At 47.6% G+C, this 144,179-nt stretch overlaps 1 protein-coding gene across 1 annotated transcript; it reads right to left on the bottom strand.

Moving 5' to 3' along the window:
- Window positions 1-18,127: 18,127 nt before the first annotated feature.
- On the bottom strand, window positions 18,128-113,382 carry foxo1a (forkhead box O1 a). Its single transcript, XM_078402849.1, has 3 exons — window positions 112,714-113,382; window positions 26,421-27,768; window positions 18,128-18,956 (listed from the first exon to the last, which is right to left on the bottom strand). The coding sequence occupies exons 1-2, from the start codon at window positions 113,263-113,265 to the stop codon at window positions 26,434-26,436; spliced, it is 1,887 nt and encodes a 628-aa protein (XP_078258975.1). The 5' UTR covers window positions 113,266-113,382; the 3' UTR covers window positions 18,128-18,956; window positions 26,421-26,433.
- Between the last annotated feature and the right edge of the window lie 30,797 nt (window positions 113,383-144,179).

Genomic DNA, 144,179 nt, shown 5'->3' on the forward strand with positions numbered 1-144,179 from the left:
TTTCACTGTACCTCAGCACACGTGACAGTAACAAACCCAAGGCTTAACCACCATTGGAATCATAGTCATAAAGCACGATAAAAAGCCCCTGCCCCAACTCACCCAAAACAGAACAATGACATTCTTATTTGCAGCAGCACAACAGAGATGCAATCACTGTGCTCTGTAAATACCATAACAAACAATTAAAAAATCAGAATGCAAATAGAAAAACAAAGACAAATAAATGAACAAATGGTCTCTATTAAATAATATTTCATAAAAATATTCAAGAGAGAGCTAGATAGAGCTCTTAAGGATAGCAGAGTCAGGGGATGGGGAGAAGGCAGGAACGGGGTACTGATTGAGAATGATCAGCCATGATCACATTGAATGGCGGTGCTGGCTCGAAGGGCCGAATGGCCTCCCCCTGCACCTATTGTCTATTGTCTATTGTCTATAAAATGCTGGAGTAACTCAGCAGGTCAGGCAGCATCTCAGGAGAGAAGGAATGGGTGACGTTTCGGGTTGAGACCCTTCTTCAGATAATTAAATAATAGATCATTATTAACATCTATTAAATTAGTAAATAGTATCAAATAGTCTCTATTAAATAATAGATAATTATTAGCATCTATTAAATTAATAAATAGTAACAACTAGTCTCTATTAAATAATAGATAATTATTAGCATCTATTAAATTAATAAATAGTAACAACTAGTCTCTATTAAATAATAGATAATTATTAACATCTATTAAATTAGTAAATAGTATCAAATAGTCTCTATTAAATAATAGATCATTATTAACATCTATTAAATTAATAAATAGTAACAAATAGTCTCTATTAAATAATAGATCATTATTAATCAATTAAATTAATAAATAGTAACAAATAGTCTCTGTTAAAAGTCAAGAGTGTTATCGTGATATGTACGGACAATGGAACCATGAAATTCTCACGGTGCAGCTTAAATACAATAACACATGGATCACATGCAGGCAGAGGAGATTGGTTTAACTTGGCATTGTGTTCGGCATGGACATTGTGGGCTGAAGGGCCTGTTTCTGTGCTGTGCTGTTCTATCTACCATGTTCTGGGTCCAGGTAACCATAATAGTGCAAAAATACAGTCCATTGTACAACCAAAGACAGTCCACAGAAGATCATAGTCGCTGAGGTTAGTGTTATGCGGTGTTCAACAGCCCGATGATGGATAAGAACCTAGATGATAGAACAGACCCTCCTGCCCACAATGTCCATGACGAACATGATGCCATGTTGAACTAATCTCCTCTGCCTGCATGTGATCCATATCCCTCCTCATCCATGTATCTGTCTAAAGGTCTCGTAAACGTCATTCTCGTATCTGCCTCAACCACCACCCCCGGCAGCACATTTCAGAAAGAGGATGTTCTTTGTACCTGGAGGTCACGGTTTTCAGGCTCCTGTACCTTCTTCCCAATGGTAGCAGCGAGATGAGAGCGTGGCCAGGGTGGTGTGGGTCTTTGATGACGCTGGCTGCCTTTTTGAGGCAGCGCCTCCTGTAGATCCCATCGATGGTGGGGATCGCCAAAGACTTCACTGGCAAAAGTGTATCCAAATTTCAGTTATTGTAGTCCAAACTGTTGGTACTATAACAACATTTAAGGAAATTGGACAGGCACACGGATAGGAAAGGTTTTGAGGGATATGGGGCAAACGCAGGCAGGTGGGGCTAGTGTAGATGGGGCATCTTGGTCAGCATGGATGAGTTGGGCCCACGGCTCTGATCTCCCTAGTGTAGTGGAGATGTCATTCAACTGGAAACAGAGCACTAAAAGATTTCACAAAGATGCTACAGGGCTGGAAGGTTTAAGTTGCAAGGAGGGGAGGAGAGGATGGGTCATTGTTTACCTGTAGAGGAAGAGGCTGAGGAGGTGACCTTATAGATGTTTCATGGTACACTGCCCTCACATTACATTACATGGTACATTACATGGTGAACCAAAGAGTCTGAGAATTATTTAGCAAAGCAGTTGGTATGGTGGTGCATTTCAGACCTTGTTGTAGAGAGACACACAGCGCGGAAACAGGCCCTTCGGCCCACCGAGTCCACGCCGGCCAGCGATCCCCGCACACTAACACTACCCTACATGCACTAGGGACAATTCACACATGCACCAAGCCCATTCACCTACAAACCTGTACGTTTTTGGAGTGTGGGAGGAAACCGAAGATCTCGAAGAAAACCCACGCAGGTCACGGGGAGAACGTACAAACTCCGTACAGACAGCACCCGTAGTCGGGATGGAACCCGGGTCTCCGGCGCTGCATTCGCTGTAAGGCAGCAACTCTACCGCCGCGCCACCGTGGCTGTGTTGAAGTGTTGGGTAGGTATCGCTCAATTGTCTGATGCAGTTATTGTTTTAGTGCATCAAAAGAAGCACCGTCACAGAGTCATAGAGTCACATAGCACAGAAACAGGCCCTGCGGCCCAACTTGCCCACACCAAACAACATATCCCACTTACACTAGTCCCACCTGCCCACCTTTGGCCCATGTCCCTCCAAACCTTTCCTATCCATGTACCTGTCCAAATGTCTTTTAAATATTGTTCTAGTACCAGCCTCAACTACCTCCTCTGGCAGCTCGTTCCATGCACCAACCTTCCTCTGTGTGAAAAAGTTGCCCCTCGGGTTCCTTTTAAATTTTCCCTTTCTCACCTTAAACCTATGCCCTCTGATCCTTGATTCCCCTGCTCTGAATAAAAAGACTCTGTGCGTTCACCCTATCTGTCCCCCTTATAATTGTGTACACCCCTTTAAGACTGAGAATCTTTCCCGAGTTGAGATCTTTTCAGACACTGTATTGCATCTGGACATCCTCACGGGAGATTTTTAGATTTAGATTTAGATTTAGAGATACAGCGCGGAAACAGGCCCTTCGACCCACCGAGTCCGTGCCGCCCAGCGATCCCCGCACATTAACACTATCCTACACTGGGGACAATTTTTACATTTTACCCAGTCAATTAACCTACATACCTGTACGTCTTTGGAGTGTGGGAGGAAACCGAAGATCTCGGAGAAAACCCACGCAGGTCACGGGGAGAACGTACCAAACTCCGTACAGACGACGCCCGTAGTCAGGATCGAACCTGAGTCTCCGGCGCTGCATTCGCTGTAAGGCAGCAACTCTACCGCTGCGCCACCGTGCCGCCGAAGCAGTTGGTAAGGTGGTACATTTCAGACCTTGTTGTAGAGAGACACACAGCGCGGAAACAGGCCCTTCGGCCCACCGAGTCCACGCCGACCAGCGATCCCCGCACATTAACACTATCCTACACTGGGGACAATTTTTACATTTAACCAGTCAATTCCTCTGGGACCCCATCTGTTGTACTCATTCAGTGTTCAGATTATTTTTATATCCAGACTGAAGGGAAAGAACTCTGATTATCAATATCACCCCTCAGCCTCCTGCGCTCCAAGGAATAAAGTCCTGGCCTTTCCAATCCCCTACCTGTAGCTCAGGCCCTCGAGCCCTGGCAACATCCTCGTAAGTCATCTCTGCACTCTTTCCAGCTTAATGACATTCTTCCTCTTGCAGAGTGACCAAATCTGAACACATTACTCCAAGCGTGGCCTCACCAGTGGTTCGGCTGTAGTATAACTTCCCAAGGTGTGCACTGTTGCCTCAGCTGAGTCAGAAACTCCAGAGGGACTTTCGATTGACACAAGAATAGAGGAATAGATCGGGTGAGTCTCTTACCCAGAGCGGGGTAATCGAGGACCAGAGGTATAAGCTGAAGGGGGAAAGATTTTATAGGAATCTGAGGGGGTACCTTTTTCATGCAGAGGGTGGTGGGTTGTATGGAAAGAGCTGCCAGAGGAGGTAATTGAGACAGGACTATCACAACATTTAAGAAGCAATTAGACAGGTACATGGATAGGACAGGTTTAGAGGGATATGGATCAAGCGCAGGCAGATGGATTAGTGTAGACAATAGACAATAGGTGCAGGAGTAGGCCATTCGGCCCCTCGAGCCAGCACCACCATTCAATGTGATCATGGCTGATCATTCTCAATCAGTACCCTGTTCCTGCCCTCTCCCCATACCCCCTGACTCCGCTATCCTTAAGAGCTCTATCTAGTTCTCTCTTGAATGCATTCAGATAATTGGCCTCCACTGCCTTCTGAGGCAGAGAATTCCACAGATTTACAACTCTCTGACTGAAAAAGTTTTTCCTCATCTCCGTTCTAAATGGTCTATCCCTTATTCTTAAACTGTGGCTCCTGGTTCTGGACTCCCCCAACATTGGGAACATGTTTCCTGCCTCTAACGTGTCCAATCCCTTAATAATCTTATATGTTTCCAAGATCCCCTCTCATCCTTCTAAATTCCAGCGTATACAAGCCTAGTCGCTCCAGTCTTTCAACATATGACAGTCCCGCCATTCCGGGAATTAACCTAGTAAACCTACGCTGCATGCCCTCAATAGCAAGAATATTCTTCCTCAAATTTGGGGACCAAAACTGCACACAGTACTCCAGGTGTGGTCTCACTAGGGCCCTGCCCTGTACAACTGCAGAAGGACCTCTTTGCTCCTATACTCAACTCCTCTTGTTATGAAGGCCAACATTCCATTGGCTTTCTTCACTGCCTGCTGTACCTGCATGCTTCCTTTCAGTGACTGATGCACTAGGACACCAATATCTCGTTGTACGTCCCCTTTTCCTAACTTGACACAATTCAGATAATAATCTGCCTTCCTATTCTTACCACCAAAGTGGATAACTGTTGTGATATTGCCTGGGACTACTTTGTGTATCCCAAGGACTACTTTGTTTGCATGTGCAGGAGTGCGTATATAAGAGGTTGGGGTGATTGGGTGGTCACTCTGGATCCAGATGAACAGCCTGGAGTTGAGCTCCAGCATTGTAACCTTTTATACACGTGTACTTGTGGTCCGTCCAGAGTCACTAAAGGTACAACAGGTACCGGACCACGAAGTACAACATGGTGGCAGCGGTTTGGTGATTTGCCTAGAAAGGTAAAGAGAAACCCAAGCGGAAAAGGTTCACAAGTCAAAAAAAAAAAAAAAAAAAAATTTTAAATTTAAAATAATTTTTTTTGGGTGAAAACTATACTACGAAAATAATTAAACTAGTGCCCTAGGGGAAAGAAACAGAAATAAAGAGTAGTTTCCAGCTCGTACGGGACGCTGGATTGCCTCTCGACAGGGCCAACCGTGTATGTGCACTTACCTGATCTGCAGTCAGCGAGCGCTGAGTTGCCGACGGGACGTTGCAAGCTGCTGAGGGAGGGAGGTGTGTGAAGGAAGGCCCACACCGACGACGACACCGTCACCGACAGGGACCGGTGAGACCCGACATCGCGGGGGAGTTCGGCGACCGGAGGGACCGACCACCCACGGAGGCGCGACGACCGGTAAGGTCGAGGCACTGCATCCTTACCCAGGCGCGGCGACCGGTGAGTCGGGAAGGCCCTGGGCCCGAGGCAGCGGCAGCGGCAGCGGCAGCGCGCGTCGACTGAGCGGCAGCGGCCGGGAGCACCTGTGGGCGGGGCCAACGCGCACCGCAGCCGAGGCCCGATCGCAACGCGGTTACAGCAGCTGGGAGCTGCATCGTTGCGAGCCCATCGTTGCGGGCCCATCGTTGCGGGCCCATCGTTGCAGGCCCATCGTTGCGAGCCCATCGTTGCGGGCCCATCGTTGCGAGCCCATCGTTGCGGGCCCATCGTTGCGGGCCCATCGTTGCAGGCCCATCGTTGCGGGCCCATCGTTGCGAGCCCATCGTTGCGAGCCCATCGTTGCGGGCCCATCGTTGCGAGCCCATCGTTGCGAGCCCATCGTTGCGGGCCCATCGTTGCGGGCCCATCGTTGCGAGCCCATCGTTGCGGGCCCATCGTTGCGAGCCCATCGTTGCGAGCCCATCGTTGCGGGCCCATCGTTGCGAGCCCATCGTTGCGGGCCCATCGTTGCGAGCCCATCGTTGCGGGCCCATCGTTGCGAGCCCATCGTTGCGGGCCCATCGTTGCGAGCCCATCGTTGCGGGCCCATCGTTGCGGGCCCATCGTTGCGGGCCCATCGTTGTGGGCCCATCGTTGCGAGGCAGATCATCGCAGTGGAGCAGCGACCTTCACCCATCTAGAGCCTACGCTACGCTGATCTACACGGCCAGTCTGCTTCTTGAAGGGAAGATTTGGACATTGCTTTGTGTGCTTATCTGTGTGTAATACTGCAAGATTACTGTTTGCATTTGATACTATGGTATATGTATGTTTATTTCTGTGAATGCATATAGTGCTATAGATTTGCTGATAGCAAGGGTTGGGGTCCTGTGATACGGTTGTTTTTGGTTTTATTTATAATTGTTCAAGTTACCGTGTTTCCGCCATATAGTGCAAATAATATGTCTCGGTTACCTGAAATGAACTGGCAAGTGCTGGACATCCCCACTGAGTTCTCCCTGTTCAAGGAAAGGTTGCAACTGTGCCTGGAAGACTTAGAAGTTGCATCGGAATCTAAGCAGGCCACGAAGATAAAAATCGCTTTGGGAGTGGAAGGCCTTCGTCGTTTGAATGCGTCAGGTCTGAGTGTGGAGGATCGGAGCAAACCGGAGTGCATATGGGCATTTTTTGAGGACCAGCTGAGGACGAAGGTAAATTTCAGGGTCCACAGGTTGGAGTTGATGCGGTATCGCCAGAAGCCGGGGGAGTTGCTTGCTCAGTTTGTGACCCGGTGTCGTGAAAAAAGCCTCCAGTGTGACTTCACTGAGCAGGAGCTCACTGACAGAGTCATGGAGTTGGTAATCACGTCCACGCCCCATGAAGGTCTACAGCGAGAGCTTATACCACCATTCCAGAGGTGCTTACATTAGGCAGGCAGTATGAGGCCATTGCAGCGGGCAGACAGCGCATTGCAAATTTAGAGCCCGGGTCTAGCCATATTGATGCTGTCAAGACACGAGGGTCGACGAAACAGAAGTCGCAGGATGAGAGACAAAACCCTTGTGGCTACTGTGATTTGCTTCATAAGCCCAGGCAATGCCCGGCGTATCGCGACACATGCAAGTAGTGTGGCAAGAAAGGGCATTGGGCAAAATGCTGTAGGAATAAAGTGGATCCTGTGCGCCCATCTAAATGGTCCAGGGGCAAATACAAGCGAGTTGACGAGGTGCAGCAGCAGTCCCATGACGGTGATGCATCGTGCTGTGACAGTCAAGAGGAAGGATCGGATATGTATGTCCATAATATCACCATTTCAGGTATGGACAGGATGCCTCCAATGGGTGATGAGGCGTTTGCGGTGTTGAACATCATATGCCCGTCAATGAAGGGGCAACATCGACTGAAGGTGAAGATAGACACCGGGGCTGGAGGAAATACTCTTCCCCTTCGGATCATACGAGACATGTATCCCAATGACAAATACAAGCAGCACCTACGACCATGCAAAGTCCGTCTGACAGCATATAATGGGACGGAAATCATGTGTGTTGGCACTATATCCGTTTCGTGCCGATACCAAGGGTCGATGTGGTGTCCTCAGGAATTTTTCGTGGTAGACGTGGCAGGATCCGCTGTCATCGGCCTCCCAGGTATTAAGCAACTTCAGGTTGTCACGATACATGCTATGGGAACAGAGGAGCACCCATCAGATGCTCGGAAGGAGCAAGACAGTTTCAACTCGGTGGGGGACCTAATGAAGAGGTGGCCTAATCAGTTTGATCGGATTGGCAACTTCAAGGGGCCAGCCACCCTTCATCTCAAGGAGGAGGCCACACCACACATTGATGCGCCAAGGAAATGTAGCATCCATCTCAAAGACAAGTTGCGGGCTGAGTTGGACAAAATGGAAGATGATGGAGTCATCCGAAAGGTGACTCACCATACGGACTGGTGCAGTTCAATAACCACCTCCGTTAAGAAGGATGGGTCAATCAGGGTATGCCTAGACCCGAAGCGTTTGAATGCAAGTCTCAAACGTTGCCCGCACAAGATCCAGACACTTGAGGAGATCAATCCGGCTTTTGCCAATGGGAAATTGTTCTCCAAACTCGATGCTAAAGCGGGTTATTGGTCTGTCCGACTTGATGAGGCTAGCCAGGAACTTACCACGTTCCGCACGCCTTTTGGCAGGTATTGCTATAGGAGGTTGCCTTTCGGTTTGTCGGTGAGTCAGGATATATTCCAGCAGCGTATGGACACGATCATAGAACAGGTTCCTGGATGCGTCTGCATTGCGGATGATATTGTCATAGTGGGATCCACAGCACAAGAACATGATTATAATCTACAGAAGCTGTTAGAGGCAGCGTCCCGGGAAGGGCTAGCTTTCAACAGTGCTAAGTGCGTAGTGAAGGCTAACTCCATCAACTTCTTCGGGACAATGTATTCAGACACAGGCATTCGGCCAGATCTTGGTAAGGTGCAGGACATTCATAAGATGCCAACACCACAAGATAAGGAAGATTTACAACGGTTCCTGGGGATGATGAATTTTTTATCGCCCTACATCCCAAAGTATGCTGACCTGGTCGCCATTTTGAGGGATTTGTTGAAGAAAGATGTCCCATTCTTGTGGCAAGAAGACCACCAAACGGCGTTCTGTAACCTGAAGAGCTGCATACAGGGGGAATCTGTCCTCCAGTACTATCGCCCTGATGCTCCTGTCACCCTTGAGGTAGATGCGTCAATGAAAGGAGTGGGAGCATGCCTTTCGCAGGAAGGACGGCCTGTTGCGTACGCTTCGAAGGCACTGTCTTCATGCCAGTCCAACTACTCCAATATTGAACGCGAGACCCTTGCATTGGTTTTTGGCATCACAAGGTTTCATACGTACCTATTTGGGCGGGATTTTAAGGTGCTGACTGATCACAAGCCTCTTGTCACTATCTGTGGCAAACCACTCACAAGTGCCCCACCCCGACTGCAGCGGTTGCTCATCAAGGTGCAAGGATACAACTTCACCATAGAGCACAGACCTGGGGCTGAGATGATCTTTGCTGACACTCTCAGCAGGCTGCCCAATCCGGAGAAGACAGAGAGCATAGATCTCGATGTACATGTAGAGAGCATCTTCTTCGACAACATCGAGGACACGCTAGGTGTCGACTTGATACACTTCGGCAAACTCAAAAGGGTGGAGCTGCAGACAGAAACTTGTCGTGACCCTATACTGCATAGGGTTATGCAGTATGTCCATTCCGGATGGCCGGCGACCCTACAGGAGATACCTACCGACCTGCGGCCCTACTGGTCTTTTCGAGATGAGTTGGGCATGTCAAATGGGGCCATTTTCAAAGGACGGCAAGTAGTCATTCCTGAGTCGATGAGACAGGATGTATTGCAGCAACTTCATGTTGGCCACCAAGGCATTGAGAAGACGAGACTTCTAGCGAGACAAATGGTCTATTGGCCCAACGTGAACCAACACATTGATGACCTTGTCCGAAGGTGTAGTCCATGCCAGATGCACATGCCAGAGCAAATGAGGGAAACACTCATGCCACATGAGATACCAGTCACACCTTGGACCAAAATAGCAATGGACATGTTTGAAATTGACAACGTTCAATATCTTGTCATGGTGGATTACCATTCCAAGTTTCCGGTGGTCAACCGACTGACTAGCACCACGAGTGCCATGGTTGCTAATATGGTGACTGGAATGTTTGGTCTGCTAGGAGCACCGACGGAGATCATCTCCGACAATGGTCCACAATTTGTGGGTGAAGCTTTCCAGTCCATGTGCAAGCAATGGGGAATCACCCATACAACGTCGTCGCCTAGGTACCCTCAGTCGAATGGGCTGGCTGAGCGCATGGTACGAACGGTGAAGTCTGTTATCAAGAAGTCCTTGGCAACGAGACAGAGTGTAGCAGCAGCTTTACTCAACTTGCGCACTACACCGATTGATTCCAAGTTACCGTCACCGGCGGAGATGATGTTTGGAAGACAGATTCGGACGCCTCTCCCCACGAACCTTGACATGAACAAGGTATACGAAGGGCAGAGGACCTTTGAGCGACTTGAGGAGCGTAAGCAGAATATGAAGGCACAGTTTGACAGTTCGGTCAAGAGACATGACTTGTTGCCATTGCACGCTGGACAGAAGGTCCGGGTTCTGGATAAAGCGAATCAGGTCTGGGTTCCAGCAGAAGTGAGATCGGTCTGCGACGAACCCCAGTCAAGGTCTTACATTATTGAGACGCCGAATGGAAATCGGTTCAGGAGGAATCGAGTGCAGTTGAGAGATCTTCCACTGGAGAAGCCAGGGGTTGGTCCCCATTGTGTCCCCCCAGACAGCGATAGGGTTGAGACCCAATGTGAAGCGGAGGAACGACCGGCCCGTAATGATGATGGGGATTATGTGACACGCTCGGGACGTGCCAGTAAGAAACCTGCACGTTACCGTTGATATTTGTTAATGTTATATTGTGTTTCAAAAAAACGTTTGTGTTTAGAGTTTGTTGTTACATATATATATATATATATATATATTTCTTTTATAAGACAAGGGGGATGTTGTGATATTGCCTGGGACTACTTTGTGTATCCCAAGGACTACTTTGTTTGCATGTGCAGGAGTGCGTATATAAGAGGTTGGGGTGATTGGGTGGTCACTCTGGATCCAGATGACCACGGAATAAACAGCCTGGAGTTGAGCTCCAGCATTGTAACCTTTTATACACGTGTACTTGTGGTCCGTCCAGAGTCACTAAAGGTACAACAGGTACCGGACCACGAAGTACAACAATAACCTCACACTTATTCACATTAAACTGCATCTGCCATGCATCCGCCCACTCACACAACCTGTCCAAGTCACCCTGCAACCTCATAGCATCTTCCTCACAGTTCACACTACCACCCAGCTTTGTATCATGTGCAAATTTGCTAATGGTACTTTTAATCCCTTCATCCAAGTCATTAATGTATATTGTAAATAGCTGCGGTCCCAGCACCGAGCCTTGCGGTACCCCACTAGTTACTGCCTGCCATTCTGAAAGGGACCCATTTATCCCCACTCTTTGCTTTCTGTCTGTCAACCAATTTTCTATCCATGTCAGTACCCTACCTCCAATACCATGTGCTCTAATTTTGCCCACTAATCTCCTATGTGGAACCTTGTCAAATGCTTTCTGAAAGTCGAGGTACACCACATCCACCGGCTCTCCCCTGTCAATTTTCCTAGTTACATCCTCAAAGAATTCCAGAAGATTAGTCAAGCATGATTTCCCCTTTGTAAATCAATGCTGACTCGGAACGATTCTGTTACTGCTATCCAAATGCTCCGTAATTTAATCTTTTATAATTGACTTCAGCATCTTCCCCACCACTGATGTCAGACTAACTGGTCTATAATTTCCCGTTTTCTCTCTCCCTCCTTTCTTAAAAAGTGGGATAACATTAGCTACCGTCCAATCCACAGGAACTGATCCTGAATCTATAGAACATTGGAAAATGATCACCAATGCGTCCACAATTTCTAGCGCCACCTCCTTAAGTACGCTGGGAGGCAGACCATCAGGCCCTGGGTATTTATCAGCCTTCAGTCCCATCAGTCTACCCAAAACCATTTCCTGCCTAATGTGGATTTCCTTCAGTTCCTCCGTCATCCTAGGATCTCTTGCCACTAGAACATCTGGAAGATTGTTTGTATCTTCCTTAGTGAAGACAGATCCAAAGTACCGGTTCAACTCGTCTGCCAGTTCCTTGTTCCCCATAATAAATTCCCCTGCTTCTGTCTTCAAGGGACCCACATTTGCCTTGACTATTTTTTTCCTCTTCACATACCTAAAAAAGGCTTTTGCTATCCACCTTTATTTTATTGGCTAGCTTACTCTCATACCTCATCTGTTCTCCCCGTATTGCCTTTTTTGTTATCTTCTGTTGGGGCATGTGGTTGGTGTGGGCAAGTTGGACCTGTTTCCACACTGTATGTCTGTCTCTATGACTAAGAAAACGATCAATTGTGAAATAAATGACTTGTATTTTTAATTATGCTGCTCTCTATATATACCTGGAACTTTGAGTGGTTCTATTGCAACCCACACTGACACCAATTAGAAGAATACGCCACTTCTGATCAGACTCATTTGATTTTTAACCGTTAAGGTTAAATTAATCTCAATGTATCTCAAAAACATTTCATGCCCATCTACATAGAAGAAGAGTAAAATTTAACTTGTACTTGCAATGAAGATTTGTCATTTTGAAGCACATTCTCACACACAACCGTTCAAAGTCTTACCACTGAGTTGTGCTAACATTGGGTCCTTATGGAATCATGGTCATAGAATCCTACAGCACGGAAACAGGCCCTTCGGCCCAACTGATCCATGTCACCCAAGATGCCCCATTTTAGCTAGTCCCACCTGACCCATTTGCTCCATGTCTCTCTAAACTTTTCCTATCCATGTTCCTGTCCAAATTGCTTTTAAATGTTATAGTACCTGCCTCAACTATGTCCTCCGGCACCTCGTTCCATGTACCCACCACCCTGTAACACTGCACAACACTAACCTCAGCAACTATGATTAGGCTTTTAGACCTTTTTAGACTTTAGAGATACAGTGCGGAAACAGGCCCTTCGGCCACCGACCACGCCAACTGGCGATCACTAACCCACACACACACTAGGGATAATTTTACAACTTACCAAAGCCAATTAACCTACAGATCCGTACGGCTCTGGAGTGTGGGAGGAAACCGGAGGAAACCCACGCGGTCACATGGAGAACGTGCAAGCTCCACACAGACGGCGCCCGTCGTCAGGATCGAACCGGGTCTCTGGAGCTGTCAGGCAGCAACTCTACCCGCTGCGCCACTGATGCGCCCTCTTGTCTGATGGGGATGGGGAGAGGAGGGAGTGAGCGGGGTGAGACTGGTCCTTGACTGTGCTGCTGGCCTTGCCAAATCTCGCTGCAGCGGAAATCGGTCAGAATGATCTCCCTCCCAGGCAACAACGGTCTCCAGTTTGAGGACGGAATTTCCATTGGAGCCTCCAGTTCCTAGCCACAACATCACCGCAGTGAAGTGTGGAATAGTTCACTGCCGCCCACGACAGTCCCATTACAAGGGGGAGCAGCAGGAGTAGAACCAGTGAACAAAGCAACAACGCATTCCAAGTGTTTGTAACATAATTTATATACATTTATTATGGCTCCATACAATAACAGCAAAGGATTGTTCTGGTGTCGTTAAATGTCCACTATCAGGCACTTGTCTATGGAACAATATATTTAGCTACGGTCTACGTTATTGAGACGACGGTGGAAAGCAGTGAAACTTTCAAGTAACTGCTAGTTTTGGACAAAGCGTTATTTACAGGCCCAGTTATGAGTAGGGTTCGCAACATCCATCATCAGTAGGGTCAGTTTTGATGTAAACCGGTTAAAGTTTTGTCTTTTTCTTAAAAAAAACCTACACCTACTGCAACTTTTATTTATAACCTGTATCCAATAGATAAGTCACATTTACCTCGATTATAAGTTAATAGATGTAAGTACTTACATTTCATTAATGATTCATAAAAGTATGTTTATTAAAACAGTTTAAAGTTTAAGTGCAATTAACTTTCTATATCGAAAAATAATTGGTCCAATGTAATTTCTTTCGCTGTTGGCAGGGATGTACTGCGGATTCTGGTTAGTCACGTACAATAACCAGTGCGTCGTATTTGTTGGTTGTACTGAAGTGTACAAGTTCACCAAAAGAATAAAAGTCGCATCGCTAACTTCTAAATAAACTTTATATCACATGTGTGGCTGCACTGACTATACCTGCAACCATACATCTTTCCGTTTTCAGTTACAATATCCAAGGGCTAATAGTATACTTTCAACAGTACACATCAGCATAAAGTTCAAAGTACGACTGTCTGCATAGGTATGGTCTGCTTCTTCCACAGAGCCATCAATGGTTTAGAATTAAGGTAGGTCTACTTGAAGCTTTCTGAGTTTCTACTGCCAGATGGCCATTGAAAGACAGCTATGAACCTGCCTGAGAACACATAACACTTTGTGGTTCTTCAAACTTAGTATAATGTTGAGCTGAATGAAAACTTGTCGAGGAAAATCTGATTGTTAAATAATTGATCCAAACAAAACAAAACGTATAGCTTTACACAAGTCCCTGCGCAACAAAAAAAAAATCCACAATAGCAAAAACTAATTTAGAAAACTCCTGCTTTCGAGTTATGTTGAGTATTTACAAAATAAACAGCAAACATCATTGCATAATAGCATCCGCTACGATGTAAAAATCTAACATACTACATACAAAAATCTCACTTTATCCAGTTAATATAAAAGTCTGAAGGGGCATGAGGCCCCTCTGTGTGATTCTGTAAACTCGTAATGGAGGGAGATGAAACTACTTGTGATTCCCCCAAGCACTTGTGCCTTTATATGCAAAGGGGAACATAAAACTAACGTCAATGCACACCTCTGCAACTTTTCATCCTGAAGCTACTTATCAAACGTGTCAGTTTATGGTCAAATAAAATCCTCCTATAACACTGAATGTCATCTGATCTGCCTATCGATAATGCGCTAGTAACAAAGTTAATGAGTTCATGGATATTTAAGCCTTCTGGTTAGGTGTGCTGCCAAAACTTTAAAACTCTGCAAACAACCACAGAATTCAATGCTGAATTTTAAAGCGTTCTCCTCCATCGTTAAATTCTCCAGTGATTTTGAAACCACGTGTCAAATAAGGTCAGCCCATGAACGAGGCCTCCAACAAGTGGCGTCATGAACATTTGTGGGGGGGGAATAGGTGCAATGCCATGGCTCTACCGGGCGTTTCCAGGTTCTGACCGGTCATTGCTCGAAGTGCCTCCAGACCCGCTCAGCTGGGACTGAACAAGCATTTACTGAGGAGGGAAGATGAAGTCGGAATATGGATCTTGTTTAGGAAGGAACTGGAGATGCTGATAGACTGAAGATGGACACAAGATGCTGGAGTAACTCAGCCGGTCAGGCAGCATCTCTGTTGAGAAGGAACTGGTGACGTTTTGGCTAGGGACCCTTCTTCTTCAGATCTTGTTGTTCTACGTAGGATACCTGTGTGCGTTTATAGTGGAGGTGCCTGGCGAGCGAGAGAGACTATGTAGGAGATCGTGGAGGCCAATATCTCTGTAGCAATTACCAAAAGCAGGTAATGAAATTAATGCAATATAATCTTGGATACAAGGAACTACAGACGCTGGTTTACAAAAAAAGATACAAAGTGTTGGAGTAGCTGAGCGGGGTCAGGCAGCATCTCTGGAGAACATGGATGGGTGACGTTTTGGGTTGGGACCCTACTGTAGAACTTTCTTCAGACAATATCATCTTGTTTTATTATTCTGGGTGGAAGAGTAACATTAACATGCATGCTACAGTCTCACGGTGCCTTGGAATCTGCTGTAGCTGTCAAAGTATTCAAAATCTTATATATGTTGATTAATTAATCTTTTTGATCAATTGAAAAATACAGCATGGAAACAGGCCCTTCAGCCCACCGAGACCATCCATCACCCGTTCACACTAGTTCTATGTCATGCCATTTTCTCATCCACTCCCTACACACCAGGGGCAATTTACAGAGGAACAATTAACCTGCAAATCTGCACGTCTTTGGGACGTGGGAGGAAACCGGAGCACCCGGAGGAAACCCACACTGTCACAGGGAGAACGTACAAACTCCACGCTGACAGCACCCGATAGGAAAGGTTTAGAGGGATACAAGCCAAACATGGGCAGTGGGACTAGTGTGGATGGGGCATCTTGGTCGGCATGGGGAAGTTGGGCCGAAGGGCATGTTTCCGTGCTGTATGACTAAGTCTCCAGGGTCTAAGTTGGGCCATTTTGATGCTGGTGATTAAAGAATACTTTTTCACAGCAAACTTTTTAAGTAGCAACTTCTTTCATTGGCTATTACTCAGACTGCAGACACAGGCTGCCTTGGTACTCAATCCCAGGCTACTTATAACCAAAGACAAGTTCCCTGATACCAAAACAAAATCACCATGTAAAATATAAGTCACTCTTAACAGAGAAGTTAAAAATCTTCCTGAAGTTATGTTTTTAAGCTATGTACTTTAATATTAAATACCAAATTAAAACTAGTCAAAAATCACAATTACCAGTGTTTTTTACTGCGACGTTATTCGTCGGTAAGTGTACCAGCACCTCTGAAAAGTTTAAAACTAAACTTTCACATTTTGTACAATTTTAATTTTTATGCTCATTAATTTAAATTTTTTTTTTACAAGAAGTCACTAAAGTTTATTTAAAAAAACTAAATTTGGTGCTTTGGGCCTTAAAGAGTCATAGACATAAGGTGCTGAAGTAACTTGGCAGGCAAATGAGCTGATTCCTGGCCCGCTGAGTTACTCCAGCACTTTGTGCCTTTTTTGTAAAGCAGCATCTGCGGTTCTTTGCGTCTCCTTGAAAAGTTGGAGTAGTTTAAAGGATGACAATCTTCCCTAGACACAACAGCAAGGAACAAAGATGGGAGTTGATGACGCACAGAGTCTCTTGCCCAGAGTAGGGGAATCGAGGACCAGAGGACATAGGTTCATGGTGAAGGGGAAAAGATTGAATAGGAATCCGAAGGGTAACTTTTTGACACAGAGGGTGGTGGGTGTATGGAACAAGCTGCCTGAGGAGGTAGTTGAGGCTGGGACTATCCCAACGTTTAAGAAACAGTTAGACAGGTGCATGGATAGGACAGGTTTTGAGGGATATGGACCAAATGTGGGCAAGTGGGACTAGTGTAGCTGGGACTTGTTGGCTGGTGTGGGCAAGTTGGGCCGAAGGGCCTGTTTCGACACCGTATCACTCTACGACTCTATGATAACTTGGACAGAATTTGGAATCGTCTATGATAGAAACTTGGTTCGGTAGATTTGGTAATGTATGTTAATTCAACAAAGTTGTATTTTTACCATGTATAGATTTTAGACTTTTTAGTTCGTTAAATTAGAAGTTGATTGGCCAAATATCATGGCAGATGTGATGGGTATATTGATGGAAATGATTGTAGATGAAAGTAGCCTAATTTTTAAATGCTATGCATAATGGCCCTCTGTGTCTACAAGAGTCAAGAGAAGGGGTTTAAACTACTGGGAATAGCTTTGCCAAAGGTGCTGTCTGCTGATGGCCCTTGGATGGGAGTATCATACTTCCCCTGCAGCATTCAGAGAGTCACTCAGACAGCACAGAAACAGGCCCTTCGGCCCACCTTGTCCATGCCGACCAAGACGCCCCAACTACGCTAGTCCCACCTGCCCGCCTTTGACCCATTCCCCTCTAAACCTTTCCTACCCACGTACCTGCCCAAGTGTCTTTTAAGACATAAGAGGAATAGATCGGGCAGATGCTCTTTTGCCCAGAGTAGGGGAATCGAGAACCAGAGGACGTAGGTTTAAGGTGAGGGGGAAAGATTTAATAGGAGCCTGAAGGTTAACTTTTTTTTAAGCACAAAGGGTGGTGGGTGTATGGAACAAACTGCCGGAGGAGGTAGTTGAGGGGGGTATTATCACAACATTTAAGAGGCATTTAGTCGTACACGGATAGGACAGGTTTAGAAGGATATGGGCCAAATGCAGGCAGGTGGGATTAGTTGGCCAGTGTGGGTAAGTTGGGCCGATGGGCCTGTTTCCACGCTGCAAGACCCTATAAAAGTTGTTATAGTTTCTGCCTCAACTACCTCCCCTGGCAGCTCGCTCCTTATACCCACCATCCTCTGTGTGAAAAAGCTGCCGCTCAGGTTCCTATTGACTCTCTTCCTTTCCTGTGGAAAGGACAATAGATTGAGTGATCTGGTGCCGGAACCTTCCAACTATAGAATAAGTGTTGAGAATATAAAACTCACTGTAAGGCAGCAACTCTACCGCTGCATCATCGTGCCGCCCCGCGGTGATATTAAAGAAGTTATATTTTGAAGCGTATTGCACAAGATCCATTGCTAATCTCCTTCAACATGGAATTGTTGGTAAAGAGGGACAATTATCCAATCTGTCCACTCATTCACCAGGGTGATTGTATTAAATGGATCAACTCAATTTCCTGAGTTTCGATAAAATACAGTTCTCCCCCCCTCCTCCCCTCCCCTCCTCCCCCCCCCCCCCCCCCCCCCCCTTTGCTTTCTAATCAATTTTATTTGTTTTTTGTTAAACTGGGGATACAAAATCTTTTAAAGGTATATTTTTAAAAAAATCTTCCATTATCTCCATTGGCAATATATACATTGTTAGATCAATCTCTAAATAATCAGTGGCAGACCAAAACCTATCCACGTCAAAAACGTTTGAATGTGCAAGCAGTCCATCGTAAGGCTTAACAAATGCGAATAACTAGTGCAATTAAATGTCACTACAAGTCAGCGGGCTTGGACGTTGGCCTCTGTCCGAGCTCCAGCTTAGTCTGATTTCAGAGAGGCAAACAGGCAGCGAGTGTGTGTGCCATTGCATCGAATTTCTCCACGACACGGAGGCGGGAGAACGAGGTTGAGAGTGAAAGATAGGTCAGCCATGATTGAATGGTGGAACAGGCTCGATGGGCCGAATGGCCTAATTCTGCTCCTGGAGCCTACGAACTTATGGACACACCACCGCTGGCACTTGCAAGAAGGGCCGTCGGGCTTTGGGACCAGAGTTTGTTGCAGCCGGCATTGACAACCGGATCAGGCCATTGACCAGGAGGAGAGTTGTTAATTATGCACACAATGTGTGTGACATTCTGTAGTGAGTTTGGCACGTCTCCACCAAACAGTTCCAAATTCCAGAGACCTTGCCCAGATCAGCAAGGATAGCGGGCAAGAGATCCTGCGCAGGAAGTCCGTCCGTGCTGACGAGTCCGACGAGCGGGAAAAGGGAAATCGTGCGTCGAGAGGATTCAACAAGGTGGCGGACATCTTTGGATTGCTTTCCCCAATTCCTGATGTCACTCCAGGCGAGCTGTCTTCAGAGAATCCTGGTGGAATCAGAGAGAGAGGCCGTGTCAAGCATGGGACAAAAATAAGCATGAACTTGCTCAACTGGCCCGGACTGAGCTGGCTGAGGGGATACACGTGACAGGTCAGCCAAAGGCCACTGGCCTTCACCCTTCGCTTCGACGTTTGCAACCACAATTCATGTTATTATTATTTGCAGAATTCAGGGAAACCGTCATGCCCTTGAAAGTTTAAATAATTCTCCCTACCTAGCATGAGCTCGAGCTCCTGATATCCCCAGCACAGAAAACCCTGGTGGTGACGGACTGACGAAAACAAAACTAATCTGACTACAAACAGAGAACATAAAGCAACTCAGCGCTGGAACAGGCCCTTCGGCCCATCAGGTCTGTGCTGAACCCCATGCCAAAATGATCTCGGATCTGCCTGTACGTGGTCTGTATCCCTCCATTCCCTGCATATCCGTCGTATCTGCCTCCCCCACCACCCCTGGCAGCACGTTACAGGCCCCCACCACCCCTGGCAGCACGTTACAGGCCCCCACCACCCCTGGCAGCACGTTACAGGCCCCCACCACCCCTGGCAGCACGTTACAGGCCCCCACCACCCTATGAGGAGAGTGAATGAACAGAATTGTAACTCTTGCACACAGAGGGTGGTGGGTTTGCGGAACGAGCTGCCAGAGGGGGTAGCTGAGGTGGGCACTATAACAACATTTAAAAGACACTTGGACAGGTACATGGAATTTAGAAGGATGAGAGGGGATCTTATCGAAACGTATAAGATTATTAAGGGGTTGGACACGTTAGAGGCAGGAAACATGTTCCCAATGTTGGGGGAGTCCAGAACAAGGGGCCACAGTTTAAAAATAAGGGGTAGGCCATTTAGAACAGAGATGAGGAAAAACTTTTTCAGTCAGAGAGTTGTGAATCTGTGGAATTCTCTGCCTCAGAAGGCAGTGGAGGCCAATTCTCTGAATGCATTCAAGAGAGAGCTAGATAGTGCTCTTAAGGATAGTGGAGTCAGGGGGTATGGGGAGAAGGCAGGAACGGGGTACTGATTGAGAATGATCAGCCATGATCACATTGAATGGCGGTGCTGGCTCGAAGGGCCGAATGGCCTCCAATAGACAATAGTCTATTGTCTATGAGTGGCAAAATCGCCCCGCACATCTCCGTTAAACTTTGTCGCTCTCACCTTAAAAGCCATGCCCTCTAGCCTTTGGCATTTCCACCTTGGGGGGAAAGGGTCTGACTGTCTACCCTGTCTATGCCTCTCATCATTTTATAAACTTCTATCAGGGCTCCCCTTCCCCCTTCCCCCCCCACCCCCCACAACCTCCAGCGTTCCAGAGAATACAATCCAAGTCTGTATGACCTGTCCCTGTAACTAATACCCTCTTATCCAGGCAGCATCTCCAAAGCCTCCACACCCTTCCGATGATGGGGCGACCGGAACTGCACGCCAACCTGCACCTGAAGGTTATTCACATCATCTGAAATTCTCAATTAGGCATAACTTTGTTTAAGAGACTCGGGCCTTATTTAGGTTTCAAAAAAAGAGCTCTTGTCAGACACAATCAGAGTTACACAGCACAGAAACAGGCCACCCTGTTCATGCCGGTCAAGGTGCCCCATCAACACTAGTCCCACCTGCCTTGGTGCTTGGTCCAAATCCCTCCAAACCTTTCCTATCCATGTACCTGTCCAAGTGTCTTTTAAATGTTGTTATAGTGCCCGCCTCAGCTACCTCCTCTGGCAGCTCGTTCCGCACACCCACCACCCTCTGAGTGCAAGAGTTACAATTCTGTTCATTCACTCTCCTCTCACTTTTAATCTATGCCTAGTTTTTGATTCCCCTACCTTAGGTAAAACCCTATCTATTCCCCTCATGATTTTATACACCTCTATAAGATCACCCCTCATCCTCCTGCGCTCCAAGGAATAAAGCCCTAGCCTGTCCAACCTCTCCCTATACCTCACGCCCTCGAGTCCTGGCAACATCCTCGTGAATCTTCCAGGTTATCGCCATCTTTCCTGACCAAAACTGAGCACAATACACCAAATTCCTTCACTTCTCTAGCACTTTTACACTTTGATATGAGCTATGCAGAGAAATAGAAACATAGAAAATAGGTGCAGGGATGGGCCATACGGCCCTTCGAGCCAGCACCGCCATTCGATATGATCATGGCTGATCATCCTAAATCAGTACCCCGTTCCTGCTTTCTCCCCATAAGAGCTAAATCTAACTCTCTCTTGAAAACATCCAGTGAATTGGCCTCCACTGCCTTCTGTGACAGAGAATTCCACAGATTCACAACGATCTGAGTGAAAAAGCTTTACCTCATCTGTCCTAAATGGCCGATCCCTTATTCTTGAACTGTGGCCCCTGGTTCTGGACTCCACCAACATCGGGAATATTTTTCCTGCATCTAGCCTGTCCAATCCCTTAATAATTTTATATGTTTCTATAAGATCCCCTCTCATCCTTCTAAACTCCTGTGAATATAAGCCCAAATATTTGCATATTTGACAGCTCTCTTTCCTTGTGACAAACTAAATAAAAGAATGGGATCAATAATATTCAGAAAGGTAGGGCATAAATATTGTTTTAATTAGGACATGTAGTCTTAACTAAATTGCACAGTCACATCAGTGACAACTACAACTTAACAGCTTTATTGAAAATGTACATATAATGAATCCCACTGAACCTTTGGTTTATCATTGAAGTAATGTCAGACCAAAATGAAGTATGTGCCTTGAAGACAGACACAAAATGCTGGAGTAACTCAGCGGGACAGGCAGCATCTCTGGAGAGAAGGAATGGGTGACGTTTCGGGTCGAGACCCTTCTTCAGACTCAGGGGAGATCAAAGCAGACAATGATTAAGGAAATTTAGAATGGTTCATCAATGCTTAAAGAAAAATAAAAGAAAGTATGCTATCTTATTTAAATAAAGACCATAATTTAGGAGGTAATTGTTCATTTATGTCCCTATATTTTGTGGCTGGGCGATTCATATAAGTGTAAAAATAATATCTGAAAAAGATACAGCAGAATTTATCTTCCCTATATACGTGTAGGAAAATAACTGCAGATGCTGGTTCAAACTGAAGGCAGACACGAAATGCTGGAGTAACTCAGCGGGTCAGGCAGCATCTCAGGAGAGAAGGAATGGGTGACGTTTCGGGTCGAGACCCTTCTTCAGACTGATATATGTGTTTAGAAAGATGGTACAGACAAGAAAAGAAAGAATACAAAGTCGTCCTGCATCCATGCTGGTATTGTTCATCTTATGAGGTGCCCCCAAAATCTTCACAGCCAAACAAATGATATCTGATGTGGAGGTATGAGGAACTGCAGGTGTTGCAGTCTTGAGCAAAGCACAAAGTGCTGGAGGAACTCAGCGGGTCAGTCAGGCAGCATCTGTGAAGGAAATGGACAGACGATGTTTCGGATTGGCACCATTCTGCAGTGCGATGAAGGGCCCCGACCGAAATGCCGTCTGCCCATTCCCTCCACAGATGCTGCCCGACTGACAATAGACAATAGGTGCAGGAGGAGGCCATTCGGCCCTTCGAGCCTGTACGCACCGCCATTCAATGTGATCATGGCTGATCATTCTCAATCAGTACCCCGTTCCTGCCTACTCCCCATACCCCCTGACTCCGCTATCCTTAAGAGCTCTATCTAGCTCTCTCTTGAATGCATTCAGAGAATTGGCCTCCACTGCCTTCTGAGGCAGAGAATTCCACAGATTCACAACTCTCTGACTGAAATTTTTTTTCCTCATCTCCGTTCTAAATGGCCTACCCCTTATTCTTAAACTGTGGCCCCTTGTTCTGGACTCCCCCAACATTGGGAACATGTTTCCTGCCTCTTAATAATCTTATACGTTTCGATAAGATCTCCTCTCATCCTTCTAAATTCCAGTGTATACAAGCCTAGTCGCTCCAGTCTTTCAACATATGACAGTGCCGCCATTCCGGGAATTAACCTAGTAAACCTACGCTGCAACCCGCTGAGTTCCTCCAGCACTTTGTGCTTTTACTTTCAAAGTGGTCTGTTTTTCACTCCTGGGATAAATAGAGTTCTATTGTCGTATCGTATCGTTTTAATTTTAGCGGCCAATTTGCATCTTGCAAAGTCATAAGACCAAGGTCAGTTAAATTACTTTGGAGGTGCCAACTGCTAAAGAAATTACAATGTAGGAACTACAAACGTTACTCCCTTTATCCTGTATCTGTACACAGTGGACGGCTTGATTGGAATCATGTATAGTCTTTCCACTGTCTGGTTAGCGTGCAAAAAAAAACTTTTCAATGTACCTTGATACATGTGACAATAAACTAAACTAAACTACTTGCCGTGACAGTGTAGTAAAACTGTTCTATCTAGATGATACCCTCAATTTGGTATCTTACCATGAAACACTACTAATAATTAAGCACTACCCCAGCAATCCGATCAGAGTCAGGGGGTATGGGGAGAAGGCAGGAACGGGGTACTGATTCAGAATGATCAGCCATGATCACATTGAATGGCGGTGCTGGCTCGAAGGGCCGAATGGCCCACTCCTCTTGTCTATTGACAAGGAGTGTAAGATAGTTGTATAGTAGTTTATTGTTTGTCTTGTATTATGGTGGTGGGTTCTGTTTTGATTTTATTGTACTGTATATATTATTTTAATATTTGAATAAATATTTTTGATTAAATTTAAAAAAAGCACTGGGCCTTTGTACAAGAGGGAAGTTCATTTCAATCTGGAGGCGAGCAGCCATTCCAGCATCTGCAGTTTCTTGTGGCTCTATTAAAACCTATTGTTTGATATGCAATAATCTTCCCCACACAAGTGTTGTAAGGGCAACTCTTACTTAACAGGTATTTATTCACAAAATGCTGGAGTAACTCAGCAGGACAGGCAGCATCTCAGGAGAGAAGGAATGAGTGACGTTTCGGGTCGAGACCCTTCTTCAGACTGATGTCAGGGGGGCGGGACAAAGGAAGGATATAGGTGGAGACAGTCCGCCTTAACCAACCTGATCTCCCGGTGGCTGAGCACTTCAACTCCCCCTCCCATTCCCAGTCTGACCTTTCTGTCATGGGCCTCCTCCAGTGCCATAGTGAGGCCCACCGGAAATTGGAGGAACAGCACCTCATATTTCGCTTGGGCAGCTTGCAGCCCAGCGGTATGAACATCGACTTCTCCAACTTTAGATAGTTCCTCTGTCCCTCCCTTCCCCTCCCCCTTCCCAGTTCTCCCACTGTCTTCCTGTCTCCACCTATATCCTTCCTTTGTCCCGCCCCCCCCTGACATCAGTCTGAAGAAGGGTCTCGACCCGAAACGTCACCCATTCCTTCTCTCCTGAGATGCTGCCTGACCTGCTGAGTTACTCCAGCATTTTGTGAATAAATACCTTCGATTTGTACCAGCATCTGCAGTTATTTTCTTTCTTACTTAACAGGGATATCTTTCAGGAAAGCATCATTGACACAGCACCCAGCTAACATTCTCGTTTCACCACGTTACAACTAAGAATGACAAATTCAAAAAGCTAATAATAAATGCTTCTCAAAAAATCAACCCGTCAGGAAGCAAAGGGTGGATTTAGTAGATGCCAATCACTTAGACTTGTCTCCCCTTGAGATTACACTTCCACCCCAAGGACAATTTTGCATAAGGCTCTATCTTTGTCCGGCTTTGCTTTGGAGAGGGTGTGGAGGTTTACCAGGATGTTGCCTGGTTTAGAGGGTGTCAGTTACAGGGTTGGACGGACTTGGATTCTTTTCTCTGGATCGCCGGAGGTTGAAGGGAAACATGATGGATGTGCGTAAAAGTTACGATCGGCACGGATAGGGTGGACAGTCAGAACCTTTTTCCCAGGGTGGGAATGGCAGTGGAGGCCAATTCTCTGGCTGCATTCAAGAGAGAGCTAGATAGAGCTCTTAAGGATAGCGGAGTCAGGGGGTATGGGGAGAAGGCAGGAACGGGGTACTGATTGAGAATGATCAGCCATGATCACATTGAATGGCGGTGCTGGCTCGAAGGGCCGAATGGCCTCCTCCTGCACCTATTGTCTATTGAATGTCAAAAATTAGAAGCCAAAGATACAAGTTGAGAGGAACAAATTTTAAAGGAGATGTGAGGGGTTATTTTCTTTTTTACACAGAGGGTGGTGGGTGCCTGGAATGTGCTGCCAGGGGTGGTGGTGGAGGCAGACACGATAGAGGTGTTTAAGAGGTTTTTAAATAGGCACGTGGATATGTAGGGAATGGAGGGACATGGATCATGTGACGACAGAGGAGATTAGTTTAACGGCATCATGTTCAGCACAGACATTGTGGGCCGAAGGGCCTGTTCCTGTGCTGTACGGTTCTATGTTCCATGTTCAAAGGGTGGCATTTACTCCACATAGAGTCACAGATTCATTCTGCATGGAAACAGGCCCTTCGGCCCAACTCATCCATGCTGACCAATATGTCCTGTATTATTTCATTTGAATCTTTGTGTTCTTGGTTCTTGGTCCTCCAAATGGAATTTAAACTGGAGGTGTTATCATTGTTTCCACTAGTGGGAGGTTCTAGGACCACATGTACCTTTAGAAAGGAGATGAGGAGGGATTTCTTTAGCCAGAGGGTGGTGAATCTGTGGAATTCATTGCCACAGAAGGCTGTGGAGGCCAAGGCAATTGGGTATTTTGAAAGGTTCTTGCTTAGGAAGGAGAATGGGGTTTAGAGGGAGAAATAGATCAGCCTTGGTCAAATGGTGGAGTGGGCTTGATGGGCCAAATGGCCAAATTCTGCTCCCGTGACTCGTGAAGGTTTGAAATTATGAACATTTATCATCAAGCCGGGGATAATGTTCACAGCCTCAAAGCCAAAGGGTGTGGTTTTAGCACGAGACCCCGATGGGCCGAGCAGCCTAACTTATTTACATCGGCGAAACCAAGCGCAGGCTCGGCGATCGCTTCGCTCAACACCTGCGCTCGGTCCACATTGACCAAGCTGATCTCCCGGTGGCCGAGCACTTCAACTCCCCCTCCCGTTCCCAGTCTGACCTTTCTGTCACGGGCCTCCTCCAGTGCCATAGTGAGGCCCACCGGAAATTGGAGGAACAGCACCTCATATTTCGCCTGGGCAGCTTGCAGCCCAGTGGTATGAACATCGACTTCTCCAACTTTAGATAATTCCTCTGTCCCTCTCTTCCCCTCCACCTTCCCAGATCTCCCTCTATCTTCCTGTCTCCACCTATATGCTTCCTTTGTCCCGCCCCCCTGACATCAGTCTGAAGAAGGGTCTCGATCCGAAACGTCACCCATTCCTTCTCTCCTGAGATGCTGCCTGACCTGCTGAGTTACTCCAGCATTTTGTGAATAAATACCTTCGATTCGTGCCAGCATCTGCAGTTATTTACTTATATTATATAGCCTAACTCTGCTCCAATCACTTATGGCCCACTGTGAGTGGAGACAGACCCACCTGTGACGAGTGTCTAGCCAGAGACCCAGTTGTGAGTGGATGTCTTTGCACTGTTTGAGTAGCAGTCAAAGTTAAAGTCCAGCGTGTCGCCGTCCATGAGGTCGTTGCGGATGATGGACTCCATGTCACAGTCCAGACTCTCGATGAACATATCGTCCAAGTCACTGGGGAGCTTCTCCTGGCCCATGGCGGCCAGGTTCACCCTCCCGTAGCCCCCGTTGCTGTGGATGGAGTAAGGGTCCATGGCGTTGAGTTGCAGGGACATGGGCACGTGGAGCTGGGCCTTGGGGGCGGCCAGGTGCCGCAGGTTGGCGGGGTGCGCCATGATGCTGACCGCGTGCGGCAGGAGGCGGCCGTTCATGGCCAGCGGGTGCGGGCCGTGGGGCGGAGGGCCGGGCGCCATCATCTTGGCGTGGACGCCCAGGTCGGCGTAGGTGGACCTCGTCGCGGCGGGCACCATCAGGCCCGGGCCGCCCATCCTGCCGCCCGCCTGCTGTCCCCCCGCCTCCACCGGGGGCAGCAGGTCGCTGTGCGGTGGCGAGTCGGACGTCAGCAGCTCCTTGAGAAGCCCCGTGGCACAGTTGTACTGGGCGTAGGGCCCGAAGCCCTGCTTCTTCTCCGGGAAGGCCTGCATGGGGATCTGGGGCAGGGACCCCAGGCTGCCCTGGGCGTACAGGCACTTCCGGTAGTCCGGCGGCTGTGAGCCGAGGGGTGGGTTCTGGGGCGCGTAAGAGTAGCCACTGCCCGGCTGCATCAGCGGCCCTGAGGGAGGCTGGGTAGACCCCACCATGGACGAGTTTGGGGACAGGAGGTTCAAGTTGTCCAAAAGGTCTTCCATCACGTTCTCCGTCATGGAGCTGCTGATGGAGCCAGTCATCTCGCTTAGACTGGGCAAGGTGGACGCCATTTTGCCAGTGCTACCTGGGTAGACCAAGGGTGACATCTGGTGGACCTCGCCGTTGCCGATATCCTCCTGCTCGGGCATGATGGGGGAGAGCCGGCCGCTCAGCGTGCTGGCGTTGGAGCCCGTCCTCGTCCGGAAGGTGGTCCAGGCGTCAAAGTCGTCATTGCTGTGGGAGCTGGGGCTCCCGGGCCACTTGGAGAACTGTGCGCCGGGGCTGTCGGCCCCACCGTCCTGGCCCGCCTGCAGGGCCGCCTTCTTCTTGGCCGCCCTGCCTCTGCTCTTGGCAAACTTGCTGTTGTTGTCCATGGAGGCCGCCCTCCTCCGCGGCGACTTGCCGCTCTTGCCCCCCTCGGGGTTCAGCATCCACCAGGAGCTCTTGCCCGTCCCCTCGTTCTGCACCCGCACAAACTTGCTGTGCAGCGACAGGTTGTGGCGAATGGAGTTCTGCAAAAGACAAGGGGCAACATGGTGTCAGAACCTCCGCCTGGACCCTCCACCATTCCACACCCCCACCATAGGGCAGCTCAGCACAGGAAAGGACACAAATGCTGGAGTAACTCAGCGGGTCAGGCAGCATCTCTGGAGAACATGGATAGGTGACGTTTCACAGAGTGCTGGAGTAACTCAGCGGGTCAGGCAGCATCTCTGGAGAACATGGATAGGTGACGTTTCACAGAGTGCTGGAGTAACTCAGCGGGTCAGGCAGCATCTCTGGAGAACATGGATAGGTGACGTTTCAGAGAGTGCTGGAGTAACTCAGCGGGTCAGGCAGCATCTCTGGAGAACATGGATAGGTGACGTTTCACAGAGTGCTGGAGTAACTCAGCGGGTCAGCTGGAGAACATGAATGGGTAATGTTTCTGGTTGGGACCGTTCTTCAGATTGGGATGGAGAGGACTTTGCTGCATTCTGGCCTCTGATAAAGGTTGGGTAATGCAGAGATGCTGACTGACCCGCCGAGTTACTCCAGCACTTTGTGTCTTTATTTTAATAAACCAGCATCTGTAGTTCCTTGAAGATAGACGCAAAGTGCTGGATTAGTTCAGCAGGTCAGGCAGCATCTCTGGAGAAAAGGAATAGGTGACATTTCGGGACCGAACCAGCATCTGCATTTCCTTGATTCTACAGCACACAATGTCCGTACCGAACATGATGCCCAGACCAACTCATATCTGCCTGCACTTGAACTACACCCCTCCATTCCCTGCATATCCACGTGCCTATCCAAAGGCCTCTTAAACACCACTATCGTATCTGCCTCTACCACCACCCCTGGCAGCACGTTCTAGGCACCCACCACCCTCTGTGTAAAAAACCTGCCCCGCACATCTCCTATAAAAACTTTGCCCTAAAGTTCTATGTATTTCCAAGTACATCTAAATTGGCCAGGTGTTGGGGGAAGAATGGGTAGGACTCAGGGAGAGATATTTCTCAGTTGACCAAAAAAAAACAACCGGGTATTCATTGTCATGTACAACTTTGATAAATGATCATTCCTTCCCAGAGCGGAAATGTCAAAGACTCAAGGGCATGAGTTTAAGGTGAGAGGGGCAAAGTTTAAAGGAGATTTGCGGGGCAAGTTTTTTACACAGAGGGTGGTGGGTGCCTGGAACGTGCTGCCAGGGGTGGTGGTGGAGGCAGATACGATAGTGGTGTTTAAGGGACTTTTAGATTGGCACATGGATATGCAGGGAATGGAAAGATATGGGTCACATGCAGGCAGAGATTAGTTTAGCTGGCATCGTATTAGGCATGGACATTGTGGGCCGAAGGGCCTGGTTCTGGGCTGCACTGTCCTATGTCAAGTCAAGTCAAGTCAAGTCTATTTGTCACATACACATACACGATGTGCAGTGAAATGAAAGTGGCAATGCCTGTGGATTGTGCAATTTTTTTTTTACAATTACAGCATGTAAATTAAAATTAATACAGAAAAGAAAAGAAACTTTACTCTATAATATGTTATATAATATGTTCTATAATATGTGCCATAACTGTGGAAAATGGTGCCTTGTATAACATGTAAAAAGTCCTTACAATGATATAATGACTCAGGAGAATTAATTTTTCATATGTACTGTAAAATAATTCGGTTCATGGGTCTGGTCCCGACCTGAAATGCCACCGATCCTTTTTCTCCAGAGATGCTGCCTGACCTGCTGAGCCACTCCAGCACTTTGCGTCTATCTTCAATTTATGTGTGTTTGGCTTCTATTTCATGCGCCAATTTTTTTTTTTTTTAAAGGCATTACCAAAAACGGGTTTTAAAATGTGATAACCATGATATAGCCCAAAGATACAGTCTGAAATGGGAAATGTCATTGCTCCATTATCAGTGCCTATGAAAATGAGGCACTCGTGAATCTCCTCTCTCTCTCTCTCTCTCTCTCGAGATGTACCAAGACTGCAGCAGCAGGAAATGCAAGCAGGTTTTGAAGTAAATGTGTGAACCAACTTGTGGTTAATTGCTGCTCAGTGCTGCAACCAATGATACCCATCAATATAGTGCTACCGAACCAATGGCAAATCCAGTCATTTGTGGCAGAGCGGGAACAATCTGCAAATCTTTTGGCAATACCTCAGTCGGTTTGTCTAACGCAGTCTAATGTTCACCCAGGGACAAGATATTTAGAGTCACTTGGCACGGAAACAGGCCCTTCGGCCCAACTCGTCCATGCCGACCAACAACTCTCATCTACACTAGTCCCACCTGCCCGCATTTGGTCCACATCCCTCTAAGACTTTCCTATCCATGTACTCTCTCCACATCACCGTCTATATCTCTCGTTTCCCTTATCCCCAACCAGTCTGAAGGAGGGTCTCGACCCGAAACGTCACCCATTCCTTCTCTCCAGAGATGCTGCCTGTCCCGCTGAGTTACTCCAGCTTTTTGCGTCTATCTACCAGTCCAAATGTCTTTTAAATGTGCATACCTCAACTATCTCCTCTGGCAATAGGCACAAAGTGCTGGAGTAACTCAGCGAGTCGGGTAGCATCTCTGGAAAAAAAAGGGACAGGTGACATTTCGGTTCTTCAGGCTGGAGAAGGGTCCCGACCCAATACATCACCCATTCTGTTTCTCCAGGAGCTACCCGGCCCACTGGGTTACTCCAGCACGTAAATTAAGGGGACATTGAAGTTGCTCAGGATCAAGTTATCAGATATTGGTTTTGTCATTTATCATGTTTACAGCAATTAGAAATACTTCCTGCTAGATGCAGGAAACATGTCCCCAGTGTTGGGGGAGTCCACTGTTGAAGAATAAGGGGAGGGCCAGTTAGAACTGAGATGAGCAAAAACATTTTCACACAGAGAATTGTGAATTTGTGCAATTCTCTGCCTCAGAAGGCAGTGGAGGTCGATTCACTGGATACATTCAAAAGAGAATTTGATAGAGCTCTTGGGGCTAGCAGAATCAAGGGGTAGGGGAGAAGGCAGGAACGGGGTACTGATTGAGAATGATCAGCCATGATCACATTGAATGGCGGTGCTGGCTCGAAGGGCCAAATGGCCTCCTCCTGCACCTATTGTGTATGTATATATATATATGTATGTCTATCTTTGGTATGGACCAGCATCTGCGGTTCCTTTCTACATTTCTCCATAGCTCTGTTCACTAACCTCTGTGTGGAAGAAATTTGCCCCTCTGGTTCCTAAATAAATCTTTCCCCTCTCACCTTAAAACTATGTCCTCTGGTTTCTTGGTTGCTGCTAAATGCTGTTTTTTTGGACACACCTCTACATTACTCTCTCATGGAACATTTGTAGCATAATTTTCCTTTCCCTTTGCACTGATAACCAAAACGCCAACTATTGAAAACATTTTTTAAAAAACACTTTGTTATTTGGAAAGTAATATTTTACACAGCGCACATCACTGTGTTTCTGTTCCACTGTTCGCCAGCCATGAGTAGCAGGATCAAGGATGGCACATGGAATTAAAGTCATTGAGGTCACAACATCAGTGCCTTATCTACAAGCAACTGGCTGGCGATAGTGAGCCAGGGCCTCTATTCACTCTTTAGTAAAAACAAGACATCTAGAGAGAGATCGTGGCTGTTAGGTCCATGGGTGACCTGCCAGGTCACTGTGCTCCCTCTTGGGGTGCTTCCAACCAACGCTTGTCTTCTCAACAGGAAAAGGCCTGTGGGCTGCTCCTGTTTGTCGTGCAAAGCTCAGGCCATCAATCAGGCTCTCATGTGGCAGCCAAGGAGGAAAAAATGATTACCTCTTAATCGTGTGAAAGTATGTCCGTCTCTTAATGATGTTGTGTCGGCTGGCAACATCAGGCACAAGTACAGCTTGGAGAAGCATTTTGGCAAGAGAGTTAAATGGCCTGGCACAAAGTGCTGGAGTAACTCAGCGGGGCAGGCAGCATCTCTGGAGAGAAGGAATGGGTGATGTTTCAGGTTGAGTTCCTTCTTCAGAGACTTCTTCAGAGTTTGAAGGAGGGTCTCAACCTGAAATGTCACCCATTCCTTCTCTCCAGAGATGCTGCCTGTCCCGCTGAGTTACTCCAGCATTTTGAATCTATCTTCGGTGTAAACCAGCATCTGCAGTTCCTTCCTAGGCAGCCTGACAAATCCTTGCACTGCCCTGGGCTCTGTGCATGAATAATCTTTCCTCACACAGAACCATCACACACGCACACATACACACACACGCACGCACACACACATGCACACACACACACACACACACACACACACACACACACACACACACACACGCACACGCACACGCGCACACGCACACACACACACACACACACACACACACACGCACACGCACACGCACACGCACACGCGCACACGCACACACACACACACACACACACACACACACGCACACAGACACACGCACGCACACACACACACACACACACACACACGCACATGCACACACACACACACACACACACACACACACACACACACACACACGCAACTCGCTGTGAACTTACACATAGGGTAGTTGGCAATTTCAATAAAAGATGTTGCCCCCTCCCTAACTTACACATAATGCTGGAACGAGGGTTCGCTTTTATTGGTCATGTACCAGCTGTACAAACCGTTGGTGAGATCACACTGTATGCATTTATAGAGTCATAGAGTCTTACAGTGTGAAAACTGGCTCTTCAGTCCAACTTGACCACACCGGCCAACATGCCCCAACTACACTACTCCCACCTGCCTGCGTTTGCCCCATCTATATACTAAAACTCTTGTTTGTTTGTTCCTGAACTACAACCCAAACGGTGCACGATAGCGCGACAATTTCAGACCCACCTTACTCACCGTCGTCCCTTTGGTGCTAATGGAAGAAGCTTCATTGAAATCAGTGTTATATTTTTAAAGTTATTCATGTTTTAAAGTTTAAATCTATCTCCTGGCGAGGGAGGGAGGAGGGAGGGGGGTTGAGGGGGATGGAGTGGGGGGGAGGGGGAGGGGAGGGAGGGGGAGGGGGAGGAGGATGGGGAGGGGGTGAGGGGGAGAGTGGTGGGGGGGCGGAGGGGGGGAGGGGAGGAGGCAGGATTAGGGAGTTGAGGGGGATGATGGCGGGGAGGGGAACGGGGAATGGAAGGAGAGGGAGGGGAGGGGGAGGGGGAGGGGGAGGGAGGGGGAGGGAGGATGGAGGGAGGGGAGGGAGGGAGGAGAGGGTGCTGCACCAATGCAGGAGAGGTTTGGGCCCAACGGGTCCACTTGGTCTAGTATCCCTCTAAACCTGTCCTTTACCTGTACCTGGCTAAATGTTTCTTAAATGTTGCGATAGTACCAGCCTCAACTACCTCCTCCGGCAGCTCACTCCATACACCTACCACCCTTTGTGTGAAAAGGTTACTCCCCAGATTCCTATTCAATCTTTCCCCTCTCACCTTGAACCTATATGCTCTGGTTCTCAATCGCCCTTCTCTGGCCGAGAGACCCTGTGCATCTACCCGATCTATTCCTCTCATGATTCCATAAGAGCACCCCTCAGCTTCCTACACTCCCAGCAGTAGAGTCCCAGCCTGCCCAACCTCTCCCTATAGCTCGGGCCCTCGAATCCTTGCAACATGCTGGTGAACATGTGCGTGAAAGGGATACCATGCCTGCTCTCTACCGTCATGGCGTTCCACTGAATGTTGTGAAGATCGTCCACGGACAGAATTAAAACCTGTCCTGGATGTTTCATTGCAAAGGCCTTGCAAAATGTACCATCATAGTTAACATCCTGCGTGGATCAACTCCAGTGCGTCAGGGACGTTTCAGAAGCAGCATTCGTGGTAGAGGGCAGTGCAGGTTCTCAATTCTTTATATTTCATTCAAGCTGGTGCTTACACAAGTATCCCCGTGGTGTGTGTCAACACGTGCGTACATAACTACGCATGGGGTCACAACCTCCCATGCAAGTTAACCAGTCAGTGTGCTGCCGGCCACATTATCACCTCAGTGATGTCAGCCATCAACCGGGCCCCAAACCTCCTGACCTCCGTACACAAGTGAACTTTGGTGCTCCAGCTCTGCTGAAGATCGCAGAGAATTGCTAACATTGAACTTGGAACATGGAACCTGGAACATGGAACATGTTGTCGCTGGGGAGGGTCCAGAGGAGGTTTACGAGAATGATCCCAGAAATGGCTGGGATAACATGTGATGAGTGTTTGTCGGCACTGGGCCTGTACTCGCTGGAGTTGAGAAGGATGATGGGGGGGACCTCATTGAAACTTACAGAATAGTGAAAGGATTGGATAGAGTGGATGTGGAGAGGATGTTTCCACTAGTGGGGAGAGTCTAGGACCAGAGGCCACAGCCTCAGAATAAAAAGATAACCCTTTAGAAAGGAGATGAGGAGGAATTTCTTTAATCAGAGGATGGCGAATCTATGGAATTAATTGCCACAGATGGACGTGGAGGCCAAGTCAGTGGATATTTCCACAGCAAAGATTGACAGATTCTTGATTAGTACGGGTGTCAGGAGTTATAGGGAGAAGGCAGGAGAATGGGGTTGAGAGGGAAAGATAGATCAGCCATGATCAAATGGCGGAGTAGACTCGATTGGCTGAATGGCCTAATTCTGCTCCTAAGACTAATGAAGTTATGAACAGAGTTGGTCTTGGCATCATGTTCGGCACAGACATTGTGGGCCGAAGGGCCTGTTCATGTGCTGTGTTGTTCTATGTTCTGGTGCACAAACATAATTAGGAAAAAAAAACAAGTTCACTGTGGTGCAGAAGGGGGTCCCTAGTGTTCCGTTGTCAAGGTAAAATTAGGGTTCTGCACGTTGCTGGAAAGTTCCTAAGCCTGGTTACAGACAATAGACAATAGGTGCAGGAGGAGGCCATTCGGCCCTTCGAGCATGCACCGCCATTCAATGTGATCATGACTGATCATTCTCAATCAGTACCCCGTTCCTGCCTTCTCCCCATACCCCCTGACTCCGCTATCATTAAGAGCTCTATCTAGCTCTCTCTTGAATGCATTCAGAGAATTGGCCTCCACTGCCTTCTGAGGCAGAGAATTCCACAGATTCACAACTCTCTGACTGAAAAAATGTTTTTCCTCATCTCCGTTCTAAGTGGCCTACCCCTTATTCTTAAACTGTGGCCCCTGGTACTGGACTCCCCCAACATTGGGAACATGTTTCCTGCCTCCAACGTGTCCAACCCCTTAATAATCTTATATGTTTCGATAAGATCCCCTCTCATCCTTCTAAATTCCAGTGTATACAAGCCTAGCCGCTCCAGTCTTTCAACATTCGACAGTCCCGCCATTCCGGGAATTAACCTAGTAAACCTATGCTGCACGCCCTCAACCCACGCACGGTGGCGCAGTGGTAGAGTTGCTGCTTTACAGCGAATGCAGCGCCGGAGACTCAGGTTCGATCCTGACTACGGGTGCTGCACTGTAAGGAGTTTGTACGTTCTCCCCGTGACCTGCGTGGGTTTTCTCCGAGATCTTCGGTTTCCTCCCACACTCCAAAGACGTACAGGTATGTAGGTTAATTGGCTGGGTAAATGTAAAAATTGTCCCTAGTGGGTGTAGGATAGTGTTAATGTGCGGGGATCGCTGGGCGGCGCGGACTTGGAGGGCCGAAAAGGCCTGTTTCCGGCTGTATATATATGATATGATATGATAATAGCAAGAATATCCTTCCTCAAATTTGGAGACCAAAACTGCACACAGTACTCCAGGTTGTGTGGGACTTCAGGCTTGTGTACCTCCTGCCCGACGGTAGCAGTGATAAGAGGGTACAGCCCGGATGGTGGGGATCCTTGATGAGAGACGTAGCCTTCTAGTATATTCCACACACCACAAATGCTGGGGCCAGGCAGCAGATAGTGTGTGAAGGAAGGAACAGCAGATGCTGGTTGACATCAAAGATAGACACAAAGTGCTGGAGTAACAGCGAGGCAGGCAGCATCTCTGAAGTCTGAAGAAGGGCTGCGACCCGAAAGGCCGCCTATTCCTCCTCTCCAGAGATGCTGCCTGACCCGCTGAGTTACTCCAGCACTCTGTCTCTATCTAGAAGATAGTGAGACTTGATCTGACAGGCTGGCAGGCAAACAAAGTTTTTCACTGTGTACCCTAGTGCACGTGGCAGTAATAAACCAATACCTTACTAACAGCAGGTGATTGGGTAGACACAAAATGCTGGAGTAACTCAGCGGGTCAGCCGGCATCATGGGAGAGAAGGAACGGGTGACGTGACCCGAAACGTCACCCATTCCTTCTCGGCCAAGATGCTGCCTGACCCGCTGAGTTGCTCCAGCATTTTGTGTCTGCCTTCGATTGTAACTGGGTTTTTTTCCTACAGATGATTGGGTAGCAGGTACTGTTTGATAACATAGAAACATAGAAAATAGGTGCAGGAGTAGGCCATTCGGCCCTTCGAGCCTGCACCGCCATTCAATATGATCATGGCTGATCATCCAGCTCAGTATCCTGTACCTGCCTTCTCTCCATACCCCCTGATCCCTTTAGCCACAAGGGCCACATCTAACTCCCTCTTAAATATAGCCAATGAACTGGCCTCAACTACCTTCTGTGGCAGAGAATTCCACAGACTCACCACTCTCTGTGTAAAGAAATGTTTTCTCATCTCGGTCCTAAAAGACTTCCTCCTTATCCTTAAGCTGTGACCCCTGGTTCTGGACTTCCCCAACATCGGGAGCAATCTTCCCGCATCTAGCCTCTCCAACCCCTTAAGAATTTTATATGTTTCAATAAGATCCCCCCTCAGTCTTCTAAATTCCAGCGAGTATAAGCCCAGTCTATCCAGTCTTTCTTCATATGAAAGTCCTGCCATCCCAGGGATCAATCTGGTGAACCTTCTCTGTACTCCCTCTAAGGCTAGAATGTCTTTCCTCAGATTAGGAGACCAAAACTGTACACAATACTCCAGGTGTGGTCTCTACCTTCGATTGTAACTGGGTTTTTTCCCTACAGATGATTGGGTAGCAGGTACTGTTTGATAACATGAAAGATAAATCCCATCACTTTACTGATCTTCGAGTTGAGTCTGGCAGGGCAGTCGGTGACCTAGTTAAATGTTTCACACGTCTTTGAAGACAGGACTTGAAAGGAGATCGAAGCTTCAAACGGAGGTTTAGTGGCGGCGCAGTGACACGGCAGCAAAGCGGCTGCCTTACAGCGCCAGAGACCCGGGTTCAATCCTGACTGTGGGCATGCACGTTTCCCTGTGACCGCATGGGTTTTCTCCGAATGCTCTGGCTTCCGCCCAACACTCCAAACAAATGAATTGGCTTCTGTAAATTGTCGCGTGTGTGTAGGATATTGCTGGTGTACAGGTGATTACTGGGCGGCATGGACTCGGTGGGCTGAAGGGCCTGTTTCCACGCTGTATCTCTGAACTAAACTGAACTAAAGTTTTGCTGGCAGCTCTTTATTGAGCAGATGTATTGGAACATGTTGGTTAAAAGCCACTTTACTCCTGTGGCACAGAGACTTCAGGCAGGATGTTGTGGGGACTAATGCCGAACGGCAGGTTTGGTCCAGTCAATAGCAGGTGATATCGTGTTATTCTGGTCAGGGCCATTTACAGCAGGTGTGACCATGGAAACGATGTAATTTATAACACAGATATTCGCTCCAAACTCCAACCTTCGAAGTCCGGAACTGGAACAGTGAAGCTTTAGAGGTTCTCACCCATTAATAGCTGAAGGTTTGTTTACTTTTTCTTTCTTGTTTATATCTTTGGTCTTTTTTCCTCTCCCATTATAGAGTCATAGAGACACACAGCGGAGACACAGGCCCTTTGGCCCAACTCATCCATGCCGGCCAAGGTGCTCCATCTCCAACACTCCCATTTGCTCACATTTGGCCCATATCCCTCCAAAGATTTCCACTGGTGGGACAGTCCAGGACCAGTGGGCACAGCCTCCAAATAAAAGGACGGACCCTTAGAAAGGAGAGGAGAAGGGATTTTTCTTGCCAGAACTCTTTGCCACAGACAGTTGTGGAGGTCAGGTCAGTGGGTATTTTTAAAGTGGAGATTGATAGATTCTTGATTAGTAAGGACGTCAAAGGTTACAGGGAGACGGCAGGAGAATGGGGTTGAGAGAGAAAGACAGATCAGCCATGGTTTCATGGTGAAGCAGACCTGATGGGTTGAATGGCCTCATTCTGCTCCTATGTCTTATGGCCTTATCCATGTACCTGTGCAAATGTCTTTTAAATGTTGTTATGGCACCTGCCTCAACTACCTCCTCTGTTATCAGGTTGTTACCTGCCTCAACTACCTCCTCTGTTATCAGGCAACTGAACTGTCTTCTCACCACCAGGAGCACATGACCTCCCGTCTACTAAAGGGCCTGTCCCACTTAGGCGATTTTTTGGCGACTGCCGGCGACTGTCAAAGTCGTAGCAGATCGCCGAACTTTTCTTTTACCCGACGACAATGACCACGGCAATGCCGAGTCAGGTCGAGATTACACCGTCTTCGGAAACATCGCGAAAATTCCCATGCTGACATTTAAAAAGTGGTTAAGTGGACTTTTGTGAAAAGTGTGTGGGCATTCTTTGAAAATGTAAGGGAGGTATATCTGGTTTCTGGGTTGCATATCTGGGTTTGGAGCTCACTTTAAATGTAATGGCTGAGGCCAAAAACATCACGAAAATTCCCATGCTGTCAATGCTTCTCCGGCGTCCTAATTTTCGCTGAAATCACTGACAAGTTGGTAAGTACTTGAGATTTTTGAACTATAACACCTTGTATGGGTTACTTGAAAACCAAGCTTCACTGTAACAAGGAATAAACTGGATTTACTTCCAGTTTGAAAATGTACGGGAGATGCATATCTGGTTTCTGGGTTGCATATCTGGGTTGGGAGCCTACTTTAAATGTAATGGCTGAGGCCAAAAACATCGCAAAAATTCCCACCCTTACCTGACCGTCAAACTGACGCCTCCAATCTACCTGTCAAATATCCTGATGCTAAATAAATTGGTTAAACACAAGCATTTTATGGTATTTTGAAATGACTTTACTTATTTTAATATTATGTGCTTCTAAATGCATCTTAAGAGAACCTAGCAAACCTGGGGACAGCATGCGACAGCGCCCGCAATAAGCTACGATACTTGGCGACAAGCCAGCTGTCGCCGAGAGATTTCAAACCGTTTGATTTCTCAGCGGCGCTCCGAGATCCACTACGATCTTTGGAAGACTCCTCACGATCATGCCCGCGACACCCCGGCGAACTGTCGGCAACAGCCTAGTTACCGGCAGTCGCCTTAAAATCGCCTAAGTGGGACAGGCCCTTTAATTGGAGACCTTCGAACTACCTTTAATCAAACTTTATCTTGCACTAAACATTGTTACCTTTATCATGTAACTGTATATCGTGGATGGCTTGATTGTAATCATGTGTGGTCTTTCTGCTGACTGCAGAGCGTGCAACAAAAGCTTATCACTGTACCTCGCTCGGTACACGGGACAATAATAATAATAAACTACCTGCCTCTGTGTGTGTATCTGTATGTGTATGTGTGTGTGTGTGTGTGTGTGTGAGAGTGTGAGTGAGTGAATAAGTGTGTGAGTGAGTGAGTGAGTGAGTGAGTGAGTGAGTGAGTGAGTGAGTGAGTGAGTGAGTGAGTGAGTGAGTGAGTGAGTGAGTGAGTGAGTGAGTGAGTGAGTGAGTGAGTGAGTGAGTGAGTGAGTGAGTGAGGAGGGGAGTGAGTGAGTGAGTGAGAGGTGAGTGAGTGAGTGAGTCAGTGTGTGAGGTAGTGAGTGAGTGAGGGAGTGAGTGAGTGAGTGAGTGAGTGAGTGAGTGAGTGAGTGAGTGAGTGAGTGAGTGAGTGAGTGAGTGAGTGAGTGAGTGAGTGAGTGAGTGAGTGAGTGAGTGAGGAGGGGAGTGAGTGAGTGAGTGAGTGTGAGGTAGTGAGTGAGTGAGGGAGGGAGGGAGTGAGTGAGTGAGTGAGTGAGGTAGTGAGTGAGTGAGTGTGTGAGGTAGTGAGTGAGTGAGTGAGTGAGTGAGTGAGTGAGTGAGTGAGTGAGTGAGTGAGTGAGTGAGTGAGTGAGTGAGTGAGTGAGTGAGTGAGTGAGTGAGTGAGTGAGTGAGTGAGTGAGTGAGTGAGGTAGTGAGTGTGTGAGTGAGTGAGTGAGTGAGTGAGTGAGTGAGTGAGTGAGTGAGTGAGTGAGTGAGTGAGTGAGTGAGTGAGTGAGTGAGTGAGTGAGTGAGTGAGTGAGTGAGTGAGTGAGGTAGTGAGTGAGGTAGTGAGTGTGTGAGTGAGTGAGTGAGTGTGTGATTGTGTGTGTGAGTGAGTGAGTGTGAGAGTGAGTGAGGTAGTGAGTGAGTGAGGTAGTGAGTGTGTGAGTGAGTGTGTGAGGGGGTGGAGTGAATGGGTGAGTGGGTGGGTGAGTGAGTGAGTGGGTGAGTGATGTAGTGTGTGAGTGTGTGAGTGTGTGAGTAAGTGTGTGAGGTAGTGAGTGAGTGTGTGAGTGTGTGAGGTAGTGAGTATGTGAGGTAGTGAGAGGTGAGTGAGTGTCTGAGAGAGTGAGTGAGTGTTAGGGAAGTAAGAATCTGAGCACAAATGAGGTGTGTTTACTTTCCTCGTATTGAACGTGGGAACTGTCGGACAGCGCGGGAGGATTTGTAAACCTTTACTCATTTGTTTGCTCGTGTGTACAATGTGTCTGTGTTGCTGTGTTACTGGTCCACCATGCCCAGCCACGGTGGGTGAGAGAGGGTGTGGTCGTTTCCATACTTGGCCCAGTACCAATTGTTCCTTCTTTACCTCTAATAGACACACAAAGCTGGAGTAACTCAGCGGGACAGGCAGCATCTCTGGAGAGAAGGAGTGGCTGACGTTTCGGGTCGAGACTCTTCTTCTTTACCTCTGCTTTTCACAAACCCAATGAAAGATTGTACCAAAGCTGGATTTGAAAAGCCGTGATTTTGTAGAATAAATTACTTGTGTTCAGGACAAAAGTGAAACCTCCAATAAATGAGTCATTACTCTAATAATAAACATAACTATTAAATATATATCAGACTCGAGGGCCTGAGCTATGGGGAGAGGTTGGGCAGACTGGGACTTTATTTCTTGGAGCGCAGGAGGGTGAGGGGTGATCTTAGGGAGGTGTATAAGACCATGAGGGGAATAGATAGGATGGATGCACAGAGTCTTTTAACCAGAGATGGGGAATCAAGAACCAGAGGACACAGGTTTAAGGTGAGAGGGGAAAGATTTAATAAGAACCTGAGAGGTGACTTTTTCACACAAAGGGTGGTGGGTGTATGGAACAACCTGTATAAGAAAATAACTGCAGATGCTGGTACAAATCGATGTATTCACAAAATGCTGGAGTAACTCAGCAGGTCAGGCAGCATCTCGGGAGAGAAGGAATGGGTGACGTTTCGGGTCGAGACCCTTCTTCAGTCTGAAGAAGGGTCTCGACCCGAAACGTCACCCATTCCTTCTCTCCCGAGATGCTGCCTGACCTGCTGAGTTACTCCAGCATTTTGTGAATAAATCGTATGGAACAACCTGCCAGACAAAGTAGTTGAAGCAAGTACAATAACAACTTTTAAAAGACATTGGGAAAGATGCACAGATAGGAAAGGTTTTGAGGGGATATGGCCCTCGGGGATATGGGATAGAGAGAGGGGTGGGATTACTGTAGATGGGGCATCTTGGTTGGCATGGTCAAGTTGGACTGAAGGGCGCAAGTTTCCCCGATGTGTGACTCTGGCTTTTATGTGGGGCATGCAGTGGGGGGTTTCTACTGGATTAAACCGTCTGAGATTCAGAGCTGAGTGGAGATTTGACTCCATGATTCCAACATATGGAAAGAACTGAGGTGGTGATTGTGGCCATCAGTAAAGCTTCCACAGATAAAGATATGCAGTTTAAAGAGCACTGTGTGATTTTACAGAGGCTTTCATTAAAATAAAGGGCTCATAATAGTCAGCAGACTTGTGGGGTAACCGTCTATCCTGGACCGTTCTCAATTTTGGATGTTAGAATTTTAAGGAGACAAAGTGGCAGAGTAACTCAGCGGGTCACGCAGCATTTCTGGAGGACATGGATAGGTGATGTTCTGGGTTGGAACCCTTCTTCTGAGTGATTGTAGGTGTCTGGGGGGGGGGGGCAGCTGAAAAGGAGAGGTGGGGGTGGGATAAAGCCTTGTGAGTGATAGGTGGATACAGGTGAGGTGGGCGATTTGTTGGCAGATGGGTTGACAAGGCCAGAGATGGGAAGACTCAAGACTGTGAGATAAGGAGCTGAAGAGAGGTGAAATGTGAAGCCAGAGGAAGGGATGTGGGTGGAAGGGGATGGGGGAAGGGGGCAAGCTTGAGTGAAATGTGTGTGCATCCAGGTGGGTCACAGGAAAGAGAAGGGGCTGTGATCTAAAATTGGGGAATTCCAATGTTCACACAGTTGGGTTGTAAGCTGCCCAGGTGGAATACGAGGTGCTGTTCCTCCAGTTTGCATTGTGGCCTCACTCTGACAATGGAGGAGGCCCAGGACAGAGAGGTCAGTGTGGGAAAAGGGAGGGGGAGTTAAAATGGTTGGCAGCTGGGAGATCCAGCAGGCCTTGGCGGACCGAGCGCAAGTGTTCAACGAAAGCGCGGCACGGTGGCGCAGCGCTAGGGTTGCTGCCTTACAGCGAATGCAGCGCCGGAGACTCAGGTTCGATCCTGACTACGGGCGCTGTACTGTACAGAGTTTGTACGTTCTCCCCGTGACCTGCGTGGGTTTTCTCCGAGATCTTCGGTTTCCTCCCACACTCCAAAGACGTACAGGTTTGTAGGTTAATTGGCTGGGCAAATGTAAAAATTGTCCCTAGTGGGTGTAGGACAGGGTTAGTGTGCGGGGATCGCTGGGCGGCGCGGACCCGGTGGGCCGAAGGGCCTGTTTCTGCGCTGTATCTCCAAATCTAAATCAAATGGTCGCCGAGTCTACGCTTGGTCTCGCCGACGTACAGGAGCCCACATTGGGAACAGCGGATGCAAGTAGATGAGGTTGGGGGAGGTGCACGTGAACCTCTGTCTCACCTGAAAGGACCGTCGGGGTCCCTGGATGGCGTCGAGGGAGGAGGCATGAGGACAGGTGTTGCATTCCCTGCCATTGCAGGGGAGAGTACCTGGGAAGAGCATGGTTTGGGCGGAATGGATGAGTGAACCTGGTTGAAGAGGGAGTGGTCTCTGTGGCACAGCATGGGAGTGAGGAGACTGGTGACGGGATCATTGAAGATAGCAGGCTTTGCCCACACCCTCCTCTCTTATAGCTTTCTTCCCCCACCACCACCCATCTGAACAATGGTCTCAACCCATAATGTCACATAGAAACATAGACAATAGGTGCAGGAGTAGGCCATTCGGCCCTTCGAGCCTGTACGCACCGTCATTCAATATGATCATGGCTGATCATCCAACTCAGTAACCTGTACCTGCCTTCTCTCCATACCCCCTGATCCCTTTAGCCACAAGGGCCACATCTAACTCCCTCTTAAATATAGCCAATGAACTGGCCTCAACTACCTTCCATGGCAGAGAATTCCACAGATTCACCACTCTCTGTGTGAAAAAAACTTTTTCATCTCGGTCCTAAAAGACTTCCCCCTTATCCTTAAACTGTGACCCCTTGTTCTGGACTTCCCCAACATCGGGAACAATCTTCCTGCATCTAGCCTGTCCAGCCCCTTAAGAATTTTGTGAGTTTCTATAAGATCCCCCCTCAGTCTTCTAAATTCCAGCGAGTACAAGCCGAGTCTATCCAGTCACCTATCCAAGTGTACAGAGATTTCAAATATATTTTCTCATGAATACACTGTTAATCTTCAAATAGGATCTATACACATTGGAATTTTAAATGCCATACAACAATATGAAGTACAATAACGTTTGCAAGTACAGTAGCAATGTTTAAAAGACACTTGGACAGGTACGTATGTTAGAAATATATAAAATTCTTAAGGGATTGGACAGGCTAGATGCAGGAAAAATGTTCCCAATGTTGGGGGCGTCCAGAACCAGGGGTCACAGTTTAAGAATAAGGGGTCGGCCATTTAGGACTGAAATGAGAAAAAAACTTTTTCACCCAGAGAGTCGTGAATCTGTGGAATTCTCTGCCACAGAAGGCAGCGGAGGCCAATTCACTGGATGTTTTCAAGAGAGAGTTAGATGTAGCTCTTAGAGCTTACAGAATCAAGGGATATGGGGAGAAAGCAGGATCAGGGTACTGATTTTGGATGATCAGCCATGATCATATCGAATGGCGGCGCTGGCACGAAGGGCCGAATGGCCTCCTCCTGCACCTATTGTCTATGTTTCTATGTTTATGTGAATAGGATAGGTTTAGAGGGACATGGGCCAAACGTGGGCAAATGGCACTCGATGTAGACGGGGCATGTTGGACAAGTTGGGCCGAAGGGCCTGTTTCCAAGCTGTATGACTTTAAACACAGAATAATGATCAACGTAGTGCTGGCAGTACCCTCACGGACGAGTTGCCGTGATGTTAAAAGGTGCAGATGCACCAAGTTGGCAACTCACGCACTCGTCAGGCGTAACTCGTCATTCACAGTGAAGAGACACTGGCTCTACTGCCAGGGGATCATCTTACACTGCCTGTCTCTGCAGGATGTGCCAATGGATATATTGCAACTGCAATCACGCGCCGCCCTGAGTCAATGCTATTTCTCTGGGAATTCCTCGCGTCATGTGCCAGAGCTGCAACAGGTACCAGGCCAACTCGCGAGGAAAAGCTGCCTCAATAGCTTATCAGTTGCAACATCACCGTAAAGTGATGCTATTGAGGGCGTGCAGCGTAGGCTTACCAGGTTAATTCCCGGAATGGCGGGACTGTCGTATGTTGAAAGATTGGAGCGACTAGGCTTGTATACACTGGAATTTAGAAGGATGAGAGGAGATCTTATCGAAACGTATAAGATTATTAAGGGGTTGGACACGTTAGAGGCAGGAAACATGTTCCCAATGTTGGGGGAGTCCAGAACCAGGGGCCACAGTTTAAGAATAAGGGGTAGGCCATTTAGAACTCATTCCAGATACGGACTACCCTCCGAGTGAAAACGCTCACAATGAGGGCCCTCTTAAATCTCTCCCCTCTCCCCTCTAGGGCGGCACGGTGGCGCAGCGGTAGAGTTGCTGCCTTACAGCGAATGCAGCGCCGGAGACTCAGGTTCGATCCTGACTACGGGTGCCGTCTGTACGGAGTTTGTACGTTCTCCCCGTGACCTGCGTGGGTTTTCTCCGAGATCTTCGGTTTCCTCCCACACTCCAAAGACGTACAGGTATGTAGGTTAATTGGCTGGGCAAATGTAAAAATTGTCCCTAGTGGGTGTAGGATAGTGTTAGTGTGCGGGGATCGCTGGGCGGCGCGGACCCGGTGGGCCGAAGGGCCTGTTTCTGCGCTGTATCTCTAAATCTAAAAAAAAAAATCACCTTAAGCCCGTGCCCTCTAGTTTTAGAATCCTCTACCCACCACCCTCCGAGTGAAAAAGTTGCCCCTGAGGTCCCTCTTAAATCTCTCCCCTCTCACCATAACCCTGTGCCCTCTAGTTTTAGAATCCTCTACTCTGGGAAAAAGACTGTGAGCGTTCACTTTATCCGTGCCCCTCATGATCTTGTACACCTCAATAAGGTCACCCCCTCAGCCTCCCACGCTCCAAAGACAAAAGTCTCAGCCTATCCAACCTCTCCCTGTAACTCAAGCCCGCAAGCCCAGGTAACATCCTGGTGAATCTCGTCTGCACCCTTTCCAACTTAATGACCACTTTCCGTGCAGAAACCTAATCGTTCACATGAGTTGATGACAATGATAATAATAATAATAATAATAATCCATTTATTTTATATAGCGCCTTATCGCATGCTCAAAGCGCTTTACAAAAACAATTAACATAGAAACAAACAGACAAACTATCCTGACGGAAAAGCGGCGAATACACAACGCCAGCGTCCTCTCACGTCAGGGTCCGGCAGTAGACATTAAAAAGCACAAGACACACAGATATAATTTTTTACACAAAACAGCCATCACAGTGATTGCTCTAGGCATACCCTCACTGTGATGGAAGGCAAAGTCTTATCTTGTTGTTATTAACCTCTCATTCTAGCAGAGAAATGATCACTGAGATCATCTACAGAGGATAGTTGCTCAGTTAATCAGGACAGCCCGTGTGTTGGTTTAATTGGTTGGCTGGATTATTATTGGAGACGGAACAGCACATCACAGGAACAGGCCCTTCGGCCCATCATGTCTGTGCCGAACATAATGCCAAGACCAACTCTTGTCTACCTGAATGTGATCTATATCCCTCCATTCCCTGCAGATCCATGTCCAGAACACAAATCGTCATTGTGCTTCGAGATGCAGTTGCAGAAATTGAAGGCAATCACTGGCTTTCATCAGTCAGGGTGTTGAGTTTAGAAGTTGGAACGTTATGTTACAGTTGTACAAGATGTTGGAGAGGCAGCATTTGGAGTATTGCGTTCAGTTTTGGGCACCGTGCCCTGATCATCTACAGGAGATAGTTGCTCAGTTAATCAGGGCAGCCTGAGCAGTTTTGTGTTGGTTTAATTGGTTGGCTGGATTATTATTGGAGACGTGTGTCATAATTGATGTGTGAGTGTGTCAGTGTGTGTAATGTGTGAGTGTGTCCGGGTGTATAATATGTGAGTGTGTCAGGGTGTGTAATATGTAAGTGTGTCAGGGTGTGTAATATGTGAGTGTGTCAGGGTGTGTAATATGTGAGTGTGTCAGGGTGTGTAATATGTGAGTGTGTCCGGGTGTATAATATGTGAGTGTGTCAGGGTGTGTAATATGTGAGTGTGTCAGGGTCAGGGTGTGTAATATGTGAGTGTGTCAGGGTGTGTAATATGTGAGTGTGTCAGGGTGTACAATATGTAAGTGTGTCAGGGTGTGTAATGTGTAAGTGTGTCAGGGTGTGTAATATGTGAGTGTGTCAGGGTGTGTAATGTGTGAGTGTGTCAGGGTGTGTAAAATGTGAGTGTGTCAGTGTGTATAATATGAGTGTATCCGGGTGTGTAAGGAAGGATGCAATTCAGTTGGAAAGAGTGCAGAGAAGATTTCCGAGGATGTTGCCAGGACTCGAGGGCCTGAGCTACAGGGAGAGGGTGGATAGGCTGTGACTTTATTCCTTGGAGCACAGGAAGTCACATAGAGGTGTATAAGACCATGAGGGGAATAGATAGGGTGAATGCACAGAGCCTTTTACCCATTGTAGAGGAATCAAGAGCTAGAGGACATAGGTTTAAAGGGAGAGGAGATAGACTTAATAGGAACCTGAGAAGCAACTTTTTCATATAGACTAGATGGGTAAATAGAACAAGCTGCCAGAGAAGGCAGTTGTGGCAGGTACTGTAACAGTATTTAAAGGGCATTTGGACAAGTACATGGATAGGAAAGGTTTGGACTGATGTGGGCCAAACACAGGCAAATGGGACTAGTACAAAGGAGGCATCTAGGTCCAGTTGGGCCAAAGGGCCTGTTTCCATGCTGTGTGACGCTATGATTCTCGATTACTACATTTGGGAACAACATAAAGGCTGCCTTGTGAGCTCTACTGACCAGCATGCAACAGGGTGAAATGCAACACGTTTCCTTTTGCGTCGGGCATGACAACATTCCACAGGAAGCCCCTGCAGGAGGAAGCCTCCTCCTCTGATAGGAAGGGCAGGCCCGCTGTTGCTGTACAACTGTCAAAACAATGTCCCCAACCAGGCAGACTGACACGCCTGCCCCCTCCTCAACTGTGGGGAACCAAAGCAAGCTTATATTGTGGAAAAATAACCTTCCAAATGGTTCCCCTCTCCTGGGACTTGTTATTCATCTGCACAAAGCCGAAATCCGGCCGTCTGTTCCAATCAGAATTGTCACAATCGGGGTCAATTTCCATTCAGCTATTCAGCCACTGTGGCACAGTGTGTAGTGTGCGTGTGAGTGTGTCAGAGAGCAAGGAAATATGTGTGAGCTTGTCAGAGACTGAGGGATATGTGTGAGGAATATGCGTGAGTGTGTCACACGGTGTATTGCTCACAGAGTGAGCAATATGTGAGTGTGTCAGAGTGTGCAATATGTGAGTGTGTCAGTGTGGAACATGTTACTGTGTCAGAGTGTGTAATATGTGAGTGAGTGTCAGTCTGTGTAATGAGTGTGTGTGTCAGGTGTGTACTGTGTGTCAGAGTGTGTAATTTACATGTGTGTCAGTGTGGGTAATGTGTGAGTGTGTCAGGGTGTGTAATATGTGAGTGTGTCAGGGTGTGTAATATGTGAGTGTGTCAGGGTATGTAAAATGTGAGTGTGTCAGGATGTGTAGTATGTAAGTGTGCCAGGGTGTGTAATATGTGAATGTGTCAGGATGTGTAGTATGTGAGTGTGTCAGGGTGTATAATATGTGAGTGTGTCAGGATGTGTAGTATGTGAGTGTGTCAGGGCGTGTAAAATGTGAGTGTGTCAGTGTGCATGAGTGTGTCTGGGTGTGTAAAATGTGAGTGTATCAGGGTGTGTAATGTGTGTGTCAGAGTGTGTAATGTGTGAGCATGTGTCACAGTGTGTAATGTGTGCGTGTGATAAAGTGTGTAATATGTGTGTCCCATTTGTAATGTGCGTGTGCCACAAAGTGTGCGATATGTGCGTGTCACAGATGTAATATATGTGTGCCACAGAGTGTGTAACATGGGCCTTCACAGGACAGATTTTCTTTTGTTCACGAATTTAATCATCAAGACTCATAGAGCATGGAAACAGGCCCTTCGGCCCAACGTGCCCATGCTGACCAAGATGCCTCATCTACACTAGTCCCACCTAACCACGTTTGGCCCATATATCCCTCTAAACCTTTCTTATCCTCGTATCTGTCCAAATGTCATTGAAATGCTGTGATTTTCGCTCTTAGACAGTACATTTTTCACAGCTAATCTAATTCTTACGCCAATAGTCATAACAACACATGCTTTACCAGCCTGTAGGGTGAATGTGCAGGGGTACATTCTAATCAAGTGGGAATATTTATTCCTCCGGATCTGTGAGCAACTGTATGCTGGAAGAGCTAAAGGCTTCATTTCTTTTCTACATGACACCTTCATGAGACAAAGATTATTTTGTGCTAAGATTTAAAACTATTACATGTTCCATGTGACAAAAACAGCAGGAAACATTCCTTGAAACACAAGACTCACAGCACAGGGATGAGCACATCCTCTGAAATGAATATAAGATGATAGTCTTAAAACAAGCCATCTGTAAACAATTACTTCCATTAGCTGAATGTGAGAACACGAGAGGAGGACATTTTCCATCTCACGAGATTGTAAAAGTTCATGAATGGCCAACTTTTGCAACATAGACAATAGGTGCAGGAGGAGGCCATTCGGTCCATCGAGCCAGCACCGCCATTCAATGTGATCATGGCTGATCATTCTCAATCAGTGCCCCGTTCCTGCCTTCTCCCCATAACCCCTGACTCCGCTATCCTTAAGAGCTCTATCCAGCTCTCTCTTGAATGCATTCAGAGAATTGGCCTCCACTGCCTTCTGAGGCAGAGAATTCCACACATTCACAACTCTCTGACTGAAAAAGTTTTTCCTCATCTCAGTTCTAAATGGCCTACCCCTTATTCTTAAACTGTGGCCCCTGGTTCTGGACTCCCCCAACATTGGGAACATGTTTCCTGCCTCTAACGTGTCCAACCCCTTAATAATCTTATACGTCTCGATAAGATCTCCTCTCATCCTTCTAAATTCTAGATGCAGGAAAAATGTTCCCAATGTTGGTCGAGTCCAGAACCAGGGGCCACAGTCCAAGAATTAAGGGGAGGCCATTTAAAGCTGAGGTGAGAAAAAACCTTTTCACCCAGAGAGTTATGAATTTGTGGATTTAATTTTTTTTTTTAGATTTTTAGATTTAGAGATACAGCGCAGAAACAGGCCCTTCGGCCCACCGGGTCCGCGCCGCCCAGCGATCCCCACACACTAACACTATCCTACACCCACTAGGGACAATTTTTACATTTGCCCAGCCAATTAACCTACATACCTGTACGTCTTTGGAGTGTGGGAGGAAACCGAAGATCTCGGAGAAAACCCATGCGGGAGAACGTACAAACTCCATACAGAGAGCGCCCGTAGTCAGGATCGAACCTGAGTCTCCGGCGCTGCTTTCGCTGTAAGGCAGCAACTCTACCGCTGCTTATTCTCTGCCACAGAAGGCAGTGAAGGCCAATTCACTGGATGAACTTAAAAGAGAGTTAGATAGAGCTCTAGGGGCTAGTGGAATCAAGGGATATGGGGAGAAGGCAGGCACGGGTCACTGATTGTGGAGGATCAGCCATGATCACAATGAATAGCGGTGCTGGCTCGAAGGGCCGAATGGCCTCCTCCTGCACCTATTTTTCTATGTTTCCATGTTTCTGTCATCTCAGAATAACTCGGCCCGGGCCAATCAATCATTTATCCAGGGGCTAATCACGCCAGCACGCTCTCTGGACTCTGCTGTTCGGTCACCTTGTCTGCGAGACCATTGAAGTGACCTTTGTTTCCAGATCCACGACCTCACAAGTGTACCATCCCTGGCCCGAGACAACCCTCCAGCCCCTGTGAAGCACGGGCCAGACTTCAATGGTCACCCAGCTGGCAGAGCAGAGCAGAGCAGCAACATTGTGTTTGGGAAATAAAAACTCATTCAGCACGGTGGCGCAGCGGGTAGAGCTGCTGCCTCACAGCGCCAGAGACCCGGGTTCCATCCTGACCTCGGTGCTGTCTGTGTGGAGTTTGCATCTTCTCCCTGCAACTGTGTGGGTTTTCTCCGAGTGCTCTGGTTTCCACCCCATATCCTCAATACATACAGGTTTGTATGTTGATTGGCTTCTGTGAAATGCACACCTCCGTACATCGGACTTTACCCTACACTAAACGTTATTTTCTTTATCATGTATCTGTACACTGTGGTGGCTTGATTGTAATCATATATTGTCTTTCTGCAACAAAAGCTTTTCACTGTTCCTCGGTACAGGTGACTATAAACGAAACTAAACTAAACCCACTGAGAACCTCCAGCACTTTGCTCCAGATTCCAGCATCTGCAGTTTCTTGGTCTGTCCTCACCTCTAGCCTTGCGATGTTAGATGCTGGAGTTGGTTGGGACCTGGACCCTGTAGAGCAGCGTTGATTGTGTGACTGCAGGTAAAATCTTTAGGGACTGCATTAATGTCTTCATGAACTGTTAGAGATGCAGCATGATTACTTGCCTGGATTAGGGGACATTAGGGGACATTTGGGCGGTCACGGTGGCGCAGCGGTAGAGTTGCCGCCTTACAGCGAATGCCGCGCAGGAGACCTGGGTTCGATCCTGACTACGGGTGCTGTCTGTACGGAGTTTGTACGTTCTCCCCGTGACCTGCGTGGGTTTTCTCCGAGATCTTCGGTTTCCTCCCACACTCCAAAGACGTGCAGCTATGTAGGTTAATTGGCTGGGCACATGTAAAAAAATTGTCCCTAGTGGGTGTAGGATAGTGTTAATGTGCGGGGATCGCTGGGCGGCGCGGACCCGGTGGGCCGAAGGGCCTGTTTCTGCGCTGTATCTCTAAATCTAAAAATCTAAGATACGCTTGAAAGGAATAGAGCAAAGGAGCGCGTCAGGTTTTGGGGTTACGAGAGGTTAGATGATCACTGAGCTCCAACAGCAAGACACAACCTGCTGTGACCAAAGGTGTGAGCTCAGGTGCCACACACCATTCTCCAGCTCCCTGAAGAGCACGAGCAAACAACAGCTTTTCCCCACCATCCCAGCATCCTCCAGAGACTCTCATAACAAGAGGATTTGAGTACAAGAGCAAAGTGGAGCAAATGCAGTTGCACAGGGCCTCGGTGAGACCGCACCTGGAGTGTTGTGTGCAGTTTTGGGTCTCCTAATTTGAGGAAGGACATCCTTGCTACTGAGGGAGTGCAGCGTAGGTTCACCAGGTTAATTCCCGGGATGGCGGGACTGACATATGATGAACGTATGGATCGACTGGGCTTGTATTCACTGGAATTTAGAAGGAGGATGAGAGGGGATCTTATAGAAGCATATAAAATCCTTAAGGGATTGGACAGGCTAGATGCAGGAGAAATGTTCCCCATGTTGAGGGAGTCCAGAACCAGGGGTCACAGTTTAAGAATAAACGGTAGGCCATTTGGGACTGAGATGAGAAAAAATGTTTTCAGCCAGAGAGTTGTGAGTCTGTGGAATTCTTTGCCACAGAAGGCAGTGGAGGCCATGCAGCAATATGAAGTACAATAACGTTTGCAAGTACAGTAGCAATGTTTAAAAGACACTTGGACAGGTACGTATGTTAGTGGAGGCCAATTCACTGGATGTTTTCAAGAGATAGTTGGATATAGCTCTTAGGGTTAATGGAATCAAGGGATATGGGGAGAAAGGAGGAGCAGGGTACTGATTTTGGATGATCAGCTGTGATCATATTAAATGGCAGTGCTGGCTCAAAGGGCTGAATGGCCTACTCCTGCACCTATTTTCTCTGTTTCCTTGTTTCTATGTTTCTATGAGACACCAGCTGATGGGTGTAACGTAGGTTGATCAGAACTCGGATTATTAACCTGAGATTCACTGCACCTCCCAGGAGGTTTCCTTCATGCCTTTGTCCTACCTTCAATGCCTGCACTTCCACTTGTGCACAGACATTCTCCCCCAGTGCAACCATTCCAGCCAAATCTTATCAATGCAAACACTGCCACCTCACATCAGCCGAGCTCAGCAGGAAGCCAACCAACTTCCCTTCTTAAAACAACAAAGCAGAGATAGACAGATTCTTGATTAGTGCGGGTGTCAGGGGTTATTGGGAGAAGGCCGGAGAATGGGGTTAGGAGGGAGATAGATCAGCCGTGATTGAATGGAAGAGGAGACTTGATGGGCCGAATGGCCTAGTTCTGCTCCTATTACAGTTCTTATGACCTTATGACCCTCAATTGCAAACACTGACTGGTCCTCCAAAAGCCCCTGATGGCAAGAAGCTGTTCTTGAACCTGGAGGTCACGGTTTTCAGGCTCCTGTACCTTCCTCCCGATGGTAGCAGCGAGATGAGAGCGTGGCCAGGGTGGTGTGGGTCTCTGATGATGCTGGCTGCCTTTTTGAGGCAGCGCCTCCTGTAGATCCCTTCGATGGTGGGGAGGTCAGTACCTGTGATGGGCCTTCGATGGTGGGGAGGTCAGTACCTGTGATGGACCGGGCAGTGTCCACCACTCTCTGTAGTCTCCTTCGTTCCTGGGCGTTCGAGTTACTGAACCAGGCCGTGATGCAACCATGGTGGGCTCTCTACACCCTGCTGTTGTCAGGCGACAGAACCATCCTACCGCAACTGGACAGCAGTCCTGAACTAATATCTATCTCATTGGAGACCCTCGGAATATCTTTGATCGTCTGTCTGAGTTCCTCCAGCAGCATGTGTTCTACACCAGAGTCCAGCATCTGCAGTTACTAGTGTTTCGAGTAGAGAGTTAGCATTGAAATAGGTAAACAGATTGGGCTAGACAATGCCTGCTGTCTAAATAGCAATAAGGGGGAGAGGAAGTTCCCCCTTGTTGCTGAGAGCAGGGCACACCCTGACGTGAGGCTGTGATCTACGCAGTGAATCTGACCACCACAACACAACAGCTCGGCAGATGAACCAGAAGCAGAACCACACCCTCCGACTCGCAAATCTGGGTTAGCATCCGCCCGTGAGTTTATGTACGCGGTGGTTACATGACATGAACGCGGACCACGCCTCAAACTCCGTGCTGGAAACCAGTCTACCGGTCTACCCCTCGCTGACAACCACATTCGTGGCATCAATACACGCCTCTCCCATAACAACCCGCCCTTCGATTGAGTGAAGCGATCGATTGAAAGATACACCATGGACACAGGCCCTTCGGCCCATCGAGCCCACGCCGAACATCCATCGCCTGGATGGTGGGGGCCTGGAACGTGCTGGCAGCTGTGGTGGTGGAGGCAGATGTCATAGTCTTCAATACAAGAGGTTTTTAGATAGGCACATGGATATGTGCGGAAATGGAGGGATACGGATCGCGGACCTACAAGACATTTGGGGGTGAAAGGCCCGTTCCTGTGCTGTACTGCTCCATATTCTACGTTTAAATGCACTTTTAATAACAAGGTGTATAAAATCATGAAATTGGTAGGAAGATTATTGGGGAATCAAGACCACAGGACATCGGTTTAAGGTGAGAGGGGAAAGGTTTAATAGGAACCTGAGGGGCCACTTATATGGAACGAGCTGCCAGATGAGGTAGTTGAAGGCAGGTACTATAACAACATTTGAAAGACACTTAGAAAGGTACATGGATAAGAAATGTTTAGAGGAATATGGGCTAAACAGGTGCAAATGGGACTAGCTTAGAAGGCGCATCCTGGTCAATAGACAATAGACAATAGGTGCAGGAGTAGGCCATTCGGCCCTTCCAGCCAGCACCGCCATTCAATGTGATCATGGCGTAGCATTCTCAATCAGTACCCCGTTCCTGCCTTCTCCCCATACCCCCTGACTCCGCTATCCTTAAGAGCTCTATCTTGCTCTCTCTTGAATGCATTCAGAGAATTGGCCTCCACTGCCTTCTGTGGCAGACAGTTCCACAGATTTACAACTCTCTGACTGAAAAAGTTTTTCCTCATCTCTGTTCTAAATGGCCTACCCCTTATTCTTAAACTGTGGCCCCTGGTTCTGGACTCCCCCAACATTGGGAACATGCTTCCTGCCTCTAACGTGTCCAACCCCTTAATAATCTTATATGTTTCGATAAGATCCCTCTCATCCTTCTAAATTCCAGTGCATACACGCCTAGTCGCTCCAGTCATGGTCGGCATGGACAAGCTGGGCCGAAGGGCCTTTTTCCGTGCTGCGTGACTCTGCATGACTGGTGGGTACTGTACCCCTCCCATCCCCAGAATGGGTTCCCTTCTTTCCCTGTCCTTGTGCAGAACAAGCATCTTCTCAGACGGACACAAAATGCTGGAGTAACTCGGCGGGTCAGGCAGCATCTCTGGAGAGAGGGAATGGGTGACGTTGCGGGTCGAGACCCTTCCTCAGACAATCACCTTCTCAGAGCAGATGTGGCAGTGTGTCGGGATTGATCACTGTGCACGTAGCGTAGGAATGAATGCTCGGCCAGCCCTGGGGCCAGTGTGCAGCAAGACTTCCCATTGTTCCTTCGCTTGCCCACAACCTGTGGCTTTTCGGATCATTGAAACCACTGACGTGCGGTGATGGAGGGGAAAGTGATTGCAGTCTTTCTGCAACCAGGGACAGGGTTAAATGGCAGTCTGTTGTCATCTCACTTCCAAGCAAACCTCTATAGACTGGAAAGCATATTTAACCGGAAACCTCAACAGGTCAAATATAGGCTTGATCTATGAGCTGCACAGGCTTGTGGTTTACTGTGGATGGAGAAACAAAGGAACACTTTGGTTGCGGGAAAGAAACAAGGTCGTCTTGAATCTGTTTCACCAGAGCGTTCTACCACCTGTCTGGACAATGTCAATGCTTCACGAGTACTGACTTCCCCACCACACACTGCCCAGTCCATCACACACTGCCTCCCCCCCCCCACCACACACTGCCCGGTCCATCACACACTGCCCGGCCCACCACACACTGACTCCCCCCCCCCCCCCACCACACACTGCCCGGTCCATCACAGGTACTGACCTCCCCACCATCGAAGGCCCATCACAGGTACTGACCTCCCCGCCATCGAAGGGATCCACAGGAGGCGCTGCCTCAAAAAGGCAGCCAGCGTCATCAAAGACCCACACCACCCTGGCCACGCTCTCATCTCGCTGCTACCATCGGGAAGAAGGTACAGGAGCCTGAAAACCGTGACCTCCAGGTTCAAGAACAGCTTCTTCCCAGCAACCACCAGCCTATTAACCACTTCAACCTCCAAAGAGGCTCTTATTCACAAAATGCTGGAGTAATTCAGCAGGTCAGGCAGCATCTCAGGAGAGAAGGAATGGGTGACGTTTCGGGTCGAGACCCTTCTTCAGTCTGAAGAAGGGTCTCGACCCGAAACGTCACCCATTCCTTCTCTCCTGAGATGCTGCCTGACCTGCTGAGTTACTCCAGCATTTTGTGAATAAATACCTTCGATTTGTACCAGCATCTGCAGTTATTTTCTTATCCAAAGAGGCTCTGAACTATGTAGACTTGGGAACATTGTTTTTGCCTTTGCACTATTACAGATTTTAAATATATATATTATATATAACAGCAATTATATATATAATTAAAAAGTTCAGTATATTTTATATATATATATACCGAGCTTCTTTTGTAGTTTATCATGGTGTTTACAGAATGCTATGCTTACATATTAGTTGTGTTGCTGCAAGTAAGAATTTCATTGTTCCATTTTGGGACATATGACAATGAAACACTTGTCTTGTGACCAGTCAGCACACTAACCAAGTCCACAGACAGGCATTAAACTAATGTCATTTAATGGGCAAATGAGACCCTCGTGAGATTCTGTGGCACAGAATTCTCTTTCTTGCCTCCATCAATAGAAATCCCTGGCGTTGTTTGTAAAAGATGCAGATGCATTGAAAGGCAAGTGGGACTGCATGCTGCAGAGGAGGTCCGACATGGCCTCCGGTGCATCGGCGAGACCAAGCGTACACCCGGCGACCATTTCACTGAACACTTGCGCTTTCATCGGCGAAACCAAGCGCAGGCTCGACGATCGCTTCGCTCAACACCTGCGCTCGGTCCGCATTGACCAAGCTGATCTCCCGGTGGCCGAGCACTTCAGCTCCCCCTCCCACTCCCAGTCTGACCTTTCTGTCATGGGCCTCCTCCAGTGCCATAGTGAGGCCCACCGCAAATTGGAGGAACAGCACCTCATATTTCGCCTGGGCAGCTTGCAGCCCAGTGGTATGAACATCGACTTCTCCAACTTTCCTCTGTCCTTCTCTTCCCCTCCTCCTTCCCAGATCTCCCTCTATCTTCCTGTCTCCACCTATATCCTTCCTTTGTCCCGCCCCCCTGACATCAGTCTGAAGAAGGGTCTCGACCCGAAACGTCACCCATTCCTTCTCTCCCAAGATGCTGCCTGACCTGCTGAGTTACTCCAGCATTTTGTGAATAAATACCTTCGATTTGTACCATCATCTGCAGTTATTTTCTTATAGAACACTTGCGCTTGGTCACCCAAGGACTGCTGGATCTCCCGGTTGCCAACTATTTAACTCCCCTCCCCCATTCGCACACTGACTATTCTGTCCTGGGCCTCCTCCATTGCCATAGTGAGGCCACTTGCAAACTGGAGGAGCAGCACCTCATATTCCATTTGGGTAGCTTACACCCCAAAGGCATGACCCCCCCCCCACCCCCCATACCTTTGCCCTCTTCTCTTCCCTGTACCCCACCCTCACGCGCACCCATTTCGCCCTTTCCCGTTCCCCCCTCCTCTTCCAACTATATTTCTTCCTCTTGCTTCACATTTCACGCATCTTCTATTTATATCTCACCCCTTTTTTGTCTTTTCATCTCTGGCCCTTTCTTCGAGCGTCTGCCTTCACCTGTATCCACCTATCACTCACCAGGCTTTGTCCCACCCCCCACCTCTCTTCCAGCTCTCTCCCCCTGCCACAATTAGTCTGAAGAAGGGTCCCGACCCGAAACGTCACCTACCCCTGTATCACCTCTGCCAACCAAGCGAAGATGTAAAGCTCAATCAGAAGACGGCTAAATCTTTTGTAGAACATAGAACATTGAACAGTACAGCACAGGAACAAGCCCGTCTGTGCCGAACATGACCTGTTGGAAGTGGCGCAGTGGTTCAGTGGTAGAGTTGCTGCCTCTCAGCGCCAAAGACCCAGGTTCAATCCTGACCATGGGTGCTGTCTGTAGGGAGTTTGTAGGGAGAACAAGGGCCCACAGTTTAAGAATAAGGGGTAGGCCATTTAGAACTGAGATGAGGAAAAACTTTTTCAGTCAGAGAGTTGTGAATCTGTGGAATTCTCTGCCTCAGAAGGCAGTGGAGGCCAATTCTCTGGATGCTTTCAAGAGAGAGCTAGATAGAGCTCTTAAGGATAGCGGAGTCAGGGGGTATTGGGAGAAGGCAGGAACGGGGTACTGATTGAGAATGATCAGCCATGATCACATTGAATGGCGGTGCTGGCTCGAAGGGCCGAATGGCCTCCTCCTGCACCTATTGTCTATTGTCTATTATTGTCTATTGACTGCGTGGGTTTTCTCCGGGTGCTCTGGTTTCCTCCAACACTCCAAAGATGTACAGGTTTGTAGGTAAATTGATTTTGCTAAGTTGTAAAATTGTTCCTAGTATGTAGTATAATGTTAAGTGTATGACGTGATCGCTGGTCGGCGTGGACTCGTTGGACTGAAGGACCTGTATCTCTAGAGTCTAAGGTTTAAAAAATTATGAGAGGCCTTGATACGGTATCTAGGCCTAGATACAAAATTATGAGAGGCCTAGATACGGTAGGCAGTCAGAACCTTTTCGTTTGTTATTGCTAAGTGTACCGAGGTACGGTGAAAAGCTTTTGTTGCGTGCTATCAGGTCAAATAAAAGACTATGGATGATTACAATCAAGCCGTCCATAGTGTACAGATAGATAAAACATTTAGTGCAAGATAAAGTCCGATAAGGTCCACTTAAGGATAGTTTGAAGGTCTACAATGCAGTAGATGGAATATCAGGACCACACTCTAGCTGGTGAGAGGACCATTCCGTTGCCTGTTAACAGCTGGGAAGAAACTGTCCCTGAATCTGGAGACATGCGCTTTCATGAGCCTTTTTCCCAGAATGGAAAAATCAAATGTTAGAGGGCTTAGATTTAAGGTGCGAGGGGCAAAGTTTAAAGGCGATGTGCTGGGTAAATCTTTTTACACAGGCAGTGGTGGGTGCCTGGAATGTGTTGCCTGGGGTGGTGGTGGAGGCAGATACGATAGTGGCGTTTAAGAGACTATTGGATAGACATGTGCAGGGAATCTAGGTGTACGGTTTCTGTGCAAGCAGATAAGAGTTGGTCTGGGTATCATGTTTGGCACAAGCAATGTGGGCTGAAGGGCCTGTCCTCTTGCTGTATTGTTCTATGTTTAGAATGTGGAGACGCAGCATGGAAACAGGCCCTTTGGCCCATCGAGTCCACACTGGCCATCGACATCCCGTTCACACACTAGTCCTTTGTTATCTCACTTTATCATCCCCGTCCCTACGCACTGGGCGCAATTTACCGAAGGCAGTTAACCAACAAATCCGCACGCCTTGGGGATTGTGGGAGGACACGGGAACACACGGAGTAGACCCACAGGGTCACAGGGAAAACAGGCAAACTCCACACTGACAACACCGGAGATCAGGATCGAACCCGGGCCTCTGGCGCCATGGAGGCAGCAGCTCTACCCACTGCGACACTGTGCCACATTCAGGCAATGAGCTCCATTATATCCAAATGGCTTCCACTGCCAGTCAAATAAAGCTTTATAAATCGACTGAGGCGGCATGGTGGCGCAGAGGTAGACTTGCTGCCTTACAGCGCCAGAGACCCGGGTTTGATCCCGACTATGGGTGCTGTTTGATATTGACCTTGGGTACTGACTGTACGGAGTTTGCATGTTCTCCCCGTGACTGCGTGCTCCGTGTTTCCGGACGCTCCGGTTTCCTCCCACACTCCAAAGACGTACAGATTCTCGGTTAATTGGCTCCAATAAAAAATTGTAAATTGTTCCAGAACGCAGGATAGTGTTGGTGTTAGGGGCTGATCGTCCTACCACAACTAGAGAGCAGTATCGAACTACTATCTACCTCTTTGATGACCCTCGGACTATCCTTGATGAGAGGAGATCTTATCGAAACGTATAAGATTATTAAGGGATTGGACACGTTAGAGGCAGGAAACATGTTCCCAATGTTGGGGGAGTCCAGAACAAGGGGCCACAGTTTAAGAATAAGGGGTAGGCCATTTAGAACTGAGATGAGGAAAAACTTTTTCAGTCAGAGAGTTGTGAATCTGTGGAATTCTCTGCCTCAGAAGGCAGTGGAGGCCAATTCTCTGAATGCATTCAAGAGAGAGCTAGATAGAGCTCTTAAGGATAGCGGAGTCAGGGGGTATGGGGAGAAGGCAGGAACGGGGTACTGATTGAGAATGATCATCCATGATCACATTGAATGGCGGTGCTGGCTCGAAGGGCCGAATGGCCTCCTCCTGCACCTATTGCCTATTGACTTTGCTGGCTTTACCTTGCACTAAACGTTATTCTATTATCGGGCGGCACGGTAGCGCAGCGGTAGAGTTGCTGCTTTACAGCGTATGCAGCGCCGGAGACTCAGGTTCGATCCTGGCTACGGGTGCTGTCTGTACGGAGTTTGTACGTTCTCCCCGTGACCTGCGTGGGTTTTCTCCGAGATCTTCGGTTTCCTCCCACACTCCAAAGACGTACAGGTATGTAGGTAAAAATTGGCTGGGTAAATGTAAAAATTGTCCCTAGTGTGTGGGATAGTGTTAATAGTGTTAGTGTGCGGGGATCGCTGGGCGGCGCGGACTTGGTGGGCCGAAAAGGCCTGTTTCCGAGCTGTATATATATGATATGATATGATATGTATCTATACATTGTAAATGAATCGATTGTAATCATGTATTGGCTTTCTGCTGCCTGGTCAGCACGCAACAAAAAGCTTTTCACTGCAGCCTGGCACACGTGACAATAAACTAAACTGGCTGGCTGGAACGGACTCGGTGGGCCAAAGGGCCTGTTTCAGCCCTGTATCTCTAACTCCTAACGACAGCTGAAAGCCGCTGTGAAAATGAGGCAGTGCCGATAACACACAACGAAGAGACGCAAATTGTCCAGAACTGAGATGGGCGGCAGGTGTAAATGTTTCAGTCCCCAGTTTAAAATCTCCATCTTGTCACACAGACGTGCAGTTGCACAGAGAGTTAAAATGAGAGGCTGTAGAGCACGACCACATCCCGCCACACGTTTCCTGTTCTGCTTTTCCCCCATTCATCACTCCCTTTCTCAACATAGAGAGACCTTCTTGGCAGTGGGTGAGGGTGGGCGTGCGATAACAGGAGGGCAAAAATAGAATTAAGATTTACTCTCTTGTGTCAAAAACGCGCGGGCACACTCAATGAGAGAGAAAACCTTTTGCTGAATTATGGAGTAAAAGTAATCACTAGAAAAAGGACAAAATTACTTCAGACTTGATTGTCTTACACCATTTTCAAATTGAAAACATAGTTTAGTTGAGTTTATTGTCATGTACACCGAGGTACAGTGAAAAGTTTTTGTTGCTTGCTAACCTGTCAGTGGAAAGACTACGCGTGATTATAATCGAGCCGTCCACAGTGTACAGATACATGACAAAGGAAATAATGGTTAGTATTACTCAACACCATTCCCAAAATTGTTTCAGTTTAGAGTCTATTTCAGACACAGCATGGAAACAGGCCCATCGGCCCACCGAGTCCACGCCGGCCATCGATCGCCCGTTCACACTAGTCCTCTGTTATCCCACATTCTCATCCACTCCCGACACGCTCGGGGCAATTTACAGAGGGCCAATGAACCTACAAACCCGCACGTCTTTGGGAAGTGGGAGGAGACCGGAGCACCCGGAGGAAACCCACACGGTCACGGGGAGAACGCATAAACCCCACATGGACAGCACCCGAGGTCAGGATCGAACCCGGGGTCCCAGGCGTGGTGAGGCAGCAGCTCCACCCGCTGCGCCACTCTGCCGCCCTGGACTTTGGAAATGTGTGCACAAAAGGATCCAAGCCCCCAATATCAAAATCTCAAATGATATCCTTATACTTTACGCTTTTAAAACTACATCTTGCAAACAGCACCATCTAATGTATTTACCGTAACTGTTAGTGAGAGTTGAAACGTCTCCTTGTTTATTGCTATGAATCGCGTGCATTGTTTGATGACTCCCAAAATTATTGGTTTTTGGACTGACTGGTTTTCTGACCAAACCCCAAGCAAAAGAACCACTGAATTTGCAACTTTGTACAGATGTGTTGAATGAAGTGAATGGCGAGGCATTCTATTTTGGAGCGAGTGAGACACAGCCCTGTTGTGGCAACGGGGTCGTGTCAGGATCACAGCATGTTCATGGTGCCCTCTGGAGTGATGCAGTAAACAGCTCAAGCTCTTTGTCAATGTGGCTTCGGTCATGAGCTCCTACGGTCATAAGGAATGGGAGTAGAATTAGGCCATTCGGCCCATCAAGTCTACTCCGCCATTCAATCATGGCTGATATAACTCTCCCTCCTAACCCCATTCTCCTGCCTTCTCCCCATGACCCCTGATACCTGCACTCATCAAGAATCTATCTACCTCTGCCTTAGAAATATCCACTGATAGTCATAGAGTCGCACAGCACGGAATCAGGCCCTTCAGACCAACTCATCCATGCTGACCAACATGACCCATCTACACTTGTCCCACCTGACCTGCTTGGCCCATATCCCTGTAAACCTTTCCTGTCCATGTGCCTGTCCAAAGGTTGATCTGAAACCTCACCTGTCCATGTTCTCCAGAGACGCTGCCTGACACGCTGAGTTACTCCGGCACTTTGTGACAAAGGATTATTGCCTGTGCTAAATATGTATGTCATTCACGTGTATATATCGTTTTGTGCAGCATGTTCTGAACAGAAACTTTAATCACCTAATCACACCTCAGTTGTGCTTATTATGTTTCAGAGTCCATAGTGCAACCAATGACACAGGCCACGGGAGATTATGGCTGAGTTTGGTGTTGTGTTGTATTCAAGAGCTGGAGGTTGAGGGGAGACCCGATCGAAGCATGTAAAATTATGAGGGACATAGATAGGGTAGACAGTCAGAACCTTTTTCCTTAGGGTGGATACGATAGTGGTGTTTAAGAGACATTTGGATAGACACGTGCAGAGAATGGAAGGCTACGGATCACATGCAGGCAGGGGAGATTAGTTTAACTTTGTATCATGTTCCGCACAAGTTTTCTACTGCTGCTGCCTGACCTGCTGAGTTACACCAACAGTGTGTGTCTCTTTAGTAAGCCAGCATCTGCAGTTCCTTGTGACAAACAATATCCCCTGATTCCCAAGTGCTATATCTGTAGACCTGGGACCTTGGCCACTTTGGAACTTGGAGACGTTCAAACGTGAAGGAGAATATGTTTCGTGATAATGTGAATGAGATTTGCAGCTCAATGCGATAGGATACGATACGATAGAATCGTGTTATCCCAGGAGGGAAATTGATCTGCCAACAGTCATAAAACACAAAATACATGAAACGTGAAATTAAAGTCACGAGCGGAAAGGATTGGGGGATGTGCAAAGATTGGGGGGGGGGGAGGGGTGGGGGGAGGGGAGTCAATCTACCCCATGACAGAAGGGGGAGGAGTTGTACAGTTTGATAGCCACAGGGAAGAAGGATCTCCTGTGGCGTTCTGTGCTGCATCTTGGTGGGACCAGTCTGTTGCTGAAGGTACTCCTCAGGTTGACCAGTGTGTCATGGAGGGGGTGAGCTGTATTGTCCACGGCGCTCTGCAGTTTGAGGAGCATCCTCCCCTCCAAGACCACCTCCCATGAATCCAACTCCACCCCCAGGACCGAGCCAGCCTTCCTGACGAACTTGATAAACCTGTTGGCATTCGCAGTCTTCACCCGACTGCCCCAACACACAGCAGCGAAGAAGATGGCACTGGCCTCCACTGATTGGTAGAACATCTGCAGCATCTTACTGCAGACATTGAAGGAGTGGAGCCTTCACAAAACGTACAGCCGGCTCTGTCCCTTCTTGTACAGGGCCTGGGCGTTCCTGGACCAGTCCAGTTTACTGTCCAGGTGCGCTCCAAGGTATTTGTACTAAAGGATTCGTTGTGGGCCAAAGGGCCTGTTGCTGTGGTTCACTGCTCTAGGTTCTCTGTGCATGCATTAGTCTGTACAGCCGGCTATGTCCTCTGCCTGAGGTTCAGACCACAACGTTTGCAAGTACGTTGGCGTGGTGGAGACTGGACTGGTGAAGAACCACACCCTTCCACAGCAACAAAGGATGTGCACAGCCTGCCTCGATCAGGCGTGCCTGAGAAGATTATGGCTGAACGCACTTCTGACGTTCAGACTTGATCACCGCGGACATAAAAAGATAAACCCGACAAACGTTTCTTGCAATGAAAATACAAGTCTGCCAACTCCGAAATATAGTTTTGTTTGGTTTAGTGAATTATTGTCACGTGTACCAAGGCCAGTGAAAAGCTTTTTGTTGCACGCTATCCAATCAAAGAAAAAATAGACAATAGACAATAGACAATAGGTGCAGGAGGAGGCCATTCGGCCCTTCGAGCCAGCACCACCATTCAATGTGATCATGGCTGATCATTCTCAATCAGTACCCCGTTCCTGCCTTCTCCCCATATCCCCTGACTCCGCTATCCTTAAGAGCTCTATCTAGCTCTCTCTTGAATGCACTCAGGGAATTGGCCTCCACTGCCTTCTGAGGCAGAGAATTCCACAGATTCACAACTCTCTGACTGAAAAAGTTTTTCCTCATCTCCGTTCTAAATGGCCTACCCCTTATTCTTAAACTGTGTGGCCCCTGGTTCTGGACTCCCCCAACATTGGGAACATGTTTCCTGCCTCTAACGTGTCCAACCCCTTAATAAACTTATACGAAAGACGTCGCTCCAGTCTTTCAACATATGACAGTCCCGCCATTCCGGGAATGAACCTAGTAAACCTACGCTGCACGCCCTCAATAGCAACAATACCGTACAGTACAGGATCGGGCCTTTCAGCCCACAATGTCAAAAACCACTTATCTGCCCGCACGTGATCTATATCCCTCAACTCCCTACGTACAAACAAAAACTTGGCCCTCACACCTCCTTTAAACCTTTTATAAAAGAGACGCAAACTATTGGTGTAAGTCAGTAGGTCAGGCAGCATCTCTATAGAACATAATGCCAAGTTAAACTAATCTCCTCTGCCTGCCCACGATACATATCCCTCCATTCCCTGCATATCCACGTGTCTAGCTAAAGGCCTCTTAAACACCACTATCATATCTGCCTCCACCACCAACCCTGGCAGCGCGTTACAGGCACCCACCACCCTCTGTGTAAAAATCCTGCCCCACACATCTCCTTTAAACTTTGCCCCTCTCACCTTAAAGCTGTGCCATCTAGTATTTGATTTTTCCATGTTGGGAAAAAGATTCTAACTGTCTACCCTGTCTATGCCTCTCATAATTTTACATACTTCTATCAGGTCTCCCCACAGTCTCGGCGTTCCACAGAAAACAATCCAAGTCTGTTCAACCTCTCCCTGTAGCTAATATCCCCTAATCCAGACAGCATTCTGGTAAACCACCTCTGCACCCTCTCCAAAGCTCCACATCATTTCAGTAATGGGACAACCAGAATTGCACACAATACTCCAAATGTTGAAAGATTGGAGCGACTAGGCTTGTATACATTGGAATTTAGAAGGATGAGAGGGGATCTTATCGAAACGTATCAGCTTATTAAGGGGTTGGACACGTTAGAGGCAGGATAGAATGTTTAGTTTAGTTTATTATTGTCACATGTACCGAGGTACAGTGCAAAGCATCCAGTGTGCTATCCAGTCATTGAAAAGATCGCACAGGAATGCAATGTAACCGTCCACAGTGCACAGTTAAAGGATAAAGGGTACAACGTTTAGTGCAAACACACAGCATTGAACACTGATGAAGGAAGGGCCCCGACCCAAAAGGCCGTCTGTCCGTACCCTCCACAGATGCTGCGCTGAGTTCCTCCAGCACTTTGTGTTTTAATGCAAAATAGCAGTCCTGGCCCACATCAGTTGGACTGGACATCTCAATAACTGTGACAAAGCTACAGGGCTCTCCCATCGCCATGCACCCAAACACAAAAACTTACCGAAAGAAAGACACAAAGTGCTGGAGTAAGTGTGCGGGTCAGGCAGCGTCTCTGGAAAACTTGGATAGGGGATGTTTTGGGTCGGGTCCCTTCCTCAGACTAATGGAGTAGGGGGGGAGAAAGCTGGAAAAGGGAGGTGGGGTGAGGTAAAATCTGGCAAGTGATAGGTGGATACAGGTGGGAGGGGGAGGGGGGGGGAGGTTGATAGGTAGATGGCTGGACAAAGGCCAGAAATGAAAAGTCAGAAGGTATGAGACAAAAGGATTGAGGAGTTGCAAATTGTGAAGCTAGAGGAAGGAATGTAAGTGGAAGGGGAGGGGAGAATTTTGTGCGAGTCCATGTGAGGCACAGAGTGAGGGGGATGGGGGAGGTGGTTTTGTGGATTAATTACCTAAAATTGTTGGGGGGGTGTGGGGGGAGGGGGTGGGGGGAAAGAAAGCTGGCCACCACAATCGGCCTGAAGAAGGGTCCTGACCGAAGATGTCACCCAACCATGTTCTCCAGAGATGCTGCCTGGCCCCTTGAGTTACTCCAGCACTTTGTGTCTTCTTTTGTAAGCCAGCATCTGCAGTTGCTGTGTCTAAAAGTTGCAGAATTCTGCTTTGTTTGTGCGCCTGATGCCATCCTGCAATAGGTTCGCGTACTGGAACTCGCCAAAGTCGGCTCAACCTTATCAGCTGTGCGGCTAAAACTAACTTTGGAATTTAGACAAATATCAGCAAAAGCCAAAGCCCCGAGCAAGAGAAATCTCAGCAACAAATCCTTTCTGTCCATTACTAGGCACCTAGAGTTGAGCCCACTAAGAGTTGTTACAGGAAGGGGGTGTTGTTTAGTTTAGCTTAGTTTAGAGATACAGCGCAGAAACAGGCCCTTCGGCCCACCAGGTCCGCGTCGACCAGCGATCCCCAAACATTAACACCATCCTACACCCACTAGGGACAGTTTTTACATTTTACCAAGCCAATTAACCTACAAACCTGTACGTCTTTGGAATGTTGGAGGAAACTGAAGATCTCGGAGAAAACCCACGCAGGTCACGGGGAGAACGTGCAAACTCCGTACAGACGGCGCCCGTAGTCAGGATCGAATCCGGGTCCCCGGCGTTGCATTCGTTGTAAGGCAGCAACTCTACCGCTGCGCCACCGTGACTGATATATTTTAGTTATGAATTCAGTTTATTGAACATTTACCTGCACTACCTGTTCCTTATGCACAAACAAGGAACTGCAGATGCAGGTTTACCACGGAAAGACACAGAGTGCTGGGGTAACTCAGCGGGTCAGGCAGCATCGCTGGAGAACAGGGACAGGTGACGTTTCGGGTCGGGGCCTGTCTCCATCTTCAGACTGCTTGAAAAAGGGTCTCGTCCCGAAACGTCACCTATCCATGTTCTCCAGGGATGCTGCCTGACCCGCTGAGTTACTCCAGCACTCTGTGAAACGTCACCTATCCATGTTCTCCACAGATGCTGCCTGACCCGCTGAGTTACTCCAGCACTCTGTGAAACGTCACCTATCCATGTTCTCCAGGGATGCTGCCTGGCCCGCTGAGTGACTCCAGCACTCTGTGAAACGTCACCTATCCATGTTCTCCAGGGATGCTGCCTGACCCGCTGAGTTACTCCAGCACTCTGTGAAACGTCACCTATCCATGTTCTCCAGGGATGCTGCCTGACCCGCTGAGTTACTCCAGCACTCTGTGGTACCTGTTACTTTCTTCACAGTTTGTAGGTATCTCTCCCGCTGGGGAAGGAAGCTGCAATGACAGCAGCTCAATAATAACACGTTGAAAAGGGAACAATGGCACATTGGCAGCAGTCTGCCAACCTCACAGTGAAACACATGCTCATAAGTTCCAGTGCACATCAGGCCATTCAGCCCATCGTCTACTCCGCCATTTAATAATGGCTGATCTATCTTTCCCTCTCAACTACATTCTCCTGCCTTCTCCCTCACTAATCAAGAATATGTCAATCTGCGCCTTAAAAATATCCATTGACGGCCTCCACAGCCGTCTGTAGGGTTGCCAACTGTCCCGTATTAGCCGGGACATCCCGTATTTTGGGCTAAATTAGTTTGTCCCATATGGGACCACACTTGTCCCGTATTAGGCCCGGATGGTGCTGTAGGCCCGGACGCTGTAGGCCCGGACACTGTAGGCCAGGCACTGTAGGCCGGACACTGTAGGCCCGGACACTGTACGCTTGGACACTGTAGGCCCGGACACTGTAGCCCGGGGACAGCTGTAGTCCCGGACAGTGTAGGCCCGGACACTGTAGGCCCGGACACTGTACGCTTGGACACTGTAGGTCTGCACACTGTAGGCCCGGACACTGTACGCTTGGACACTGTAGGCCCGGACACTGTAGCCCGGGGACCGCAGTAGTCCCGGACAGTGTAGGCCCGGGCGCCGCCTAACGGAGGTTGCATAGCAACCCGCCTCCCGGCCCGGGTGGCCACCATTGGTGGAGCGGGAGCACGTGGCCGCTGGCTAGGTGAGGTCACGTGGGGCGCAGTGCGGTGACGTCACCTTGTCCCTTATTTGGAGTGAGGAAGTTGGCAACCCGAGCCGTCTGTGACAATGAATTCCACAGATTCACTGTCCTATGATTAAAGAAATTCCTCCTCCTTTCTAAAGGTACATCCTTTTTTTCTGAGGCTATGGCCTCTGGTCCTAGACTCTCCCACCGGTGGAAACATCCTCTCCACATCCACTCTATCTAGGCCTTTCACTATTTGGTACATTTCAATGAGGTCCCTCCTCATCCTTCTATGGCAGCCAGGCTGCATCTCTGTAGAGTACTGGTAGTGGGGCAGAGTATAGGCTGGGTCCTGTTGTAGAGTACTGGTGGAACAGAGCCATCCAGCCATCTGCTCCCCACCAAGTACTATTGCCAGTCTCAGATCTAATCCACATGTGCAAATGCTTCAGCCTTTCAAGGTGCCAGATGTAAACTTTGTATCTGGAATCATAATTCAGTTTAATTTTAGAGATGCAGCGTGGAAACAGGCCCTTCGGCCCACCAAGTCCACGCATACCATCGATCTATCCCACTTTCTCATCCACTCCCTATACACAAGGGGCCATTTTGCAGAGGGCCAATTGACCTCCAAACCCGCACGTCTTTGGGATGTAGGAGGATGCTGGAGCACCCGGAGGAAACCCTCGCGGCCACCGGGGGAACGTGCAAACTCCACGCAGGCAGCATCCAAGGTGACGATTGGAACTGGGTGCCTGGGGCTGTGAGACAGTGGCTCTACCCGCTGTGCCACATATAGTGAGTGTAGTCCAGCATGTTGCCTTACATCAGGTTGTTGTGTCTTCAGGCATTCCGTTACAGTCTCATGATGATATGCCTGTGTGGCATGATGATATTCCAGGTGAGACAGAGGTTCACCTGCACCTCCTCCAACCTCATCTATTGCATCCGCTGCTCCAGATGTCAACTTCTTTACATCGGCGAAACCAAACGCAGGCTCGGCGATCGCTTCGCTCAACACCTGCGCTCGGTCCGCGTTGGCCAAACTGATCTCCCGGTGGCTGAGCACTTCAACTCCCCCTTCCACTCCCAGTCTGACCTTTCTGTCATGGGCCTCCTCCAGTGCCATAGTGAGGCCCACCGGAAATTGGAGGAACAGCACCTCATATTTCGCCAGGGCAGCTTGCAGCCCAGTGGTATGAACATCGACTTCTCCAACTTTAGATAGTTCCTCTGTCCCTCTCTTCCCCTCCTCCTTCCCAGATCTCCCTCTATCTTCCAGTCTCCACCTATATCCTTCCTTTGTCCCGCCCCCTGACATCCGTCTGAAGAAGGGTCTCGACCGGAAACGTCACCCATTCCTTCTCTCCCGAGATGCTGCCTGACCTGCTGAGTTACTCCAGCATTTTGTGAATAAATGCCTGTGTGGTACGGTACATTAAGGTCTGATTTAGAACTGATGCGCTACAAAGCTGGCAACTATATTCTGCACTCTGTATCTCCCCCTTTTGCTCTGCCCCTTGTACTTGAGCTTGTCTTGATTGTATCTCTGTATGGTATATCTGTCCTGCCCTTCCTCTCTTCCGTCTTTCTTTGTTCCCCTCTACAATCAGCCTGAGGAAGGGTCTCGACCCGAAAGGTCACCCTGTCCGTGTTCTCCGCAGGTGCTGCCTGACCTGCTGAGTTGCTCCAGCACTTTGCACACCTGATCTGCTTGGATGGCACGCACAACAAAGCTTGTCACACCACCTTGGTACACATGCCAAATAAGAAAGCCGAAACCTGTCAGAAATAGACCTCAGTTGAGAACACTGCATGGATTGAGCCTCGATGCAGATGGCAGGTTGTGCAGCAATGACACAATACTTTCACGCTGCCAAGAGACGATGACCAACTTGAAGCTGGATGCAGTTTGGTACATGCTGTACTATTTGGCAGAGACACTCCACCAAGAGGCACTGGCCCATTACAGCACAGGGAGGAGAAACACAAGGAAGCTTTTGATTTGGGAACGATGCAAGGATTTGCACATTTTTGTGCTTCTTTTAACTCCATAGAGCATGGGTTTATTATTGTCACGTGTGCCGAGGAACAGTGGACAACTTTGTTTTGCGCGCTGTCCAATCAGATCAGATAATACTGTGTATTTATATATAATTTATGTATACATACATACAATCAAGTCAAACCCAAGTACAATAGGTAGAACAGAAGGGGAAGATACAGAGTGCGCTACAGGAACAAGCCCTTCAACCCACGATGTCCGTGCCAAGTTAAACTACTCTCTGCGGTCTGCATGTGATCCATTCCCTGCATATCCAAGTGTCAATCTAAAAGCCTCCTAAACACCACTATCGTATCTGCCTCCACCACCATCCCTGGCAGCGCGTTCCAGGCACCCACCACCCTCTGTGTAAAATACCTGACCCGCCACGTTAGAGGCAGGAAACATGTTCCCAATGTTGGGGGAGTCCAGAACAAGGGGCCACACAGTTTAAGAATAAGGGGTCGGCCATTTAGAACTGAGATGAGGAAAAACTTTTTCAGTCAGAGAGTTGTGAATCTGTGGAATTCTCTGCCTCAGAAGGCAGTGGAGGCCAATTCTCTGAATGCATTCAAGAGAGAGCTAGATAGAGCTCTTAAGGATAGCGGCGTCAGGGGGTATGGGGAGAAGGCAGGAACGGGGTACTGATTGAGAATGATCAGCCATGATCACATTGAATGGCGGTGCTGGCTCGAAGGGCCGAATGGCCTCCTCCTGCACCTATTGTCTATTGTCTATTGTCTATAAACTTTGCGAGGTACGTGGGCTTGCGGTGTTGTTCAGTACACCGCTAAGTGGGCGCAAGTGTGTCTAGTTTGTTGAAACTCCTTGGACTGCCTCAGTACACAGTTTGCCCCAGATCCCTCTGATCCTTTCCTACCCATGTAGTTGTCACAGAAATATTGCCTTGACATCTGAAATAAAATCAGAAAAGTCAGGCGGCATCTGTGGACAGAGAGATGGAGTTGATATTTTCACATCTGAGATTACAACCACCTGAGTCCAGTAAAGAGTCACACAGCACGGGAACATGCCCTCAGCGACCAAGATACCCCATCTACACTAGTCCCACCTGCCTGCACTTGCCAATATCCATCTGAATCTGTGCTAGCCATGTACCAGTGCAAATATTTTTAAAATGTTGCTTTAATAGCCTCAACTACCTCCTCTGGCAGTCGTTCCATATACCCACCACCCTTTGTGTAAAAATGTTGCTCCTCAGATTCCTATTAAATCTTTCCCCTCTCACCTTAAACCTATGTTCTCTGGTTCTTAATTCTCCTATCCTGGATAAAAGACTCTGTGCATTCACCCGACCTATTCCCCTCATGATTTTGTACACCTCTGTAAGATCACCGGTAGACACAAAATGCTGGAGTAACTCAGCAGGTCAGGCAGCATCTTAGGCGAGAAGGAATGGGCGACGTTTTGCGTTGAGACCCTTCTTCAGACTGAAGAAGGGTCTCGACCCGAAACGTCACCCATTCCTTCTCTCCTGAGAGGCTGCCTGACCTGCTGAGTTACTCCAGCATTTTGTGTTGACCTTCGATTTAAACCAGCATCTGCAGTTATTTTCCTACACATCTGTAAGATCATGCCTCATTCTCCTGCGCTCCAAGGAATAAAGTCCTAGCCTGCTTATCCTCTCCTGAAAACTCAGGCCCTCGAGTCCTGGCAACATTCTCGCAAATCTTATCTGCGCTTTTTCCAGCTTGACAACATTCTTCCTGTAGCAGGGTGACCATGTCCGAAGAAGGGTCTCGATCAGAAGCATCACCCATTCCTTCTCCCCAGAGATGCTGCCTGTCCCACTGGGATACCCCAGCATTTTGTGCCTATCTTAAACCAAAGCTGAACACAATACTCCAAATGTGGCCTCGCCAACGTCTTGTACAAAGGCTTTCTCGTGAACGCACTGGAATGAATCAATAAATTGAATGTAATAAATGTTTATTGCAGCTGCTCTGAACGAATACTTCTTGACATCACTTCACGTATTGATTAACGACAACTTTGGAATAGTCTACCATCATCAACCACCATCATACTTCAGAAACAAAACACTGCGGGTTTCGAAACCCGATATAAAACGGCACAAATGGAAGCTCTACGAGAAGTGGGCAGAAACAGCTAACGTTTCAGGTCGATGTATATTCATCGTCAATCTGAAGGGACAATAAGCTGAATGCGTTCCATGTTATTTGGGCAATGATACCGCTATTTCAAAACGTCATCCTGACAGTTCTCCCAAACATTGAATAATTAACAAACTCAACCAACAAAACATCCTTATTATATCTCGGAGCTTTGTTCAAAGTTCCAAGCATTGGACATTTTTAGAAGCAAGTTGTGGTTGTAATGCCACATTAATGCTCTGGCTACAAAGGAAACTTGGAGTGGGTAATGCTGTGGTCAAATGACTCCCCAAAGTGTCGCCACTATGTACTAGGAATGTCTGGGGGTTTAAGGGCATCTTCTCCATATCCCTGGCACAGCACATCTCCAGTAACTCTCAAATAGTGTGACATCAGAAAGAAGCAGCAACCGACCGAACTTTGTTTTAGTTTTTAGTTTTGTTTCAGAGACACAGCGCGGAAACAGGACCTTCGGCCCACCGAGTCATCGTCAACCTACAATCACCCCCTACACGAGCTTAGTTTTGATTTAGTTTAGTTCAGAGACACAGCGCGGAAACAGGACCTTCGGCCCACCGAGTCCGCATCGACCAGCGATCCCCGCACATTAACGCTACCCAACACACACACGAGGGGCCATTTTACATGTATGCCAAGCCAATTAACCTACAAGCCTGTACGTCTTTGGAGTGTGGGAGGAAACTGAAGTGCAGACAGCACCCACAGTCAGGATCGAACCCGGGTCTCTGGCACTGTAAGGCAATAGCTCTACCGCTGCGCCACCATGCTGCTTGTTCAGCCCGACATGCGAGAGACCACTTTAGTTTAGTTTAGAGACACAGAGTGGAAACAGGCCCTATGGCCCAGCGGGTCCACGCCAACCAGCCCATACACTATTTCTATCTTACACACTAGGAACAACTTTGGTTCAGTTTAGTGTCGTTTGGTTTAGTTTAAGTTACAACATGGAAACAGGCCCACCAAGTCCACGGCGGCCACCATTCAGCCCGTACACTAGCACTGTCCTACACACTTGGGACGATTTACAGAGGTCAATTAGCCTTCAAACCTGCACGTTTGCAGTGTGTGAGGAAACCGGAGCACCCAGAGAAAGCCCATGTGGTCACAAGGAGGACATGCAAACTCCACAGAAACTGCACAGTCAGGATCAAACCTGGGTACCTGGCACTGTGAGGCAGCAACTCTACCGCTGCACCACTCCTTTATAAAACAGTTAAATCCAATTTTCCACCCCCCTACCTCTTGTGGCGTTAGAGATTTCTCATCCAGTAAAACCTGACTATGATCTGTTGCTTCCTCAGAAACCTGCTTTAGTTTCAATACATCGAGAGGGCATGGAAGATTCACAACGATACAAGAACTGCAGCTGCTGACTTACACAACGGACACAGAGTGCTGGAGTAACTCAGCGGGTCAGGCAACATCTCTGGAGAACATGGATAGGTGACGTTTCACACAGTGCCGGAGTAACTCAGCGGGTCAGGCAGCATCTCTGGAGAACATGGATAGGTGACGTTTCACACAGTGCTGGAGTAACTCAGCGGGTCAGGCAGCATCTGTGGAGAACATGGATAGGTGACGTTTCACACAGTGCCGGAGTAACTCAGCGGGTCAGGCAGCATCTGTGGAGAACATGGATAGGTGACATTTCACAGAGTGCTGGAGTAACTCAGCGGGACAGGCAGAATCTCTGGAGAACATGGATAGGTGACGTTTCGAGTCGAGACCCTTCTTCGGACAGATTGTAGTGGGAGGGGGGAAGCTCGAAGACAGGTGGGGGCAAGACAAAGTCTGGTGAGTGATAGGTGGATATAGATGAGGGGCATTTAATTGGCAAATGGTTGGATAAAGACCAGAGATGAAAAGCCAAAAAGTGTGAGATAAGGGGAGAAGAAGCGTGAAATGTGAAGCCAGAGGAAGGAATATAAGTGGAAGGAGGATGGGGAAATGGCTGTGCATCCGGATGGGGTTCTGGGAAGACAGTGGGGAAAAGGGGGAACATTTACCAGGACGTTGCCAGGACTCGAGGGCCTGAGCTACAGGGAGAGGTCGGGCAGGCTAAGACTTTATTAGTTGGAGTGCAGGAGGCTGAGGGGTGATCTTATAGAGGGGTACAAGATCATGAGAGGAATAGCTATGCTGACAAACTTACATTGATACCAAGCCACTAACCTGCAAAACTGTACGTCTTTGGAGTGTGGGAGGAAACCGAATATCTGGGAGAAAACCCATGCAGGTCACGGGGAGAACGTACAAACTCCGTACAGACGGCGCCCGTAGTCGGGATCAAACCCGGGTCTCTGCCGCTGTGAGGCAGTAGCTCTGACGCTGCGCCACCGTGCCGCCCAAGGTCAGAGTTCCTGCAGCACTTTGTGTTTTGCTCAAGATTCAAGCGGCCGCAGTCCCTTGCGGCTCCAAGATTTCATCTTGGTTTGCCTGGCACCCAATGGAATGCAGGGAGCTGGAGCGGGGAACGTTCACACGAGTCCGCGCCGCACAGAAGGGCGGCACGGTGGCACAGCGGTAGAGTTGCTGCCTTACAGCGAATGCAGCGCCGGAGACTCAGGTTCGATCCTGACTACGGGCGCCGTCTGTTCTCCCCGTGACCTGCGTGGGTTTTCTCCGAGATCTTCGGTTTCCTCCCACACTCCAAAGACGTACAGGTATGTAGGTTAATTGACTGGGTAAATGTAAAAAATTGTTCCTAGTGTGTGTAGGATAGCATTAATAGGCGGGGATCGCTGGGCGGCGCGGACTCGGTGGGTCGAAGGGCCTGTTTCCGAGCTGTATCTCTAAACCAAACCAAACATAATCAGTCTGAAGAAGGGTCTCGACCCGAAACGTCACCCATTCCTTCTCTCCCGAGATGTGCCTGACCTGCTGAGTTACTCCAGCACTTTGTGAATAAATACCTTCGATTTGTACCAGCATCTGCAGTTATTTTCTTAAACAAGGCTAATGCCCCAAACTGTTGCAATACCCCATCACTACAACAGGCAGTTTTCACTTCTCTCCACAACTATTTTAGCACATGTTGGAAATCCCCAAAATGGGGAAAGAACATGGTCATCATTATAATGCTTTATTAACTGGAATTAAAAAATTTGACAAGCCAAATTATTTAACCCTTTGCAGAGCCGTTACATGCTGAAGACTTGTCACGGGTTAATTGGTATTTAGGTCAGAAATAGAGAAGGATTTCTCGCCTTTACAACTGAATGGGTTATGCAAATAAGCGACGGTTGAAACCTATTCAACGATCTTTCACAAGTGTAGGCGGCAGCGGTAAAAACTAGAATGAACGCTTCCGACCAAAAGTGCTCAAAGCAATTGCCGTTTTAGCATTGTGGACAAATTTCGACACTCGGGCAAGCAGTTTTCAAATCTAAAGAACCTGAAACACCTTAAAAGACATTTGGAGAGATATATGGATGGTTCTGTGGGCCACATGGGACAGGCCCAATGTGCCGACGTGGTCGGCATGGACAAGATGGGCCGAAGGGCTTGTTTCTGTGCTGGACAGCTCGATGAGTCTGTGTCACTGGGTGAGAGAATCATAGGTTCATGAGTCGTAGGAGCAAAATTAGGCTATTCGGCCCATTCAAATCATAGCAGATCTATCATTCCCTCTCAACCCCATTCTCCTGCCTTCTCCCCATAACCCCTGACACTCTTACTAATCAAGAACCTGACAATCTCTGCCTTAAAAATACCCAATGACTTGGCCTCCACAGCCATCTGTGGCATAGACTGGAGTGTTATGAAGGAGAAGAAATGAAATAGATCCTTAGTTTAGTTTAATTTAGTTTAGTTTAGTTTATTATTGTCAGGTGCACCGACGTACAGTGAACTTCGGCCCTTCGGCCCACCTGCCCATGCTGGCCACGATGCCCTGTCAACACTAGTCCCCACTAGTTCGGAAAGGTGTAACCGAGGTCATACTTCCTTCCCCGAAATTCCTTGACTCTGATCGTCAGTACTCGAGCTCTCCTGTGGTGCACAGTGTAAACACGGCAACAAGGTTTACGAGACTCGAGGGCCTGAGCTACAGGGAGAGGTTGGGCAGGCTGGGACTTTATTCCACGGAGCGCAGGAGGCTGAGGGGTGATCCTAAAGGGGTGTATAAGATAATGAGGGGAATAGATAGGGTGAATGCACAGTCTTTTACCCAGGGTAGGGGAATCGAGTGCCAGAGGACATAGGTCCAAGATGAGAGAGGAAAGATTTAATGGGAACCTGAGAGGCAACCTTTTCACTCAATGGATGGTGGGTGTATGGAACGAGCTGCCGGAGGAGGTAGTTGAGGCAAGTACTATCACAGCATTTAAAAGGCATTTGGACAGGCACAGGATAGGGTAGGTTTAGAGGGATCTGGGCCAAACACAGGCAGGTGGGACTCGTGTAGATTGGGCATGTTGGTCGGCCTGGGCATGTTGGGCTGAAGGGCCTGTTTCCAGGCTGTGTGGCTCTGTGACTCTAGGACTCAATGACTCAATGACTTCATGAGTTGTACAGGGCATTGGTGAGACCACACCTGGAGTATTGCGTACAGTTTTGGTCTCCTAATCTGAGGAAAGACATTCTTGCCATAGAGGGAGTACAGAGAAGGTTCACCAGATTGATTCCTGGGATGGCAGGACTTTCATATGAAGAAAGACTGGATAGACTCGGCTTGTACTCGCTGGAATTTAGAAGATTGAGGGGGGATCTTATAGAAACTTAGAAATTTCTTAAGGGGTTGGACAGGCTAGATGCAGGAAGATTGTTCCTGATTTTGGGGAAGTCCAGAACAAGGGGTCACAGTTTAAGGATAAGGGGGAAGTCTTTTAGGACCGAGATGAGAAAGTTTTTTTTCACACAGAGAGTGGTGAATCTGTGGAATTCTCTGCCACAGAAGGCAGTTGAGGCCAGTTCATTGGCTATATTCACTGGAATTTAGAAGGAGGATGAGAGGGGATCTTATAGAAGCATATAAAATCCTTAAGGGATTGGACAGGCTAGATGCAAGAGAAATGTTCCCCATGTTGGGGGAGTCCAGAACCAGGTGTCACAGTTTAAGAATAAACGGTAGGCCATTTAGGATTGAGATGAGAAAAAATGTTTTCAGCCAGAGAGTGGTGAGTCTGTGGAATTCTCTGCCACAGAAGGTATTTGAGGCCAGTTCATTGGTTATATTTAAGAGGGAGTTAGATGTGGCCCTTTTTGCTAAAGGGATCAGGGGGTATGGAGAGAAGGCAGGTACAGGATACTGAGTTGGATGATCAGCCATGATCATATTGAATGGCGGTGCAGGCTCGAAGGGACGAATGGCCTACTCCTGCACCTTGTTTCTATGTTTCTATGTTTCTATGACAATGCAAATGGAGCCACATTTTTGGAGCATTGGTCACCTTTCAGACTCATAATGGATTTTAACATAACATTCGGACACATGCAGAATCTATTAAAACTGCAGGAAATGATTAAATAGACAATAATGTAAAAACTGTGAATCGGCAACAGGAAAAGAAGACTTAGAAGTGCATCAAAAAATATACACTGTGTTTAAAAATGTATATTTCCCCTGCAATTCATAATTAGACAGCCCAAAGACCTCCTGAAATCTCAGCTCCCACAACGTGCATAAAAGTCTTCAGAATACCTTTAGACTTTAGAGATACAGTACAGTAAAAACAGGCTCTTCGGCCCACTCAGTCCATGTCCGTACACTAGCACTATCCTACACACGAGGAACAATTTACAATTTTTACTAAAGCCAATTAACGGAGTTAATTGTTGACCTAGTTAACCTAGTTCCATCTTACACTCGAGGGACAGTTTACAGAAGCCAATTAACCTACAAACCCGCACGTCTTTGGGATGTGGGAGGAAACCGGGGCACCCGGAGAAAACCCACCCAGTCGTATTGGGGAATGTACAAACTCCGCACATTTGAGCGCCCGTGGTCAGGATCGAACCCGTGGCGGTCAGGATCGAACCCGGGTCTTTGGCACCGTGCGGCGGCAGCTCTACCGCTGTGCCACTCTAAAATGGTGGCGAATCCAACAGGAGGCCGGGGCGTGAGACTTGGTGCGGAGTCAATAATAGTTAGAAATGGCAGATGCAACACTGTCCACATCTCACCAGCTCTCCAGCCGAGGTGCATATGCAGTCCAACATGGAGGCCCAAGATTCACTTACATCTCGACAACTTAACGCTGCCAGTTCCGTGTGAAACTGCCAGTTCAGTCTCGCAAGATTCATCTCCCATCTATTTATATGCCTGACAGACGTGGTTTTGGAGACGCAATGAACTGCAGACACTGGAACCTTGAGCAAAACACAAAGTGTAAATGGAGCAAATGACAAATGAAAAAAATAGGCACTGATACATCCAGTTCATCTGCACACTTCAGTTCCCTGCTCTGTGCCTCCTTCTCCATTGCCCATTAAACAAACCCATGATTCAGGCATCTCTAGGCCCTTGAGTCTCAGTGGTCTCATACTATCATTAGACACAAAGTGCTGGAGTAACTCAACGGGTCAGGCAGCATCTCTGGCGAAAAAGGATGGGTGATGTTGCGAGTCGGGAAGGGCCTGAAATCCGAACTGAAACATGACCCATCCTTTTTCTCCAGAGATGTTGACTGACCCGCTGGGTTACTCCAGCACTTTGTGTCTCTCTTCTGCACACATGGACTGGTCTCATGCATGGGCTGAAAATACAGGTGCTCCTCAACTTACGATGGGGTTACGTTCCGTGAAACCCATCGGAAACCGGAAATAGGCCATAGGTGCAGGAGTAGGCCATTTGGCCCTGTGAGCCAGCACCGCCATTCAATGTGATCATGGCTGATCATCCACAATCAGTACCCCATCCCTGCCTACTCCCCATACCCCCCTGACTCCGCTAACATTAAGAGCTCTATCTAGCTCTCTCTTGAAAGCATCCAGAGAATTGGCCTCCACTGCCTTCTGAGGCAGAGAATTCCACAGATTTACAACTCTCTGAGTGAAAAGGTTTTTCCTCATCTCCGTTCTAAATGGCCAACCCCTTATTCTTAAACTGTGGCCCCTGGTTCTGGATATCGTGAGTCGATGTGCGTTGAAGACACGTGATCACGTGGCCGGAAGCGAGCGGCTACGGGTCGCTGCCGTTTGCACCATCGCAAAGTCGAAATATCGCAAGTTGAAGCATCGTTGGTCGGGGAGCATCTGTCCAGCCCTTTTGATAAGTGCAGAACAAGTATTCTTGCCTTGGAACAGTTAACATGACCGAATGGACAAACTCAGCTCTGGATGCACACATCAAAGCTTGCGTATTTACCATATGCAAGACTTGAAAGTCAATGTAAATTACAGTCCACATAACGATAATTAAACCTTGTTGAACAAAACAACAAACTGTCTTCAGATAAACCACATAAACACTCTCCCAAATGACTAAAAAGGCAGAGAAAAAGCTCGCAAAAGAAGACGACTTTCAACCCCATCAAAAGACGAAGATGACAGGCACCATTAGGATGTTATTTAAGGTCTCTCTCCCTTGGTTCCAACTCGCCCAGAAAAGTTGTTGAACCACAACAAGAGTCACGGAATAGCTGGATGACGCATCATTAATGGGTTTTGCAGATGTATGTTCTGAACGACTACACATCTGGATTCAACACCACACAGCAGATAGACACAAATTGCTGGAGTAACTCAGCGGGACAGGCAGCATCTCCGCACGGAAGGAATGGGCGATGTTTCGGGTCGAGACCCTACTTCAGCCTGATGTCGAGACCCGAAACGTCGCCCATTCCTTCTGTCCAGAGATGCTTCCTGACCCGCTGAATTACTCCAGCATTTTGTGTCTATCTTCCATGTAAACCAGCATCTGCAGTGCCTTCCTGCACAGCACCACACAGCCATGGTGAAGGCTCGGCAGAACTCCACAACACGGGGTGGAACAGTGGCTCAACGGTAAAGTTGGTGCCTTACAGGGCCAGAGACCCGGGTTCAATCCTGACTACGGGTGCTGTCTGTATGGAGTTTGTACGTTCTCCCTGTGACCTGCATGGGTTTTTCTCCGGGTGCTCCAGTTTCCTCCCACACTCCAAAGACGTACAGGTTTGCAGGTTAATTGGCTTCGGTGAAATTGTCCCTAGTGTGTGTAGGATAGTGTTAATGTGCGGGGATCGCTGGGCGGCGCAGACCCGGTGGGCCGAAGGGCCTGTTTACGCGCCGTATCTCTAAATTAAACTAAAGACCACTAGAGAGTAACCTAATGTGAAACCTAATGTGCCGAATAATACTTTGGAGAAGACTTCCTTTGTTGGAGACACCAGGAACTGCAGATGCTGGAATCTTGGGAGAAACCCAGAAGTGCTGGAGGGACTTAGAGGGGTCAGGCAGCATCTGCGGAGGGAATGGACAGGCGATGTTTCAGGTTGGGACCTTTCTTTAGACTGATGGAGTAGGGTCGGGACCCATAGAACAGAGAACATAGAACAGTACTGAACAAGAACCAGGCTCTTCGGCCCATAGTGTCCGTGCTGAACATGATGCCAAGACCATCATTAATCTGCCTGCACATAACCCATATCCCTCCATTCCCTGCACATCCATGTGCCCATCCAAAAGTCTTTTAAACACCACTATCGTATCTGCCTCCATCACTGCCCCCAGCAGCGTGTTCCAGGTAGACACCATCCTCTGTGTAAAAAAACGTGCCGCTCACATCTCCTGTAAACTTTGCCCCTCTCTCCTTAAACCTGTGCAGTCTCGTGTTTGATTGTTCCATCCTGGGGTTAGAGATTCTGATCATCGGCCCTATCCATGTTTCTCATGAGATCCGCCTGCAACCTCTGGCCTTCCTGAGAAGGCAGTCCAAGCCTATCCATTCCACCCACAAATGCTGCCTGACCCATTGAGTTCCTCTGATAGTTTGTGTTTTGCTCAAGAGAGTTTTGGTGACTGCATGGTTTTCCTCTGTCACACTCCTATGATTTGATCTTTGTGACTCCTTTCAGTTCAGATCAAGTTCAGTTTAGTTTATTGTCACGTGCACTAAGGTACAGTGAAAAGCTTTTGTTGCATGCTATTCAATCAGCGGAAAGGCAATCAGTGATTACAATCGAGCCATTTACAGTGGACAGATACATCATAAGGGAATAACCGTCATTGCAAGGTAAAGCCAGCAAAGTCCAATCAAGGATAGTCCAAGGGTCACCAAAGAGGTAGATAGTAGTTCAGCACTAAACTCTGGTTGTGGTAGGATGGTTCAGTTGCCTGTCAACAGCTGGGAAGAAACAGTCCCTAAATCTAGACGTGTGCGTTTTCACACTTCTGTACCTTTTGCCCGATGTGAGAGGGGAGAAGAGGGAGTGGCCAGGGTGCGACTCGTCCTTGATTATGCTGCTGGCCTTGCCGAGGGAGCGCGAGGTGAAAATGGAGTCAATGGAAGGGAGGTTGGTTTGTGTGATGGTCTGGGCTGCGTCCACAATTCGCTGCAATTCCTTGTGGTGAACCCGACACTGAGCAAAAGTTACAGGAATTACCTGCTGTTCCAGTGCCTGGAGGCTTTGTACTGGCAATGCCTTCCACTGAAGCAGAACTACCCATCTATTTGAACAGGCATCATTGTACATGAACTCACATTTTTGCGCCCACGCATGTTCCAACAACACCTCCATCCTCACACTAATGGTAGTCACTTCCTATCGCCTACAAAAAGAACCTTGTGGATCTCCCTTTGAACCCTTGACTCACATTTCTTCCAACTCAGCCAGGGAGAACACAAAAATCACATCCCGCCGACCGACATTTTGCTGCTGCCAATAAAACACGATTAATAGACAACAATATTCTGAAGACCGGTGCTTTCTTTTTGTGACAGTACATGCCGGTAAATGTACACATTGATAAATGTCGCTTGATTTATAATACCAACACCTCTAAAAAGTTTAAATTTAGTTTGTAGAATTTCAACTTTTATGCTCTTCGATTAGTAATTATTTTATTAAATTAGAAGTTGATTGGTCACTAAATCGAAACAGAAAAGGGTGATGCATTAAAGGGGAAAGGCTGGTGATAAATGTAGCTGGATTTTTAATTGATTTGCGCACTGGTACCTTATCATCATATATATACAGCCGGAAACAGGCCTTTTCGGCCCTCCAAGTCTGTGCCGCCCAGCGATCCCCGTACATTAACACTATCCTACACCCACTAAGGACAATTTTTACATTTTACCCAGCCAATTAACCTACATACCTGTACGTCTTTGGAGTGTGGGAGGAAACCGAAGATCTCGGAGAAAACCCACGCAGGTCACGGGGAGAACGTACAAACTCCTTACAGTGCAGCACCCGTAGTCAGGATCGAACCTGAGTCTCCAGCGCTGCATTCGCTGTAAAGCAGCAACTCTACCGCTGCGCTACCGTGCCGCCCAAGGTACATGGATAGGAAATGTTTATTAGGATATGGGACAAACGCAAGCAGATGGCACTAGTGTAGGTGGGGCATTGTGGTCGGCATGGGCAAGTTGGGCCGAAGGGCCTCTTTCTGTGCTGTGTGACTCTGTGGTGAAAGGCATAGTTTCAGTCAAGCACCCTAAACATGCAACAAAGTCTACAGAATGATGGTGATGGTGGGAATCCAAGATGGCGCCCAACCCAAGCCGACCATTCGCATGCTAGCCACAGAAGCAGATATACAATCACAATTGCTCCACACTCTTAAATCTCTACCTCCAACAGCAACATTTTTTATTCCCTTATCATGCATCTATACGCTGTAAATGGTTCGATTGTACCCATGTATTGGCTTTCTGCTGACTGGATAGCAGGGAGCAAAAGCTTTTCACTGTACCTCGGTACACGTGACAATAAACTAAACTAATGAAGCTGGTAACACACATATGTTGCCCATTCCTTCTCTCCAGAGATGCTGCCTGTCTCGCTGAGTTACTCCAGCTTTTTGTGTCTATCTTCGGTTTAAACCAGCACCTGCAGTTCCTCCTTACACACAACGCACATCAACTGGTGTTAGCATTGCACACACTCATAGTCCCTATCATGGGGTACGGCTTCCTTGCGAGAGCAGGAAGATGCCCCTACTCTGACGACTCCTGTTTCAAAACCTGTTGTGCTGTACCCCACCCACTCTCCCGTGCCAATGTGAAATCCAACACGAATAAACCTCAGCTACCAGCATTCAGTACAATGCTCCAGGAGAATCATCTGCAATAAGGAATGGTGTTGGGTGCAATAAATACAGTGCTTCAAAATTGTTTCGTTTAGAGATACAGTGCGGAAACAGGCCCTTTTGTCCCACCGAGTCCGCGCCGACCAGCGATCCCCACACACTAACTCTATCCCACCTACACCAGGGACATTTATACACATCCATCAAGCCAATTAACCTACATCCTTGGAGTGTGGGAGGAAACCGAAGATCTCGGAGAAATCCCACGCGGGTCATGGGGAGAACGTACAAACTCCGTACAGACAGCACCCGTGGTCGGGATCGAACCCGGGTCTCTGGCGCTGCAAGCACTGTAAGGCAGCAACTCTACCACTGCGCCACCGTGCCGCCCATTCTTTGCTCAGTCTCCACAAATATTATTCCATTCAACCTAAACTGCCAGGAGTTATTTAAATGTGACGCAATTCCATACTAGGGTTGATATTTATCTTGTACCGTCCGATATGTTACACATTTCACCTTTACAATATTTCTCCTTAGCTCTGCTCATTACTGACAGCAGCAATGTCGAGATGGACACAGACAGACAGATGACAGGAGATAGTTTCTACTGCAAAGCAAGGGCAACTTTACTCGTGTTCACAGCTCCACACTGCAGCTGCCTTTGAAATCAGGAACTCTTCCCAATCCTGCCTCTCTGGAGGTGGGGTGTATTTAACCGCACAGAATGTTATGGTGAAAATCAACTCGTTTAACCCTTCAAAGCACTGTCAAGTGTAAGAAAATAACTGCAGATGCTGGTACAAATCAAAGGTATTTATTCACAAAATGCTGGAGTAACTCAGCAGGTCAAGTCAAGTCAATTTTATTTGTATAGCACATTTAAAAACAACCCATGTTGACCAAAGTGCTGCACATCTGATTAGGAAAAAAAAGAAACATACAGTGGCAGGCAGCCAAGTCAGGCAGCATCTCAGGAGAGAAGGAATGGGTGACGTTTCCGGTCGAGACCCTTCTTCAGACTGAATGTCACGGATAAGTCTGAAGAAGGGTCTCGACCCGAAACGTCACCCATTCCTTCTCTCCTGAGATGCTGCCTGACCCGCTGAGTTACTCCAGCATTTTGTCAATGTTTTTCTCCACAATATCAAATCAGTTTGAGCCCACTCCCCTGCCACTTAAACATAACACTTTCCCCAAGCACAACCCCTTGTACACCCTCCCCAACCACAGGCAATAGCATGGAAGTTCATGTTCTGCATTAATGGTGCCGGTCCTTCGATTACAACACATGAATTCTCAACAGGTTGGCATAACTGCGAAGAAACTTCAGCTCTGATACAATGAGATTTGAAGTCATCATCCCATGACTACATGCCAAGATTACATGCCAAGCATGTGATGGGTGGAACTGCTGCCTCCCAGCGCCAGAGGGTGGAGATTGCCAGATTGTCGATTAGTACGGGTGTCAGGGGTCACGGGGAGAAGGTAGGAGAATGGGGCTGAGAGGGAAAGACAGATCAGCCATTATCGAATGGCAGAGTGGACTTGATGGGCCGAATGGCCTAATTCTGCTCTCATGACTGATGGACATGACGTGTCATCATAGGATCTCCGTGTAAACCTGTGTGGGTTTTCCCCGGGTGCGCCGGCTTCTTCCCACGCTCCAAGGACGGGGCAGGTTAATTGGCTTTGGTAAAGATTGTAAATTGTCCCTCGTGTGCGCATGTACGGGGTGACCGCTTGTCGGCACGGACTCGGGGGGCCGAAGGGCCTGTTTCCGCGCCATATCTCTCAACTAACCTCAAGTGCCAAGTGCCCGATGATCACAGGGCTTTGCCTGGATGTAGCCAACCATGCAATGCCGGAGTACCCGAGGTAGAACACTGGCTCAGGGCTCCACCAGGCTAATTGAGAGCGGGCTGCACAGATGAACCACAGAAGGAACCACCTGATGGAAAAAACAAAGCCCCTGCTGAACATAACTCACTGGTGGCTTCTTTTTCCACATGCCACAAACTCCCAGTGTATACCTTGTAAAATTAGCCCAGCAATAGTATAAACAACTTTAAGACCATTTATAAAAAAGTCACGGTAATAGCGATTTAACTTTGTAGCACTTACCACAAAAGCCTGTTCCAAGTTGAGGCCTAGGCTCGCTGGAGTTTAGAAAGATGAGGGGGGGACCTCATTGAAACACACCGAATAGTGAAAGACCTGGACAGAGTGAACGTTTCCACTAGTGGGAGAGTCTAGGGCCAGAGGGCACAGCCTCAAAATCAAAGGACGTACCTTTAGAAAGGAGAGGAGGAAGAATGTCTTTAGCCAGAGGGTGGTGAATCTGTGGAATTCGTTGCCACAGACGGCTGTGGAGGCCAAGTCAATGGGTATTTATAAAGCAGAGATTGACAGGGACTTGATTAGTAAGGGAGTCAAAGGTGACGGGGAGAAGGCAGGAGAATGGGGTTGAGAGGGAAAGATAGATCAGCCATGATCAAATGGTGGAGTAGATTCAATGGGCCAAATAGCCTAATTCTGCTCCTATATCTTATGGTCTTGGGAAGGTTCTCCCCAACATCTTACGCCTCTCGCACAATAAATGTTTTCTCCTGCCCTTAGTTCACAGACGGGCAGAGGACATGTACAATGAGAGGGTATGCAACAGGGCAGGTGTGTCGCCAAACACTGAATCCATTCCCAAAACCATTCCGTGCCATTCCAGCGACAGTTATAATGTCTGCCCCAGCAACTCGTCATTCCTGCCCGCCCATCCCCCCACCCTCAGGGGTGTCTCAATTATCCGACATCATGAAGAATATTTTACCACCACGCCCCGGGGCAACACGATGGCACAGCGGTTGAGCTGCTGCCTCACAGCGCCAGAGACCCCGGTTCAATCCTGACCACGGGTGCTGTCTCTACGGAGATTGCACGTTCTCCCTGCGACCCCGTGGATTTTCTCCGGGTGCTCCGGTTTCCGCCCATACTCCAAAGACGTACATGCTTGTTGGCTAATCGGCTTGGTGTATGTGTAAATTGTCCCTAGTGTGTGTAGGATAGTGTCAGTGTGCAGGCATTGCTGTTCAGTGCAGGCTTGGTGGACCGAAGGGCCTGCTTCCGCGCTGTGTCTCTAAACTAAACTAAACTTAAAAGCCAACAATAAGAAGCAAGGAAACCAAGAACAGATGCAGACACAAGGAACTGCAGATGTTGGATTACAGAAAAAAGACACAATAGACAATAGGTGCAGGAGGAGGCCATTCGGCCCCGAGCCAGCACCGCCATGCAATGTGATTATGGCTGATCATTCTCAATCAGTACCCCGTTCCTGCCCTCTCCCCATACCCCCTGACTCCGCTATCCTTGAGAGCTCTATCTAGCTCTATCTTGAATGCATTCAGAGAATTCGCCTCCACTGCCTCCTGAGGCAGAGAATTCCACAGATTCACAACTCTCTGACTGAAAAAGTTTTTCCTCATCTCCGTTCTAAATGGCCTACCCCTTATTCTTAAACTGTGGCCCCTGGTTCTGGACTCCCCCAACATTGGGAACATGTTTCCTGCCTCTAACGTGTCCAACCCCTTAATAATCTTATGTGTTTCGATAAGATCCCCTCTCATCCTTCTAAAGTGCTGGTGTAACTCAGTTGCACAGACAGCATCTTTGGTGAACATGGATAGGTATGATGGTTTAGGGTGGAGACCCTTCTTCAGACTGATTCACCTCTCCCAGCTTTCTCCCCCCAACTCTATCCATCTGAAGAAGGGTCCCAACGTGAAATGTCATCTGTCTCCACAGATGTAAAAACAAGGAACTGCAGATGCTGCTTTACAAAAAAAAGACACAAAGTACTGCAGTAACTCAGCATCTCTGGAGAACATGAATAGGTGACAATTCGGGTCGGGCCTATCTGATGAAGGGTGCCAATACGATACGTCACTTATTCATGTTCTCCAGAGATGCTGCCTGACCCGCTGAGTTACTCCAGCACTTTGTGTCTTTTTTAAAAACTATAAAAATCAGCTCGGAAAGTCAGAGCAGCAAAGAAGAGACCTGCATTATTGTAATTTCACTAACACAGAACCCCACAGCACAGGAACTGGCCCTTTGGTCCACAATATTTGTGCCCAACATGATGCTAAGTGAAACTAATCTCCTCTGCCTGTGCGTGTTCCATATCCCTCCATTCCCTGCATATCCGCGTGCCCATCTAAAAGCCTCTTAAACACCAACCTGGCAGCACGTTACAGGCACCCACCACCAGGGCCGTCTTTACAGCATTATGGGCCCCGGGCAAAGCAGTGTACTGGGGCCCCTACGACAACTACTCACAGGAATAAAAATGTAAATGGTCGATAAAATGGGGCCCATATGCTCGTGGGGCCCCGGGCAAGTGCCCATCAGGCTCATGCGTTAAGACGGCCCTGCCCACCACCCTCTGTGTAAAAAACCTGCCACGCACATCTCCTTTAAACTTTTCCCCTCTCACCTTAAAGCTGTGCCCACTAGACTTTGACCTCTAGACTATCAATGAAACTACCAGGAATGCCCTAGAATTCACTTGGTGGCCACTTCAAAGAAGTGAAGGGGCCGCATGGTAAAATGTTGTTCATATCCTGTCCCCCCCTCCATCCGGACCAAACTCAGATCCTGGGGGGACAGGGCTTTCTCCATCGCTGCTCCCACCCTCTGGAACTCACTACCCCAAACCGTCAGAGACTCCTCCTCACTCACCACATTCAAAACATCAGCACGGTAGCGCAGCGGTAGAGTTGCTGCTTTACAGCGAATGCAGCGCCAGCGAATGCAGCGCAGGTTTGATCCTGACTACGGGCGCTGCACTGTAAGGAGTTTGTACGTTCTCCCCGTGACCTGCGTGGGTTTTCTCCGAGATCTTCGGTTTCCTCCCACACTCCAAAGACGTACGGGTATGTAGGTTAATTTGACTGGGTAAATGTAAAAAATTGTCCCTAGTGTGTGTGGGATAGTGTTAATGTGCGGGGATCGCTGGGCGGCACGGACTTGGTGGGTCGAAAAGGCCTGTTTCCGCGCTGTATATATATGATATGATATGATGATCACTGAAGTCTCACCTGTTCAGCACTGCCTTCAACCACTGACCGTCACCTCACCTTCTGTCTCCTTTTTCTATTCGTTTACTTATTTATCTATTTATTTTCTTCTCTATGTTCTAGTAATCCCTGTAAAGCGTCTTTGAGTGTTTGAAAAGCGCTATATAAATGTAATGCATTATTATTATTATTATTATAAGTTCATAAGTTACAGGTGCGGAATGAAGCCATCGGCCTATCGAGTCTACTCCGCCATTCAATCATGGCTGATCTATCTTTCCCTCTCAGCCCCATTCTCCTGCCTTCCCTTCGTAACCTTTGACACCCGTACCGATCAAGTACCTGTCAATCTCCGCTTTAGAAATACGCATTGTGAAACTTTAAATAAACTCTCACCATAAATTAAGAGCTGAGAATAATCCACTGGCTCTGGGAAGTCAGAATCCACAGAACACCAAGTCACAGAATTGACAGCGGATTTGCTCCCAAATTAATCTTGTGGCAGAGAAATGGATGGATTTGCCCTCCAGAAAGGTTTATTTTTCAAAATGATTCACAGTAAGGGTATTCAACTGGTCAGAATGCAGTTTGCCCAAAGCAAAATTAAAATGGTGTTTTTAAATGCCCTGGAGATAGTGCCTCCTCGAAATATCTGTTGCAATCACATCAGTGGAGCAGAAAAACAAGTTTCTCTATTTATTATATCTAATCACCATTGATACTATAAATTGGATTTCACATTTGCCTGGAGATAAATAACGACGAGATATTGAACAGATTTATTTCACAAAATGCTGGAGTAACTCAGCAGGTCAGGCAGCATCTCAGGAGAGAAGGAATGGGTGACGTTTCGGGTCGAGACCCTTCTTCAGACTGATTTCAAGCTGAAGTTACTCCAGCATTTTGTGAAATAAATACCTTCGACTTGTACCAGCATCTGCAGTTATTTTCTTACACTAGATATTGAACAGATCTAAATTTCAACGTTACTAGGTCGCAGATAGATATTGACACAGAGAGAAGAGTCATAGAGCTGTACAGCAAATAAACAGGCCCTTCATCCCATTGTGTCCGTGCCGACCAAGTTGGCAGGCTGGGCTAGTCCCATCTGATGGTACTGAGGACAATAGGAATGTAATTCCTCACAACCCAGTACATTGGAAGGAAGCAAGGGGAGAGAACTTGTGCAGTATTCAGGAGAAGCCCAGAGAAAGTATACTGACATTTGAATGAGAAAACAAAATAAAGTCGGCAAAAAAATAGTCTTTCTATTCATGACACAAAGCGCTGGAGAAACCCCAGCAATGCAGTGTCTCCGGAGAGCATGGGCAAGTGACGTTTCAGGTCAGGCCCCTTCAGCAGTCTTTCAAGCAGGTTCTTTCAATGGCATTGTTGAAAAGCAACACTGAATGGTTGAAAGCCTGAATCACAAGACCATGAAGCTCAGTCTGAATACTGCCGTTGGAAAATAAAACTGCACGCAACAGCCTCGATTTTCTGATCAAGTTTAATGACCTTCCTTGAAAATGAAACAAGGGCTGCTTTTCAGCAGCACTGGTTTGAACAAGAGATTATTCTCATGTGGGTCTGCAATGTTAAATCTGCTTTACGACGCAGAACATAAAGCTTGCACTCAATGCTGGAGACACAGGGCACCGTTCCCCCCTCCCCTGTGTCCAGTCGTCTCAGTTAGTTTCGTTTATGATTGTCATGTGTAACGAGGTACAGTGAAAAGCTTTTTGCTGACTGCTAGCCAGTCAGCAGAAAGACCATACATGACTACAATCCAGCCGTCCACAGTGTACAGATACAGAATAAAGGGAATAACGTCTAGTGCAGGATAAAGTCCAGTAAAGTCCAATAAAAGATAGTCCGAGGGCCTTCAATGAGGTAGATGGCGACTCGATTGTAATCATGTATTGTCTTTCCGCTGGCTAGATAGCACGCAACAAAAAGATTTTTACTGTACATGACAATAAACTAAACTGAACTAAAACTAAGCAAACTGTGCTTAAAAGATGTCCCAATGGTGGACCTTGGTTTTGGATTGATTAACTAGTGAAAAAATTAAGGCAATGGAGCCAAGGGGTTGACGGACACAAATATTTGAAGCTGATAAGATGTTTCTGTTTAAAAATAGAAGCAGCTTCTTCAACTATGTTTAAGGCTTTATCAGCAGAGATAGTGAACCCAAAAACAAAGCAATGCCAAATCTTTCTAAAATAGTTAATCTTTCTAAAGCACTGGTAATGTCACAAACCTTTTCTTAACATTGGATGCATCCGACAGAGAGCTCTTAAGGATAGCGGAGTCAGGGGGTATGGGGAGAAGGCAGGAACGGGGTACTGATTGAGAATGATCAGCCATGATCACATTGAATGGCGGTGCTGGCTCGAAGGGCTGAATGGCCTACTCCTGCACCTATTGTCTATTGTCTATTGACAGGAGTTATCAACATTAAAACTACCCTCAAAACATTCAGGAATGAAGATGACTTCAGAGAATGGTGGACACTGCCTGGTGACCTCCCCACCATCGAAGGCCCATCACAGGTACTGACCTCCCCACCATCGAAGGCCCATCACAGGTACTGACCTCCCCACCATCGAAGGGATCTACAGGAGGCGCTGCCTCAAAAAGGCAGCCAGCATCATCAAAGACCCACACCACCCTGGCCACACTCTCATCTCGCTGCTACCATTGGGAAGAAGGTACAGGAGCCTGAAAACCGTGACCTCCAGGTTCAAGAACAGCTTCTTCCCAGCAACCATCAGGCTCTTGAACACTGCACAACACTAACCTCAGCAACTATGATCTTCTGTGGACTGTGTCTTTGGTTGCACTACGGATTTCGGTTTTGCACTATTATGGTTACCTAGTATTTCTGATTAATAATTTATTGTGTTATTGGTTATTATACATTTATCTGTGTGTTATTGTGTTTACGAGCCTATTAAACTGCAGTAAGAATTTAATTGTGTAGGAAGGAACTACAGATGCTGGTTTACACCGAAGATAGACACAAAAAGCTGGAGTAACTCAGCGGGACAGGCAGCATCTCTGAAGAAATGGAATAGATGACGTTTCGGGTCGAGACCCTGCTTCAGACTGAGAGTCAGGAGAGAAGGAACCGAGTGATATGAAAAGGCAGGAGTTTAATTGTTCCGTCGCCCGTACATATGACAATTAAACACATTTGACTGAACTAGAACACAGAGTGCTGGAGTAACTCAGCAGGTCAGGAGGCACCTCTGGAGAACATGGATAGGCGACGTTTCACAGAGTGCTGGAGTAACTCAGCAGGTCAGGAGGCACCTCTGGAGAACATGGATAGGCGACGTTTCAGGTCGGGACCCTTCTACAGACCAGGTACTTTGTGTACTATCGGAAGATCGAGCAGTTGCTTGTGTTCACTCTTGACCCGACCCCTGATAAAGAGTTCACTTTGAGCTTAAAAGGACGTAGACTTGGCAAAAGCCAGGAATAAAAGGTCCTAGCGGAACGACAGCTGCATTTCCTGTCACAGGCAGGAAATGGAGGAAATTTAATCGAGACGTGGAAATTGTGAAGCGCTTTGACACGAGTGGGGTGAACAGCATCACTTGCTGCCAAACTATAAACCGGCAACAAGGTTCATGGGACTCGAGGGCCTGAGCTACAGGGAGAGGTTGGGCAGTCTGGGAGTTTATTCCATGGAGCGCAGGAGGATGAGGGGTGATCTTGTGTAGGTGTACAAAATCATGAGGGGAATAGATCGGGTGAATAACAGAGTCTTTTACCCAGAGTAGGGGAATCGAGAACCAGAGGACATGGGTTTAAAGTGAGTGGGGAAAGATTTAATAGGAACCCGAGGGGCAACTTTCTTCACACAGAGGGCAGTGGGTAAATGGAATGCGGTGCTAGAGGAGGTAATTGAGACAGATACTAGAGCAACATTTAAAAGACACTTAGACAGGAACATGGATAAGATAGTTTTAGAGGGATATGGGCCAAACGCAGGCAGGTGGGACTACTGTCGATGGGGCATGTTGGTAGGATTGGGCATGTTCGGCCTATTTCCATGCTGTATGACTCTATGACCCTACATCTGTTCACACAGAGGGTGGTGGGTGTATGGAATGAGCTGCCGGAGGAGGCAGGCACTATAAAAACATTTTATAGAAATGTGCACAGTTGCATGGATAGGAAAGGTTTAGAGGGATATGGGGCAAGTTGCAGGCAAGTGAAACTAGCTTAGATGGGGTACATTGGTCGGTGTGGGCATTTTGGGCCGGTGGGCCTGTTTGGGTGCTGTGACTCTATGTGCTGTATAACTCTATGACTCTATATGACAATTAAACACTCTGGACCCTTGATTCTTGAAGTGGAGCCATTTCTTGTCCAACTCATTGAATCCAAATTTGGTACTGCACACTGCAACAGTATTTTTCTTTGTACTCCTGTAATCTGCAGCAAACGTTTGATTGTTCTCAACTTAATTGGCTCATTTCAGAAGTATTTTTCTGAAGTTATCTTCTTAAAACCTACCAACTGCTAATAAATCTCTGGAAAGTAATATTTGCTTCCTGCCCAGCAGCGAAGTCCTTACATAACACACACTCACACACAAGTGAATACGCTAACTCATGTCGAGAGGCATACTTTTGAAATTGATTTCACAACAGAGGTCCTTTTTTAACATTACATGTGCATTCCGCCCGTCACAAGCTGAGAGAGTGCTTCACTTCTCACTGTGGAGTGCGGTCTTTATGGTGAACGAGAATTCACAGTGCCCTCAGGCCCCGATCACAGCAGTAACGAGCAAACAAGTCATTAGCGGGCGGCACGGTGGCGCAGGGGTAGAGTTGCTGCCTCACAGCGCCAGAGACCCGGGTTCCATCCTGACCACGGTCGCTGTCTGTACGGAGTGTGTAGGTGTTCCACGTGACCGCGCGGGTTTTCTCCGGGTGCTCCGGATTCCTCCCGCACTCCAAAGACGCGCAGGTTTTCAGGTTAATCGACTTTGGTTACATTTTAAATGATCCCTCGTGTGGCCGCTGCCCCTCATCCGCTCCCGATGCCGAGATCGCCTTGTCCCACTTCCCGAGCCAGTCGCGGGACGTCAGGGCGCTGTCCGAGCGCACGGGAGGTGGGATCACGGACACTACACAGCTGCTGACTCTCCCCCCCCCCCCACCTTCCATCGCCTCCATCTTGGATGACAGCTTCCTCAGGCAGATGCTAATGCTGGGCCTTCACACAGCACAGGAACAGGCCCTTCGGCCCACTGTGTCCGTACCAAATACAATGCCAATACCAACACTTACTGTATCTGCCTGTACATGATCCATATCCCTCCATTCCCTGCATATCCATGTGCCCATCCAAAAGCCTCTTAGACACCACTATCGCATCTGCTTCCACCACCACTCCTGGTAGCACGTTCCAGTCACCCACCATCCTCTCTGTAAAAAAATCCTGCTCTGCACGCCTTCTTTAAAATTTGCCCGTCCCACCTTAAAGCTCTGCCTTCTAGTATTTGACAAAGTGCTGGAGTAACTCAGTGGGTCAGGCAGCATCCGTGGAGAAAAAGTTCAACCTTCCCTGCACCCTCTCCAAAGCCTCCACATCCCTCCTGCAAGGGGCGACCAGAACAGCAGGCGGTATTCCGGATAGTTCAATGAATCCGTACAAGGATACATTCGGCCCCATTGCTGTGGTTACTATATTCGACCCCCCTCACAGGGCGACCCAGTTTGCAGCTTTGGCACTTGTTTTCGGGAGGGAAAAAAAAAGTCTTTGTTGGCAATGTGAGCACATGAATGTGACATTTAATTAGCAAAGCTGAAAAGGGAACTGAAACAAAAATAGTGCAAAAGGTCCCAGAGGAAGCATCACACATCACCAAACACACTGCACCAACAAGATACCTGATTTAATTAAACGTATAATGGGCAACTCCCACATTTCTCTCTTTCATCACATTGCAGCTGCTTGGGCGGCACGGTGGCGCAGCGGGTAGAGCTGCTGCCCCACAGCGCTAGAGACCCGGGTTCCATCCTCACTGCGGGTGCTGTCTGTACGGAGTTTGTACATTCTCCCTATGCTGACCTGTTCCTTTGCTGTGCTATGTTCTAAATGGGTTTCCTCCGGGTGCCCTGGGTTCCTCCCACATCCCAAACACATACAGGTTTGTAGGTTATTTGGCTTTAGTAAAATTGTATTGGTCCCTTGTGTGTGGGATAGTGCTCGTGTACGGGGCCGATCATCGCAGACTGATTGTTGGGGGGTGGTGGTGGGGGGAGTGGGGGGGGGGGGGGTGGGGGGAGGGGGGTGGGTGGGGTGCACAAAAGCTGGAAGAGAGGACGGGTAGGACAAAGCCTGGCAGGTAATGGGTCGATACAGGTTTTTGATGGGCAGATGGTTGGTCAAAGGCCAGAGATTAAAAGACAGAAGACGTTAGACAAAGGATTGAAGACTTGAGAATTGTGAGGTTAGAGGAAAGAATGTAGGTGGAAGGAGAGGGGGAGAGGAGAAATTGATGTAAGTCTAGGTGGAGTACTAAGGAGAGGGGGGATGGGGGAAATTTTAATATTGTTTCCTATTAATATAACGCTGCAATAAATTATAAATTTGTTCATTGCTCTCCCTTAAAAATACTGCCTAGGTTTAGGTTTATTATTGTACGGAGGTCCAATGTAATGCTGCATGTTATGCAAACAGATCCGATACACAGATACAATCAGTTCCAACTCAAGCACAATAGGTGGAGCAAAGGGGAAGACACAGACTGCAGAATGGCCATCAATCTTTCCACTCAACACTCAGAATGTATCATCTCACGGAAATGTTTAGAAAAGAGTATCTTTATGTTTCTAAAGTACTATTAGAAAGGAGACGAGGGGGAATTTCTTCAGTCAGAGGGTGGTGAATCTGCAGAATTCCTTGCCGCAGACGGCTGTGGAGGCCAAGTCAATGGATATTCTTCAGGCGGAGATTGACAGATTTGTGATTAGTATGGCTGTCAGGGATTGTGGGGAGAAGGCAAGAGAATGGATTTGAGAGGGAAAGATAAATCAGCCATGATTGAATGGCGGAGTAGACTTGATTGGCCGAATGGACTTGAGTAGACTTGATTGGCCGAATGGCCTACCTAATTCTGCTCCTTTGACTTTCAACACACCTGTAACAAACGTGAGCCAAAAGACCTGTTCCTTTGCTGTGCTATGTTCTATGTTCTAAATGATAAGAGTCTGTCTCCGGTTAATAAAGATTGACTAATACTCTATAGAACTTCTCCAGATGCATGATAGAGAGCACACTGACTCGAACACCCAGGAGCAAAGGGTACTACAGAGAGTGGTGGACACTGCCCGGTCCATCACAGGTACTGACCTCCCCCCCATCAAAGGCCCATCACAGGTACTGACCTCCCCACCAACGAAGGCCCATCACAGGTACTGACCTCCCCTCCATCAAAGGCCTATCACAGGTACTGACCTCCCCACCATCGGAAGGCCCATCACAGGTACTGACCTCCCCACCATCGAAGGGATCTACAGGAGGCGCTGCCTCAAAAAGGCAGCCAGCATCATCAAAGACCCACACCACCCTGGCCACGCTCTCATCTCGCTGCTACCATCGGGAAGAAGGTACAGGAGCCTGAAAACCGTGACCTCCAGGTTCAAGAACAGCTTCTTCCCAGCAACCATCAGGCTCTTGACCACTGCACAGCACTAACCTCAGCAGCTATGATCTTCTGTGGACTGTGTCTTTGGTTGCACTACGGACTTCCGTTTTGCACCATCATGGTTACCCAGTATTACAGTTACTAGTTTATTGTATTATTGATTATTCTATATTTATCAGTGTGTTATTGTGTTTACGGGTCTGTTAAGCTGCAGCAAGTAAGAACCTCATTGTTCCGTTGCCAGTACACATGGCAACGAAACACAATTGGCGTATCCAATATTGCAGCACCAATCATCCAAAACTAAGACAGGGCTTGCTTCATTTCATTAATATCATTTTGTGAAGGGGAAACAACTAATTTTCAGGGAATGACTTTTATTTATGCATCAATTTGAGTTTCACTGTACCATTAATTGGTACATGTGACAATAAACTGGCCTTTGAACCTTTAAATGCACGTTCCCTTGAAAACCTCCAAGCAGCAGGGTATGGCGGGCTGCACATGGATAGACGTGCACGTTCCACCTTCGCACGGGTGAACAGATTATTCAAGACAGGGTGTGGATGGGATGAAGACTGAACACCCCTTGCCCACAGCTTCATGAGCACCTCTTCACCCCAGTCCTGTGGCCGACATGAAATGTTAACTCTGTTTACTTCCTCACAGATGCAGCCTGACCCGAGTATTTCCAGCATTTTCTGCTTCCACTTTAGATATTGGGCATCTGCTTTCACAAGTTCACAAATGGTAGGGGTAGGATCAGGCCATTCGGCCCGTCGAGTCTACTCCGCCATTCAATCAAGGCCTCCTAATCCCATTCTCCTGCCTTCTCCCCACAACCCTTGGCACTCGTTCTAATCAAGAATTTGTCTATCTCTGCCTTAAAAATATCCACTGACTTGGCCTCCACAGCCCTCTGTGGCAATGAATTCCACAGATTAACTACTCTCTGACTAAAAAAGTTCCTCCTCACCTCCTTTCTAAAAGAGCGTCGTGGAGTTGGAATTTCGATCATGGGTTTACGTCATGACGGATGTGACCCAAGACAAAATACACTTCACCTGACTCTGACTTAGGGACCTATGATTGACATCATTCACGTCGTGCTCACAATAAATCTGAGGCCCTGCTTCCAACACACCTGTAACAGGCTTATTTTACACCCAATGAAATTGGTTCCAAAGTCTACTCGTCACTGTAATGCAGGAAACATTACCTCACCAGTGTCTTTAAAAAGAAAGACACAAAGCCTTGGAGTAACTCAGCAGCATCTCTGAAGGACATGGATTGGTGATGTTTCACAGAGTGCTGGATTAACTAGGTAGGTCAGGCAGCATCCTGTTCAGCCACATGTTTAGACCGTAATGTTGTATCCTTATTGTTTTGATGTGGTTATGCTTTATTCTTAATTGTTAACTGTACGTTTGTGTTGTCATTTGTGAGCGGAGCACCAAGGCACATTCCTTGTATATGCACATACTTGGCCAATAAACTTATTCATTATTATTATAATTATGATTATAATTATAATAATAATAATTATTATTATTATTATTATTATTGTTATTATTATTAGAATAATAATATAATAATAATAATAATAATAATAATAATAATAACAATGACAATAATAATAATAATAATAATAATAATAATAATAATAATAATAATAATAATAATAATAATAATAATAATAATAATAATAGCAATAATGATAATAATAATAACAATAATGATAACAATAATAACAACAATAATAATAATAACAACAATAATAATAATAATAATAATAATAATAATAATAATAATAATAATAATAATAATAATAATAATAATAATAATAATAATAATAATAATAATAATAATAATAATAATAATAACAACAAGAATATGAATAATAATAATAATAAGAATAATAATAACAATGACAATAATAATAATAATAATAATAATAACAACAACAATAATAATAATAATAATAATTATTATTATTATTATTATTATTATTATTATTGTTATTGTTATAATAATAATAATAATAATAATAATAATAATAATAATAATAATAATAATATTATTATTATTATTATTATTATTATTATTATTATTATTATTATTATTATAACAATAACAATAATAATAATAATTATTATTATTATTATTATTCTTATTATTATTATTGTTGTTATTATTATTATTATTATTATTGTCATTATTATTATTATTATTATTATTATTATTATTATTATTATTATTATTATTATTATTATTATTATTATTATTATTATTATTATTATTATTATTATTATTATTGTTATTATTATTATTATTATCCCTGGAGAACTTGGGTAGGCAATGTAACCCTCACCTATTACCTGCCAGGCTTTGTCCTGCCCTTCCTCTCCTCTAGCTTTCTCCCCCCCCCCCCCCCCCCCACCCCCCTACCACCCCTACAATCAGTCTGAAGAAGTGGTCTGCCCATTCCCTCCACAGATGCTGCCTGACCAACTGAGTTGCTCCAACACTGTGTTTAGTCTCCTCCCTTTGTGCAGCTGAACTGTCTATTTTACCAGCAAGAGACTTTCAGCTTCCAATAGGATTACACTCGCTTGCTACAAGGCAAGGCTTAAAGAACATTACACAAGGCGCCACTGTTCTTCATAATAGCTCCACTGCCTGGCAGAATGTGATGCCACGATGTGAACTGCATTATAAGCCAAGCTCTGTGAGCAGAGTCTGAAAGTATGAGCACTTGGCACGGAGTCCTCTTCACTGCCAGCACAGAGCGACTACACCAAGAGCCAGCGCACACCATCACAGCTACTGCAGTAAAACTAGTATCACGATGCCAATCGTCTTGTGTGCCAAGAACACAGCACCCCTCCCACCTCCCAAAATATACACATTGCGGGAGATTTTAGATTTTTTTTAGATTTAGAGATACAGCGCGGAAACAGGCCCTTCGGCCCACCGAGACCGCGCCGCCCAGCGATCCCCACACACTAACACAATCCTACACACACTAGGGATAATTTTTACATTTACCCAGTCAATTAACCTACAAACCTGTACGTCTTTGGAGTGAGTGTCAAATGTCGCCATCCTGTATTATGTTAAAGAAATACAGAAAGATTGTGATGTTTACCGTGGCTAGTGAAGGAAGGTTGGATTAAAACAGGAATGGTTGGCCTTCAGATATTAATAGTCATACAGTGTGGAAACAGGCCCAACTTGCCCACGCCGACCGGCATGCCCCATATACACTAATCCCACCAGCCCCGTTGGGCCCACACCCTTCTAAACCTCTCTTATCCATGTACCTGCCCAAATATCTCGCAAATGTGCACAGAGTACAGGTCCTTATTTTCCAGAATTGTTACTTTAAATGAAAAAAGACTAAGATAAACATGATGTAGAAATGAGGAACTGCAGATGCTGGCTTCGACCAAAGATATTCACACAGGCATGCTGGAGTAATGCAGCTGGTCAGACAGCATCTCTGGAGAACATGGATAGATAGCATTTCAGGCCGAGACCCTTCTTCAGTCCCAACCTGAAACGTCACCCATCCATGTTTTTCAGTGATGCTGCCTGACCAGCTGAGTTACTCCAGCAATCTGTGTCAATCTTTGCTATAAACATGGTGGTGAATGTAGACACAAGGAACTGCAGATGCTCGAATCTTGAGCAAAATACAAAGTGCTGGATGAACTCCGTGGGACAGGCAGCATTGTGGAGGGAATGCACAGCTGACATTTCGGGTCAGGACCCTTCTTCAGACAATCCTTCTTGATCGTAAAAGGATTAATCTTACGATGGTGATAACATATTACAAATGTGAAAGAGTTCAATACGCTTAGCAATATTACTTTAGATCACGTTGATGTTTTAAAGTCATAGAGCTGTACAGCACAGTAAGAGGCCCTTTAGCCCACCTTGCCCATGCTGACCAAGTTGTCATACTGGGCTAGTCCCATTTGCACTTTTTCACTCAGAGGGTAGATGTTTCTGGAAAGAGCTACCAGAAGAGGTTGTAGAAGTGGATACAATAACGACTTTTAAAGGAAATTTGGACAGGTATATGGACAGAAAATTTTAGATTTAAGTTTATTATTGTCACGTGTTCCAAGGAACAGTGAAAAGCTTTGTTTATCCAGCCAGATCAGATAATAAATACAATCAAGCCAAACTCATGTACAATAGATAGAGCAAAGGGGAAGACACAGAGTGCAGAATATAGTTCTCAGCGTTGTAGCGCATCAGTTCCAGAGACAAAGTCCAATGTCCGCAATGGGGTAGAGGTGAATCGGACAGTACCCCAGCTTATGGAAGGACCGTTCAGAAGCCTGATAACAGAGGGGAAGAAGCTGTTCCCAAGTGTGGGGGTGCACGACAAAAACAGGGAGCACGTAGGCAAACGGGAATAGCCCAGTGTGCCAACTTGGCTGGCATGGGCCAGATGGGCAGAAGGGCCTGATTCCATGCCGTACAGCTCTATATCTCTACGATCACAGGTTGTTGTTGGGCTGAAGTCCACCACTGCCACTGTAACTTATTCAACCTCGTTAGGTCTCCACAATTAGAGTGGCAGATGATCATCTCCCACTTTAAGCGCAAGAGAGGAGAAAGGTTTGAGCGCATGATCTGCGTTGTCAGTGCGACATGTAACATACAAACGGGAACGGGAGTACTGTGTGCAGTTGTGGTCTCCAAATTTGAGGAAGGATATTCTTGCTATTGAGGGCGTGCAGCGTAGGTTTACTAGGTTAATTCCCGGAATGGCGGGACTGTCATATGTTGAAAGACTGGAGCGTCTAGGCTTGTATACACTGGAATTTAGAAGGATGAGAGGGGATCTTATCGAAACATATGATTATTAAGGGGTTGGACACGTTAGAGGCAGGAAACATGTTCCCAATGTTGGGGGAGTCCAGAACAAGGGGCCACAGTTTAAGAATAAGGGGTAGGCCATTTAGAACTGAGATGAGGAAAAACCTTTTCAGTCAGAGAGTTGTGAATCTGTGGAATTCTCTGCCTCAGAAGGCAGTGGAGGCCAATTCTCTGAATGCATTCAAGAGGGAGCTAGATAGAGCTCTTAAGGATAGCGGAGTCAGGGGGTATGGGGAGAAGGCAGGAACGGGGTACTGATTGAGAATGATCAGCCATGATCACATTGAATGGCGGTGCTAGCTCGAAGGGCCGAATGGCCTCCTCCTGCACCTATGGTCTATTGTCTATTGCTCCAGTTTGCACAAGAGCTTTGTCTTAACCCGAGGAGGGAACAACCGGGCCGGCTTTTGAAGAGAGACGTAGTGGAAAGAAAAAACTGCAAGGAGAAAGGAAATGAGTTCCTGTCTAAATAGTGTAGCCCACATCCTACTGAGTAACTGCACTATCATGTTACGGTCTACTCCGGCACAACAATCTGCTGCTCCACGCTGATAGGAATGAAACAATCTGGGGAAATTCACCGGTGATACCACAGCCACTGAGGAGAGAATTAACACACAAATCACTCAAAACTGCAAATAAGAAAGGTTCATCCCAGATTTAGTGTTCCCAGCACACAATTACCGAAATAAGTCAGCCATTGCTCATCAGCTTGGGCACGGCAAGTTACTGTCATCCTGGGTAAAACCGCCAGAACCAAAATGTGTAGCTACAATGACTAATGCTCTCTGCCCCACCCACATGACAGCCATTAGCACGTTTCATTATGAATGATTCAAGGCAGCCAACACATTTTTATGTATATTTTTTCTCCTCCCACTACACATCTTACAACCTTCGAGTGCTTTACGTTCTAGAAAAAAACAACCCTAATCATTTGGGTGACACTAGAAACTGCAGATGGAGTCACAGAGTCATAAGGTGTGGAAACAGGCCCTTTGGCCCAACTTGTCCACATCAAACAACATTCCCAACTACACTACTCCCGCCTGTCAGAATTTTCAATGTGTTCACCCCTCGATCCTCTAAACTTTACAGATGGTAAATATTTTGTAGCAGTGACACTTGCCATGCTGTGTGTGTGTGTGTGTGTGTGTGTGAGTGTGTGTGTGTGTGTGTGGGTGTGTGTGTGTGTGTGAGTGTGTGTGTGTGTGTGTGTGTGTGAGTGTGTGTGTGTGTGTGTGTGTGTGTGTGTGTGTGTGTGTGTGTGTGAGTGTGTGTGTGTGTGTGTGTGTGTGTGTGTGTGTGTGTGTGTGTGTGTGAGTGTGTGTGTGTGGAACTTCTCTCACTGCACTTCACCACTCAAGGTGCTTTAAAGTTTATTTTGTTTTAGTTTAGTTTACCTTTAGTTTAAGTTTAGTTTATTGTCGCGTGTACCGAGGTACAGTGCAAAGCTTTTTTGTAGGGTGCTATCCAGTCAGCAGAAAAACTATACATAATTACAATCAAGAGCTAGATAGAGCTCTTAAGGATAGCAGAGTCTCAGGAACTCCTGTCATAGCTGTTCCACTGTCATTCCTGCTAGGGTCCCTTTCCAGTCAACTATAGTTAGCTCCTCCCTCATGCCTCTAGAGTTACCTTTACTCATCACTAATACCAACACATCTGGTTTCATCTTCACCCTCTCAAACCGCGGTTGAATTTGATCATATTATGACTTCCTCTTATGATCTTCCCTAATCAAATCTTGTTCGTTACACAACACCAAATCCAGGATTGTCTTTTCCCTGGTAGGCTCCACTCCAAGATGATCTTGCGGGCATTCTACAAATTCCTACTCTTGGGGTCCAGTACCAACCTGATTTTCCCAGTCTGCCTGCATATTGAAATCTCCGATGACCACCGTAACATTGCCTTTCTTACATGCTGATTATATCTCCTGATGTAACCTGTACCCTATGTACTGGCTGCTGTTTGGGGGCCTGTAAATAACTCCCATTCGGGTCTTTTTACCCTTGCAGTTTCTCAGCCCGACCCACAGGGATTCGACATCTTCTGATCCATGTCATCCCTTGCTAAGGACTGAATTTCATTCCCTAACAGCAGCGCTACCCCACCCCCTCCGCTCGCCTCTCTGTCTTTTCCATCTGACGGTGTAACCTTGGATATTCAGCTCCCAGATCCTCTTTCAGCTATGTCTCCGTAATGCCCTTGACATCATTCTACAACTTTCTAACTGCGTGATAAGCTCATCCACCTTTGTCCTGTAAACTTTAGTTCAGTACTCACCACCCTTCTCACATCGGTCCCAACTTTACCTGACCTCATTCACTTATCCCGACTTAACCCTCCTGTCCTATTACCTCTGGAGACTTCAGATGCCTCTCCTTCATTCTCCTTCCCTTTAACTTCATCCATACATTTCCAATTTGTTAAATGCCTTAGTTGTGTAGGATAGTGTTGTGTGCGGGGATCGCTGGTCGGTGCAGACTCGGTGGGTAGATGGGCCTATTTCCGCACCGTACCTCTAAACTAGACTATATAATAAAGGACAATAAGCCTTTCCCCTCACCCCCAGCAGTGCACCAGCCACATGCTATTCTTCAGGGAGATCTCCTTACATCTTTCAGCATTGTTCAGTCCGTTGCACAAGGCATCAATCAATTTATGAATTTTCCAAATCACTTGACAATGAAGTGCTCATTAATGTAACGTGCGGAATGTCACAGCCAATCCACAACGTGCTTTACAAATAGTCCATCTCGTTTTGTGAAGAAAATAAAGTTGATGACGGGATAAATATTAGTCAGAGGCTTCCTTCTTGGAAATTATGCTTGGAACAACCACAAGAGCAATCTTTCACAATCACTTTCATCACACATGTTAGTTTCTAGTTCTTCGGATTGTTCCCCTAAGTGACATTCCAGAGTCGTCACAGAGTCACAAAATCACAGTCAAGCAGCTGTGCAGCATGATAACAGCCCACCATGCCCGTAGTGACCAAGTGACCAAGATGGCATATGCCTGCCTTTGGCAAATATCCCTGTAAACTCTTCCCATCCATGTACCTGACCAAATGTCTTTTAAAAGTCAGAATTGTATCCACTTCCTCTGGCAGTTCGTTCCAGATAAGGACCACGCTGAGTGAAAACGTTGCCCCTGAGGTCCCTCTGAAATCTTTCCCCTCTCAACTGTATATAAAGAAAAATGGTTCACTTCTACTGTACAACACCTTTTGTAAAGAAAAGGTTTCATTTTCTATTTTGTCTCTTGAATTTGATCCTCTCTCAACGCAGATACAAAATTAAACTTTTTCTTTAAAAAAGGTGTTGTACAATATAGGTAAACCATTTTTATACACAGTTGTGAGGGAAGAGATTTGAGACATTTGCTCATCTCTTGACAGATGCATTCAAGAGAGAGCTAGAAGGGGATCTTATCGAAACATATAAGATTATTAAGGGGTTGGACACGTTAGAGGCAGGAAACATGTTCCCAATGTTGGGGGAGTCCAGAACAAGGGGCCACAGTTTAAGAATAAGGGGTAGGCCATTTAAAACGGAGATGAGGAAAAACTTTTTCACTCAGAGTTGTAAATCTGTGGAATTCTCTGCCTCAGAAGGCAGTGGAGGCCAATTCTCTGAATGCATTCAAGGGAGCTAGATGGAGCTCTTAAGGATAGCGGAGTCAGGGGGTATGGGGAGAAGGCAAGAACGGGGTACTGATTGAGAATGATCAGCCATGATCACATTGAATGGCGGTGCTGGCTCGAAGGGCCGAATGGCCTCCTCCTGCACCTATTGTTTATTGTCTATTGGTCAACTTCAAGAGAAAAAATGCAAGATCAAACATTTTCTTTGAAAAGGCTGTTATACAAGAAGTAAACCATTTTTTCTTTATATGCAGTTGACATTTGTGGCTTTACTGTTTATTCACAGTGTTGCACCTTCAGTGATCAAGAGTCTGGGATACTCCAGCTTAAACATCATGTTCTGGTGTGAGTTGGAAATGCGCCCTCTCTGCACGGAAGAATCAGATACATAGAAATTATATTCCCTGATGACTATCCTCTAGGCTAGGCAGATGGAGAAGCAGCATCGAGAATACAACCACCTTGTCGAAGGGGGGGGAACAATATTTGAAACATGTGGAGTGAACCATGTGGTGTTATGTAAGTGCTCCTCCCACACACACCATGGGGACTCTTACCTGGTACAGGTGCACTACAGGGACTCGCTGAAGCACCTGAGACACTAGCTCACAACACCCATAACACCCAGAAGGTAAGGGTGTCCATAGAGTCTTACAGCACAGAAACAGGCCCTTTGGCCCAACCTGCCCACACTGATCAACATGTCCCACCTACACTAGTCTCATTTGCCCACGTTTGGCCCATATCTCTCTCATTTTCCTATCCATGTACCTGCCCAAATGTTATTTAAATGCTGACTTTGTACCTGCCTCAACGACCTCCTCTGGCACAAAATGCTGGAGTAACTCAGCAGGTCAGGCAGCATCTCAGGAGAGAAGGAATGGGTGACGTTTCTGGTGGAGACCCTCCTTCAGACTGAAGAAGGGTCTCAACCCGAAGCGTCACCCATTCCTTCTCTCCTGAGATGCTGCCTGACCTCTTGAGTTACTCCAGCATTTTGTGAATAAATACCTTCGATTTGTACCAGCATCTGCAGTTATTTTCTTACACCTCCTCTGGCAGCTCGTTCTAGATGCCCACCATTCTCTGAATGAAAAAGTTGCCCCTCAGGTTCCTATTAAATCTTTCCCCTCTCACCTTAAACCTATGCTTTCGGAATCTTGATTCCCCTACCCTGAGAAAATTAACTCTGTGCGTTTACCCAATTTATTCCCCTCGTTGTTTTATACACCTCTAGAATATCACCCTTCACCCTCCTGTGTTCCAAGGAATAAAGTCCTAGCCTGCCCAACCGCTCCCTAGAGCTCAGGCCCTCGAGTTCTGGCCACGTCCTTGTGAATCTCTGCACCCTCCCCAGCTTAACGATACCCTTCCTATAACAGAGTGACCAAAACTGAACACAAGCCAACATCTGCCATCCTCTTAACAGCTTCTTCCCAGCAACCGTCAGGCTCTTGAATACTGCACAACACTAACCTCCGCAACTACGATCTTCTGTGGACTGTGTCTTTGGTTACACCACAGACTTCAGCGTTGAACTATTATGGTTACCTAGTACATTAATTTAGTTTGTTGTTGTGTGAACTGAGGTACAGTGAAACGTTTTTTGTGAAAAGTACAGTGAAAAGTATTACCATTATTAATTTGTTGTATTATTGATCGTTCAATATTTTGAGAGTTATTACATGCATGATAAGCTGTAGCAAGTGAGAATGTCATCGTTCCATTGCCGGTACACGTGACAGTTAAACTGGCCATCAGCATTTGTCCAGTATCTCTAAAATCTAAAAAAAAATCTTTTAAAAATCTACTTGTAGAATGGAATGTATTGGAACAGAATGCTATTGTCACGGTAAATAATTAGGTTTAGGTTTATAATTGTCACGTGTACTGAGGTACAGTGAAAAGCTTTGTTTTGCATGCTATCCAAACAGATCAGATAATACTATACACAAACACAATCAAGTCAAACTCAAGTACCATAGGTAGAGCAAAGGGGAAGATACAGAGTGCAGAATATATTTCTCAGCACTGTAGCGCATCAGTTCCACAAAGTCGAAAGTCTACAATGGGGTAGAGGTGAATCGGACAGTAACCTAGCTTATGGAAGGACCGTTCAGAAGCCTGATAACAGAGGGGAAGAAGCTCTCCCTGAGTCTGGTGGTGCGCGCTTTCAGGCTTCTGAACCTTCTGCCGGGCGGGAGCTAGGAGAAGGAGGAATGACCGGGGTGGGACAAGGCTTTGATTATGTTGGAAGGAACTGCAGATGCTGGTTTAAACCGTTGACACAAAATGCTGGAGTAACTCAGCGGGACAGGCAGCATCTCTGGAGAGAAGGAATGGCAGTGGAGGCCAATTCTCAGAAGGCAGTGGAGGCCAATTCTCTGAATGCATTCAAGAGAGAGCTAGATAGAGCTCTTAAGGATAGCGGAGTCAGGGGGTATGGGGAGAAGGCAGGAACAGGGTACTGATTGAGAATGATCAGCCATGATCACATTGAATGGCGGTGCTGGCTCGAAGGGCCGAATGGCCTCCTCCTGCACCTATTGTCTATTGAATGGGTGACAATTCGGGTGGAGACCCTTCATTGTTGTGTGTACCAAAACGTCACCCATTCCTTCTCTCCAGGAGTCACTCCAGCTTTTTGTGTCTATCTTTGATGATGTTGGCTGCTTTTCTGAGGCAGCATGAAGTGCAGATGGAGTCAGTGGTGGGGAGTCTGGTCTGGTCTGGGCTACATGTACAACTCTCTGCAATTTCTTGCGGTCTTGGGCAGAGCTGTTCCCAAATAAATAATCAAATGGTCGTTCTTAAGAAGAAAAAAAAGCAGTGTGAAAGTTCAGAGTGTGGCGCAGGTGTGATTCAATCAAGGACATCTGAAGCCAGCCAACATCTCTCTGGGTCTGGACTTGCTCCAGAATGTTACACTGGAGCAAGACACCTGAAAAAGTCCGCGGTGTGAGATTGTCGTCAACAAGACAGGTGATGGATGTCCATCTCGGCAGCGTGTGTCATATTCCAAGCTGTCCAGAACATAAACACTCGCACAGTTCAAGCGGGTTCAGAATGAGTCAATTCTGAAAAAATGTGTTATTTTCCAACCTATAAGGAAACGCATCACGGCTTATTGTGGCTGTTTTGCCGGAAGGTGCAAAAATAACGAGCCGTTCCGCGGGCTGCCTCGTGTTTTTATCTTCGCTCAACAAAGCGGGGTATCTATCGCTCCATTCACTTTTGACCAAAACATCGACATGCATTTCCATTCAGCTCTCAAAAACAACCGGGAGACGCGGGGCCACAAGTTGCCAACTAGTTGCAAAGTCGGGGGAGAGAGCAATTGCCCCCAGCCACACGGGAGACCTCCTTGCCCCTTGCCCCTTACACCCACCCACACGGGCGACCTCCTTGCCCCTTACACCCACCCACCCACATGGGCGACCCCCTTGCCCCTTACACCCACCCACATGGGCGACACCCTTGCCCCCACCCACATGGGCGACACCATTGCCCCTTACACCCACCCACCCACCCACCCATCCACATGGGCGACCCCCTTGCCCCTTACACCCACCCACATGGGCGACCCCCTTGCCCCTTACACCCATCCACATGGGCGACACCCTTGCCCCCACCCACACGGGAGACCCCCTTGCCCCCACCCACACACACAGGTCCAAAGCGGGCAGCCGCCGCCTCTGCTTTGGGCTGTGCAGTGATTGGCAAGTTGTCTCTGCAACTTGTCTTCGTGTCCGCAGTGAGTGCAGCAGCGACTCAGCGGGACGGGCAGCGTCTATAGCGGGCGATGCTGCGGGTCGGGACCCCTCCCCTCCCCTCCCCTCCCCTGCCCTGCCCCAAGAGACGCTGAGTTACTCCGGGCAGCGCCCACGGCTCCCCTCCTGCCCATCAGGGTTGCGTGGCCGGGATGATGGACAGCGGCGCCGGCCAATGGGAGGCCCTAGGGGGAGGCCGCCGGCCAATCGGGGCGGTGCGGGGGCGGGGCGGACGAGCGGACAGCAGGTTGGGTTGCGGCGGCACTGACAGACGCGGGCTGGCGCCCTGTGATCCACCTCTCCCTCTCTTCCTCCCTCTCCCTCCCACCCTCCCTCTCTTCCTCCCTCTCCCTCCCACCCTCCCTCTCCCTCCCACCCTCCCTCTCCCTCCCACCCTCCCTCTCCCTCTCTCCCCCTCTCCTTCCCCTCTCCCTCCCTCCCTCTCCCTCTCCCTCCCTCCCTTCCCCTCTCTCTCTCTCTCCCTCCCTCTCCCCCTCCCTCCACCCATCCCTCCCTCTCCCTCCCTTTCCCCCTCCCTCCTCTCCCTCTCCCCCTCTCTCTCCCTCTCCCTCCTTTCCCTCCCTCCCCCACCCACCCAAACTGGCTCATAAAGCAGCCCACTTCAGTGCAACTTCGCACTCCAGGGCCTGAGACATAGCGAGAGGTTGAGCAGGTAGACACAAAATGCTGGAGTAACTCAGCAGGTCAGGCAGCATCTCGGGAGAGAAGGAATGGGTGACGTTTCGGGTCGAGACCCTTCTTCAGACCAGGACTTTATTTGTTGGAGCGCAGGAGGATGAGGGGTGATCTTATAGAGGTGTATAAAATCACGAGAGGAAACGACAGGGTGAACGCACAGAGTCTTTTACCCAGGCTAGGGGAATCAAGAACCGGAGGGCATAGGTTTAAGGTGAGGGAGGAAAGATTGAATGGGAACCTGAAGGGCAACTTTTTCCACTCACAAGGGTGGTGAGTTAATGGAACGAGCTGCCAGGGGAGATAGTTGAGGCAGGAACGATAATAATAATTAAAAGGCATTTGGACAGGTACATGGATAGGTTTAGAGGGAGATGGGACAAACACAAGCTGGTGGGACTAGTGTAGATGGGGCATCTTGGGCGAGATGGGCGATAGGGCCTGTTTCCGTGCTGTGAGACTTTATCTGTCTAATGAATGCTGCACTGTTATGAGCCTGGCTGACAGGGAGCTGGCATTTGTTATAGTTCATAGAGTTGTACAGCTGTACAAGTCGGCCCACCTTGTCCACTTTGTTTGCATTTGGCCCACATCCAATTAAACCCTTCCTGTCCATATATCTGTCCAAGTCTTTTAAAAGTTAGAATTGAATCCGCGTCTATAGCTTCCTCTGGCAGCTCGTTCCAGATACGGACTACCCTCTGAATGAAAACGCTGCGACCTGAGGTCCCTCTTAAATCTCTCCCCTCTCACCATAACCCTGTGCCCTCTAGTTTCAGAATCCTCTACTCTGGGAAAAAGACTGTGAGCGTTCACTTTATCCGTGCCGCTCATGATCTTGTACACCTCAATAAGGTCACCCCTCAGCCTCCCACGCTCCAAAGACAAAAGTCCCAGCCTATCCAACCTCTCTCCCTGTAACTCAAGCCCACAAGCCCAGGTAACATCCTGGTGGATCTCTTCTGCACCCTTTCCAACTTAACGACATCCTTCCTGTAGCTGGGTGACTAGAACTGTACACAGTGCGCTATGTGCGGTCTATACTTTGATTATTTGATTACTGACAAAAAGAAACAGATTTGAGACCACAATACCCAAAAGAAAAACAATCAGAAATTCTCGCTGATTTCAGACAGGACGTTCATTGAGTTGTACAACACGGAATACAGGCCCTTCAGCCCACCTTGGCCAGCGGGGCAGCTCTGTGCAGGAAAGAACTGCAGATGCTGGTTCAACTCGATAGTTGACACTAAATGCTGGAGTAACTCAGCGGGACAGGCAGCATCTCTGGAGAGAAGGAATGGGTGACGTTTCGGGTCGAGACCCTTCGTCAGACTGATCCTGATTCAGTCTGGAGAAGGGTCTCGACCCGAAACGTCACCTATTCCTTCTCTCCAGAGATGCTGCCGCTGAGTCACTCCAGTGTGGAACAGTCTACTGTGTGGAAGTCTCTACACACACACACACACACACACACACACACACCATCCAAAGTGTCGTCCCACGTGCCTGCATTTGGCCCATAGCCCTCTCAACCCTTTCTATACATGTATCTGTCTAAATGTCGTCTGAAGAAGGTGTGGAATTGTTCAACGCGACCAACCCGCGAACAAAGTGCTGTCACAAACTTCACCGCGAACGCGGGATTATTTCAAAATCACGTCGACTAAATCTGGTCCCCAATTTGGACGCAGTTTGGATATTTTGGCAACACTTTGTAAACTGCGCACGTTTTTATTTAAATCCAGCTCAAAACTTTTTACTCCAGTTTTGTGATCAGAGTGGCCGGGCTATAAAGCAGGCAGCTGCTCATCGGGGTATGCCAACTGATTAGTGTGGTCGCAGCCAAAAGACAAAATAAGTTGATCCCCCCCCCCCCCCCCCCCCCCACCTATGCTCAGCCTACGACTCGGCCCCGCTGAGCTAACTAATAATTGACGCGAGAGCCAACAGCCTCTGAACAAACGGGATTTGCTCCACACAAACTCGGCCTTCCCCGATCCATGCCCTTTACACCAGCCGGCGCCGCATTTAACAACGTAAATAAGGTATAAACATGATCAAATAGGCTTGTTGCCAAGTCATGGCGCGACTACCCTTATAAACCTCATACAGACTTTCCCACAACCAAATTGTCTTGAAATGACACCATTTTTTGGTGTCAAACTATCCAAAAGCACAAGAAAAGGCTTTATTTGGTTTAGCGAACGTCAGTCAATATTGATGTATTTGCAAATCAATTGAGTTTTTTTTTTTCTCTCTCTCAAGGCTGAACAAATCTTTTCATAATACGCAATGCGGTGGCCGCTTAACTTTAATAGCAGACTGTAAATGTGGTGCAAACAGGATTAATATTTGCCCTCGAGGATGTTTTGGAAATCCGCAGTGAAACTGTCAAAAAATGTCCCTCATCCGTTTGCGCGAGGGACAGTTCCTTGATTACTTATCCAGGATGGTCTAGAATTGTTTGGTCGCCCCAGCTATTCTACTGATCAAAGAACTGCGCCACCGTTTATAAACTAATGGATTAGTGGAAGATACGGGGGGTGGGGGGGGTGGGGGGGGGGGGGGCTCACGTTCAACAGTCTACGATTAGCAGTGTAGGATGGTGTAGAAAAATACAAATCATTTTACTTTCCTATGAGCGGAATATTTAAACAGCCAGTTTTCCATATCACTCCTATCAGATTTCCTTCCTGCCAGACTAAGTGGATGTGGAAAGTATAATAATCTTAGAATATCCACAAGTGAAGGCATGGACATTTTGCAAAAACATCTGATTTTTAAAAAAAATAGTTAAACATAACAAATCCAATCACAAGTTCGCACGCACCAGCACTGGAATATTTAAACGTTGCTCTCTTTAAATTTAAAAAAAACCTCAATTTAAAGGGAGCATTGTTTTGCTCCCTTTAAATAAAAACTAGTTAACATTTTGCTTCCTATAAATAAAAACTTAAATAATTGTTTGAACCCTTTAAATAAATAGAAAAAAAATAACACGTTGGTCCCTTTAAAACTAAATGACGTTATGATCCCTTTAGGTTTAAAAAAAACTAAATAATACTTTGCACACTAAGTAAACGCGAAGTAAAAGTGACTCACTTCAAATAAAAACAGATAATATTTTGCTCCCTTTAAATTGAAGTAGATATAATTTTGCTCCTTTTAAATGTAAAGATAACAGTAAACAATTTGCTCTCTTGAAATCAAAAACAGATAACAATTTGCTCTCTTGAAATAAAAAACAGATAACAATTTGCTCTCTTGAAATAAAAAATAGGTAACAATTTGTGTTCTTTAAATCAGAAGTTGATAACATTTAGTTGCCTCTGAAGCAACTTGTGTCTGTCTCTCTCTCACCTTCCATCCCGCTGAACTGTTGCTGTCTCCCTTGTCTTTGAAGTACGCGACACTACGGACCATCCAGTCGTAGATCTGCGACAGGGTGAGTCTCTTTTCGGGGGAGCTTTCGATGGCTTTGGTGATGAGGTCGGCGTACGACAGGTTGCCCCAGGCGTTTCTGCGGGAAGAACTGCTCTTCCTCTGGGCGGCCGAGGTGGCGGCTGCCGGCAACACTTGTTGCTGCTGCTGCTGCTGTTGCTGCTGGTGTTGGTGGTGACAGCCGGGGAGCGCACATTGGAGGTCCCCGCAGCACTCGGGCTTCGCCTCCAGCTCTTCCTCCTGCTCCTCCAGCACCAGAGCGGGCGACACCGACGCGCTCGCCCGGCCCGCTCCTTCTGGGGTGAGGTTGAAGTCTCCCGGCCGGTCGTCTTGCTTGGCCGAGGAAGCCGGCGACGAGGCGCAGCTGAAGTCGGGCCGGGGCAGGGGCCAGGTGCATGATCGCGGCCGGCACTGGGGCTCGAAATCCGGGTCGATGTCCACGGCGTGTTGCAGTGGCGGTGCTTCGGCCATGGCTCGCACCGTATCCAGCGACGGATCCCTGACACCAGAGCTACACAAGGCAGCTCTGACACACTGTAACACTCCCTGACACACGCGATCCGCTCTGTCAATGTCTCGCCTCCCCCACACACAGTATCCACTCCCACAAACTCCCCTCTCACACAGAATCCACTCCCACAAACTCCCCTCTCACACAGTATCCACTCCCACAAACTCCCCCCTCTCTCCCCCCTCTCACACTGTATCCGCTCCCTGACACAAAGTTACTTTCCACTCGGGATTTCCACCCCACCCCTACCCTACCCTACCCTACCCCAGCCAAGCCCCTCTCTGCCAGGCCCGGAGAGGGAAAAAAACCCAACACAAAGTCCAGTGAAAAAGTTACTCCGTCACTTCACCAACTGGCAGCCCCCCAAAAGGAAAACAACCCCCCTCCCCACACACACACACACACACTCACTCACACACACACTCACACACACACACTCACACACACACACACACACACACACACAGAAACTAAAGAAGGAGCCGCTGGAGAAATGGTCACTAGTCGACGAAGCTCCGAAAGGAAACAGTGATTTTGCCGGACAAAGCGAGCGGGGCGGAGCGGCCGTCAGTGCTCATAGTACTGGTGACAGAGGCGTCCTGTCTAGCTCCCTCCCTCTCTATCTGCCTCTCTCTACCCCACAGCCTCTCGCACTCTCGCTCTCTGTTTCAGTCTCTCCCCCTCCCTCTCTGTCTGTCTGTCACTCCCTCTCACTCTCTCTCACTCTCTCTCTCAGCCTCTCTCTCTCTCCCACTCTCTCTCTCTCTCTCTCTCCCTCCCTCTGTCTCTTACTCCTCTCTCTCTCCCTCTCTCTCTCAGCCTCTCTCTCTCTCTCTCTCTCTCTCTCTCTCTCTCTCTCTCTCTCTCTCTCCTTCCCTCTCTCTCTCTCTCTCTCTCTCTGTCTCTCTCTCTCCCACTCTCCCTCTCTTTCTCTCTGTGTCTCTCTCCCCCTCCCTCTCTGTGTCTCTCCCACTCTCTCTCACAGCCTCTCTCTCTCTCTCTCTCTCTCTCTCTCTCTCTCTCTCCCTCCCTCTGTCTCTTACTCCTCTCTCTCTCCCTCTCTCTCTCAGCCTCTCTCTCTCTCTCTCCCTCCTTCCCTCTCTCTCTCTCTCTCTCTCTCTCTCTCTCTGTCTCTCTCTCTCCCACTCTCCCTCTCTTTCTCTCTGTGTCTCTCTCCCCCTCCCTCTCTGTGTCTCTCCCACTCTCTCTCACAGCCTCTCTCTCTCTCTCTCACACATACACAGGCGCGGTATTGTGCCCTGGAGCTGCGCTCTCTGCCAACAGAGGGAGGGGCGGGACACAGCTCTTGACGGGCAGGCGGCTGATCCAATCAGCCTCGCCCCTTCCCCGGCCAGTCAGCACCACAGACCAATAGCAGGGCGGTGTTCTTTGTTGTTGCCCCGCCCCCAGCTCAGCCGCTACACTGAGTAAACACATGGTCCGGAGCTGACACACTCACACACATTCACACACACACACACTCACACACCACCACACACACACACACTCACACACTCACACACCACCCCACACACACACTCACACACACACTCACACACCACCCCACACACACACACACACACACTCACACACACACCCACACACACACACAGACACACACACACACATCCACACACTCACACACACACCCACACACACACCACCACACACACACACACTCACACACACTCACACACACACCCCACACACACACACACACTCACACACACACTCACTCACTCACACAAACTCATGCACACACACTCACACACACACACACACACACACTCACACACACTCACACACAAGCGCACACACACTCACACACATACACTTACACACACTCCAACACACTCACACATACACTGTCATGCACACACTCACACACACACTCACACACACTGTCACACTCACACACACACACTCACTTACACACACACACTCACTCACACTAACACACTCACACACACACACGCTCGCACACACACTCACACACACTCACACACACACTCACACCCCCCCCACACACACACACACACACACACTCCCCACACCCCCCACACACACCCACACACACACACTCACACGCACACTCACACCCCCCACACACTCAAACACACACACGCACTCACACACACTCTCTCCCCACACCCCACACACACACTCACACACACACACAATCTCTCACACACACCCTCACCCCACACCCCCACACACACTCGCACACACACACACTCACACACACACTCACACGCACTCACATGCACACACACACACACAGACACACACACACACACACTCACCCAAACACATTCACGCACGCACACCCACACACCCCCACACACACACACACTTACACGCACACTCCGCGCAAACTCGCACACACTCACACACAGACTCACGCACACACACACTCACTCACACACACACTCACCCAAACATACTCATACACACATGCCCACACATACTCACACACACACATACCCCCACACACAATCTTTCTCACACACTCACCCCACACTCACACACACTCACACTCACACTCACACACACACACAATCACACACTCACACACACTCTCCCCACACACACTCACATACACACACACTCTCACATCACACAAACCCACACACTCACACACGCTCACACTCACACACACGCACACACACACTCACACACACACTCACTCTCACCCAAACACACTCACACCCACACACACTCACACATACCCCCGCACACACTCTCTCTCACACACATTCACACCCCCCGCACACACACACACACACTCACACACACACTCACACACACACTCACAAACACACTCACTCACACACACTCACATACACTCACACACACACTCACACACACACTCACACACTCACACACACACTCACACACACACACACACTCACACACACACACAGACACACACACTCACAGACACACACACACAGACACACACACACTCACACACAGACACACACACACTCACACACACTCACACACACTCACACACACACACTCTCACACACTCACACACACACAATCACACTCACACACACACACACTCTCCCCACACACACTCACATACACACACACTCTCACATTACACAAACCCACACACACTCACACACACGCTCACACACGCGCACTCTCACGCACTCTCACACACACGCAGTCACCCAAACACATTCAGACATGTACACCCACACACCCCACACACACACACGTGCACACTCACACACACTCACACACAGACTCACACACACACACAGACGCGCGCACACACACTCACACACACTCACACTCTCCCAAACACACTCACACCCACACACACTCACACACACACATACCCCGCACACACTCTCTCTCACACACATTCACACACCCCCCACACAGACACACTCACACACACACTCACACACACACCCACAGCAAAACACACACCCGCTCTCTCACTTACACACACACACACTCCCACGCACACACAAAGACAGACATACACCCACACACATACACACACACTCACTCACTCACACACTCATACACACACCCCACCCACACCCGCACACACACACACTCTCACACACACTTTCACACACACAGACATACACACACGGACACACACACACGCATATACACATGCACACACAGCAAAACACACTCACATGTACTTACACACTCACACACACAACAAAGCACACACACTCACTTACACACACACAGACAGACATACACCCACACCCCCGCAAACACTCACACACACTCACGCACACACTTACCCACATACACACTCACACACACTCACACCCCATCCCCATACTCACACTCATACACACCCCATCCACACACTCACATACACATACACATACACACACACTCACTCTCACACACACACACACACACACACACACACACACACACGCACACACACTCACACACACTCACTCACTCACTCTCACAGTCTCATACATGCACACACACACACACACACACACACACACACTCTCTCAGACACATACACTCACACACACATGCGCACACACACAGCCAGACACATTCACACACACCCTACCCCACACACATGCACACACACACAGGCACAAACAGGCACACACACACAGACACACCTACACACACACAGGCACACTCACACACACAGACACACACACACACACACAAACACACAAACCCACACATACACACACAGATGCACACAGCAAAACACACTCACACGCACTCACACACCCACAGCACAACACACTCACTCTCACTCATTTACACACACACACGCACACTCCCACGCATACGCACTCACTCACTCACACACGCACACACACATACTCACACACTCCCACACACTCAGTCCCACACACACACTCGCACACACATACTCTCACACACAGAGCAAAAAACACAGAGCAAACACGTACACACTCTCACACACACACAACAAAAAAGCACACTCTAACACAGCAAGAAAACACACACTCATGCACATACAGCAAAAACACACACACAGCGAAAACGTACACACACAGCAAAAACACATACAAATTCTCTCACGAAACACAGCAAAAACGTACACACAGGAAAAGCGTACACACACAGCAAAAACCTACATACACACAGCAAAAACACACACATACTCTCACACAGACAGTAAAAACATACACACAGCAAAAACACACGCATACTCTCACGCACACAGCAAAAACGTACACAGCAAAAACACCCACACAGTAAAAACACACATACAGCAAAAATACACACATACTCTCTCACATACACAGCAAAAATATACACACACACACAGCAAAAACACACACATACTCTCACACACAGCAAAAACACACACACAGCAAAAACACTCACACAGCAAAAACACACACATACTCTCACACACACCCACACAGCAAAAACGCACACACAGCAAAAACATACACAGCAAAAACCCACACTCTCTCACACACACACACAGCAAAAACACACACACTCTCTCTCACACACACACACAGCAAAAACACACTCTCTCTCACACACACACACACACAGCAAAAACACACACACTCTCTCTCACACACACACACAGCAAAAACACACACACTCTCTCACACACACACACACACAGCAAAAACACACTCTCTCTCTCACACACACACACACACAGCAAAAACACACACTCTCTCTCACACACACACACACAGCAAAAACACACACTCTCTCTCACACACACACAGCAAAAACACACACACTCTCTCTCTCACACACACACAGCAAAAACACACACACTCTCTCTCACACACACACAGCAAAAACACACACACACTCTCTCTCACACACACACACAGCAAAAACACACACTCTCTCTCACACACACACAGCAAAAACACACACACTCTCTCTCTCACACACACACACAGCAAAAACACACACACTCTCTCTCACACACACACAGCAAAAACACACACACAGCAAAAACATACACAGCAAAAACCCACACTCTCTCACACACACACACAGCAAAAACACACACACTCTCTCTCACACACACACACAGCAAAAACACACTCTCTCTCACACACACACACACACAGCAAAAACACACACACTCTCTCTCACACACACACACAGCAAAAACACACACACTCTCTCACACACACACACACACAGCAAAAACACACTCTCTCTCTCACACACACACACACACAGCAAAAACACACACTCTCTCTCACACACACACACACAGCAAAAACACACACTCTCTCTCACACACACACAGCAAAAACACACACACTCTCTCTCTCACACACACACAGCAAAAACACACACACTCTCTCTCACACACACACAGCAAAAACACACACACACTCTCTCTCACACACACACACAGCAAAAACACACACTCTCTCTCACACACACACAGCAAAAACACACACACTCTCTCTCTCACACACACACACAGCAAAAACACACACACTCTCTCTCACACACACACAGCAAAAACACACACACAGCAAAAACACACACACAGCAAAAACACACACACACTCTCTCACACACACACACAGCAAAAACACACACACAGCAAAAACACACACACAGCAAAAACACACACACACAGCAAAAACGCACACACATTCTTTCACACACTCACACAGCAAAAACACACACAAACTCTCGCTCTCACACGCACAGCAAAAATATACATACACACTCTCAAACACAACCAAAAACACACATATACTCACACCAAAAACACACACACACACACACACACACACTCTCTCTCACATACACCAAAAATACACACACTCTCTCACACACTCACACAGCAAAATCACACACACAATAGACAAGAAACAATAGACAATAGATAATAGGCCATTCGGCCCTTCGAGCCAGCACCACCATTCAATGTGATCATGGCTGATCATTCTCAATCAGTACCCCGTTCCTGCCTTCTCCCCATACCCCCTGACTCCGCTATCCTTAAGAGCTCTATCTAGCTCTCTCTTGAATGCATTCAGAGAATTGGCCTCCTCTGCCTTCTGAGGCAGTGAATTCCACAGATTCACAACTCTCTGACTGAAAAAGTTTTTCCTCATCTCCGTTGGCCTACCCCTTATTCTTAAACTGTGGCCCCCAACATTCTGGACTCCCCCAACATTGGGAACTTGTTTCCTGCCTCTAACGTGTCCAACCCTTTAATAATCTTATATGTTTCAATAAGATCCCCTCTCATCCTTCTAAATTCCCGTGTATACAAGCCTAGCCGCTCCAGTTTTTCAACATATGACAGTCCTGCCATTCCGGGAATTAACCTAGTAAACCTATGCTGCACGCCCTCAATAGCAAGAATATCCTTCCTCAAATTTGGAGACCAAAACTGCACACAATACTCCAGGTGCAGTCTCACTAGGGCCCTATACAACTGCAGAAGGACCTCTTTGCTCCTATACTCAACTCCTCTTGTTATGAAGGCCAACATTCCATTGGCTTTCTTCACTGCCTGCTGTACCTGCATGCTTCCTTTCAGTGACTGATGCACTAAGACACCCAGATCTCATTGTACGTCCCCTTTTCCTAACTTGACACCATTCAGATAATAATCTGCCTTCTTATTCTTACCACCAAAGTGGATAACCTCACACTTATCCACATTAAACTGCATCTGCCATGCATCTGCCCACTCACACAATCTGTCCAAGTCACCCTGCAACCTCATAGCATCTTCCTCACAGCTCACACTACCACCCAGCTTTGTATCATTTGCAAATTTGCTATTGGTACTTTTAATCCCTTCATCCAAGTCATTAATGTATATTGTAAATAGCTGCGGTCCCAGCACCGAGCCTTGTGGTACCCCACTAGTCACTGCCTGCCATTCTGAAAGGGACCCATTTATCCTCACTCTTTGCTTTCTGTCTGTCAACCAATTTTCTATCCATGTCAGTACCCTGCCCCCAATGCCATGTGCTCTAATTTTGCCCACTAATCTCCTATGTGGGACCTTGTCGAAGGCTTTCTGAAAGTTGAGGTACATCACATCCACCGGCTCTCCCCTGTCAATTTTCCTAGTTACATCCTCAAAAAATTCCAGAAGATTAGTCAAGCATGATTTCCCCTTCGTAAATCCATGCTGACTCGGAATGATCCTGTTACTGCTATCCAAATGCTCCGCAATTTTGTCTTTTATAATTGACTCCAGCATCTTCCCCACCACTGATGTCAGACTAACTGGTCTATAATTTCCCGTTTTCTCTCTCCCTCCTTTCTTAAAAAGTGGGATAACACACTCTCGCTCTCACACACACACAGCAAAAACACACTCACACACACTCTCTCACACAACCAAACACCAATATATTCACATCAAAAACATACACACACTCTCACACACCAAAAACACTCTCGCACACTCACACAGCAAAAACACACACACTCACACAGCAAAAACATACACTCACACAGCAAAAACACACACTCTCACACAGCAAAAAAACACACACACAGCAAAAACACACTCTCACACAGCAAAAACACACACTCTCGCACACACACACACAGCAAAAACACACACTCTCTCTCACACACACACAGCAAAAACACACACACACAGCAAAAACACACACTCTCACACACACACACAGCAAAAACACACTCTCGCACATACACAGCAAAAACACACACTCACAAACACAGCAGAAAACACACACACGCGCACACACACACACACACACAACAAACCACATGCACACTTACACAGCAAAAAAAACCATGTGTACAAAATCATGAGAGGAATAGATCGGGTAGATGCAGGGCTTTTGCCCAGAGCTGGGGGAATCGAGAACCAGATGACATACAGTAGTTTCAAGGTGAAGGAGTAAAGATGTAATAGGAATCCGAGGGGTAACTTTTTCACACAGAGGGCGGTGGGTGTATGGAACAAGCTGCCAGAGGAGGTAGTTGAGGTTGGGACTATCCCATCGTTTAAGAAACAGTCAGACAGGTACATGGACAGGACAGGTTTGGAGTGTTATGGACCAAGGGCAGGCAAGTGGGACTAGTGTAGCTGGGACATTGTTGGCCGGTGTGGGCAAGTTGGGCCGAGGGGCCTGTATCACTGTATGACGCACTAACGCACACTCTCACACACACACCAAAACAAACACACACATGAACACAGCAAAAATAAACACACACTGCCATATTGACAGCTACATTGCATTTCATTCTAGAAAGATGGGGGGGGGGGGGGGGGGTGTTTGAAGCATCCAACACCCTTATGCCCCGGATTGCTAACACTGTGAACGGCTGCCAAGCAATTAAAATCTTCAATGCAATTTGCTGTAAACATTTCTGCAACGTGTTGGGTAAATCTAGCATTCATTGTGGGAACTCCTGTTCTGTTGCAAATTCCGTTGTGTTCCTGGGATGCGTGGTACAAAATATTGACAGATTTCCTTTTTAATCCCCCCACAACCAACAACAAAACGCGAGTCAGTCGGTTCCACACTAATAAATGTAGCCAAGCACTCGGCTGCAGCTCGGAGATTAGTTCAATCTGGAGCGTGCTGCACTTGCAATACACCCGGCGTTTGTGGGTGGTAACTGGATCCACGAGTTCAAGTTCAGTTCACGCTGCATTTATCCGTGCAAAGTATAGATGTGGACCCTTGCCGGAGAGACTTGCCCACACCGGCCCACATGTCCCAGCTACACCTAGTCCCACTCGCCTGCGCTTGGTCCACATCCCTCCAAACCTGTCCTGTCCATGTACCTGCCTGACTGTTTCTGAAACGATGGGATGGATAGTCCCAGCCTCAACTACCTCCTCTGGCAGCTTGTTCCATACACCCACCAAGTTATTTAATTTAGAATAACACCCTTTGATGGTTGGCGTGCTGTATGTAGCAAAGTCACAAGAAGTTACTGCAGCCACCGACAGACTTAAAACAGTTTATTTCACAAAATGCTGGAGTAACTCAGTGGGTCAGGCAGCATCTCAGGAGAGAAGGAATGGGTGACGTTTCGGGTCGAGACCCTTCTGAAAGGTCAGGCATGTGTATGTGACAAATAAACTTGACTTGACTTGACTTGACATCTCAGGAGAGAAGGAATGGGTGACGTTTCGGGCCGAAACGTCACCCATTCCTTCTCTCCTGAGATGTCAAGTCAAGTCAAGTTTATTTGTCACATACACATGCCTGGCCTGCTGAGTTACTCCAGCATTTTGTGAAATAAATACCTTCGATTTGTACCAGCATCTGCAGTTATTTTCTTACACGACTTAAAACAGTTGACAAGTTCTGGCTCCGTTTCCCAGTTCACTCTGGAAATTCAACACCGTGCGAGAATTGTTCAGATACTTAACTTTTCAAAAGCTTTCACATCAACAAGAAAACTAGCCCCCGAAGCCAATGAGTTCTTCCGCTTGTATTAAAGTAGCTGCGAACATTTAACTTCTTCGTCGCCTGAGTTACTCCAGCACTTTGTGTGTTTTTCGTTGTCAGCCGGCACCTGCAGTTCTTTGTTTCCACATCTCACGGCGAATGTTTTCTGTGCACGATGCGAGAGTCAACCTGTTCTCGAATTAGTACACCGAATGCCCGCTTGAATGTCTGGAAGATAGCCAGCCTATTGCTTTTCCTCAGGAGCTCGGTGTCTGCAAAGGTCAGGATTCACATCGTCCTTAAGGGGTTCCTTAATTCCTAAGGGGTTGGAGAGGCTAGATGCGGGAAGATTGTTCCCGATGTTGGGGAAGTCCAGAACCAGGGGTCACAGCTTAAGGATAAGGGGGAAGTCTTTTAGGACCGAGATGAGAAAACATTTCTTCACACAGAGAGTGGTGAGTCTGTGGAATTCTCTGCCACAGAAGGTAGTTGAGGCCAGTTCATTGGCTATACTTAAGAGGGAGTTAGATGTGGCACTTGTGGCTAAAGGGATCAGGGGGTATGGAGAGAAGGCAGGTACAGGTTACTGAGCTGGATGATCAGCCATGATCATATTGAATGGCGGTGCAGGCTCGAAGGGCCGAATGGCCTACTCCTTCACCTATTTTCTATGTTTCTGTTTGTATCCTACCTTATAGAGTCACACAGCACAGAAAAACAGGCTCCACGCCGACCGAGATGCCCCATCCACATTAGTCCCACCTGCCCACGTTTGACTCAGATCCCTCTAAACCTTTCCTGTCCACATGTCTATTAAATACTTTTATAGTCCATGCCTCAACTACTTCCCATGGCAGCTCGTTCTGTACATCCACCACTCTCCATGTGAAAACGTTGTCCCTCAGGTTCCTACAATTTTTTCCCCTCTCACACTAAGCCTGTGTCCACTGGTTCTCGATTCCCTTTCTCTGGGTAAAAGATTGCACTCACCCCATCTATTCCCCCCATATACGTCTCTCATACCAGCCCTCGTCCTCCTGCGCTCCAAGGGATAAAATCCTAGCCTGTCCAACCTCTTCCTGTAGCTCAGGCCCTCCAGTCCTGGCAACATCCTCGTAAATGCATCAGGGATATACACCGATCAGCCAAAACATTATGACCACTGACAGGTGAAGTGAATAGCATTGATTATCTTGTTACAATGGCACCTGTCAAGGGGTGGGATATATTAGGCAGCAAGTGAACAGTCAGTTCTTGAAGTTGACGTGTTGGATGCAGTAGGAAATGGGCAGGAGTAAAGACTGGAGCGACTAGGCTTGTATACACTGGAATTTAGAAGGATGAGAAGGGATCTTATCGAAACGTATAAGATTATTAAGGGGTTGGACACGTTAGAGGCAGGAAACATGTTCCCAATGTTGGGGGAGTCCAGAACAAGGGGCCACAGTTTAAGAATAAGGGGTAGGCCATTTAGAACTGAGATGAGGAAAAAGCTTTTCAGTCAGAGAGTTGTGAATCTGTGGAATTCTCTGCCTCAGAAGGCAGTGGAGGCCAATTCTCTGAATGTATTCAAGAGAGAGCTCTTAAGGATAGCGGAGTCAGGGGGTGTGGGGAGAAGGTAGGAACGGGGTACTGATTGAGAATGATCAGCCATGATCACATTGAATGGCGGTGCTGGCTCGAAGGGCCGAATGGCCTCCTCCTGCACCTATTGTCTATTAAAGACCTGAGCGACTTTGACAAGGGCCAAATTGTTATGGCCAGACGACTGGGTCAAAGCATCTCTGAAACGGCAAGGCTTGTGGGGTGCTCCCGGTCAGCAGTGGTGAGTACCTACCGACAGTGGTCCGATGAGGGACAAACCACAAACCGGCGGCAGACAGGGTGTTGGGCGTCCAAGGCTCATCGATGCGCGAGGGCAACGAAGGCTATCCCGTCTGGTCCGAACCGACAGAAGGTCGACTGTAGCACAAGTCACAGAAAAGTTTAATGGTGGTCACGGGAGGAATGTGTCACAATACAGTGTGTATCGCACCCTGCTGCGTATGGGGCTGCACACGGAGGACCAACAGCATATTCGGCAGGTGGTCATAATGTTTTGGCTCCAGGTCATAATGTTTTGGCTGATCGGAGTACATCTGAGCTGATATTGAGTGGATTCACCCAAATTATTTGCTTATTGATTTATGATTGTCGGATATACCAAGCTACAGTGAAAAGCTTTGTCTGTGTGCTAGCCATTCAGATCATATTATACACAAGTACAATCAAGCCATGCACAAGTACACCAGGTAGTGCAAGGAGGACAGTACCAGAGTGAAGGGGAGGGTGTTACAGAATTCATTGATTAGTCACCATTAGTCAATGTAGACAGCACAGTGGCGCAGCAGGTAGAACCACTGCCTCACTGGGCCAGAGACCCAGGTTCCATCCTGACCTCGGGTGCTGTCTGTGTGGAGTTTGCACGTTCTCCCTGTGACCGCATGGGTTTCCACTGTGTGACAATAGACAATAGGTGCAGGAGGAGGCCATTTGGCCCTTTGAGCCAGCACCGCCATTCATTGTGATCATGGCTGATCATTCTCAATCAGTAACCCGTGCCTGCCTTCTCCCCATACCCCTTGATTCCGCTAACCCCTAGAGCTCTATATAACTCTCTTTTAAATCCATCCAGTGAATTGGCCTCCACTGCCCTCTGTGGCAGAGAATTCCACAAATTCACAACTCTCTGGGTGAAAAAGTATTTTCTCACCTCAGTTTTAAATGGCCTCCCCTTTATTCTAAGACTGTGGCCCCTGGTTCTGGACTCCCCCAACACTTGGGAACATTTTTCCTGTATCTCGCTTGTCCAGTCCTTTTATAATTTTATACGTCTCTATAAGATCCCCTCTCATCCTTCTAAACTCCAGTGAATACAAGCCTAGTCTTTCCAATCTTTCCTCATATGACAGTCGCACCATCCCGGGGATCAATCTCGTGAACCTACAAATAGAACCAGTGTGAACGGGTGATCGATGGTTGTTGTGTTGGTGTCTCGATGTGCAGGGCAAGTCATTCTTTAATGAAGAGTTTATTATTTTAATTGGTAAGTAAGGTGTAGATCAATCCGTGCTTGGGCCTGCTGGTGTAGATCAATCCCACGTGGGACTGCAGTGGAGCATGAAATGTCTCTCCAGTGACCTGGGCTAAGGGACATATCAATAACAGGCCGCGATCCAACCTCCACTGCATACTGCATTCCTGGGGGAATTCAAACATGATTTATCATATCATATCATATCATATATATACAGCGCGGAAACAGGCCCTTCGGCCCACCAAATCCGCGCCGCCCAGCGATCCCCGTACATTAACACTATCCTACACACACTAGGGACAATTTTTACATTTACCCAGCCAATTAACCTACAAACCTGTACGTCTTTGGAGTGTGGGAGGAAACCGAAGATCTCGGAGAAAACCCACGCAGGTCACGGGGAGAACGTACAAACTCCTTACAGTGCAGCACCCGTAGTCAGGATCGAACCTGAGTCTCCGGCGCTGCATTCGCTGTAAAGCAGCAACTCTACAGCAACTCTACAGCTCATTGGTGAGACCACACTTGGAGCACTGCATGCAGTTCTGGTCACCCAGCCACAGGAAGGATGTCGTTAAGTTGGAACGGGTGCAGAACTAATTCACCAGGATGTTACCTGGGCTTGTGGGCTTGAGCTCCAGGGAGAGGTTGGACAGGCTGGGACTTCTTCTTTTGGAGCATAGGAGGGTGAGGGGTGTTGGAAGTAGCTATTATTACAGAGGATGCCATCCTCAGAACACAGGACAGGAACAGGTCATTCAGCCCACTATGTCCGTGCCAAACATGATGGCCAGACCAACTGTTATCAGTCTGCATGTGACCCATTGGGTGGTCACGCTGGAGCAGCGGTAGAGTTGCTGCCTTACAGCGAATGCAGCGCCGGAGACTCAGGTTCGATCCCGACTACGGGTGCTGTCTGTACGGAGTTTGTACGTTCTCCCCGTGATCTGCGTGGGTTTTCTCCGAGATTTTTTAGATTTTTAGATTTAGATTTAGAGATACAGTGCGGGAACAGGTTCTTCGGCCCACCGAGTCCGCGCCGCCCAGCGATCCCCGCACATTAACATTATCCTACACACACTAGGGACAATTTTTACATTTACCCAGTCAATTAACCTACATACCTGTACGTCTTTGGAGTGTGGGAGGAAACCGAAGATCTCGGAGAAAACCCACGTAGGTCACGGGGAGAACGTACAAACTCCGTACAGACGGCACCCGTAGTCAGGATCGAACCCGGGCCTCCGGCGCTGCATTCGCTGTAAGGCAGCAACTCTACCGCTGCGCCACCGTGCCGCCACGGAGATCCTCGGTTTCCTCCCACACTCCAAAGACATACAGGTTTGTAGGTTCATTGGCTTGGTAAATGTGAAATAAAACTGTCCCTAGTGGGTGTAAGATAGTGTTAGTGTGCGGGGATCGCTGGTCGGCGCGGACCCGGTGGGCTGAAGGGCCTGTTTCCGCGCTGTATCTCTAAACTAAACTAAACATATCCCTCCATTCCCAGCAAATCCATGTGCCTATCCAAAAACCATTATCGTACCTGCCTCCACCACCGTCTCAGGCAGCACAGCTCATTCCAGGCACTCACCACTCTGTGTAAAATATAACTTACCCTGCACACCTCCTATAAACCTTGCCCCTCTCACCCTAAAACTATGCCCTTTAGTTTTTGGCGTTCCCACTGCCTACCCTATCTCTGCCTCTCAGAATTGTGTACACTTCTCTCAGTCTCTCTGCCACCTCTGGCGTTCCAGAGAAAACAATCATCTCTCGCTGTTGCTAATACCCCCTAATCATAGAAACATAGAAAATAGGTGCAGGAGGAGGCCATTTGGCCCTTCAAGCCAGCACCGCCATTCATTGTGATCATGGCTGATCATCCACAATCAGTAACCCGTGCCTGTCTTCTCCCCATATCCCTTAATTCCGCTAGCCCCTAGAGCTCTATCTAACTCTCTTTTAAATCCATCCAGTGAATTGGCCTCCGCTACCCTCTGTGGCAGAGAATTCCACAGATTCACAACTCTCTGGGTGAAAACGTTTTTTTCTCACCTCAGTTTTAAATGGCCTCCCCTTTAATCGTAGACTGTGGCCGCTGGTTCTGGAATTAATCCAGGCATTATTCCGGTGTACCTCCTCTGCACCCTCTCCAAAGCCTCCACCCCCTTCCTGCATGGGGCTACCAGAACTGCATGAAATACTCAAATACATAATAATGTATTTGCTCTCCCCGGTTAAGGCAGTGGAAGGTCCCTAGTGGGAAGGAATGGAGTGGTACACATCGGAGGGAGGGTGCAAACTCATTAACACAGAGGGGAGTGGAAGTTGGGTATCTGGAACAAGCTGACAGAGGAGGTAGTTGAGGCTGGTGCTATATAACAACACTTAAAAGGCACTTCAACATCTGTATAGGAACGGTTTAGAGGGAGTTGGACCATGTGTTGGAAAGTGGAAGAGTCCAAAGGCAAACGTCCCAGCCTATCCAGCCTCTCCCTGGAGCTCGAGCCCGCAAGCCCAGGTAAGACCCTGGTGAACGGTGGAGATCGTAGAGCGCCCTGGCCTCTAGGGGGAGCTGCCGAGCCGGTTCGGCTAGGAGAGGTGCCCCTGGGGAAGAAGGGTGGGGGGAGAGGAGAGGGACGTCGGTTCACTGGTCGACCCACGCACCCAAGGCCTGGAGCTCGCCTGGAATGGGCACTGCTCATAACAACTTCAGCGCAGACTGGATTTTGAAAATGGCGCCAAAACATGGCGCGTGACTGACGGGACTGACTTACGTGACTGACGTACTGACTGGTTAGCACGCAGCAAAAGCTTTTCACTGTACCTCGGTGCACGTGACAATAAACTGAACTAAATTAAACAATATGTGGGATCAGTAGACTATTTCTGTACGCTTGCTAATCGGGAAAGTACCTAGGTATGGCAATACTCTGCTGGACAGTTTGTAAGAAAATAATTTCACTATGCTTTTGCACTTCAAAGATGTGTCAATAAAAGCACCATTGACCAAAGAATTTTTCGTTTTAGTTTTTGGAGATACAGCGCGGAAACAGGCCATTTCGGCCCACCGGGTCCACGCCGCCCAGCGATCCCCGCACTATCCTACACCCACTAGGGACAATTTTTACATTTACCGAGCCAATTAACCTACAAACCTGTACGTCTTTGGAGTGTGGGAGGAAACCGAAGATCTCGGAGAAAACCCACGCAGGTCACGGGGAGAACGTACAAACTCCGTACAGACGGCGCCCGTAGTCGGGATCGAACCCGGGTCTCCGGCGCTGCATTTGCTGTAAGGCAGCAACTCTACCGCTGCAATTGACCATTAAATCTATTCTGCACCTTGTCCAACTTAATGACCTCCAGTGAAGTTGGATGGTGACTTGCATGTGGACCTCCTGCTTCGATGGGGGCATTTTGGTCAATGAGTTGGACCAAAGGGCTTGTTTCCATGCTGTGTGACTGGTGGAATGAGGGAAAGATAGGTATTGTCCAAGCTTACAGGAATGGGTACTGTCTTTGTCCATTTACCAGTGAACCTGGTGCCGGAGGAACTGCACCCAGAGAATTAGGAAATGTTAGATAGAGAGAACTACCTCACAGCTGTGATTGCCACACATGTTTCTAGTTTCAATTTAAAAATAGAAATATGAAACGTTACATTTAATCCTAGTTCTTTGAGTACAACTTTGTTTTAAATGGTAGGACTTTCTTCAAAGGAATAACACCCAAGAAAAGATAACAACAAAAGAAAAGGTTACTTTCAAACTGTTCATTTCAGTAGTCTTTCCAGTGACATATTGTGATAAAAGTGTGAGAATGTCAAAGTGGCCATGACCCCTGACACTTGGTGTTCTTGCCTTTGGCTGTGACTCAACAAAACGGAATCTGGAGATAGGTTGGCATATGTGAATGGAGGAAGCAAGACTTGGGCCTTCGATCTGACTGCTGAACAATAGCCTGTCAATATGCGCTCTCTCTGGACCCCTACACCTACAGTCCTTGTGTCATACAGTTGTGGAAGCAGGCCCTTCAGCCCAACTTGCCCACACCGACCAACATGCCCCATCTGCACTAAAGATAGACACAGAGTGCTGGACACAAAATGCTGGTGTAACTCAGCGGGACAGGCAGCATCTCCGGATAGAAGGAATGGGCGACGCTTCGGGTCTGTCTGCCTGTCCCGCTGAGTTACTCCAGCGTTTGGTGTCTATCTTCGGTTTAAACCAGCATCTGCAGTTCCTTCCGACAACACAAAGTGCTGGAGTAACTCAGGTAGCATCTCTGGAGATAAAGGATAGGTGATGTTTTGGGTCAGGACTCGAAGGGCCCGTTTCCATGCTGTGTCTCAAAACTAGACAATGCACTCCATGCCTTCACTGCAAGGCGGCAAACCTGCACCAGGGCAGCTACTGAACCTGCACCAGTGCAGCTACTGAACCAATAGACAATAGACAATAGACAATAGACAATAGACAATAGGTGCAGGAGTAGGCCATTCAGCCCTTCGAGCCAGCACCGCCATTCAATGCGATCATGGCTGATCACTCTCAATCAGTACCCCGTTCCTGCCTTCTCCCCATACCCCCTCACTCCGCTATCCTTAAGAGCTCTATCCAGCTCTCTCTTGAAAGCATCCAACGAACTGGCATCCACTGCCTTCTGAGGCAGAGAATTCCACACCTTCACCACTCTCTGACTGAAAAAGTTCTTCCTCATCATCATATCATATCATATATATACAGCCGGAAACAGGCCTTTTCGGCCCTCCAAGTCCGTGCCGCCCAGTGATCCCCGTACATTAACACTATCCTACACCCACTAGGGACAATTTTTACATTTACCCAGCCAATTAACCTACATACCTGTACGTCTTTGGAGTGTGGGAGGAAACCGAAGATCTCGGAGAAAACCCACGCAGGTCACGGGGAGAACGTACAAACTCCTTACAGTGCAGCACCCGTAGTCAGGATCGAACCTGAGTCTCCGGCGCTGCATTCGCTGTAAAGCAGCAACTCTACCGCTGCGCTACCGTGCCTCATCTCCGTTCTAAATGGCCTACCCCTTATTCTTAAACTGTGGCCCCTTGTTCTGGACTCCCCCAACATTGGGAACATGTTTCCTGCCTCTAATGTGTCCAATCCCCTAATTATCTTATATGTTTCAATAAGATCCCCCCTCATCCTTCTAAATTCCAGTGTATACAAGCCTAATTGCTCCAGCCTTTCAACATACGACAGTCCCGCCATTCCGGGAATTAACCTAGTGAACCTGCGCTGCACGCCCTCAATAGCAAGAATATCCTTCCTCAAATTTGGAGACCAAAACTGCACACAGTACTCCAGGTGCGGTCTCACCAGGGCCCGGTACAACTGTAGAAGGACCTCTTTGCTCCTATACTCAACTCCTCTTGTTATGAAGGCCAACATTCCATTGGCTTTCTTCACTGCCTGCTGTACCTGCATGCTTCCTTTCAGTGACTGATGCACTAGGACACCCAGATCTCGTTGAACATCCCCTCTTCCTAACTTGACACCATTCAGATAGTAATCTGCCTTTCTATTCTTACTTCCAAAGTGAATAACCTCACACTTATCTACATTAAACTGCATCTGCCATGTATCCGCCCACTCACACAACCTGTCCAAGTCACCCTGCAGCCTTATTGCATCTTCCTCACAATTCACACTACCCCCCAGCTTAGTATCATCTGCAAATTTGCTAATGGTACTTTTAATCCCTTCATCTAAGTCATTAATGTATATCGTAAATAGCTGGGGTCCCAGCACCGAACCTTGCGGTACCCCACTGGTCACTGCCTGCCATTCCGAAAGGGACCCATTTATCCCCACTCTTTGCTTTCTGTCTGTCAACCAATTTTCTATCCATGTCAGTACCCTACCCCCAATACCATGTGCTCTAATTTTGCCCACTAATCTCCTATGTGGGACCTTGTCGAAGGCTTTCTGAAAGTCAAGGTACACCACATCCACTGACTCTCCCCTGTCAATTTTCCTAGTTACATCCTCAAAAAATTCCAGTAGATTACCCTCGTACCTCATCTTTTCTCCCCGTATTGCCTTTTTAGTTAACTTTTGTTGCTCTTTAAAAGAGTCCCAATCCTCTGTCTTCCCACTCTTCTTTGCTATGTTATACTTCCTCTCCTTAATTTTTATGCTGTCCTTGACTTCCCTTGTCAGCCACAGGTGTCTCTTACTCCCCTTAGAGTCTTTCCGACTCTTTGGGATAAATTGATCCTGCAACCTCTGCATTATTCCCAGGAATACCTGCCATTGCTGTTCTACCATCTTCCCTACCGTCTTTCCTTCCAGTCAATTTTGGCCAGCTCCTGCCTCATGCCTCTGTAATCCCCTTTGCTATACTGTAATACTGACACTTCCGATTTTCCCTTCTGCCTTTCCATTTGCAGAGTAAAACTTATCATGTTGTGATCACTGCCTCCTAATGGCTCTTTTACCTTTAGTCCCCTTATCAGATCAGGATCATTACACAACACTAAATCCAGAATTGTCTTCTCCCTGGTAGGCTCCAGTACAAGCTGTTCTAAGAATCCATCTCGAAGGCACTCTACAAACTCTCTTTCCTGGGGTCCATTTCCAACCTGATTTTCCCAGTCTACCTGCATGTTGAAATCTCCCATAACCACCGTAGCATTACATTTGTGACACGCCAATTTTATCTCCTGATTCAACTTGCACCCTATGTCGAGACTACTGTTTGGAGGCCTATAGATAACTCCCATTAGGGTCTTTTTACCCTTACAATTCCTCATTTCTATCCATACTGATTCAACATCTCCTGATTCTATGTCACCCCTTGCAAGGGAATGAATATCATTCCTTACCATCAGAGCAACCCCACCCCCTCTGCCCACCTGTCTGTCTTTTCTACACGTTGTGTACCCCTGAATATTCAGTTCCCAGCCCTGGTCCTCTTGTAGCCATGTCTCAGTGATCCCTACAACATCATACTTGCCCATGACTAACTGGGCCTCAAGCTCATCCACTTTATTTTTTATACTACACGCATTTAAGTACAACACTTTAACTTCTGTATTTACCTCCCCTCTCACACCGATCACAAATGGCCCTGCCCTTAATCTCTTTTCCCCTCTAGAACTTCTGTTCCCATTCTTCCGAGTCTTCTGCAATATCTCCTGTATTCCCTTTAACCTCATCTTCAAATTCACAATTTGTCAACCCCTCCCCCCCACTACTTAGTTTAAAGCCACAGGTGTCACACTAGCAAACCTGCCTGCCAGAATGTTTGTCCCCCTGCTGTTAAGATGTAACCCGTCCCTTTTGTACAAGTCACCCCTAGCCCAGAAGAGATCCCAGTGGTCCAGAAATCTAAATCCCTGCTCTCTGCACCAGCCCCTCAGCCATAAATTCATACCCTCTATCTCTCTGTTCCTGGCCTCACCAGCACGAGGTACCGGTAGCAGTCCAGAGATAACCACCTTCGACGTCCTACTTCTCAGTCTTTTTCCTAACTCTCTAAACTCCCGCTGTAGCACCTCCTTCCTCTTCCGCCCGACGTCATTCGTGCCCACGTACACAACGACTTCAGGTTGATCGCCTTCCCTCACTAGGAAGTCAGAGAGTTGTGAATCTGTGGAATTCACTGCCTCAGAAGGCAGTGGAGGCCAATTCTCTGAATGCATTCAAGAGAGAGTTAGATAGAGCTGTTAATGATAGCGGAGTCAGGGGGTATGGGGAGAAGGCAGGAACGGGGTACTGATTGAGAATGATCTGCCATGATCACATTGAATGGTGGTGCTGGCTCGAAGAGCCGAATGGTCTCCTCCTGCACCTATTGTCTATTGAAGCTATTGAACCTTCACTGGTGGAAGTACTGAACCTGCACCAGTGACGCTACTGAACCTGCACCAGTGCAGCTACTGAACCTGCACCAGTGCAGCTACTGAACCTGCACCAGTGCAGCTACGGAACCAGCATCAGTGAAGCTGTTGAACGTGCACCAGTGAAGCTGCTGAACTTGCACCAGTGCAGCTACTGAACCTGCAGGTGGCTGATTTAGAGCTCCAGGCAAATTCAAGTCAAGGTAATCGCCAATTAGTGCTAAAGTGCGTGCTAACACCAGGCAGGCCCACACAGCACGGCACTCATTTAGCACTTGTTTACACTCTTTCATCAGCATAATCCCCAGAAAGAAAGTTATTTTCAGCTGAGACACTAAAAACAGGCATGAGTCTGAGCAAATAACTTTGAGAGAGAGAGAGAGAGAGAGAGAGAGAGAGAGAGAGAGAGAGAGAGAGAGAGAGAGAGAGAGAGAGAGAGAGAGAGAGAGAGAGAGAGAGAGAGAGAGAGAGAGAGAGAGAGAGAGAGAGAGAGAGAGAGAGAGAGAGAGAGAGAGAGAGAGAGAGAGAGAGAGAGAGAGAGAGAGAGAGAGAGAGAGAGAGAGAGAGAGGAGAGAGAGAGAGAGAGAGAGAGAGAGAGAGAGAGAGAGAAAAATGAAAGTATAGCAAAATGATTTATTTTTCCAGAAAAAAAAGTGCACCACGAAAATGGGTCCAAGTCTGGATGTGAGGAAGAACAGGGCAGTTGTGAGGCATGGTCAAAGTGAGAGGGAAATGGAGCAAAATGAAACATTATCTGGGCTGCCGGAATTAGAATGGGATTAAAACTAAAAGATTAAAACTAAAAGACTGAGCATTAGAGTCTACACAATGATAAGAAAACCACAAGCCCTAGAAAAAAAATAAGGGGGGAGGGCGTAGAGGGGATTTATTGGGATTTTGCCCAGAATTGAAAAACATTGTGGCTGTGTAGGATGGGCTGGGGTTGTTTTCTCTGGGAAAGAGGATCTGAGTGGCGATTTAATAGACAGTAAAAGCTAGGAGGGCTTAGGATAAATTAAATCGGAGCAACATTTTTTTTCCTTTGGCAGAGGGGCGAAATAAACAGTTGATGAATTTAGGTATCGTTCAACGGATTAGAGGGGAGATGATGGGAAATCTGCCAGAGCAGTCTCGGAGTCTGGGGGAGGGGTCACGGGCAGAGCAAGGGCCAGCGCAGAGCTGCCTCCACAGTGACACAGTACCTGCCCAGCTACCGAAACACCCTGCACACTGGAATCACCCTGCGCAGAAACCTTTTAGTGGACTTCATCAACTTCACCACCAATTTTCATCCTGCACTCAGATTTACTTGGACCATCTCCGACACCTCCCTCCCCTTTCTTGATCTCACAGTCTCCATCACAAGAGATAGACTACTGACTGACGTCTATTACAAACCCACTGGCTCCCACAACTACCGCGACTACACTTCTTCCCACCCTGCTTCCTGCAAAGACTATCCCCAACTCCCAATTCCTCCGTCTACGCCGCATCTGCGCCCAAGATGAGGTGTTCCATTCTAGAACTTTGGAGGTCCTCATTCTTTAGGGAAGGGGGGTTCCCCTCTCCCATCATAGATGAGGCCGTCACTCATGTCTCCTCGGTACACCGAGCTCCACCCTTGCTCCCCCTCCCCCTAGTCGCAACAGAGACAGAGCCCCCTGGTCCTTACCTTCCACCCCATCAGTCGTCGCATACAACACATAATACACCAAAATTACCGCCACCTCCAACGGGAACCCACCACTAGCCATATTTCCCACATCTCCACCCCTTTCTGCCTTCCGCAGAGACCGTTCCCTCCGCAACTCCCTGGTTAACTCATCCCTTCCCACACAAACACCCCCTCCCCAGATACCTTCCCCTGCAACCGCAGAAGATGTCGCTATAGCTCCTCCCTCGACTCTGTCCAGGGACCCCGACAGTCCTTTCAGGTTAGGCAGAGGTTCACTTGCACCTCCTCCAACCTCATCTACTGTATCCGCTGTTCAAGACTCTTATACATCGGCGAGACCAAACGCAGACTGGGCGATCGTTTCGCGGAACACCTTCGCTCAGCCCGCGTGAACCAACCTGATCTCCCGGTTGCTGGACACTTTAATTCTCCTTCCCATTCCTACACTGACCTTTCTGTCCTCGGTCTCCTCCATTGTCAGAGTGAGGCTAAACGCAAACTGGAGGAACAGCATCTCATATTTCGCTTGGGCAGCTTACAGCCCAGTGGTATGAACATTGATTTCTCTCACTTCAGGTAGCCCCAGCATTCCCTCTCTCTCTATCCCTCCCCCACCCAAGTCACACCAGCTTCTCATTTTCACCCTGCAAACAGCTTACAATGGCCTGTTTCCTTTATCACTGATACTTTTTTTCAGATCTTTCATTCATTGTTCTCCATCTCTCCACATCACCGTCTATATCTCTCGTTTCCCTTATCGCTAACCAGTCTGACGAAGGGTCTCGACCCAAACCGGCACCCATTCCTTCTCTCCAGAGATGCTGCCTGTCCCGCTGAGTTACTCCAGCTTTTTGTCTCTGTCTGAGGTTTATCATTGTCACGTGTACCGAGGTATGGTGAAAGGCTTTGTTTTGCATGCTATCCAGTCAGAATGGGTAAAGATTATTAAGGGGTTGGACACGTTAGAGGCAGGAAACAACTTCCCAATGTCCAGAACCAGGGGTCACAGTTTAAGAATAAGGGGTAGGCCATTTAGAACTGAGATGAGGAAAAACTTTTTCAGTCAGAGAGTTGTGAATCTGTGGAATTCTCTGCTTCAGAAGGCAGTGGAGGCCAATTCTCTGAATGCATTCAAGAGAGAGCTAGATAGAGCTCTTAAGGATAGCGGAGCCAGGGGGTATGGGGAGAAGGCAGGAACGGGGTACTGATTGAGAATGATCTGCCATGATCACATTGAATGGGGGTGCTGGCTCGAAGGGCCGAATGGCCTCTTCCTGCGCCTATTGTCTATTGTCTACTGTACATAAATACAGTCGTCAAACTCGTACAATAGGTGGAGCAAAGGGGAAGATACAGAGTGCAGAATATAGTTCTCAGCAGCAAGTTACCTCGAAAGAACTAGATTGATGCACAGAAACCAATAGGGTTGGTGTACTGCTATATGCATACAGATACCTTGATGTCCACTTAAAAAGCACTGATGTTGAGTAATTCCTGTCCAGCCCAGAGAGACGACCTGTTGAACTGCCCACTCCTGTGTAAAAATGTTCCACAATTCTATATTATGTAGATAAGTATAATAATTATAATATATTAGGGTGGCAAGGTGACACTACGGTAGAGTTGCTGCCTTGCAGCGCCAGAGACACGGGTTCGATCCTGACTACAGGTGCTATTTGTACAGTTCGCACGTTCTCCCCGTGACCTGCGTGGGTATTCCCCGGGTGCTCCGGTTTCCTCCCACACTCCAAAGACGAACAGGTTTGTAGGTTAATTGGCTTCAGTGAAATGTTTAATTGTCCCAAGTGTGATGATAGGGTTAATGTGCGGGGATCGCTGGTTGATGCAGACTCGGTGGGCCGAAGGGCCTGTTTCCACGCTGTGCATCTCTAAACTAAGGTACCTGTAGAAATATCAAAGAGGATTAGGTTCAGACGGAAAGTGCTGGAGTAAGTTGCAGTTGTACAGGGTATTGGTGAGACCACACCTGGAATATTGCGTACAGTTTTGGTCTCCTAATCTGAGGAAAGACATTCTTGCCTTAGAGGGAGTACAGAGAAGGTTCACCAGATTGATTCCTGGGATGGCAGGACTTTCATATGAAGAAAGACTGGATAGACTTGGCTTGTACTCGTTGGAATTTAGAAGATTGAGGGGGGATCTTATAGAAACGTACAAAATTCTTAAGGGGTTGGACAGGCTAGATGCAGGAAGATTGTTCCCGATGTTGGGGAAGTCCAGAACAAGGGGTCACAGTTTAAGGATAAGGGGGAAGTCTTTTAGGACCGAGATGAGAAAGTTTTTTTTCACACAGAGAGTGGTGAGTCTGTGGAATTCTCTGCCACAGAAGGTAGTTGAGGCCAGTTCATTGGCTATATTTAAGAGGGAGTTAGATGTGGCCCTTGTGGCTAAAGGGATCAGGGGGTATGGAGAGAAGGCAGGTACAGGATACTGAGTTGGATGATCAGCCATGATCATATTGAATGGCGGTGCGTACAGGCTCGAAGGGCCGAATGGCCTACTCCTGCTCCTATTTTCTATGTTTTCTATGTAACTCAGTGGGTCACCCAGTTGGGGAAGAGGCGTCAGAAGCTTGAAGGCATGCACCGCACCACCAGACTCAGTGACACTTTATCTTTACATGTAACTAGGTACCTAGGTACAGTGAAATGCTTTGTTTTGCCGACAACCCGGTAAAATCGTGTAGCAGACCTCACCCAAGACCTGGGGACTTGGGGCTACTGACTATCGCGCGGTCTAGGCTTAAGCTCAGGGGTGACCGTGCTTTTGCGGTTGCAGCTCCTAGACTGTGGAACAGCATCCCTCTCCCCATCAGAACTGCCCCCTCCATCGACTCCTTTAAGTCCAGGCTCAAAACCTACTTCTATTCCCTAGCGTTTGAGGCCCTCTGAGGGGGCGCTGTGAACTGTTTATGTATGTGTTGTTAGGTTTGTGTGCTATTGTATGTTCTTTTTTAGTACCAGCACTTTGGTCAACGTGGGTTGTGTTTAAAAGTTCTATACAAATAAAATTGACATGACTTGACCTAGGCAGTACATCAGAGTCCATGTGTTTTGGCTGCAACAAAGTTTTTCCCCTCTGTTATCAGGATTCTGAACACACCTCCCATAAGGTACAGCGTAGTCCCGATCTTCCAACCTACCTCATTGCAGATGCTGGACTTTTTCCTCTGTAATTGTAATGCTATAACTTTTGGGACTTGTGTAGCTGGGACATTGTTGGTCGGTATGGGCCAGTCCGGCAACATCACAGTCTGGTTTGGGAACAGCTCTGCCCAGGCCAGGAAGGCCCTGCAGAGAGTAGTGCGTTCGGCAGAACGCACCATAGGAACTACACTCGTCCCCCTGCAGGACCTATACATCAGGAGGTGCAGATCAAGAGCAAGCAAGATTATGGGGGACCCCTGCCACCCCAGCAACGGACTGTTCCAGCTGCTACGGTCAGGCAAACGCCTCCGCTGTCACGCTGTGAAAACGGAGAGGATGAGACGGAGTTTCTTCCCACAGGCCATCAGGACTGTTAACTATTATAACTCCAGGGACTAAATTTTGTCTTCTCTGTATTGACTTTAATTTATATGCTGTAACTGTAATTCTTTTTTTGCACAATCCGCAGGCATTGCCACTTTCATTTCACTGCACATCGTGTATGTGTATGTGACAAATAAACTTGACTTGAGTTGGGCCGAAGGGCCTGTTTCCACACTGTATCACGCTAAGACTCTGTAACGTTGCAACACTGTATTCTGCACTCTAGTATTTTTCTTTTTGCACTTGTTGTACCGATGCATGACTCATGTATGTATGATGTTGAGGGATAACATGCAACAACGTTGTCTCACGGTACCTCGGTACACCTGGCAATAATAAACCAAATATTGCAGTTTAAAATAGACGGCCTCATGCTAGTTCTGGGAGCAAAGTATTTATGAAGGAAAAACCTAAAAAGAAATATGAAAAGGCATGAACAAATATAAATGAGTTTTCTGTGACAAATTCCTGGGGCAGCTCAGTAGTAGAGTTGCTGCCTAACCGTGCCAGAGACCCGAGTTCAATCCTGACTACAGGTGCTGTCTGTACGGAGTTTGTACGTTCTCCCTGTGACCTGCGTGGGTTTTCTCCGGTTTCCTCCCACACTCCGAAGACATGCAGGTTTGTAGGTTAATTGGCTCCTATAAATTGTTCCTCGGATAGAACCAGTGTATGTATGGGTCGGCCCCTTGTTCTGGACTCCCCCAACATTGGGAACATGTTTCCTGCCTCTAACGTGTCCAACCCCTTAATAATCTTACACGTTTCGATAAGATCCCCTCTCATCCTTCTAAATTCCAGTGTATACAAGCCTGACTGCAGATGCTGTCTGTACATCGTTTGTGCTTTCTCCCTGTGGTTGCGTGGGGTTTCTCCAAGTGCTCATGGCGTAATCTTCGGAAAGATAGAAACTGAAGGATGAAGATCATCAAAACGTTACAGAAAGAGGATTGGTGATGTCCCACTGGGAATGATGGACGGCCCTGCTCCGTGTGAGACGGCAGGGCCTGGAGCAAATGCCGATATATGAAAATGGAGACAAATGATGATGGTGATGATACTTTATTGTCACTTGTGCCTAGCTAAGTGCAGTGAAATTCTTTGTCTTTGCATACAAAGTGCACAAAAAGGATTGCCACAAAGGTGCCGACAACCGCACAGGTACTCATGAACCAGTAACACGGCTTCTCTGGGAATCCCACCTCGTTCCAGATGCAGACTGTAGATGGGCCTCCAGCACCTCCTAGTGAAACTTGCCATCTCTCATCCATAACATGAAACCTTACAACCATCCAATGCTACTCACTCATAGAGTTATACAGCGTGGAAGCACAACTTGTCCACACCGACCAACATGCCCCATCTAAGCTAGTCCCACCTGCCCGCGTTTGGCCCATCTATGTACTAAAACTCTTGTTTGTTTGTTTGTTTGTTCGTTCCTGAACTACAGCCAAAACGGTACACGATAGCGCGACAATTTTAGGCCCACCTTACTCACCGTCGTCCCTTTGGTGCGAATGGAAGAAGTTTCATTGAAATCGGTGTTATATTTTTTAAGTTATTCACATTTTAAAGTTTAAATCTATCTCCGAGGGAGGGAGGGAGGGAAGTGGGTAGGGAGGGGGGGAGGGAGGATAAGGGGGGTTGAGGGGAAGGGGAGCAGAAGGGGAAGAGAGGGAGGGGGAGGAGGAGGGAGGGGAAGGGGAAGGAGAGAGGATGGGAGGGAGGGGGAAGGGGAGGAGGGAGGGAGAGGGGGAGGAGAGAGGAGGGGGCGGGGAGGGGGGAGGGGAGGAGGGAGGGAGGGGGGAGTGGGGGAGGAGAGGGTACTGCACCAATGCAGGAGAGGTTTGGGCCCAACGGGTCCACTTGGTCTAGTACATCTCTAAACCTTTCCAAAGAAAAGGTTTGGAAAGGTTTAGAGGGTAATCGGTACCTTTTTACCCCAGGGTGGAAATGTCAAAGACGAGAGGGCATAGCTTTAAGGTGAGAGGGGCAAAGTTTAAAGGAGATGTGTGGGGCAAGTTTTCTTACACAGTGGTTGGTGGGTGCCTGGAACGCACTGCCAGGGGTTGGTGGTAGAGGCAGATACAGTAGTGACATTCAGGATACTTTTGGATGGGCACATGGAGAGAATGAAGGGATATAGATCGCGTGCAGGCAGGGAATGATTGGCCTCATATTGGGCATGGACACTGTGGGCTGAAGGGCCTGTTCCTGTGCTGTACAGATCGCGTACAGGCAGGGAACAGTTGGCCTCATATTGGGCATGGGCATTGTGGGCTGAAGGGCCTGTTCCTGTGCTGTACCATTCTATGTACTATACCCGATAGTCAGCAGCAGCCTGGAAATTCACGTTGAAGGAGTTGAAGGACGTTGTTCGGACAGCTTTAATCGAGGGGAGCATCAAGTCCATCTGTTCCACGCTGAACGTGTGTGAATGCAGACCAAAGGTGTCTGCTGTCTCAGAAAAATTGTTTAGTTTATTATATTGAGGTACAGTGAAAAACTTTTCTCTGCATGCCATCCAGTCCGCGAAAAGACTTTGTTTTGTTCAGTTTAGTTTATCATTGTCACGTGTACCGAGGTGCAGTGAAAATGTTTTGTTTGCATGCTGTCCAGTTAAAGAAGACTATTCATAATTACAATCAAGCCATCCACAATGTACGGATATAGCATACAACATTTTGTGGAAGATAAAGTCCGATTAAAGACAGCCCGAGGGTCTCCAAATGAGGTAGATGGGAAGTCTGGACCGGTCTCGTGTTGGTGGGAGGACAGTTCAGTTGCCTGATAACAGCTGGGAAGAAACTGTCCCCGAATCTGAATTTAAAATGTCAATACATTTCCATGCATAGAGAATACAATCAAGAGACATATGTACTGAATTTATTTCAAGATATGTGTGGCAGGAACCACGTCTTACAGGCCCTGAATAGATTCTGTGTTTACTGTGGATGCCATTAAAGCTGTCTTTGTCTCAGACAAGTAATTGAGGAATTTCCCTGTGTATTTAGTGCAGATATAAAGGATCTTTCTCTCTGACCCACATACGCAATTTATTTCTGTATGTGGGAGGGATGGTCACATGTTACAGGTTATCTGTATAAATGTGTAATTCGATCTAGTCCAAACAGCAGCATTGACTATGTGGGGAACAAATTAAATTTACCCGCATGTTTATAAATATCTAAGTCCTTGCCTTACAAAGAGTGACTGTGCAAATGGCCAAAACAACATGGAGATCCCTGTAGATGTCTAAAGATCAATTGATTCAATAAAGACAAAAAGCTGTTCCTGTAGACGCAGGAACTGCAGATGCTGGTTTCCATAAAAAGGACACAAAGTGCTGGAGGGACTCAGCGGGTCAGGCAGCATCTCTAGAAAACATGGATAGGTGACATCACGGATCGGGACCATTCTTAAACATGATATCCATGTTCTCCAGAGATGCTGCCTGACCCGCTCAGTTACTCCAGCAGTTTTTCATGGGATCTTGCAGATTTCAGAACATCACCAAATACTCTATCAAACTTCTCCAGGTGTACGGTGGAGAGCACACTGACTGGTTGCATCAAGGCCTGGTTCAGTAACTCAAACACCCAGGAACGAAGGAGACTACAGAGAGTGGTGGACACTGCCCGGTCCATCACAGGTACTGACCTCCCCACCATCGAAGGCCCATCACAGGTACTGACCTCCCCACCATCGAAGGGATCTACAGGAGGCGCTGCCTCAAAAAGGCAGCCAACATCATCAAAGACCCACACCACCCTGGCCACGCTCTCATCTCGCTGCTACCATCGGGAAGAAGGTACAGGAGCCTGAAAACCGTGACCTCCAGGTTGAAGAACAGCTTCTTCCCAGCAACCATCAGGCTCTTGAACACTGCACAACACTAACCTCAGCAGCAACTATGATCTTTGGTTGCTCTACAGACCAATTTTGCACTAGTGTGGTTACCTAGTATTACTGTTATTAATTCAATATATTATTGATTATTATATATTTATCTGTGTGTTATTATGTTTATGGGGCCGTTTAACGGCAGCAAGAGTTACATTGTTCCATTCTCCGTATATGCCAATTAAACATTCTTACAGTTAGATCATTGCCTACTTTATTCCCTTTTCCAAGATTCCCGTGGTACAATCTCTCAGTGCAGAAAGGAATTGCAGATTCTGCTTTACACCAAAGATAGACACAAAATGCTGGAGTAACTCAGCAGGTCAGGCAGCATCTCTGGAGAGAAGGAATGGGTGACGTTTCGGGTTGAGACCCTTTTTCAGGCTCAGTCTGATGTACAATCAATCGCTCAGTTTAGGAATCAGCATATGGTTCAGGGGTAGCTTAGGAAAAAGGGTAGTGTAAATGTAAAGTGCTTTGAGGCTTCATAAAAGGACCGTTAATGGCCATGTACAAAACACAGGAGTCTTATCCAGGACCAGACATGACCAGAGCCATGTAGAGTCATGCACCAGGGACACAGGCCCTTTGAACCAACTCGTCCATGCCATAGAAACATAGAAAATAGGTGCAGGAGTAGGCCATTCGGCCCTTCGAGCCTGCACCGCCATTCAATATGATCATGGCTGATCGTCCAGCTCAGTAGCCTGTACCTGCCTTCTCTCCATACCCCCTGATCCCTTTAGCAAAAAGGGCCACATCTAACTCCCTCTTAAATATAGCCAATGAACTGGCCTCAACTACCTTCTGTGGCAGAGAATTCCACAGACTCACCACTCTCTGTTGGAAGAAATGTTTTCTCATCTCGGTCCTAAAAGACTTCCCCCT

Source organism: Rhinoraja longicauda, chromosome 7 (genome assembly GCF_053455715.1).
Source record: "Rhinoraja longicauda isolate Sanriku21f chromosome 7, sRhiLon1.1, whole genome shotgun sequence".
NCBI lineage: Eukaryota > Metazoa > Chordata > Chondrichthyes > Rajiformes > Arhynchobatidae > Rhinoraja > Rhinoraja longicauda.

Coding starts and splice junctions, on each gene's coding strand:
- foxo1a (XM_078402849.1), bottom strand. CDS start 113,265: ATGGCCGAAGCACCGCCACTGCAACACGCCGTGGACATCGACCCGGAT. Junction 27,769..112,713: donor ACAGTTCAGCGGGATGGAAG/GTGAGAGAGAGA, acceptor TGTCTTTTGCAG/AACTCCATTCGCCACAACCT.